The sequence below is a fragment of the Maylandia zebra genome, linkage group LG4 (assembly GCF_041146795.1).
Source record: "Maylandia zebra isolate NMK-2024a linkage group LG4, Mzebra_GT3a, whole genome shotgun sequence".
NCBI lineage: Eukaryota > Metazoa > Chordata > Actinopteri > Cichliformes > Cichlidae > Maylandia > Maylandia zebra.
In genome coordinates, this window is record NC_135170.1 from 16,220,236 (window position 1) to 16,364,414 (window position 144,179).

At 39.9% G+C, this 144,179-nt stretch overlaps 2 protein-coding genes and 1 long non-coding RNA gene across 4 annotated transcripts; 2 read left to right on the forward strand and 1 right to left on the reverse strand.

Annotated features, from left to right (window-relative positions):
• Positions 1 to 17,720: 17,720 nt before the first annotated feature.
• Positions 17,721 to 21,747, reverse strand: LOC105941133 (uncharacterized). Its single transcript, XR_001167758.3, has 4 exons — positions 21,644 to 21,747; positions 21,465 to 21,546; positions 18,736 to 19,050; positions 17,721 to 18,659 (listed from the first exon to the last, which is right to left on the reverse strand). It is a non-coding gene; the product is annotated as an uncharacterized LOC105941133 (long non-coding RNA).
• Positions 21,748 to 31,622: 9,875 nt separating this feature from the next.
• mgat5b (alpha-1,6-mannosylglycoprotein 6-beta-N-acetylglucosaminyltransferase B) lies at positions 31,623 to 103,677 on the forward strand. 2 transcript variants are annotated; one of them, XM_076883053.1, is made up of 17 exons: positions 31,623 to 32,084; positions 33,167 to 33,279; positions 46,437 to 46,581; positions 53,028 to 53,137; positions 55,221 to 55,294; positions 57,381 to 57,548; positions 58,947 to 59,111; positions 67,035 to 67,204; positions 80,410 to 80,541; positions 83,180 to 83,313; positions 84,770 to 84,900; positions 88,091 to 88,246; positions 88,437 to 88,583; positions 88,702 to 88,818; positions 92,987 to 93,061; positions 99,585 to 99,856; positions 102,981 to 103,677. In XM_076883053.1, exons 1-17 carry the CDS (start codon positions 32,017 to 32,019, stop codon positions 103,177 to 103,179), a joined length of 2,376 nt encoding a protein of 791 aa, XP_076739168.1. In that variant the 5' UTR covers positions 31,623 to 32,016; the 3' UTR covers positions 103,180 to 103,677. The 2 variants fall into 2 exon arrangements, with proteins under 2 accessions (XP_076739168.1, XP_076739169.1); XM_076883054.1 differs by lacking the exon at positions 31,623 to 32,084 and adding an exon at positions 32,518 to 32,662.
• Positions 103,678 to 125,017: 21,340 nt separating this feature from the next.
• On the forward strand, positions 125,018 to 137,503 carry sec14l1 (SEC14-like lipid binding 1). The gene is made up of 16 exons (XM_004560682.6): positions 125,018 to 125,197; positions 125,533 to 125,629; positions 130,261 to 130,410; positions 130,633 to 130,764; positions 131,792 to 131,920; positions 132,019 to 132,238; positions 132,563 to 132,672; positions 133,591 to 133,780; positions 134,164 to 134,252; positions 134,346 to 134,416; positions 134,526 to 134,697; positions 135,123 to 135,257; positions 135,971 to 136,105; positions 136,327 to 136,569; positions 136,719 to 136,897; positions 137,149 to 137,503. Exons 2-16 carry the CDS (start codon positions 125,567 to 125,569, stop codon positions 137,231 to 137,233), a joined length of 2,103 nt encoding a protein of 700 aa, XP_004560739.1. The 5' UTR covers positions 125,018 to 125,197; positions 125,533 to 125,566; the 3' UTR covers positions 137,234 to 137,503.
• Positions 137,504 to 144,179: the final 6,676 nt, after the last annotated feature.

Sequence of the window (144,179 nt, forward strand, 5' to 3'; positions counted from 1 at the left end):
ACAGTTTAGAGCGATGTTACCCAATGTTCCCCTAACTTCCAAAACAGTTTTTGAGAAAGGTATCAGGAGCATTAATTCAGTTGCATAAGTAGTATAATATAATAGTTGCATAAGGTACATAATATATCTAATGCCTATCTGTTTATTTCTAACTGTTAGTTCAGCAGGGTGTGTCATATTGACACGCCCATCAGTCAAACACTCAAACTGTCATGTTTCACAAGATGTTTCTTTGTCACACTACACTGGTCCAGTGCCATTGCTGGATACGCACGTACTCTGTACGTAGTCTGTACTTACAGTTGCAAAGTTTGCACTTCATGCCAGAACCTGTACCAAAAAACTGCTCGTAGTAAGAGCCAATATAAATTTAGATGGGAGCAACGATATAGATGTTGATATAGCTGAAAAAAAGAACAACTTTATTTATTGTTCAGTGAATTCACAAACAGAGGAGTGTAAGATAACATCAGGGTGAGCTAAGGCCAAAATGATATATAAATTGCACCATTTAACACAAGCTCAGCCAACCTGTGCAAATGTAGCAAACCAAACTTCAACAGCTTACCTCCTTAGTCTAACAAAAATATAAGGAACACCTAGAAAAAAAATAGTAGCTCACCCCTACTTACTTCCTTCTAAACACAGATCAAACTTCCAATTACATAACCACCGTTGTGGCTGGCTGAGTGAAAGGGAGGCAAATTATCCTCAGCAGGTGGCGGTCATCTTGTCTCCATATATAGGGTGCAATCCTCAGGTTGAAGCCAATGATCTGAATGCTTTAGACTTGCCACATCAATACCAGTCAGGCACTGGCATAATCTGATTAGCATGCTCTTATCCTATACAGACGAAATACACAAAATAAAAGATATATGGCGATGTCCTTTGGGCAGACAAGGTTGCAAAAACTAAACACAGCATATCAGCACAAATACCTCATACCAAATTATCCAGTCTCTGAAGAAGATGTGCCCTCATAGTACATTCATCCGTGGTACTAAACCAAAGTCATATAACTCCAGTGCTGTATACCCAAAGGTAAAAGGTAGCTGTAGGTCACAAGGCTGAATGTTAGCACATTTTTTTGTGTCTGTGCTACTTATTCCCTATTGGTACTTAACAGTTGGTATGAGGTCCAGAGTTAAGCATGGTGGTGGAGGGGTCATGATTTGGGCTTGTTCTGCACCCACGGGAACAGGGCACCTTGCAGTCACTCAGCTGACTATTCAGATTTCTGTATATCAAAGTCTCCTAAAATCAAATGTGAGGCCATCGGTCTGACAGCTAAAGCTTGGCTGGAATTGACTCATGCAACAGGACAATGATTCCAAGCACAGGAACAAATCTGCAACAGAATATCTGAAAAAGAAAACAATCAAGGTGCTGCAATGGTCCAATCAAGATCTCCAGACCTCCTTGAAATACTGTGTGAACTTAAGAGTGTCTCCACTATAAGTATGAAGTATGGGCAGGTAAATCAGTTCTTTATTTCCTGCAGAGTGGCACCATTTGATCTGTTGGCACCACCCGCAGTATTTTGTAGAGTTGGAATTCCTGAGGGAACCTGAGGGATAAGATCGTCTCTGCAGAAGAAGTTGATCGATATCCAGGATGATCGTAATAGCAGTCCAGCTTTTTTAAAGCTTTTTTTGGTTTAGTTTTTGTGTGCAGGAACTGTACAATTGTTCAGACCAGTTTCTTTCAGGGCTTCAACATTGATGCACTGTGTCATTATTTTTTTTTAAACAAACACATACACTGACATACAGGTAACACAAAGGGTTGGTCGCACATACTGCTCCATCATCCATCTGAAACAAAAGAGAGCGTCACACATGCATAATGACCACGGCAATGGAGTGATCTGACAGAGCATTTTTTGATGGATACTTACCTAATATGACCATATCTGAATTATTTTAAAATCAAAAGCTTTTTCAGAGCATAGATGCATATTCATTTTTTATTGTTCCAGGACAGCACGATCAGTCTCCTTTGTCTTAATTTGTTCCTAAATTCTTCTGGATCACCTTATTTACAGCAGATTGCAGACACGTCTTTACCGTTCACATATTCCAGCAAAAAGAACAGAAAACATACACCAACCTCCACCTCATCATTCTCTTAATCCATCTTTTTCATTCAGTGGCTTTTGGGATTTTAACTTTGGCTACAGGTCCTCTGACTGTCCTTTGACTCTGGAACAGCATGTCCTGGATTATGAAAGGTGCGGTGGTGGAAGGGGAAGAAGCAACATACCAAATGGCGAGCGGTCTCATTATATCTCGCCGTAGCAGCAGGTCTGCTCAGCAACTGAGCAATTATTGTTTACCATGAGGCAAAAGCTCTCATCTATATCATTATGATTTTTCTACTGTACATGGATATATCTAAAATATCATCCAGTTAATGCTTTTTTTCTCTGAATCACTCATACTTTCTAGGAATTAGTCAGTGCCGCTTTGATTGTTCTTTTTCAACATCAGCCAAGGCACCAATGGCAGTTATGTCTCTCCCGCCAAGGTTAGCAATAATTGAAGGTGAGCCTTTGTATGCATCAGATGTCTGCAAGGCTGAGTGAGCATTACAAAAACCCACTGGATGGCAGGCATCCACACAAGCGTGCATGTGTGTGTGTGTAATATGTGTTTGCATGCACTCAACAACAAATCTTTGAACATCCTGAGAAACAGCTAATAACATTTGGACTGGGTGTACTGGGATTTCGTTACGCAACCTTCAGCACTGAAAGGTGAAGGCAGCTGGACAACAGGGAGTGAGCTGATGAGTACATTTAATGCCCGCTGTGCTTTTTATATTGAGTAAGCTCACAAACTGTTCATGTTACAGTCATAAGGCACATAATAAAGAGAAATATAAAAAACATTATATGTGGGGAAAAAAATCATAATTTTGCAATTTAGTCCCTCTGATTGAAGATGACAACAGAGGACAGCTGTCTTCAGTTATTCTCTGAATTTGTTTGTAAGCAGTGACTCAGGCTTTTTTTTTAAAAAAAAAAGAAGATTAATTAATAAAAATAATGATAACAATAAAATCCATATAGAGATATTGCCCAGAAATACCTGCCACTCTCCTGAGAAAATAGCCAAGTTTCTTTGTAAGAATAATGTTACAGGTAGTATATGAAAATTCTGCATATTCAGAAAAATGTTAATATGCAAATTAAACTTAGAAATATAGAATTATAGAATCACTTAAGGATTATATTGTGTGCTAAGGATTGTACAGGGTGGGCCATTTATATGGATACACTGTAATAAAATGGGAATGGTTGGTGATATTAAAGTCCTGTTCGTGGCACATTAGTATGTGTGGGGGCAAACTCCTCAAGATGGGTGGTGACCATGGTGGCGATTTAGAAGTCGGCCATCTTGGATACAACTTTTGTTTTTTCAATAGGAGGAGGGCCATGTGACACATCAAACGTATTGGTAATGTCACAAGAAAAACAATGGTGTTCTTGGTTTCAACGTAACTTTATTCTTTCATGAGTTATTTACAAGTTTCTGACCACTTATAAAATGTGTTCAATGTGCTGCCCATTGTGTTGGATTGTCAATGCAACCCTCTTCTCCCATTCTTCACACACTGATAGCAACACCGCAGGAGAAATGCCAGCACAGGCATCCAGTATCCGTAGTTTCAGGTGCTGCACATCTCGTATCTTCACACCATAGACAATTGCCTTCAGATGACCCCAAAGATAAAAGTCTAAGGGGGTCAGATCGGGAGACCTTGGGGGCCATTCAACTGGCCCACGATGACCAATTCACTTTCCAGGAAACTGTTCATCTAGGAATGCTCGGACCTGGCACCCATAATGTGGCGGTGCACCATCTTCTGGAAAATCTCAGGGAACGTGCCAGCTTCAGTGCATAAAGAGGGAAACACATCATCATGTAGCGATTTCAAATATCCAGTGGCCTTGAGGTTTCCATTGATGAAGAATGGACCCACTATTGTTGTACCCCATATACTACACTAAACCATCACTTTTGTTGTTCCAACAGTCTTGGAGGGATCCATCCAATGTGGGTTAGTGTCAGACCAATAGCGGTGGTTGTGTTAGGTCATCCTCGTTGAGATGCTGCAGTAACTGGAGTTTGTAAGGGTGCCATTTGTGAGTAGCTAATATCCGCCGAAGGGATGTTCGACCAGTTTCACGAAACTTAGCAAGCAGTTTGCTAACTGCAGCATGGGAGATGGGTGGTCTCGTAGGGTGTCTTGCATTGAAATCTGCTGCAATGACCCGGTTACTGCGTTCACCAGATATCAACACAATTTCGATCCGCTCCTCACGTGTTAACCTCTTCGACAATGTCAATGGCTGTGAACAAAGAAAAACTTGTAAATAACTCATGAAAGAATAAAGTTACGTTGAAACCAAGCACACCATTGTTTTTCTTGTGACATTACCAATAAGTTTGACGTGTCACATGGCCCTCTTCCTATTGGAAAAACAAAAGTTCTATCCAAGATGGCCGACTTCTAAATGGCCACCATGGTCACCACCCATCTTGAGGAGTTTGCCCCCTCACATATGCTAATGTGCCACAAACAGGACTTTAATATCACCAACCATTCCCATTTTATTACGGTGTATCCATATGAATGGCCCACCCTGTACTGTATGTACTGCACCAAGACAATAACAGTTACATTCTAATGACATTAGCACTCAAAGCACTTTACTTTATATTATTTTAAGTCTTTACATTGATCGCTGGATATGATTGTTGTTTTCTAATAAAGCTATCATTACTGATCATTGTCCCTGTTTTCATTCCCAATGCATCAAACCCTGGAGCTTTGCTGAAGCCGCTGATATCTCAGAGACACACACAAGGTATCCTTTGGCAACGGAGCCATGGAGCACCTGTCACCAATGCCACTTTCACCGCAGATGCTTCATATAAGAGCAATTTATTGCAGTGCATATCATTTGTGTGTCATTTTACAACATGTGAACGGTTGTATTTTAAGCCAAATGATATTCTTTTGTTAAAACGTCCAAGTATAAGTTTTGGTGGCTAAACTGAAGCAGCCATTAAAATTGCAAATCCACAGTGGAAATCAGTTTCACCTTTTATAATGCAGAATTTACAAAATTATAAACACATCAAGTTCAGTAAATATCCAAAGAGTGGGTGAAAATGGATCACAATGCCATTAATAACCGTTCAGCAAAGATTATTCATTGTTATTTAAAGAATAACTATTAAAAAGTTAAATAACTCTAAGTTCACAGTAATGGAGGTTATTGAGGAATTACAGAATTTTTAATCTGATTAAACAGGTGCGAGTCGGTGGCCCACATTTGACTTTAACGAGTTAACTAAAAGGGTGGTAACACGATCTCAGAATGAGATTTAGAGAGATTTCATAAGCCAAGACCTTTTCAGACATGCTCCTCTGTGCTCAGTACTGTGAGGTTATGAGCTCCTAAGCCTTTTTTTGTCCCTTGTGTCCAAAGCATCAGAAGACCATCTGCGGCAAACATCTTTTTAATTTGAAGGATTGTGTGCAGGTTTCTCGCTGGAGGTTTCGGGATTCAGCACTTGATGAAAAGTGTTGAGTTTAGAGTAGCTGCTATATTAAACAACACCTCCTTAAAACCTCTGGAATTATATATATTATATATATATTTTTAAATATGTGTTACTTTTTTAGCCAGAAACTACTATATGCTCTGCCAGTAGGCACTGGGGACACAGAGGGAAGAAAATAACTAGATTTATTGAAACTTCAGAATATCGCATTAGAGTGACCTCCGAGTGAAAGTGTGCAATTATTTTCAGAATCTGCATCGATTTTTTTCCCCCTCTGAGCACCCTGGTGTGTGAAGGCAGTTTTGTTCCTGCTTGATATTTGCTGCTGTAAATGTTTATGTATTCCTGACCCAGTTTCTCATTTCAAACTTTATTCAGCTTTCTTTAAAATGCTGCTCATAGAGTGTATGTGGGGTTGTTTTTGGTGAAGCTTCTTAGTGGTGGTTGCAGCAACAGTTGCAGAGCTTCTCCATTCTAGCTGTGATCCCCCCCGATGTCAACTAAAGAGGTCACTTAAACTAATGCTATTTCTAAACCTAAACTGACTTCAGTGTGTTCGGGAGATCAGTTTAACATATAAACAGCAGGCCACGTCTTCTAATGGTTTCTCTCTCAAACCAGATTGACTTGAGCGACAAACCATGTGAGTCTTTTAAGTGTCCGCCTAATGAAAGGGTCGTAAAAGCTTGGTATTCAATCAGGCCTGAAACTCTTGACCTCTGTCATGTTCAGCGTGTAGAGACCTGTAAAGGAATGTGCTTTGATCAATGAGCTTTTGAAAGTTTCACCTTCACGTCTCTCAATGATGCATGTTCAGAATTTGTTCTTCTGCTGTTACGGCTAATTTTAATGTGTCGGTATGTTTCATACTGGGGTGGCGTGCAAACACAGTATAAAATATGGAAATATATGGGTTTGGAAAATGAAGCCAATGTAGAAGTGCGCTACACCTGAATTATATTTGAAGCCCATCAGTGGTAAGATCTGGGGTTGCAAAAAGACTTCTGGTCCTTTACAGGACTATAGGCTTGACTTGAGTTTATGGTCATTTTACTATAACGATCGTACCATAGATAAAAAAAGAAAAGAAAAAGGATCCAACAACGCCACCACCACAAACACAGTGCAGGAGGTGAGTCCCTGACAGCTGCCTGTGTTGGAACGCCTCATGATCAAGGTGGCCAGATCACATGCTTTTTAGTCCTGCAAACTTTTTTATTTGAGATTTGACTCCTTTTGGAGCCTCAAGTGGCCATTAGAGGTTAAAACCCATTAATCTAGTGTAACCATTAAATCTAGTTTACAGTATGATAAAACTTGAAGCTTACATTGCCCATAAACTGAAAAAAGAGATTTGTTGCTGAAACAACTTTGGAAATATTAACATATTTATAAATTTGGAATGTAACTAGGAAAGATGGATGTGCCATTTTAAGGATTTCTGAATAGTAATATGTAATACAAAAGATATGGAAATAACTGATATTCGAGCAGAGAAATATATTTATGCTTCAAAAAATGCATACGATTTTTTATAAACTAAGAGTAGATCATTAAAACACCAGGGAGAAGATTAGAAAACTGATCTTTGTGAAAAGCATTATTAAGCTCCCGCATTACTGATAGAAAGTGCTAGAAACTACTCTCTGACAACTATGGGATAATTAAGCTCTAAGCTACATGACCTTTTCATTAGTGCTGCAAGTCCAAAACTAATTTCAGTTTCAGTTATTAATAAAGTGATAAATTTAATTAAACACAGGATTGAAAGTGAAATATGTCCTGAGGTCTCAAAGCCAGAAAATAATTCATTTAAAAAAAGATAATTAGGTTCCCAATATAAATATGAGACTTTCACATTCAAGGGAGTCCTCCACCTGTCTTTTGAGTTTTGTCTCTGGTTCATGGAAACATATGAAATCTAAATTTAATGAAATTTGCAAAATGCAAAATTAAGTTGTTCAGAGGGAAGATGGAGTTAAACCTGCTTCACATGCTATGTGAAATATATATATGTATGTCCCACTGAAGATATATGTATAAAAATAGCATATGCTGCTGCTTTACATTTTACACGTTTTTCATATAATCAAATGTTGTCTGGATGGTTATTAAAATTTGACGTCATATTTCTGATTAATTCTGCTGCTTATTAGAATAACAGACGTTAACAAAACCAAGCTATGTTTATGAAGCATTAGCTGGGACATGCACAACGCACAGTTTAATTATGTTAAGTTGGCATTATGACTTGAGCTCTGTTTACTTGGCCTTTTTTAAGGGACCATTATTATTATTCAGTTAAATTTTGAGTGACTTATTTTTGAATTTTAAATAAAACCCCCATTTGTCTGTTTTTTATGTAAGTGCTGTACAAAAATACAAAATAACTAGTACCAAGGTTGTAATCAAAACTATAACTGAGTCTTTCTTCTTAACCAGCTCAGCCCCTCACATTGCTGTTACCCTTTTCTTTAAATGTGAAAATTCGAGTTGTGAGTGTGATTTTGAAGCTGTCATGGGGATAAATTAAAGAAAAGTTCACCAGATGTTGGATTTCTCTTCTGTGGTTACAGTCAGGCTTCCCAGCCTAGTTTCTGCATTTACTAAACTCAAAATCTTCTCTTCTTCTCAATCTAACAAAAACCTTTGAAAACTTTGCGCATTATTAGCTTTTCACATCTTTCATTTAATGCAGTCAGTAATTTAACTCTTTGCAACTGTGATGTATTTTGTGTTCCATGAATTGCAGTTGATTGACAGCTACTTGTGTCCTAAAAAGCACTTTTTTATATTATGACATCTCAGTTATTAAATGTAGTCCAGTAGTCCGGCCCACTCAGGATGAGGGTGCGCTATACGATTCTGAGATCCCCGTTCTAATGTATTTACATGCGCACACAGAGAAGAGCTTACCTTTTATTCTCTCTTGCTGCTTGTGAAACCTTTATCTAAATGTACAATCCTTGAAAGCACGGGCAGTGCTTGCAGTTTACCGGCAGAAGCCATATAGAAGAAGCAATAAAAATGAGTCAGAATAGATATGGGAAGCTCTGGAAATGTTGCACAAAGAAGCACTTGACCTTTAGATCTATCAGGATGTTACACCGCAAGGGGAATTAATTTCTTGTATTGGTACTGCACATAGGCCACCACTGAATGCCGTGTGAGTGAATGCTGGAGAATCTTCAAATTCATCTTTATGTATTATCACATAAAACTAAGGGCAGGTTTCTCAACTGTCTATTTGTGATTCTGGTGGAGTCAGTGTGCATATATACATGTTTCATCTAAACTTTATTTCCTGTGAAAGGTGAACAAGCAACCTTTCATTTATTCTTTGCACAGACAGAATACAGAACTGCATGCGGAGGTTTTTATTCTGCTGACTTCTACTTGCTGTGGTTTAAACCAGCAGGAGTGCTGGTGCAGCCGAAAGCACGACTCTCCTGTCTTGTTCGATAACATCACATAGAAGACCAAATGAGTTTATTGAACTCCAAACATTTTGTTAGAAGAGTTTACTGTGGACACATGAGCATAGCGACGCTGACAGCTTGACAGTTCAAACAGCAGGTTAAGAGTTTATAGAGATTTTACAGGACTGAAAAGCATACCCCAAAAAACTGTGAATCTGTTATACAATCAAGGTTAAAATTCTCCAGCTGATTATTAGCATCTGTGGACATTAGGCGCTTTTGTGAGCCAAGCTTTTGTTTTTGCAATTAGATATTTTTTCTGTCTCCCTCTGGTGATATACATCCTTCAGTCAGGGTTATGTGCTATCTAACTAAACACTATGCAAATTTGAAGTGACATCAATGACCCGCTCACCAGTCATCCATTAGTGTCTTATGCAACAAGCTATGTTGGGGGAAATGTTGAATAATAAATCTCATTGGGAACTACCGTGAATCACCACACCGATGTAAGATTCTTCCAGTCTCTAAGCACATTTTACAGCGTGAAAGATAAACATGTTGTCTCATCAGTTTTTTTTAGAAAGCCCTGCATTTGCATTGTGCCTCCCAAGGCCTTCTTCAAGGTGACTTCATTCTTGGAGTACTGATAACTCCAAGCATTGAGTGACCTTGGTGGTATTTGCATCAGCATGACTCAAATAGATGAAGATTCTACCAGTACTGCCATTTTTTTGTTTCTAGTTTTAAGTCACGATTTTATGATAATGAAGTAAAATTTAAAAATGCATAATTTTTTTGTCACAAAATTTCTCTATAATTAGGGAAACTGGACACTATTAGGTAAACATGTTTAAATTCTTGTTAATGCAAATATCAAATCAGCCAATCACATGGCAGCAACTGATTGGATTTAGACATGGTCAAGACAACCCAAAGTTCAAGTTGAGAATTACAATGTGAAATAAAGATTATTTAATTGACTTTGAAAAACCATACCTTGGTGGTATGTAGAAGAGCATCCACGAGTGCACAACATGTTTAACCTTGAGGAAACTGGGTGCTATTTCTGTCAGCTAAGACCAGAAGCTGAGGTTACATTTGGGTTCTGGCTCACCACAATTAGACAGTAAAAAACTGAAAAATGTTTCCTGGTCTGACTAGTTTTGATTTTTGCTTTATATTTGGATGGTAGGGTCAGCATCTGATGTAAAGATGGAAGCGTGTATCCATTCTGCCTAGTGGTGTAATGGTGCGGGTTACAGTTGGCCCTTTAGCACCAACTGAGCATCATATAAACACCATAGCATTTTGTTGCTGGCCATCCCCTAATGACCAAATCATCTCAAAGAGTGATTTTGAACATGACAGTGAGTTCATTGTATTAAAATAGAATAGAATAGAATTCAACTTTATTGTCATTGCACATGCACAGGTACAGGGCAACAAAATGCAGTTTGCATCCATCCAGAAGTGCTTTAGTGATATAGATATATTACAATATATATTAGCAATAATATAGATATGTAAGTATATTACAGAAATGGGTCTATTATGGTATGTTATAAGGTACACGGTATGAAGTATTTTGTGAATATTCTATAACTATAAGTATGTACAGGCTGTAAGCTATGTACAGGATATGAACAGGATATAAATATGAAAAACTATACAGAATATGAAATAAATAACTTTACAGAAATCTGAGATATACAGTTATACAGAAATGGGAACTATGCAAGTTGTAAACAGTTGTAGGGTTAAAAATTATCGTATGTACAGAATGATTATTTACACAGAGCTATACAGTAGTGCAGTTAAGATAATTGAGGGTGTGGATAATTTCTACAGAGGCTATATAAAGTGCTAGTGGTCTCCACAGTCACCAGATCTCAATTAATTACAGCACCCGTGAGTTGTGGTAGAACAGGAGAGTCAAATCATGGATGTGCAAATCTGTACTAACTGTGTGATGCTATCATATCAATGTGGACCCAAATCTCTGAGGAATCTTTCCAGCACCTTATTTGCTCTATACTGACGGAGATATAGGCAGCCAACCCAGGTGTACCTAATGAAGTGGCCATTGAATGTAAACATCACAGTTGAATAGTTTATTCTGTTTACGATGGGGACCTGCAAAAAATGGTCAAATTCTGTAAATGCTTCAGTGCTTCCGTTGTGCTGTTTTAAAGTGTCAAAGGTTTTCATGAAATCAAAGTGCCATTGGAAAAATCTCCGATTTTATTAAGTTTGCTCATGATAAAAAGAAAAAAAATATTAGATCAAACTTCTGAGTGTATGAAAAGAAAATATAATCACATACTGAGTGATTACTATCTATAAAATCATTTCTTTTTTAAAAGCTGTGTAGCTCTTGGGGATTGATGCTATGGCGCACACAGACATTGACATGTGTCTCTTCACCGCTCAGTTCAGCTGTTCTCAACTTCTGGCTGATTTTTCCAGTTTAGGTCCTAATGTCACTGGGCTGCCGGCTGCACTCTGCAAACACACAGGAAAGCACCCACCCACCCATACATACACACACTGACCCTCTGTTTTCAAAGCACAAGTGTGAAAACTCTCGAGTGTCGTGAACCTCGTTGAGAAGGTGTAGTGGTTGGAGTCTGTGTTTGGGTTCCAGGACACGTGACTCGAGGCTTTGTTTGACTGTGTAATGCAGCGAGATAATGGATAGTAATGTGACCAGTGACCAGTCGACCGACTGACTCAGAATCACACAATGAATTCTGTGTGTTCATTTAAGGTCATCAGCTTACTTTAGCATTGCTGCCATTCTGTTTTGTTTTCCTCAAACCTCTGCAGGTACAAATTCCTTGAATGGTAAATAATTTATCTACAGTAATTGCCTGAATTATATTTTACATGCTTTCAAGGTGTATTATATGCAGTGTACTGTGTTTACAAAGATAGGAGGACGAGTAATTGAAATTCTAAATGAAGTTTTACAGTAAAGTTAGCATACTTTAAAAAATCACATTTTCATACAGAGTGGTCTTAGGAACATATCTTCTTACACACACACACACACACACACACACACACACACACACACACACACACACACACACACACACACACACACACAGTTATGTTTTCATATCTTAGTGGGGACATCTAATTGACATAATGCTTTCCCTATCCACTTACCCTAACCCTAACTATCAAAAATGAATGAATAACCCTAACCTTTAGCCCAACCCTAACCATAAGCTAATTGTAACCCTGACACTAAAACCACATTTTGAGTCTCAAAAATGCCTTTAAACTCAAGGGAACAGGCATTTTGTCGCCATAAGGCCTGGTGGTCACCACAAGTATAGTAACGTTCCAGTTTTTGGTTTCCACAAAGATTTAACAACATTTTTTAAAGTCAGTTGTAATGGGGTTTTTTTCATCTTTGAAATTAAGGTCATTGCCTTACACATTTTGAACCCTTGATTTGTGCTCAATTTTGAAGACACAGTTTAAGCAATAGGGAGACGAAGTACTCTGAGAGGAAGAGAAACTTTATGCGTGCACTTGTACAGACACGCAACACATTCATGTCACTGGATGAGTCCCGCGCAATGCGCAGAATAGCTATTAGAGTTTGTGTTATGTTGCTGGTGTTGCCATTTCCCCCCGCATTGCTCTCTGTAGGCCTGTAATTTGTGCAGCAAGTGTAAGTTATGGATTCTTCCACAGACGGAAAAAAGGGGAGGAGCCTGAGCAACCACCGTTTACATAAAATAAGTGCCCTGCAGCTGTGCTCCACTTATCTTTTTAATTGCAGGCGAAAGCATTTTACTGATGATGCATTATGTTCACCTCTATGTCAAAATTTCCACCGTGACTCATAAAAAATATCACCTGCAATCATCGTCAAATGGATTTTTTTTTTAGCCACCAAAGTTAAAATGTTCTGTTCTGTAGTTGAATTGATGCACATTAAAAACAGCGTACATCTAGACCTGTTTGCTTATGCAACTATGACGACCCAGTAAAAATGTTTTCAAGTGTATCCATGAGCCATGAAAGTGGTTCATGATCACTATCCTAAAACTGGAGGAGTTAAATGGAGTTCAACATCTCATCATTTTTTTTTCAACCTTTGGATGTTCCGTGTTCCTGCGTGGGTTTTTTCCTAGGTGCTCCAGTTTCCTTCCACAGTCCAAACACACAGTGAATGAACAAATGGATTAATTGTTGATTCTAAATTGGCCGTGGGAGGAGATGAGGAAAAGGATGTCTTACACTCGGTTAGTCCTATGATAGACTGGCAACTCATATATGGTGTACCTCGCCTTCGCTATCCTGGACCGTAAAGCTGTTAACAAAATAGAGTCTGAGATAGAGAACTGTGATATTTCTGTGCATTCGAAAGGCAAAGGTAATTTAATTAGTACTTAAAGTACTGTAGATTTGGTTGTCTTACTGTTGCGGTTTTGAAAATTCAGGCCTGAAATCTGGCACTTTAATTTTCCACCTGTCTGAATATACCTTCAATATTTCATGACTGATGATGTAGAGAGACAGGTGCTGATGCAGTCAGAACTAAAATAAATATGTTTTTAGGAGGTACATGACTTCCGTGTTCCATGCAAATGGTTTGCTCAAGCGTAATGTTTAGATGTTAAGAAATACCACAACGTTTGAGTGATTGTGAACAGTCTGTGATCTCTTGGGAGAGAGTAAATAACATGCACCACTGACGCTCCTGGAGAAGCGTGCTATTCTAAGAATCAGGATAAAGGAGGGGCTGTGGGCGCAGATCTGGGTTCAACCAGTCCAGCGACCATCGTCATGTCATCAAATGTTGTCACTTCAGCACCTCTAAGCAGCCCTGACTGTGCCTATGACGTAGGGTGAAGCAACATCGGGCTAATATATGATAACACAAGCTGACTGAATGATTTAGATAAATTTTTGAAAAATAACCAACACATCAGCAGCTAATGTTTACAATGATGGAGCCTCTGTCTATGGGGCTGTAGCTTTAGCAACTTAGTAACTTTGTAACAACTTATTAGATAGATAGCTAGAAAATGTAGCTAACGTCTGTAAGTACACCTCTGTAAGTATAAACTGGTATTTTTCTGCCACACCTTTAATCTCCTGTTAGCTGGAATCCTCTTTTGTAAAGCCACTTGTAAAGAAGTCCAGCCTACATCCGGCTGCTAGTGTTACAGATTGGTTTCTAATCTCCTGTTTCTTTATTGAAAAAACCAACAAACAACAACAACAACAAAACCCCCAAAAAACGAGGCAGTCCGGGAGAAGGTTACCTGGCCACTTTGCTTACAACAGCAAACATGATCAAAATCAGTCTAGTCTTTTTTTGGCTTGACAAGAAACCCCCCCCCAAAAAAAAAAAAAAAACAGCTTTGGTTCAAGTTATTAATGACTTTAGAATTAAACTGACGGGTGTAGTTCTTTTAGATTTGCTACATCAGATACTATCCACTACAATATTTGAATTAGAAGATTTGGGAGTTGGGTTGCCCATCTGGATCTTATTTTCTCCTTCTGACAGGTAACATTTGACAAGAATGCTTTGGAAACAGTTATTTTGGTAATTTGTTATTACAATCTGTTTTTGTTTTTAAAAATAGCATTCGAATATTTATTGCTGTTAGAATAACTGAATATGACTAACAGTCAAGTCAGACATCAGCTAAAGTAAAAAACGAACAAAGCTTTTATCGAGCATGTTGACAGTCAAGTCAACGCAAGCGTAGGTGGCTCGCTCGATTAGTAAAGTGCATCCATAATTCAAGGAAAAAAGAGATATTATTGAAGGATGTTAATTTTAGCTAACATAAAACAGGCTTAAAACAAAAAGTAATTACAGAGAAAACTGAATAACGGACTCCACAGAGGTTCTTTTAGTACAGCCGAATAGGATGAAACAGCACACACTTGTCACTCAGAGTCGTCAGGCCCTTAATTGTTGATGTAATTACTCCGTATTCACTCACTTTAGGAGACAGGCTCAAGTGGATATATAAGGAACTATAACTTTTGGTAGTTTCATGTGGGCCACATTTTTTTTTGCCCCAGTAGATGGAGATGGATCAATCCAAGTATCAGTGGTATCAATATCAGCACTGGTATAGGTTTTAGATCGATACAAGTGCAGGATCGATACTGTGTTTCGATCTTCTAAGTTCAGCCTGTAACCCACTAAATTGTGTTAAATATATTATATTTGGGAAATGAAAAAAGCCACAAACATACACGTTGAACACTCTTGTGTGATGACTGTGATGTCTATTTTATTTATAGCTTTTAGCACATTTAAACAACACAAGATGACCCAAAGTACTTTAGAGACGTGAAACTTCCAGCCAATGAAAAGCTAAGGATGTTTATCAATAGGGGGTGGTTCACCTCCACTGCACTGAAAGGGAACTAATTTCAAAAAGAGGTCAACCTCCCATCAAACAGCTCCACCGTTAGTGTTATTTTATGTGATAAAGTTTAAATTGCACTGCTGTCGATTGTTTTCAGCAAAGTGCAAGAAAGTGAAAATAAAAGATCAAGCGTCGACAGGTTCGAGAAAATACAGTTTAGAGTACCCTATACAAAGCCATAATCCTTGTACTGTGTACAGCCTGACTCTTAAACTACACCTGACTTTGTATAAGTAAATGTAACTGATCCTCTTACAAATAATGCCCAGACTTGTATGAGCTTCACCTTTGTTTGCTCAAATACTGCTCCTTGAATTTAAGAGCTTTTCAAGCATATGTAATTGCTGGGCTTTCAGAAGGCTTCACTCATCTGCAGCAAAGGATGAAAAGGAACGAATTAGAGAAATAGCAATATACTTCTCTCATGACTTGAGTGCCTTTGCATCACCATGGAAACTGAGTTCTACCTGATAGTGAGACAATCAAATTAATCTTCTTGTGTTTTGCAAACCCAAAGAGTAATCTCACAGTTTCTAAAGGTCTGCTGGAGCTGACCGTAAGCACTGCTGCTAAAAGCAAATTTGTTTCACTGGCTTTTTCCTCCCTTTCATTCTGCAAGCAGCTGTGATCCGATATTATGCTGCCCACCACATGAGTTTGCAGACAACAGGGTGCAAAGAACGTGCACATGAATGGTGGTTACTTCATTGAGTAGTTGGAGATGTCCAGCATGTCGCCTGCAGTTTTTTAATCTAACAATTTACTGTGACTGCTGCTCTCAGAAAGAGAAAAGATAGTCACTGAAAACCACTCTGTGGATGCCTGACAGTGACTTGAACCTGCAGCGGTAGGAACTGTTTGGTTTATAGCAGCAGCAACTTATATACTGCTACTAAAAATAGTATAGTAAGTTATTGCTGTTACTATGTTAAATTACTGTGACTAAAAAGTGCTTTAAATGCTTGATCTATCTATCTATCTATCTATCTATCTATCTATCTATCTATCTATCTATCTATCTATCTATCTATCTATCTATCTATCTATCTATCTATCTATCTATCTATCTATCTATCTATCTATCTATCGCTTGATGATCATCATTCATGACTTTGTGGATTGCGGCGTGTTGCAAACACACACCTACACATGACATTTATAATTTTCTGTGTATCTGGACATTCAGCCTAAATGCCAGCAAGCTTCCCCTGACTGAGAACATACATTTGCATATAAATGTTCCTGATAATAACAGCGGGTAAATATAAAGCATTAACATTAAATAAAAAATTAAAACTTTTTTAAGTGAACAACACATTGTTCTTTGTACCTCTATTATAAAAACAAACACACACACGCACACAAAAACAACATCATTTGTGTGATTTTCGTGAGGTGAAGCCTGAACACCCCTCTGAAAGAGCAGTTTTAAGTTTTTTCCCACACACCAGCACCTAACTGGTTCACGAGAAGTGCATAAGGCAGTTTACATGCTTAAAGTTTGTTTGACACTAATCTGCGTTCATCAGAATTGTTGTTGGGTTTTTTTCCATGAAACCATTCCCTTTGACTCCGGCTCTTCCCTAAGCTACTCTCCCTCTGCCTCTGTGAGCCTTCCACAAAATCAGTCTGCAGATTAAAGAACACACAGCGCTGCTGCATGCTGATCCACAGCTGTGTTTGCATTTCCCAAAGTGTGCCATTGAAAAATTAGATGTAAATGAAAGCTATAGATTGTATTCACTGAGTACCTGATCAGACACACGCACGTGTTCACACACTCGCACTTATTGAAAAGTTCTACTGCCTGCTTTGCTGTCTCATTGATCTTAAGTAAGCCTTTTATCTCTTGCCTGTGTTCTCCCCTCTGAAACTAATCTGTGCTGCGTGTCTGCTCAGCATCAGCTCTTATTATTTTGACATATCTGCCCTGGGATTGAGAGTTTTTGTGAAGCATATTTACTTTTTTTTATTATTTACGTAACTTCTCAGAATGTAACATTCCTCACTGACTGCTGATATTATGTTAATGGCTTTTTGTTATTTGTTGAGACTCATCCGATTCCAGTGGAAACTCCTGCTCTTGTGCTAAAAGTCGAAGGAAGAAAAGAAATTAAGATAAAAAGCTTGAAAACAGAATGCTCTTTCTGTCTTTTCCCACCAAGCAGAGAAACCCGTAAGACAAAACAAACCTCTCGCATGCAGTCACACGATAGCAGAGCAAACACGTGCGTCGCAGCAGCAGATGTACACCCACAGTCGGAGTGTACGGTATGTCAAGTCAAATATGCTAATGCACCAGGGGGTGTTTAGTTGCTTTATTCTCAAAAGGTTTACACATTGTTCATCACATTTACAGCATTTCACGTTTTTTTAAGCGTAGTATAATAAAAATGTTAAAAAAGTTCCAACCCTATATACAAGTCCCCCTAAATCCAGTGTCCAAGCAAGACTCAACATCATCCACTGCACATTAGCTTAGAGTACATATCACTACACATTTACTGTGAGCTGAATGTAATATGGAAATAAAAAATGATAACATAACATTATGACTTTTAACAGACAAGCAAATAATTCTATGCAGTATTTGAGTAAATGTGACTGTGGCGGTGTGACATACAAACCTTCCTTTTCACAGTCAGCATCAAACTGCCAGTAAAACAAGAGTGAAAATGAAGCTGGATTTTCTGCAATGTGGAGATTTTTCTGCCTGTGAATTCACCTGTTCATGTTTTCTGGAATAATTAGATACTTGTGATAAAAGTTATTCAGTCTGCTCCTGCCGAATGCTCAAGTGTACTGTGCCTCTGCTTCACATGACAAGGGAAAGAAAATGCTGTGCTGCCATCAAGTGGGGAGTTTTCAGCAATCAGTGCTGTGATTTTTTAAATGAAGACATTCAGCACTTCATTAGTCCAGATTTAAGCTAAACGGTGATTTTACAATCCTTCTCTCAAGATAAAGATTTGCTAAGAATTTCAAAAATTCTCTTTTTGAGCTTCCGGGGCACGACCACCTGCAACTTATAGCTGTTCACATTAAAAACGAGTCATATAAAATTCTGAAATGGACACTTTTGTTCCATTAACAATACATAATAAGATTCACTATGATGATTCCCACCATTATATACATCGACTGCACCAAATTTCCTGACCCTGAATTTGCTTTGTGAGATCCAGGAGTTTCCGGTTGACCGAGAGTCGTGGAGATGTCCTCTGGAGAACTTGTGGAAGACTCTGTAAAGACAAAAGGCTCTTAGAATGAATAAAAAGAAATCACAAATTTGTTACCACCTATTTAAAGTGAGCTCACCTTGGACTGTAACAGTAGAGTTATTTTCTCGTGTTCCCACTTTGGAGCGTAGCTTGCACATGTATGATCCCTGATCAGCTGGGCTTACGTTGATGAGTTTCAGGACGAGTGAAGTCCCATTTATTACTTCACATCTGTTCTCAAGCACAGTGTTTCCATAATCATATTGACACATAGATTGATTTTTACTAGGAAATAACCAGGACAAGTGCTTAATACTTGATGAATCTAAGTTGGTTTCACATGTCAGTGTCACATTTTGTCCAAGCTGTGCTGTGATGTTGGGCAAAGTCTTCAACTCTATTTTCTGGTTGGCTGAAATACCAAAGAGAGAGAGAGGACATAGTGTTATCAGTTGTTCAAGTTACATACTTGAACGTTTTTAGTCATGTTTTAGCCAGTGTGTGAATGTGTGTGTGAATGGGTGGATGACTGGATATGTAAAGCGCTTTGGGGTCCTTAGGGACTAGCGCTATATAAATACAGGCCATTTACCATTTACCATGTTTTAGCTCAATATGCTAACAGGAGCAATGTTTTAATTAGTTAATAATTGTCATCCTTACTAGAAATAGTCTTCAGTGGGAATTCACTGTCTGGATTAGAGTTTAATTGGATTTCAGGAAAATGTATCGAAGTATTGCCTGGAAACAAGATTTAGGATTGTGACTTTGTAAATGCTAAATTTAAGCCACTTTCTTGTTTTAAGTTTGTACCAGGATAGCTAAGACCAGCAGGCTGTTAGCTTAGCTTAGCACAGATAAGGAACAGATACCTCTTTATTACATGTCCCTGTTAAAAGTAATAAAAACTATAAAATAAGCAGCTGAAGGAATAGAGTTGTTGAATGGCTACTAAACACAACTGGATTTTCCTCGTTTTGATGCTAAGTTAATAAATCAGCTGCTGACTCTGAGTGCACAGGATGACAGAATGTGGGTTTTTTTTCTGGTAATTTTAGTTTTATTTACTTTATTCTTTTGATTTTTGTTATTAATAGTTTTTAATTGTCTTTTAGCTGTTCCAAATACTGATTTTTGGTGATTTGTCATTCAGTAATTCTTTTTCTTTTCAGACACAGACTCTCCAAACATTTCCTTTGTGTATTAACTTATTTACTTGCGCTCATGTACTGCTAACAGGGACGTTGCTGAGTGCCCTCTGATGGACAAACATCAACACTCATAACATGGCTGAAGGGTGTTTCTCTCGTCTCATTCTCATTTTTTAAAATTTGAATTTATTAATTGTTAGTCGATAATGTGAAACAGATGATATCCACCCACTAAAAACTGTAAAAATAAATAAATAAAATGTCATGCTCTCGTTTTTGATTTTTTATCATTAAGCTGAGTTTTCATATTATTAATATTTTACATTATTTTGAATTGCTAATCTTGGAGTTATTTATATCTGGTTTCTTGTGTTTTTCTTGCATTTCAGTTTATAAGTCTAGTCTGCCCCTGGGTCTTCTCTGCTTGAGGTTTCTTATCTTTGTGTGTAATTCCCCTGGTATTTTCGGTTTTACTTTGTGCATTTGTGTATCTTACTTTTAATTTCACTTATGTTTTGTCTTTATGACTATATTGTGTCTAGTTTTCTTCCAGCTGTGTCCCCTTCCCCTGATTAGCCCTCATTGTGTTTAAATAGTCGTCTCTCTTCAGCCCTTGTCAGAGCATCAGCGTATCCATCCTTGCTTGATGTTTGTTTTGGCTCATTCTGGATTTCTGTTCTGGACTCCTGACAACCTGAATAGAGTTTTTCTTTGAATCCTGCATTCGAATCTTGTTCATCTGAAACCTAACATATTCATTATTGTCACTAAAAGGCACGATAGAGACTTTATGTTGATATTAGATCACAAAAATGTACTCGGCTGATGTCCCAGAGACACAATTTTACACTTAGTTTATTTATTTATTTATTTTTTGTTGTAATTGCAGAATATTACCATGTGTCAGACTAGCTTTGTTTAACTGTGTTTTATCGACATCAAGCTAAGCTTAGCTAACTACTGTCAGTTCTTGAGGCTCTGCAGAAAAGTTGCATTCACTTATACTTCCAAGGATGCTACACATAATGTTACGATCCAGATTTTACAGGACATCGTAAAAACTGTCAGCCGTCAAGTTAGTTGCTAATCTGCAGATGATGCTCTTCTTCTCCCAGACATGGTTATCAAAATGCCTCCATATGCCAGGAAAGTATTTTCCGCAATATCAACAGCATGAATGGGATTAGGTTGATCACACCTTTGATAAAGTCCTCAGTTATTGGGTCATTTTTATTGTATTCACTGGCAAGAAGACCAGTTTGGTATAATTTACCAGAAATACAGGAAACTGACTTAGAGACAAATATTATGGAGTAAAGTTTACTACCTCAGTTGGAGGTGGAAGGCTTTTATACTGTCTTTATACTGTTTCATGCATAATGGACCTTCCATGACCTTCCAAGCTATATAGTTTATGTCTTCCCTATTTCCAACTATATCCATAATCACATACTGTGTATGCTACCATTGTATATAGTGTATTATCTTACTTTTTTTCATTGATTGTACTTAATTGTATTTTTGTATTTCCTTCATATATCTGTACTTGAGCTGAGGTGACGCAAAAATTTCCCCGTTGTGGGATCAATAAAGTCTTATCTTATCTTAAAAAAAAAAAAAGTTCCCGTGAGGACTTCTTTTTAAGCACTGTTCAAAACTCAAAACAAAGACTTACCTTCTGCTGCAGCTAGCCAGAAAATAGAAACCAAGGCAGTAACATGTCTCCATTCGGTAAATAAGAAAGCCATCATTTTAACCTGCATGAAAATCAATGTTTTTTACATGAGAGGAATCAGATAAAAGCCAAGCACAGAGAGCTACTACATGGGCTAAAACAAGTCTATCTATACGTACCACCCTGCTGTCTTTGATCCACTGTAGATGTCTGTGGCGTTTAGTTTGACTCTGTTTTATGGTGTCAGAGCACACGGGCAGAATGAAGGAACACACAGTGCCTCATTCTCTGCTGTTAAGACACTTCAGCTTAGGGTATCATATTTACTCAGCAACATGAACAGACATGCCCTGCTCCAACAAACTGAGTTTTCTCTTCTTAAGAAAACAACCTAGGGGAACAAATTTAATACTAACTCTTACAGTTAGTTTATTTAGTTTTCAGTCATCTTTTTTGAACTGGTTGGCTTTACCCTTCTTTTGTGATTCATTGATTGATTGATTGATAATATATCAAATCCCCACCTAATTGAGCAAATGCAGGAGTGCTTATGTGTTTATGTGTCCAACCATCCATCCATACATCCATACATCCATTTGCTCTCACTTATGCTTATCAGCTTCCCAGCTACCATGGGGCAAAAGGCGGGGGACAGGTCACTCTGGACAGCTCACCAGCTGGACGCAGAGCTATATCATGTTTTCCCCTAAACGTATCATTGGCTAATGGTATTTTCTTAAACTCACGTGTTTACTCGCCTTATAACTTTAATTATTAATGTTTAATTTAAGTTTGAAGGATTTTGTAATGTCTGTATCACTATGACCCATTTAAATGTAAACCGTTATTCTCTGGAAGAAGAGTGAAGAAATGTGCCGGAAAACAAATGCATTTCAGGCGATTTTCACCACAGCGCTGACAAAGACTCATCATGTCTTTTTTCCTCAACATGTGGCAAGTGTCTTTGTTTTATTTTGAGATCAGGGTTTGTATTTGTCTAAATCCTTTTGAGCTTTCATAACTTGAGCTGGAATCTTGGCCACGAGATTCTAGTGTCAGCCATCATGGATGAGATGAGCAAAGTGCTATATTAATACATTCCATCTATTTAAATTAAGGACACGCATACATTTTTTTTAATGAAGTGAAAACGAATGTTTTAAAAGTTCAGTAAACAGAACACTTTGAGACAGGAAAGCAAACATGAGGGGAAGTTTCAGCCTTGAGCATATTCATTAATAACACCTATAAACTAGGTTTTTTTTGTATAGTTTCTGTGGATGAAGGTGCATTTAACCCAAACCAAAGGCCTTCATATTGGGAATTGAGAGCAGGATGAAGATGGGAGTTTGAGATTTTGGATTTGTTGTGATTTTAAAGGGACCACAGAGTCAAGGCACAGAGACAACACAGAACCGTAGCGTGCCCTTCCACATTGTGCTCTGGAGGGTCAGAGGTCAAGCCAAGCCCAGTGACTTGCGAGAGACTTTATGTTCCTGTATGCGATGATACACCTGACACTGGGCGGGAGAACAGTAACAGAGAAAAAGATGGCATGATGATCAGAGACAGCGAGGTCAATATAGTGCAGGTCGGAAGGGGCTATATCCTTCCAGTGTGTGATCTTTGGGGTCTTAAACATGGTGACCAATGCTAAAGCAGTCTAAGAGTGACATTTCTGCAGCAAAGGGTAGTTGTGAGAGTCAGTATAGATGTGAAATATAAAATTCACAAGGAGTGTGGAGGGCGTCAGACATACAAAGGTAAGCATCTCAGACAGCTTGGAGATGAAGACAGCTGGGGCTTTTGGGGGTGTTGCAGCAGAACGTCTTGCAGCTGCACAGACCCAGACAATGTAAAAGTGAGCTGACAGCAGAGACTCTGGAGTTATAATATAGAAAGGTTTTATTTTAATGGTTGTCATGCCAGTAAAGGAAGAACACTGGAAGCTAGTTAGCAAGCTAACCTGCTTACTAGAGCCTAACAAAGACAGGCTGTAGAAGGTGATGCAGAGTATCCAAAGGACTCACTTTTCATTTTTTCCACTTTGTTTCATGTTATAATAAAAAGGGTTAAGTTAAATATCATTTATCAGGCTTTTTTTTTATTTAATACCAACCAAGTAGCAGCCTGTCTGATATTGTAATACCTTTACTCACTGATTCACAGCTACTTAATGAGCACTGGCATGTTTCAGCTCGCACTCACACCAAGGCAAAACGTATCCTCACCTGAATGAGTTTACCGATGTACTTAGAAAATCTAACTGAAAATTATAGCAAAGGCCTTAAAATTCCCTCTAATCATGGCAGCATACACCAAACATCCATAAACCAAAAGAGGAGAACAGTCAGTAACATGCATTATGCAATGGAGTTAATAGCAAATGCCAAAGAAGCAGCTTTTGTTGCAGATGCAGTGAACATGTTTGAGCAGAGAGAAGGAATTTTGGCTTTAAAGTTGTTTTTTGCCGAATCATGCCTTCATACAGTAAAGCACCATGCACCCAGTATTTTCGTCTCAATGTTTTTGACACCAAACTCAAGTGATGGCAAAAGAAAAACCACTGTTCAGAAAGTTCAGACCTGTTTGACTTGGGATTTTCCTCATGTTACAGTTTGAGACATGCTGTATCCTGAGGGCCAACTCCCCAACATAACTGCATTTATAAGTCAATCCCTCTCTGGAGTTGACAGTGATAGTGATCTGTAAATATCACTTTACTGCATGAATGCAGATGACCTATAGTCTCAGCACCTTTATGTATAAAGCACACCTATGCCCAGAATCAGTTCATGAAATATGAATGAAATAAATATGTTTGAAGTGTGTAAAATCTGGCCAGTAATCACATCAAAATCCTCGGAAACTGAAACTAAGGTTTTCCAAAGTGCTCATGTATATGTTGTATGTAAGAAAACTATGAAAGCTGAGTGTAGCTCTTGAAGTAGCTGTAGCAAAACTCTGATGTGGGAGGAGTTCATGGAACAAGACTTTTAGCCAACCTTGGAGGGATTCTGGCTAACCGCCCGGTGACTCACAAGGGGAAATTGGTGCTTGACTCCCATCGTGTAATGTGGGAATATGGCACTGCTCACTTTAAGATATAGTAAGGCGTTCGGTCCCACTGACACACTGGACGGGAGGGGGTGTATTTGTTTGTATTTGTGTGTTTATAGCATGCCTGTGTTTTGTCATCCTGCTTCCTATTTTCACACACAGCATTGCTCCATTTCAAGCACCAACACCTGTCTGATCCCACACATTCCCTAATATTTTGCCTTCTGCCTGTCTGGGAACTGCTTTATCATTTATCACACTGTCAATCTGCAGGGCCTGCAAAACCCCTATACAGGAAGTCTGCCTCAGCTCTCTCATAAAAAATGTCCTAATCCCCAATCCTTTGGGTTTTACCCAATAGGTATGTGGTGGTCAGCTGGAGCCAATGTGGGTGAGGGGACTTGCCCAGTACTACCTACCTGGATGTTGTCCAGGTGTTTTTCCTGCTAATCTTGATAAGAAGAAACTGGAATGGTCTTCCAAGTCAAATTTGATTAGTCCCGCTTCTTGATCATGGGACTTGTTAACATGGCTTTGGTTGCCTGGACAGCAGGCTCCAAGGAACCAGTAATTTTAAAAACTTTTCATCCTGGATGACACCTAGAAAATCATCCTGATCAGGAGGTGCTGGGCCCGAACAGAGATAAAATATCTAATAATATGGTCTGTACTCCTTGAAACTGCGACAAAGTTAAACATTTTAAGATACTAAATATGCAGTGGGTCTGGTAGACCCACTGCATATTAAGAGAGCTAATTAAGCATTCACATCTATGGTCAGTTTACAATCACTAATTAACCTGATGTGTTTGGAGGACATGTCTGGAGTAGCTGGAGTGAATCCATGCAGACACAGGAAGATTATGCAAACTCCAAAAAAGGTAAGGGACTGGATCTGAAACCAGGGCTGTAAAGATAACACAAAACGAGTTGTGATCAGAAGTATCTAAATTGAGTAATCAATTGAATGATATTGACTGGAATCTGTGAGCTGTATCGGTGCACAGCCAGTGCTGGGAGCCAGAATGCTGGCTGTGTTGTAGCAGATCAATTACTTATTTCGCTCAAAAACATGCAAATCAATTCAAAACTTTTATCTAATTTCTTTTGCTCCAGATTTTTTGTTGATATTCTTTCTCTCTGCATTAAAATGAAACTCCCATAAAAATGAGAGACTGTTCATTTCTTTGCAAGTGAGTGAACTTACAAATTCAGCAGGGGATCAAATAATTATTTCCTCCACTGTGTTTGTTGCATGCATATTTTATTTGCTATGACATACACAGTCATTCAGATCTTAATGGATCTGACTCTTGATGGAACTGTATAAATGACCATTAAGACTGGTGCTTTGCTTGTGCTCAACACTAGTATCAGTGCATCAAGCGCTATGTATCACTTACAATTTTTTATGGGAGTTATGATATTTATGTCTCTGTTGAGCAGGGGATCTATTTGTGAGTAGTAATTTGACCAAACCCCCACTAATGGAAATAAATCACTGGGTGCTAGAAATGAGGATGATAGTTTGGAAAGAAGTAATAAAAAATTTAAATGAAATAATGACTAAAGAAAGTGTCAAAAGACCGTGGCTCTGACATGAACTCAGAATCACTGGCAGTGAAACATGTTGAACACGTTTTCACAAGCCCGTAAGACTCTGTGTTGTTCACTTTCATTCAGATTGGCAATGTGCAGCTATGTATGTGAGCTTTTGAAAATGTGATATATGTGCAGTGTAACTGCTTTTAAAATATACTTTCATAGACCTTAAAAAACTATTTCAACCTATAACTTTATTTGGACATATATCTGTAAGAGCAAACATTTAAACCTTTCAAAAAGTGCAGATAAAGCTGACATACGAAAAGAAATAACGCGTGACATTTCATGACATTTAGATTTTTTTAGGTCTTGTCGTGATTTAGGTGAAAAAACCCACCCAGTCACATTAAAAAGGGAGTATATACCTACATTTTAAAAGCTTGTAGATAGACCTTTCTTAGAATCAAAGGTTCAAATTTACCTCCTTCACTAATGACACCCTGTAACATTCAGGGTCTCTTTTCCAACAACAGTTCAACATGCCGAGTCTCAATAAAGATGATTGGAATAAATAATTCTACCATAAGAAGAATAATCTACAAGTGGTGTAGATATTAGAATGTAGCAAATATATCCTAGAGTGGAGTGTTTGATACGAGAATCAGGTCTGATTGTTTTTAAATAGAACTTATCCTTTCACTTGCAAACTGCAGAGAGTAAACAAGTCTTGAGTAGTCCTAAACATGCCAAAGGAACCATCATGACAGGACAGGCCCCTGCATGGCATGTACAACGGGCAGACAGAAGAGTTGGCTGATATTGAGAAATTATATCAAAACTGAGAGACAGCACTGAGGCACTAATCATGTTAGCACAGGTACGACATCTAAGTATAAGATCCATAGATAATACTATATATGATTACCATTTGGATTTATTCATAACTTGCTTCCAACACCTTTACAAATGGAAATATTTATAAGTTCAGCAAGTCAGAAAATAGCCAACAACGGTGATTATATGGAGACCTATAGGACAATGAAATTGCTTTAAAATTGCTCGCTGAAAGCAGGTAAAACAAAGCAAGATATAAAGCTCCCACTGCGGAAAATGTCTGCCTCTCATTGATCCTTGTCAGGGAGAGTCAAAGTGTTGAAGTGGCCTCAAAAATCTAAAGGCCCTCTTATCCGTGCACTGAGGTTCATGGGGTCTTCTAGGAATGAAGCAATTTTCCAGCAGGGTTTATATATAGTGGTTTCTTATCTCACACTTAACCCGCACCAAAGCAGGTTAGGTCTGCAGCATGAGTTACCATGGTGACACACTCTTTTATGAAGTATACTGCCTCTGTGACCCTGAAAGCCCTGGGTTTAAGCTAGTGGCACAACGCTAAGCCCACACACCTTCGTTAAGTATGTGTCGAAACCCATGAATCACGGTAATAATTACTGGATATTTCCACAAGGGCGCTGGATATACGGAGATGTTTTAGTGCTTCGGGTATGTGCGCTGCCTTGAATGAGACTCAGCAAGCAAAGAAAGTTACGTGGGCTGAAGAACTGTGCACTCAGTCCCCTGATTTTCTCCCACACATCTTCCCCTGCTAGACACCAGGAAAAAAAGATGTAATATATTCACTATGACTGAATCTCATGATCACAAATATGAAGCTTAATACATCTGATTTTCTGCCAATACCCTAAAACATTCTGCATTTTCCCCAGGTGCATAGATCCCTATCGAATACTAACTCGGTGTTTGGTATAATACTTTTAAGACTTTGTGTGTGTGTGTGTGTGTGTGTGTGTGTGTGTGTGTGTGTGTGTGTGTGTGTGTGTGTGTGCGCGCGCGCCCTTGGGCATTTGCTTCTGTGAATTTTCAGCAAAGCAGAGCAAGTCCAAACCAAACAGTGGGAGGGTGAGAGAAACAGCAGTGGAAGCAGATTCTCAAGGGACAAGTAAACAGACAGAGAGAAAAGATGGTGAGATTAAGATATGGTTAGATAGATTGAGAGAGGCTGTATGTGGAGAGTGCGGAGACGGAGGGGTCAGTGAGAAGATGATGGCTTATGACAAGAAGAAAATCAAAAGAAGATATTTATTGTAGCTGATAAAAATCCCAGAAGAAGAAGAAAGCAAATAAAAGAGAGGTAATGAAAAAGAAGATGTGAGATATTTAAGAGGGTCTCTGTGGTTAAAAGAAAGTGGAGCCAAAGATAGTTTAGCACTGATTTATGAGGGAAATCTTTACATCTAAGTAGAAACTTTTTTGCGATTAGGAAAATACAGGTCAATAAATCTTTCTCCAAATGTGCCCCAAAGTTAATATTTCCAAAAACCGTTTGCTTTGTATGAACTACAGTATTTTATTAACCAGTAGTTTCCCTCAGTCTGATTTTCACCATGTCGTTCCCATCCGAAAGCATAAGCATAAAAGAGTCCAGATTCTGGGATTGTGATGTCCCCTTGAGGATTTTTCATGAACGAACACCTGAATTGAACCTGAATTAAGCTGGGAAATCCAATGATTAATACTCAGAGGGCGTCTTCTAAAAAAGGATTAGCATTTGAGAAATTATGTAATACGGTGTGGAACCCTGTAATTAAATGGAATTTCAATGTATTTTGTTTGAAAATAGAATGTAATTATACTAACAGGTAGGTACACTGGAATAAGTGAGTAACAAGTCAGACTTTTACCTGGAAACAAAGAAATAATTCAACTGCAAGTCAGTTTCATTAAGGTGTAAGTAATCTTAAGTAATGCATGACTAATCTGTACATAAATGTAAGTTAATTTATTAGTAATTTAGCAGGAAAACAAGCAACATGTCTGTATCCTACATCATAAGAAGGCTGTACTTTTTAGTATTATTGCTTTGAAAAGTCTCACCTTTTCACATCTTCATCTTTATTTCATTTTCATTATGCTGATGTGAATGGTGGATGTTTTATTATTTAGCTTGCCTTTTATTTTAACAATATGAATGCGATCAGGACTGTTCTCTCCTACCATGTTACAAGACAAAAACAGTACTGTCAAAATTTGCAGGCCTATGTCACCACATAGCTATGTCTATGAAACCAATTTTGTTTCTTTCACAATCATTGTTCAAACATAACTTTCAGACGGAGTGACTCCTTTTCTGTAAAATCCCATGAAGTCAGGCAAGGTTAAACTACTCCAAAAGCGCCAAAACAGCACGATGACAGGACGAAGCTGCTCGTGCTCAGTTGTGAGGACAGTGTTTATCATGTACATATCATGTAATTTGCTTAAATCCCTCCACGAAACAGACTCCCAGAGCTCTGCAGGCCTATCCAAATGTCTTCTTGCACATTCAAGTCCTCTGTTATGTGCCAGAAATGCAAAACAGACCGAGGTTTTAAGCACGGCCTCCCTGTCTGTTATTCTTCTAATATTCTTCTCTGATGCTTTTGTTCCTTTTTCTCCTTGCGCTCATTTTCTCAGCTGGTGTTTTCAGTTGCCTGCTGCACCATGTGGTTCAAACTCAAGACACAATGCTGCTGTTTCTCTTAGAAACCAGCACCTCTTAAATAAAGAAATGATTTCTTCTGTTAGCCTCGCTGTGTTTGCCGTTCAACCCCAACATGACACTGCAAAGGTGGGATTATTTATACCTGAATCACAGCTGATGCACAAATCCGTGCTCGCTTTGCTCATTTGTGCAGCTGCATCTACATATTGCTTCCAAATAAAAAGATATGAATGACATATGCATAAAACAAACATCATTTTAGCTCTTATAAGCACACAGACACATAATATGCTGTCTGTCATGGGTAACCCTTGCTGGGATTTTGCATTCTGCAGCCAGTCAGAAGAAGGCCTGTCATGCTGTCATTTTACAGTAAGTGAATGTGATCTCACCGGTGATGAATTTTAAATGTCAGCTTGGGCTCGTAATGTCAGCAGAGCCAGCCGAACTGGTCTGCGGGCCAAAAGCCAGCGTAGCAGCAACAGATATAGCCAAGACAAAGCAAAGCAAAAGCAGTTTCTATGGCAACAGAGGAAGCTGTTGTCTGTCGTTCATTAGGATGGAGCGCCCCCCCCCCCCCAAATAAATAAATGATAAAGAAATAATAATAAAATAAAGTAATAAACCAAATGGTATAGTAATAATAAATTAAATGGCTCAAGTGTCTAAAGAATGGTGCCAGATTTTATTTGTTTGTTTCCAGAAGCTCACTAGAATTCCTCGTGGTGCCAGATCATAAAGCATCAGAAGAACCTTATCTGCTGATATCTGTTTTCCTTGCTTTTCCTTGTTTACTTGGTTATTTCCATCTTTAAAAAAATCTTATTGTTATTCATCTGAAAGGGCCAATCCAGCCACTACCTGCTGTAAACTCAGAGTTACTCACTATGGACTGCCCGGTGATGTGTGTTTGGAGTTTAGAATGAAGTCAACCTGTTAGTCTGCAGCATCTTATTTTAAAATGATCCGTGGCCTATAAGTCAAAACGAGGCTCAAAAGAGGACGATGACACTCCTGTTGTTGTATTCTATATTCCGCCCTCTGGGTGTCGCTGCTGATCTGCTGTTTGCCTCGCAAGTGGAGCTGTCCTGGGTGCTGAAACGTCCCCACAAACGGAAACCTGCTGCTGGGGTAGTATGAGTATTTCTGAACACTGACTCCGAGTTGAAATGATTTGTGTTGCAGATTTTCCAGCTTTCATGGACGTTTTCAGCATTCTCAGGCTGAAGTTTTCCCTGTGCTCTGCTGCTGCAGCTTTGGATTCAGTCTATGAGTAAAGAACACTTCTCTATCTGCTCTAAACCAACAACAACTCCAAAGGTCTTTCCAAGTTGCCAGCCTGCACGACGGACACATTATTCTTCTCCATAATGGCCATCGTAAAGGTATTTTATAGAACACAGCAGCACGTGTTCTTTTCTGAAAGGACACTTCCACCGTGTTTTATTCCCTTACAGCACACCGCGTCTTGTCTTTCCCGAAAGGCCACTCGTCATGGCATTATGCTTTGAAAGAGCACCTAAATATACACTTCAGTGTGTTAGAGTATTTTTTCTCCAAACAGAAGAGCGCCTATACAAAACCTCCAGCTCACCCTTATTACGCCAACAACTCAGAGAACCGCATTACATTTTCTGTACACCAGAGCGTTTCATCATGTTTTCTAGTTTTCCTTCACTTAAAGGACCCTTCTGAGGGCAATCGATTTCAAAGTGCTTGTAGAGGCGCTCCATCCGGATTTATCCACAACTGAGAAAAACATTACAGGACTGTGACGTGTTTTCTCCTTTTTGTTGGGCAATTTAAGCATCAGTCAGGTTCATTTTAATTATTGCAGATTTTTATTTTTATTTGTATTTTATTTATTTATTTTTTTTGAGGGGGGGGGGCGTGGTGATTTGAAAAAATATATTACTATAATATTCACATTTTTAGAAATTATGTGTTTACCTTTATCCGCCCATTCATTTCCAAGAACGGTGTCAACTTTTGTATATCAGGCTGGATCAATAGATGGCGCTATCAGTAACGCATCCCCAGCTAAAGAGCCACTCGTGTAATAGGAACAGAGTCAGTGCTCCATCCACTCAGAGTAATTCAATGAACTCAGCAGTCCTGGGTTATTGCGCTTAATGCCGCGTGGATTTTCAGGACAATTAACCAGCACCGGAGCTACGATCATAACTTATTAATAGAGACTATCACGGCTTACATCGGTCTCGGTTCGCTCCTCAGAAGGACCATCCACCCCGCTGTCTGCACGACTCACCGTCAGGATTTCCGCTGAACTTGTTCCCAGCGAACCGGGAAGGCTGAGAAGTTGCGTTGTCTTGGACGCACTTCCCGTCGTTGTCCAGGACCCCGGCTGAAAGTTATGCCTTTGACGCCGCTCGGCACGCACACTCGCACGATGTTAAACAGAGCCGACGCTTTCTGTGAGTGTGGAAAATGATCGCAGCCAGCAGCGAGCTTTCCATTATGCTGAGGAGATGTCTTCTCACTTTCAAACCGTTCAGGTAAGAACACATTAGTTTGGCTTTTCCACGGCTTAAAGCACTAGCCTGCTGACTTTAGAAACGGTAACGCGAGAGTGCATTTCCTCTCCTTTTTGATTTTTAATATGACTTTATTTTATTATTCTTGCCTTAACGTCGTAAAAAATAAATGGGATTCAAGAGAAATATAGCAAAACCACTGCAAATTGATCGTTTAGTGTTTCCCAGACTGTGACCGATTAGTGTTTCTTGCTCCCCCCCCACAGTAGAGCAAGTTTTAAAAGTTCAGAGCTTGTCGATTAATTGGAGTAAAGAAGCGGCCGCTGTGCCACAATTAAGATTTGCTTATTCAGCTAAAGCTTCTCCACACAAGCAGCTTGGAGAAGCAGTGGAAGCAAAGCCAGCAGACAGAAACTCATTAAAACTTCAGAGTTTGACAACACGGGCTGAACGTAAGCTCGTGAACTAAACAGCCCCGCGTAATTAGCAACCTTGACCCCGCGCAATTATCTCACATGCGGCTCTATCACAGACACTGAGGCTGTAGTTGAGCGGCTGCAGTCAGCTTTCAGCCTTGCCTTAGAAAACAAAAACAAAAGGTGTGTATGATAGAAGTGCAGGACCATCCGACCTGCAGTTCTCAGCACGGCTCCTGGAGCGTTCAGAGGAGCCTGTCTTAAGTCAATCGCTCCAAAGCGTTTGTTTTCTAAGCTTTAGAAATGTCGTGCTTCTCTCCCACATGCAGCCATTTGCCTGTAACAGAATGCTTTTGTTTTGGATTTCTGCTCGCTGAGCGCAGTGTGATGCAGCAAACCCATACATGTCATGGTTAATTTGAAATGACACAAGAGTACACAGTGCCCCCCCCCCCCCCCCCCAAAAAAGGTTTTGGCTTGACTGAGACAAAATGCATTTTGAAAAATAGGTCCAAAATGTCATGAAGTATTCAGTGTCCTAAGTTTGAACTGAACTCTGCTGCATTTCCTCTGTGACATTACTCCACCTGTCCTTTGTCTTCTGCTTCTTTCTGTCTCCTGAGCTCTATCCTTGGCTTTTGGTCTTATGTCACAAATTGCCCTTTTGTCTGTCTCCCTCTCCTGCAGGATCTTTGTGGTGGGGATCGGCTTCTTCAGCCTGTGCTTTCTAATGACTTCTCTTGGGGGCCAGTTCTCGGCCAAGCGACCCGGAGATTCCCCCTTCACCATGCGAGCTGAAGGTAAGCCTGCGGTTATACATCAGTGCCGCTCGGCAGCCTGTGACTTCAGTGGCTGTGCCCTGCACTTGTAATGAACAGGCTGGAAACATGCTGAGAGCTTCATGGGGCTTCCTTGATTACTGCCAGTGAACTGACAGACCTGCTCACTTTGCTCATCAGGAGTGCGTCAGGGGGTACCATCGCCTGGAGAGGCTCCTCTCATCTACATGCCATTTTTTTTTCCTCGTCTGCTTTCACGTCATGACCCTCTTCTGACCCAGAGGGACTCGATTTTAGTTGTAGTCGCAGCTGAAAATTGGCTCATGGTTTTGTCCATCTTTATGCCGGTTATTTTACCCCGCGTGTGGGCAAATAGTGCAGGGCCACACGGTGTGTCGTGCAGAGGAAGTAATCTACAAGTCGGCCAGATCCCGCAAGCTCAGCCAAACAAGAATAAGCAGAGCATTTAAAAGTGAAGTAGAAAATGACTGACGCTATAATCATATTTACTGGTGATTTCAAAGATAGTTTGATCATTGGAGGGCTGGAAGCTGCGTGTTTCAGGGTGACAGCTACAGTTTTCACAAGGTAATTTTAAAATGCCAACAAAGGCTTCACTGTCACAGAGATCCCTCAAATGAATTCCACTCCAGAAAGAAATCCGAACTATGCGCAGCCATCCCTCAGAGAAACCGGTTATCTTTCAGGGCACGTCCTCTGTGTTTGTGCTATGTGCCTCTGCATACAAACCACTACAGCACAAGCCATTTGGGAGAGTCATTGTTAGCTTTTTGGACTTTGTGTCTCTCACCTTTTTATCACCGCTTGGCACAATGTTGACACTGTGTGTCATCCTCTGTGACAGAGACCAGCTGGCATTAGAAGAAGCAATGCTCCCTATCCACTGCCACCCATCCAAGGACGCCAGTTGTTACCAGTTTGTGTTAGCAACACACCACACTGATGCCAATTCATTCCTATGTAAAGTAGACAACGGCATGAATTTAATCTCTGCTGAAGAATGCAGTTTGGCTCTGGGTCGGTGAGTAAAGGGCACACCGTTGTGTGGTTTTTGTGCGTGCAAGCTGTAAAGATGTTGCCGACTGAATTAGTACTAGAAACGTCTTGGTTATTAAAACTAATAATTCTCAGACCAGGAAAAAAAATCTGTGTAATTCTGTAGTGTAGATGGGAATGTTGTATCAGGTGTGATCATGGGTGATAATTTTAGGGATAGCACCCGTTTATGAAAGGGTATACAGAGAAGTGGTTCAAGGTGAGGAAGCCAGAAAGGAGGGAGTGTAAGACAGGAGAGCTGTCTGATTAATTAATCGCTCACAGGCTGCAGTCAAGGGAAGCCATGAGGCCTCCGGCTCATTAAACGCTGCTAACCAGGGAGAGCCCAACCATGTAAAGGCTCATTCTCCATGTGCATTTGTGTGTTTATGCACATGTGCCTGCTTGGGAGTGAGGATTAGTGGACCAGGAGTTAGCATAATAAATTAAGTTGGGATGAGTTACTCAGTGGAGCGGCACCTCGAAGGCGATTACTGTAGCTATCGCACCCATCGAGCCTTTGCACGGGATGCTCTGGAGAGCTGCAAGAGCAAAGGCTGGATGCATCGGACCCCACATTGTAGCTCTTTTCAATTTCTTTGTGATCATTTCGTAAAAAGAGTAGAAGCACCGTAACGCCCACAGTACTTTTGTATCGATGAAAATGGCCAGGCTGTGCTGACAGGAACCGCAGCTCTGTTTACTGCTCATCTTGTGAATGACAATAACTGCCTGAAGAGCAAAAGGTGTGGAAAAAAATATGTAATTACTGGGTTGCTACCTTCTGTTTCTCTCCCCTGCCTCTACATTTCTATCATTCTCTTGGCTCTTTTTTTTTTTTTTGTTGTTTTTTGTGGCTCTGCCAGAGACGGAGAAATGTACTGGGATGCAAAGCTCTATCCAGATTTAAAGTGCATGCACTTCCTTCATTACTTCCCTTTGAAAATAGGGGAAACTAATGATGTGGAAAAAGTAAGGGGGGGAAGGGGGTGGTCAGAGGGAGACCATTTCTTCCAGAGTGGGGTGCATGAAAGGCGGAGGCGTTTGATCCTAGATATCTTAAAGGCTCCAGAGGCGTACCGTAGCTTTCTAATAAGCTCTTTGAAGACCACCTTCACAGTGTGTCCTTTTGCCACGGGGGTCTTGATGCAGTTTAGCCATAAAGAGAGAAATGGGCCTAGCGCGGTTTCAGGTTTTTACCCAGTTCAGAGCAAGACGAAATGGTTCGGATGTTAATGTGCTCTTCATTCTTACATGCAAGCTCCATTACCTGAGTTGTTTTTTTTTAACTGCTTTTCCTGCATCCTGTGAATTTGAATTTAATGAATATTAATTAATGAGTGAATATTAAACAGTTTTGCAGAAATTGCTCCTAAAAGAATAATAAAGTCATACAAAAGGAAATAAGATAATAATGAATAACAATCAGCTGCTTACAAGCTGCTTTAGCCTCATAAAGTGCTGAGTTACAGCAGGGCAGCAGGTGTGCGGGGAGTGTTGTTCGGCACCTTGTTTACTGCCATCCTTTCACAGACACTGATGGAACTTTTTTATTTCATGGATCAGCAATCTTCACTACGTGATGGATGAAAATGAGCCTTTTCTGACATCGATCATAGCAAAGCAAGGGTGTGGCATCTGCACGTCTAGCAAAGCTGAAAATGCGAGTTTGTTTTTTTTGATTTTTGAATAAAAAGTTTGATAATGTGCTTGAAATCGAAGCACTGTCCCTCCACCGTGTGTGTATTGGTACTATGAATAAAATAAACCCAAGTTTTCTACTGCTGGAGCTTCACCAGCAATTGAGAAGAAATGGGAAATGATTGTGCAGGTGACTCTCTGGATCTGTGCCTGACAAAGAAGAGGTGTGGATAAAAGATGACTGCTCATCATTCACACTTTCACGTGGTGAAGAGGAAAAAAAAGCAGATTTTTATTTTTTGGCTTGCATTGTGAGGCGGATATGACAATGCAGACACTGATTGCTGTTTGTGACAGTTTGTGGCTAGATTCAACCGCTAACATGCTTTCTCAGATTGTTATTTACAGCTTTCTGGTGCTGAGCATCTTTTATTTAAAGAATTGTCATCAGGGTGTATTGTGGCTGATTTATTGCATGCTATTTCCCCCCCCTCCCTTGTTTTTTGGTATTACAATAGACAGATTTAGGCGGAGATAATACTCATGCAATGTTTTTGCTGTGAACTATAAAGAAAACTGTTATTTATTAGTTTTAAGTGGTTAAGTTGACTGGACAGTTGAATTTTGTGTGTACATGTTAGCTAATTAATTGTGACCTATAGGGAAATATAAGTACAACACTTTTGATTACAACTTTCTGCAAATTAGTAGCAGTAAAATAATTGCTTCCATTGGAGTGTGGCCACAGAATATATCTGTGCTTGTAAAGTCAAAATAGAGCAAAAAAAGAAGCAATGGATTTCACACAAGCAATATGCTCTTACACCATACTGAGTCCTATGCTAGATGAAATTATTATGGTAGGCTGGTTGATTTCAATGGCTTTTTTTGGGTGGAGAGGATACTGATCAAGTATTGTCACTTACGTGAGCTGCAAACTGGGTCAGGAAGTTCACTTTCTATTCTTGTTGTATCCCTTTGCTTCCATGTATTTTTGTGTCTGTGCAAAAACAGGAAATATGTTCATGCAGAATAGTAGGCAGTGAAAGCATGAAAGAGGATAAAAGTACTACTCTTCCTTCTTGGAAAATAAGTGGAGACGCTGTGCAGGCACACAGTATGTTTCTTAGTAAACTGAGCTTTAGAAATGTACGTTTCAGAAAGTGAATTTGGGAAATTCAAGTGTAATTGATTTTGTTTTTAATAGTAGGTCCATCTCGTCCAGGGGTGGGTGATTAATTTTCTCAAGTGGCCACTTGGGAAAATTAGTCATCCACTCCTAAAGTAGCAAAGTCCCAGTTCTTAAGGTCCCAGCTCACTAGCATCATATGAGAAACCAAAACTGTTACCTTCCGCAACAGTCCCAGTTGTGAGCTGGTGCAGACCTCCACAACAGTCCCAGTTTCTCATGTGACCCCTTGACAAAAGCAGTTGCACACACCAGCTCCAGTTGGTATATTTTTAACCATTTTGAGAAGGTAATCACATGACGCTATCACAATACATTTTTCCAAAATTAAAGGTAGAATCAGAACAACCTGATGCATTGCGGTGACTGCAGAATGATCCGCAACACATAACTGAAGAAAAACTGCAAGTGAAGAAAAAAAATTGCCCTAAGATACAGAATTTATTTGCTGGTTGGTCATGTTTTTGTTGTTGTAATTATTCACTTCGAATAATTTGGCAGTTAGACTAATTATCTTAATTGCCCTAATTTATTTGATAAGGACCAATCTCGGAGTCATGATGTAGTGATGGGAAACATTTGTCACATGTCCTCCAGTGTATTCATATTTGTATCACGATTGGCTATCCCTACTCAACTGAACCATTTCAGAATGATATGACCTTACTACGGGGCTTCTAATTTCCCTGCAGCAACTGAACACAGCCTGGCTGCTTATTATCCAATCTGGGAGCTATTAGAGAAGCTCAGTGTGTTCCCTTGTCTGGGAACAGGGTTTAAAAAACAGGGTGGAGTGAAAGCGAAGAGTTGTTGTACACACTATACAGGTTACCAGTTAATTTAATGTTCAAGAATTTGGACTGTGAGGAAACTAGAAGACGCCCTGAGGCACGAGTACAAAACAATTCACCACCATGCAGCTTTCTTATAATAATCCGTAATTTTTCTCCCCACAGACATAAACACATTTTTTTTCCAAGGTCTTTGCCTAAGCACATTCAATTTAAAATAATATACTGGAGACTGCACTAGAGTTTTTAAGGATCAGCTTTAATTGGAGTAGAATTAGAAAAATTATTCAAAGAGCCGCTTGTGGGATGAACCTCTTTCCTGGGAAGTCCAAACATACCTGGAGACATGCTTACCAAATGGTTCATAAGCAGCAGGTTGTTACTGGAATGTCAGTTCATGCACAAAAGAGTGAGTTTGAGTGAAAGTTAAGAGTTGTTATTTAGATTCGGGTTCAGATGCTTTTCAGTACAATGCATAAACATTTAGTCATGTGTAAGGGAAACTAATATAGAAGAGATGGAAAAAGGCGGTTACCACAGTGCAAGCTCAAACCCCAGTGACTTCACTTATAGAAAATCAAAGTCTGAAGAAACAAAACGCAAACAAAAAGAGGAAAGCACTGGGGGTGGCCATGACCCAAAAGAGCCAACAGATCCCATCCCATCTGCCGAACGTGGATAGGATCTAGCATGGATCTTAAATGGCTGCCAATGGCACTGGCACACTGCTGACACAAGCTTCAGGATCAATGCAGATCTGTGTACAGGAGGATTCTTTAAGCTTATCTTCAGAAAACTGACAGAGTTGAAGGAGCAAATTTTATCACTCAGCGGGACAACAGAAATCCTAAACCAACAACCTATGCATCCAAAGAGCTTTTCAGGATGTCTGACCGAGCCAGTCACCTTATCTGCTGGAGATTTGGGCTGTGAGACTTCACAGCAAGCAAAGCTGGAGCTTGCTCTGCTGAAGGTCTCAGAGATTATAGGGGGAGATACAAAGAGCTCCCAGACTTCATTGAAGATACAGGATTTTCCACAAAATAGTAAAATTCTTTACTGCCACCAATAACCTTTAGATATATTGTGTTAAAAGGGCTATATCTCACACATAGTTCTTTCAATATTAACATAAACCGCTGAGAAGTCTCCACTTCTTTTTCAAAATGTGCTGAAGTGCAAGGAACAAAAAACTAAATATCTACAAGCTGTAAATTAGCAACCTATGTGCTGCTGCTCTGAATAAAAATCAAACATCCAATTAAAATATATTTTCACATTTGCAAATTGATAAAGGTGGAAATTCCGTGTTTCGCACCGTGCGGTGTAATCCAAAAATCATCATGCGTAGGACTAAATGTGTTGGTTTATCTGCACACTGTGGATAGAAGATTAAGGTTTTATTTGAAGTTAGAGGGAGTCGTGTTTTTAAAAAATAGTGCAGGTTGTTTCCATTTTTCCAGGCTGTCGGGCATAATAAGAGGTTGGAGCTGCACGCAGGATAAGTGACAAAGGTTTTCTGCTCTAATAGCTTCTGGATCTGGCAGCTCCCTCACATGTGCCAAAAAGCAGAGAGCAACTCAATCTCAATCAGCCTTTTCTGTAATGAATATTTGAATCTGCAGCGTGAGGACGGGGGGAGGGTTAGCTGAGCATGTCTGAGTTCAGAGCAGGAGGGAATGTATGATTTTTATCCTGGTGACAGGTGAGGTGGAGAGGTTCAGCTCTAAGCTCCCTCACGGAGAAACCTTGCCAGCCAGAGTGGATAGCAGGGAAGATTGGATTTATTTATTTAGCTTTCTGTGGTGCTAATGGGGAAAAAGAATAAATTATTGAGTAAAAGTCAGACTTTAAACACTGCTGCAATCGATAGTTTGGTTGATAGTTTGAATTTGTTTGATTTTTAGCATATACTGTATATAGATAACAAAATCTTTAAATCTTTTATTTTAACCTGACAAAAACCCAACATCAGTTGGGCTTTATTCTTAAATCTTATATTCTTAACTTATTCTTAACTTAGAAATTATGTATTTATATATTTTGAAAGCTTAAAAAAAAAAGCAGTTGAACGGTGGTGCTCCTGCTCTAGCATTATTTCATTCGAATCAAACACATAAAAGATTTGGAAGTGATTCCAAGTGTTGAACTTACACTTGGTAGCTGTTCAGTGGAAGCGAGGGAGGTCATTAGGCTGAAACCCAAACTAATCCAATCAGGGAGATGGGGAAAAAATAGGAGTAGCCAAATCAGCAATTTGGTTAATTATTTAAAAAAGGATGAATGCACTGATGAGCTTAGCAACACCAAAAGGCTGTGAAGACAACAGAAGACAGCTAAAGTGCATGATGACAGAATTATTTCCATTGTTAAGAAAAACAACTTCACAACATCTAAACAAGTCATTAACACTCTCAGAAAAGAAGGAAGGTGTCAAAGTCTAGAACTGAGAGACACCTTCTTGAATGTAAATACAGAGGGGATATAACAAAGTGCAAACCACTGGTTACACTCAAGAAGAGGAAGGGCAGATTAGACTTTGCCACAAAACATTTAAAAGAGACCGCACAGTTAAAGCGAGAGGCAACAACCCTATCTTTGAACCAGAATGACGGGGAGGGAAAAGTATGGAGAAGGAACAAGTCATGATCCAAAGCATGCAAAATCATCTGTCAGTCATGGTGGAGGTAATGGTACAGCACGGGCAAGTATGGCTGCCAGCGGAAATGAGTCACTAGTGTTTATTGATGATGTGACTGCTGATAGAAGTAGCAGGATGAACTGTGAAGTCTGCAGAGCTACAGTCTCTGCTCAGATTCAGCCAAATGCTGCAAAACTGACTGAACAACACTTCACAGTGCAATTAGATAATGAGCCAGAGCATACTGCAAAAGCAACCCGGGAGTTTCTCAAGGTAAATAATGAGATATTCTTCAATGGTCAAGTCAGTCAGCTGATCTCAGGCTATAGAGCATGCTTCTTAGTCATTAAATACAAAACTGAAGGCAGAGAGACTCACAAACAAGCAGCAGCTGAAGGTGGTTGCAGGGAGGAAACGCAGCACTTTATTATGTGCAAGGGTTCTTTGTTAGATTTTAGGCTGTCAAGTATTTTAAACAGTCCTATTATGTAAAATGATCTAGGTTTGCCCAATAAATCCTCTGAAAATGGGGGACTGTGTATAAATGTCTGTAATTCTGAACCTGTTAATACAGTACTTAAATTAAAGCTGAAACTTTGCACTTTAGTCACATTGATTGAAAAATCCAATCTGTAAAAAACCAAAACTACAACAAAATGTCATTGTACAAATACTCACTGGTCTAACTGTATGTCAGTACACAAATCACTCCAACTAAAGCGACCTCAGAGTGCTGCCAATGTCCCTTTTATGCTTCTACATTAATCACCTAACAATGCAATAGTATAATGCTGGTCTATTACTGTTTTGACACAATTTAAACTTTTTTTTTTAATGACAAATCTTCAACTCTATCTTCGCATGTTTTGCAGCTTCAGCTTTAGCTCTGGTACTCTTTGAGCATTTCTGCTGTACTGCTCTTCCTCTGTACCCACACAGATTTATTCTCTTTTTAATATTTCAAGCTGTATCAATGATTCTCATTGATCTACAATGTACAGGTGGGTGGTATGACCTAAAACATGATTCCTAAACCCACTATATTTTTTTTTCAGAGAAAAGGAAATTCTTCTCATTTATTTGTCATGTTGCATATGTTAATAGTAAACTACCCATCACTTTATTACCTAGTTTTACCAACCCAGCCTTCATCTTCAATAACAAGATTAAAAGATGCAAAAGTCTTGAAACACTCCTCATTTATTTACATTTTGCTAGGAACATAAGAAATGCAATGATTTACTGAAAAATGTAAAATGCATAGAAATACAATATATAAGGCAAGTGAGCAAAAAAGCAGCAATTTGCAAAGAAAAACCTTGAAAGACCTTCAGAGAAGAACTATTGCTCGAGAACATTTTTTTTTAAAAAAAGTACAAAGTCTGGAGGCAAAATGTAAAGAAATGGGGGTGGCTTAAGACTTTTGTAATGTTTTTGATGAGCTAAAACCAAAGTGAATGTATTTATCAATCTAATGATGGTATCATGATATCCATGTCTTCACACTGAAGATGGGATCCAAGCTGCTGTTTCTGCTCACAGTCATGCAGTCTAACCTGCTGCTGGCCTTTCCTGGTCTGCCTCCGCACTCTTTTGTTCCCACTTACAAATTTGTTGCTGATTTAAGCAGACTTGCTCTTGCAAACAAACAAGGCTTGACCTTTTCCCTGACGTGTTTTCCATCATTGCAGTTCGTTTCTTTATATTGAATACATATTTTTGGAAATTAAGTAATAAAATACAAAGTCTTTTCAGCTTTTTCTTGTATGTAGTGCCTAATTACAACAATAGTCATTTCACAGCTATTTTTATTGTGTGGTATAGACTCCAGAACATTTCTATAATTCAGAGGAAGCAGGTGCATTGCAGAGTCCTTCTAGCTTTATCTATCAGTAGGCTAAAGTTAAAACACCATCTTTCCCTTTAAGTAGCATCTGCACACTGCTCCTTCTTTCAAAACGGTGTACACGGCTGAAGTAGTACATGTATATAATATGACAACATGCATAAATAATAAATAAATCACCATCAATAAATGATCTTTAAAGCATTTTACTCTACACTGCAATTACTCCTAGCCGGGTAACCACATGTATGGGCCATTATATTAACCTTTCAATAAGTCTTTGTGGGAGTTTTGCATGTTCTTTCTGTGCCTGTGTGGATTCTCCCTGGGTATTTCGGCTTCTTCCCACATTTCAAAGACATGAATGTTCGGTTAAGTGGTGATATTAAACTGGCTCTAGGTGTGAATGTGAGCATAAATTGTGGTATTTCTCCTGTGATGGATTGGTAACCCGTCGCCCAGTGACAGCTGGGATAGGCTCTGTCTCAAATATTAATTTACATAGAATTATATGAAGTGCCCGTGTCATCCCCACGGAAACCTGCTGATAGTTTTTCTCCAGGCACACGTGGGGGCCACTTGCTACGTGTCTCTTTGTGCTTTATTGTCCTTACTTATCGAGCTCATTAAAGCAGTGTTCTTTAATTAATTTATTATGTAAGTATTTCTCTTAAAAGAGCAGTTTTTGCAGCCATGTCAAATACGGGGGGAAAATGTGAAGACTGGGACTCTGTTAAAGTTGCCCAGAGGGTTGCAGAAGGCAACAGCAATCAGACAGAAAGCATGGTGTGGGCTGTACATGAGCGTGACATGTCCTACTTATTTTTTTTATGCTATTATGCCAAAGAGTGCAGGGCTCTTTGTTTTTGTTTTTTGTTTTTATGTCTGCAACTAAAATGAACACACATGATTTGTATGAATTTTATGATTTCAACATTGAGGTGGTATTAAAATCAGTAAACAACTCTCTGTAAACAACTTAGGCTTCACACACTCACAGCCATTTTCCAAACATACCAACATTTTCTTGGCCCAGCAGAAATGCTTGTGAAAAAGCCCAGAGGACGAGCTTTAAATGCCACTGACTTGAAGGCTGAACATGTAGGGTAAAAGCAAAGTTTGCAATTGTAGACTCAAACACTGAGGCTTGGATGGCACATAAACAATTTGCCGAAGAACTATGGCCAGAGGGCACAGACGCGGCCTAACACATTTCGCGGTGCTGATGAGAAAACTGTGTATGATTGTGGATCAAGTGATGGGGAAAGAATGGGGGAAAACACCGAGGGCCACAGCTACAAAGATAAAAAGATGCTGTATATTGGGCGGACAGGCTGGGTAAAAACTGTGGTATTGAACTTCTACACGGAGCCTGTGGGTGTATTGGAAGGCAGTTGTTTATAGCCGGTCAGCAAGTGCTTTGGACACAGGTCACCATCTTTACTGTAGCCTGCTAACTGGAATTTGTTCAGAATATTGATTGTGCTGTGGCACTTCTGAAATTGAGCCTTTAAAGGAGATTAGCTGTCGTTAAATGTGCCTTTTATTAACCAGCTGATGAGGAATGACACAGAGGAGGCGCTACATTAGCACGTAGATACACTATCAACTCCTGCTGCACCGCTGTCGGTGCACTCAGATCTGCATGGGAAATAACACATTAGCTAATGTTTCCCAAGAGACGACAGAAAACGGGAGCAAAAGGCTATCTGATGAGCAGTTGATTGCAAACATATATAAGGTTTAGTGCTAAAAATGCACTGTGCAGGAAAGGTGGGGGTGGCGGGTGGGGCACAGTCTCAGTAATAGTGATTTACTTGCACAACGTGTGAGAGCTGGATCATTATTGTGGAAAAATGTGAATTCTTCCCACACTTTAGCCCAGGGGCTTTGTTTAGATTTACTGCAGCGAGTAGACGGCAACTGATAGGGGATCATCTGAACCTAGCAAGGAGTCTGAATCCCCCTTATTAAGAAACAGACTTTCCTTTTTGTTTTTTGTTTTTAATAGATGGTTTTAAGTAGTGGTTGCAATTTTCAAATAGACGTTTATTTATGTGGCCTTACATGCTACAGTTTGGACAACATGATAATACACTAGCTTTCTTCTTTCTAATCTTCTTTTTTTTAAAAAACACTAAAATCCTGGTTCAGTGTTTTATAAAAGTATAGTATTAAACTGCTGCTATAATGCGCCAAATCTTAAAGGGAATTCATTTATTCTCTTTCTTTCTGCCCGTAGAATAAAAAATTTGTTGTCTAACTACTGAATTATTCAAAAGGAGACGTCTTTAGGCCAGTTTGACTGAGGATAATAGAAAAGCCTCAGCCAAAGAACAAAACACAGGCAGTGAAGGAAAGTATATCAGTGCAACATTTCTGTGAACCTTTTTTGAGAGGCACTCCTTTTTGGGGGGGGGGCACACATACTCTCACAAACAGCAGAAGTTGTTGAGTTTTTCCTCCCCTCTCCTTATTTTATTTACTGGAGATGTAATGCAGTTTATTTATTTATTTTATGTGAAAGGTGACTTTTCCCTGCCCCGTGATAAATGAACCCTGACAAGGGAAGTGCAGCCTGCACACATTGCAGTTTCCAAAGCCTAATGCAATTGATGAGGGAACGCTCAAAGGTGAGGTTTTATTTTCACTCTCTGAGAACAATATGAGGCTATTGTTGGTTTCGGATGTTTTCTTTTTTTCAGGAATTCAGGCTACAAATTCACTCCAAAGTCCCAAGAGTGGCACTCTTTTTCTCGGTTCTTCAATTTTTTTTCTCATCAAAAGCGACTTAAGACCTACCGCCTGAGGCACGCCGAGCTATTTGTGTTTTCTTGGTAATTCGTGCATTTACATTTTAAAATGAATACTTGACGTTGGGCTTAGTGTGACTGAAGCAAACAGCAAAGGGTCAGGACCTTGGCTCAGCATTCTGCTTTGACCTGGTTGTCTGTTTCTGCAAGCCTGTTAATTGACTGGGTATTTGTAAACTGCACCCTTCTGGGTTACCACCAGTCAGGTCATTAATAATCTGAACTAAGCGCCAAAACAAGTCCAACACTGAGAGTCTAATTTGACCATTCCTTTGTTTTGCTGGGTGTGCTGGTTCCCAGTGAGCAGCTGGCTTTAGTTATGGGGGATGAAAGTACATAGAAAATTGACTGAGATGATGTTAAAGGTAAACCAGAGTAAACTGGGTAATGAATTAAAGTAATATCATAAGTAATATAGTAAGACAGGCTCTTTGAGAATCCATGAATAGGGAGCAAAAGAGGCTGAAGAGGTGGAGGTATGCTCTGGAGACAAAAAGAAAGAAAAGTCAGTAGAAGCAAGACAGAATACATTTGTGTACATGAGAGGGAGACTGGTTTAACAGTGAAGATACCAGGAGCAGATGAAGTGAAGGTGGATGAGTTTATCTACATGTGGTCAAACATCCAAAGCAAAGGATGGTGCACACGAGAGGTAAAGAAGGATGAAGGAAGGTTGGAGTTTCAGGGGTAATTTGTTGACCCAGGAGAGTTCAAGATGTTAACATTTTCATTGAGAGTGACCGGACACGATTAGCAATGAGTACATCTGAGGGACAGCTCTGGTTGAGATAAAGGAGACAAAGTTAGAGAGCCATGGCTGACATGTTTGGGTATGTCCACAGGAGGGATAGTGGGTAAACTGAACAAATGATGGTGAACATGGAGCTGCAAGGCAGGAGGAAAAAGACCACAAACAAGGTTCATAGACGTATTGAAGGAGGACATGTAGAGGTTTGGCTTGACCAGAGGAGGATGCTAGAGATGTGGTGAGATGGAGGCAGAGGGTCTGCCGTAGTTACCTCTAAAGGAGGCAGCAGTTTACACCTGAATGACTTTTGTGTTATTTCAATAAATTCTTGTGCCTTATCCTCTTGCTTTTGATTTCCTCATCTTCTCTGTGCCATCTTTCTGATTTTTTTTGAGGTGTTATTAGTCACATAGTATTTATCTGTCTCTATTTTTTTGTTTTGTTTTATTTTAGTACTTGGTGGTCAAGAGTCTCGTGGGGTGCTGAGAAAAATCTGTGACATGCTGGAGGTAATAATGAAGAGGATGGATGTTCTGTCAAAACTGGGCAACACAACTGACACCCACAGGCTGGATGAGCTGAGCTCGGCACTGGACAGGTACAGTATAGCACTGGCTTGCATTTCGATATGTGTATATGTGTATACATGTATATAGACATATATATGATGCCAAGCTAGAGTTGTGTGTTCTGTGGTTTCCTTGGCAACTGACCTTTTCTTATGCCTGCACTTGCTCCAGGTTTAAGGATAGGAAGCTTCCAAGCTTCCTCCTTTTGGTGCATTTATTATTAGTTCCCCTGTTAGATATCATGTCCATCATCTCTGTGTCTTCGTCATAGACAGGAACTCTTTCCTCTCAGAATTCACTTCTGATGATCTCTAGAGATCTGCAGGGACATTTTCTGTTTACAGTATGGCTTGTTCACTGTGTAACCGATTCGATCTGCATTTAATGAATGAAGGCAGACGTATAGTGCCTCACCTAACCTGAACCCTGATTTCACAAGTGTGATGGGAAAATATTTACTGGCTAAAGCTCCACATATTTATATTTCTATGTTACAGTTTAGTTTCCACTGCAGAATGCTCCCTGAATACACCCTCAGTCTCACAGTTCTAACAATCATTTAATTGGCCTCTCAGGGACTAAACTGGAAATGTTACGGTGACAAAGGGCAAATAGTTTCAAAACCAACCACAAATGCTGATACATATTGGGTAAAAGTTCACACTTGAGGTTAGCGTGAAATCTCCCAGCAAGAAAAAATTTGCTCACCTAGTATAATGCTGTGAAAGTAATTAAGCTGTCCTCTTGCTCTTCACCAGCTGATAGCCTTTTACACTCCCAGATTGATGGAAATATAGATGCTTCTGTGTGAAACAACCAATGTATGTTTGCACAATGAGAGGCTGTACGTGTGACTCCTGTGCTCAATCCGGTCGTTAAGTCTGACGTCACTAGCCAGTGTCTGGGCCTAAACTCCGCTGCAGGTCCATATATCAAACGATCACTGTGGCATTACTGAGAGTTGAAAAACTGTCTAAACTCTTTCATCTTTAATAAAATGATCAGCGTTCTGCTCTACCAGGTGTAACAATTGAGTTTAACATCCAGGCATCCATGAAAACGGAATTTATGACATTTAACGGAATTAGAAGTTAGCAGGGAGTTAGCTCGCTAGCTTCTATCTAAATACAATATAGCATGTCCTGACTGCGGGTTTTGGAAACAAATTAAAACGTACAGCTCTGTTATCACTTCCAACATAAAGGAAGACAGAAAGCTAAACAGCAGTGACGTTTGTAGGGTTACTGAAGTTTGGCTAGCTGGTATTTAATAATGATGTGCTAGCGACACAGCTATGTTAGCATAATATAAACAAGCTAACTTTTTTTCCACTCGATAAAAGTTAACGTGAGTGTTCTCGGTGGCCAGGAACAAATGTAATCGCATGGCAGGATGCTGTAAAAGGACCAAACTTCAGCCAGGAGAACAACTGAGATAATCCATCCACAATACGAGGTTAGTCATTCATATACTGCTGCATGGGCTGGGCTGTAGTTCCATCCTAAGGTTTTAAAAACTGAGCTTAAATAAATGATTAGCGGTAATAAAAGCCGAGGGAGGTCAACAGTGATCACTGACTGTTTTAGGAGCTTTTTGAGATCAAATAGAAGAAAATACATAACATTAAACATGTTAACAACACAAAAGCCATATTAAACGCAGACTACTTTAGGCCCGGAAGTAGGATTCATCACGTCATCACTTAACGACCGGATTGTATATCTGTGTGACCGCTAATTAATCTGTGCTGCCCTGTTGCAACTTAAGGGATAGAAAAAGATATTTGGCTGCCACTTGCTTCTTGGTAAATGGTAAATGGCCTGTATTCTTGGGTGCTGGCTCTGTATGGACTGAAGTGGAATGAGATTGGGTTTTAGAATTATGTTAAGTTATGCATATAAGCACAGTATGATTGCTTTCCCCTGACACACACGCGTGCATACACACAAAATAATAAATGCTGCCTAAATGAAATCAGACTTTTTCTGCTCGATCTGCATCTGGCCCTGGACCACTGTTTCATTTGTTTTTGCGAGTTTCTGCGGGTTTACATATTCAGAGCTGTTTAACGAGCAATATAAATTCCAGAAATACTACTATATAACACAAGTGCTCATTTGAATAATTCATTTAAGTGTCATGTAAAACAGCAATGATACACTGCAATAAAGTGGTTCCACTAATGAATGTTGGTTGGTTACAACGCAAGCAGCAACCAAGTTGTGTGGTGATGTGCAAAAGTTTAAGGTCACGATGTACTTTTCTCTTAGTCTTTCCATGTCAGATGTTTATGAAGCAATGTGTTGAGCCGTGCAGAGACGAGGATCAGGCCGCAAAGGATCGCCTTTAACCGTTTTAATAGTGTTCACCAGCAGCTGCAAACAGAAAATATTTACTCTTGTGAAAACTCACCCTGCAAGGCAAATCTAGTAATAGCAACCTGTAATCTTATTATCTAACTACTTTTCTTAGGACACACAGGGCATATCTGAAGTAGAAAGTGTAAATAAGTGGGGGGAAAAAACTGTTCTTCTCCACAGCATCAGCACTATTACACAGATTGTAATGCTACGAAATGCTATGCTGAAGCTGTTATTTGCTAATTTGGTTAATCAATCAAGAGGATACAGATCTAACTTATGTCCTCTTTTCTAGTTACAGTTTAATCCACATGTTTTGGGACAGTGAGATATTAATTTAGCCTCTGTCTAATTAAATCCACTGTGGTGTACAATCAAGATCTTCAGTATAAAATTAAAAACTAAATGTGACACTTCTGCTAAACAGCTTGAATTAAAACTGAAACTCTGCACTTTAGACACATCATGAATATTTCATTTAAAATCCACTGTGGTGGTGTACAGAGGCAAAGTTGTACACACACACACGTCATTGTCTAAATACTTATGGGAAACAAATGGTTTGGCAGGATCATTGCGTTACCTTACATAACACTTATTTCAGCCACAAATGCGTATTACTTACTCACTTGCATGTATAACCAGAGAAAATAGCCAGGTAATGCTGTTTTCAGGTGATGTCTGAAATTGAGTATTTAAGCTTAAAGGATTATTTAGTTTTTAGTTGTGTATGGTTATACTTGCAAGATAATATCCAGCAAGATATCAGGAGAATTATTTTTGTGTTTTGTGTATTTTTTAAGAAAACTGATTTGGTTAATTACTACAACAGAACTACTTCCTTAAGTTTAATGGAAGACCCTGGTTTGTTTTACAAATACACAATGCATTCAAATGTACCTGACATACATTACAAGTGAGTGAACACATCTTTTAGAGCAGTGTTTCCCAACCGCTGTGCCGCAGCACGTAGGTGTGCGTGAGAAATGATCAGGAGTGCCATGGAAGATTGTCTGGCTCCACCTGATTAGTGCTGTAAGCGATCGGCGTGAGTAATGCGAAGTACAATTACATTCTCTTCCACTAGAGGGCAGTACAACTACCTGCTCTAATTAATTGGAGGTAAATGATCTAAATTCCAGGAGCAGGACCACGCCTCCAAACACACACCCCCACACCCTAACCGCAGTTCATTTCTTGATTAAGCCATTCGCCTTTATCTACTAAAAATGCTCCTGAACCTAAAATGACAACGTGGGCCCAGCTGGTGAGATGGGTTACCAACTGTTAGTAAAACAGAAGAAGATGAAGAAGAAATAATAGTCATGCTGTGAGATGATGGTGCGCGTAATAATAATAGATAAATATTTGAAGAGAAAAAGTAGTCAATCTGACCTGGGTCCTGGAGAGAATTCGGACCCAGATGAACGCCCAACAGTCCATCAAAAAAGTGGTCATTAAAAAAGCAAAAAATGGTGCGCTTGGAACAAACCGAACCAATTCCGCTGTACCTGGTGCACGGAGAAAACTTATCAATATGTTTTTTGTGACATTTTTGTTTGGTGGTGTGCCATATGATTTTTCTAATGTGAACAATGTGCCATGGCTCCAAGAGCGTTATTAAACACTGGTCTAGAGCATATATGATAAGAGCAATCACATTGAACAGGAGAACTACAGTCTTCCCATAGTAACCAGGCCTAACAATTTCGGGTCCTTCTTTAGATTATTCCATTTAAAAGGTGAAGGATAATTAAAGGCCCTTTTTCCAACTGGTGTTCTGACTTTGAGAGTGTTGGCTGCACCGGTTATGTATTTATATGCACATGTACACAGATAAGAAAACGCCAGCCCAAGCAGAAAGGGATGATTTAAAAAGCAATTGGTAAAAAGTCTGTGGGCATACAGAGAGACTGTCATGTAATTTCCACATTCAGTAATAAAACATAAAGCACAATGGTAGACACTGATCAGATGCATTCAGAAAGAATAGGTCACTGTGATCCAAGAAATACTGGGAAAGAAACGTTGCAGAAATCAAGTATTTCCTCGCCTGGAGAGATGAACTAAATTTATTCCAAAGAAAGAAACTTCATTTAAGTTTCAGCTTGAACACAAGCTTTTCAGTGTGAATTTTAAATACGAAATTCAGATCTATAATGATGCCTAAATATTTATGTTGTAACCGATTCAATTTCAGTCCCTTGAGCTGTTTTCATGGTTTTGATGTAAGGGAGTTTGTGTGCCATCTTTTTGCCATTTAAAAATAAGTTGAACTAGACTTTTATTTCTTCCTGCATTAAACATAAACTTTGAATTAAGTGCCACTAAACGACATCAAAGACAGGCTGCAGAGCTTTCAGGGTTTGTACTCCTGAAGGGCATGAACAATAAATAACTGTGTGTTCTGCAGGTTGGGAAATGTGGTGAAAAAGTTTTAAAACAAACTTGTTTAAGGTGTTAACCATGTGTATAAAAGTCTTTCTGTTCCAAAGTTTTCTAGTAGCAAGACCAGGAGACAATCTGGGTGCACTTCAAACTCTTGCAAAGAAAACGACTCGCATAGTGAGGGGATGAAAGTGGATGCTTAGGAAAAAAAAAACAACATTTAAAGATTTTACACTTATTCTTGTAAACATAGACCTGAGGATTTCCTTTGTGTATTAAATTCTGTATACCTTTGGGTTTTCATATAGTTGGTTGGATAAGAGATTATAAAACATAATTCAGGGGACATTGCAGATTACGACATCTGACATTTTTTTTTAATAAAATGATTTATACATCAGCTAAAAATCAAAATAATTAATGTCTGAGCTGCAAATGTTAGTAACATGTATCACAATTTATAGAAATGTATACACAGGTTTATAACAACTTACCGAATGCTCATACAAACAGTACATAACTACCTATGAATTTTAGACATCTTTAAAAAAGTGTTTTTTTTTTCAAATACCAGCAGAAACTCATTGATTTTTATGCTGAGGCGTACTGGGGTTTCTTACAAGAGTATTTTATAATTCATCGCACAAATTCTTTAACAATTAATGGGGGCATTCCCAAGGTGAGTAAGTTTATATTTTTGTAAACTTACTTTGGTATTTAGTTTTTTTTTTTTTTTTCAGGTTCAGGTCTGGATTTTAACCGGGCCATTGCAACACCCTCATTCTTTTCTTTTGCAGTCTTTCTCTGCTTGACAGCTGATATGAGGTTATGTCTGTACAAAGGATGTTATTCAAGAAGGCTTGCAGCTGGCTGAAATGCAAATTTGCAAACCTAAAGTGTGCTACCATGTTCTTCTTAGAGATGACAGGCTTTCTCCTTCCAACCAACCTAGTTTTTCATAGAGCAATGAATTCTGTGAAAGAATTTCTTTTTCATATTTTTGTAGCCTCTGTGTTGAAATGAAAGATCCTGGATGTTGAAAAGTTCCTGATACTCCCCTGTTATTTTTTTTATGTATTTAGTTTTGCTTGTTTTCTGGCATGCTACGAAATGGCAACTTAAAATTGTGATATTGCATAATGTTGCTGATTTCGGACTCTTCTTTTGTCTTCATCCTAGTTGTTCTTTAGTTCATCCAATGCATCGTCTTCTCCATTGTAAATATTGGTTCCTGATCCTTTCTCCAGCAGCTTTTAGGCCACAGAGGTCAATTGGAGTGAAACACATTTGCTAACAACCTAATTGCCTTCTGTTTTTATTTCCCCAACAGACCCGCTTTAATATGCAGAGTTAGGCAAGGCAAGGCAAGGCAAGTTTATTTGTATAGCACAATTCAACAACAAGGTGATTCAAAGTGTTTTACAGAGACATTAGAAACAAGAACAAATAAAAAGCATAGTTACTATATTATCTCAGCAAATAAATTATCTGTCAGTGTTTTAAAAGCTTTTTTGATTTCACGCCTCAAGATCTAGATAATTAACATTTCTTCTTCTGGTTCACGCTTACTGTGAAGAGTGTGAAAACAACAAACTGAATGGAAGGAAGCTGTTACAGAAATATAGCGCTGTGTTTCATTGACAAGCCTATTTGTGGTTCACATTTAAGATATTTCGGGTCTTTACAAAGTGTTTGTGTGTGTTTTTGTGTTTCATATGCTTGATTAGGATCCAGCCCATTGGTCTAGTGGAGCGAATTCAGGCCATAGCCCAGAACATGTCAGACATGGCAGTTAGAGTGGAGCAGATCCTGCAGCGCAGCATGGCCTATAACAGAGGTATGATTTAAAATGCACACACAAACACACACACACACGAAGAAAACAAATACAGCCCTTCTGATGAATCTTCCCGTCAATCTCCAATCCATCCAATCCCAGAGACTCCTTTCCTGCTGCCCACATACTATAAGCCAAACTGTCAAGTTTGGATCCAGTTTAGCACTTTGCTGCACAATTTATGTCTAACATCCACTCGCTTGTTGGTCATATTGAACATGATAGACATTATTCACAGAACATTACCCTGGAGAATAGCAATCCAAACATGCAATATCAAAACTACACAACTGCAGGACATCTAAATCACAAAGATGAATTGCTGCCTTGTTAATGGGATCCGGGTCTTGCCAAGCTTTCTTTATTGCCCTTCATTCTCAGTTACTTTATTGGGAAAAGAATAGAAATCAGCGTGATTTGATGCACGGCTCAGTTCCTCCTCTGTACCCCCACCTTGCACTTGACTGAAAACAATTCAACACGACGTCCGATTAAAATACGCCAGATCATTTTTCTGTTGACATAATGGGCGCTATCACTCAAGTGGGGCTGATCTAGTTACTTTTGGTTACAGCTGAATGGCAGTGGCACTTTTCTTTGTGAGAGCTCTGTTGTTATCATGCTAATCAGTAAGAGTAGCTGGCAATTATTTGTCATCCATTCTGCTCTTTGATGCTCGGTAGGTGCTGGTGGAGGAGCTGCAACTTCTTTTTTTTTTTTTTTTAATTAGGCTTACTAGTGCTGGGATTTTAGACGGGAAAGAGGAAGGGGAGAGATACTCAATGCAACAGGAAGGGGCAAGAGGGGAAAAGGGAAGCAGGATTGTGGTGGGGGCGGATTCCAATTTTTATGAATCACACTAATGCAATCTATAGTAAATCCAGTGAGCTGGCCGATGAAGAGATTTAGCCATTTAGCAGGGGAATATGAGCTTTTACAGGAGCTTGTCTGTTATCTGCCTTTCTCTCTAATTTATCTCCGTTCATCCCAAGGGCTGGAGAATTTACAGTATGTTTTAATACAAAAAATAAACAGACTTGAAGCCCAGAGGAAAGACTGTAGACTATAGATCATGTGCTAGTCTTATCCTCATTTCAATGTAGCTGGGCTATATAAAATCTATTTTTAAAAAAAAAAATCTAATATATTGACAGGATTTCTAAAAACACTTGAAAGAAATATAAAGATTTTACTTTGGTTGTCTGAAAACAGTCGAAATTTTGGTTGGACATTACCATCATGTTTCTCTTATCCTCCTCTACACTATATGGACAAAAGAACTGGGCCACCTACACATTACACCTACATGAGCTGCTCAGCCATGGAAAATGGTGCCATGAACCTCCCAGTGCTCAGGTTTTGTGCTGACGTTAATGCTCGAGTAGGTTTCAAGTTCTGGGGTTTTTGAATCAGCAGAAGGCGATGACTTTTACGCACTATGAGCCTCAGAACTCGACCTCCCTGCTCTGTAACTTTACCTGGTCTGCCACTTTGTGTCTGAGTCTCTGTGATTTCCAATAATAATACCACTTTCAGCTGTTGTGGAAAATCTTGGAGTGACAAAATTTCACAAACTGACTTGCTACAATGGCAGCGTCCTATTACTGTAGCATGCTCAAATACAGTGAACGCTTCAGGACTCTTATTGTAAATGTAAACAGTCGCAGCAGATGGCTGCTACTCCTTGACCTTGATTCTGCTGGAGGTTTCTTCCTGTTAAAAAGGAGGTTTTCCTTCCCGCGGTCACCAAGTGCTTGCTCATAGGGAGACTTTTGATTGTTGGGGTTTTCTGTCTATTATTGTGAGGTCGTTACCTTACAATATCAAGCACTTTGAGGCCACTTGGCTCTATATAAATAAAATTGACTGCATAGCTAGATTTTTATACAGCTGTGCCAATGACAGTAAAAACCCCTAGTATATGTGTTAGGCTTTGTGTAGCAATATACAGCGTGGAAAAAAAAAAAAACTCAACAATGCAGCTTTTCTTTGTTGATTAATGCTTGTGTCTAATGCGTGTAGTCTTTTGTCAGAGTGTGTTTAAGCATTGATAAATACCCTGCTTTTTTTTTCTTTTCTCCAGTTAGGGACGGAGCATTCGGACAGTGTGAGATTCCTAAAGATCCCCGTTATCCAGACTGCCCCAGTAAGATGGATGTAAGTCTTTATATCTCACTTAAGTCCAAACGCAGAGAGCAATCATCCATTTGTCGTGTTGTGGCGTTTCACCTTGGTGCAAGCCAATATAAATCTGCTCTAATAAGATAAGGGAATGTTTAACCTTCAAGCAGCCGAGGTATTTTAGTGTCTAAAGTGAGGTCCTATAGAACACTACAGAGACCTTTTATTTAATGGCTCTATTTAAAGCTATAACACACATATAGATTTCCTCTATGATAGATAGATATTCTAAGATGTTCTACTATAATTATGGTTTACAACCCATTTATGCCAAAAGGAGTTAAGAATACGAATTATAAAAACAAAATGTCTTTGCTTATATAATACTGGAAAAAAAAATACACTTTAAAATTTAAGGTATTTGAAGTTTGTGTGAAATGTATTTTATAGTGTGCTTATATTGTTTTACCAGCAAAATTTATAAAACCTGTGGCTTTGTAATACAATAGCGATCATAATTGATACTTATATGCTTCGTTGTACTTTAAATGCTTGTAGATCTTTAATATTTAAAAGATTTTATGATTAAACATACATAAATATATAAGTTACAATGAGCTGTTTTCATTAACAACCACTTCTTTCCATTTTCTTCACTACAACAGTTTTTGTTAAAGAAAGTGTGTGTGTGTGGGGGGGAAATGAAAGGCACAGGAAGGAGACCTCAATTTAAAAACTCAAAGTAGGAAACATGTTTTATGACTGAAAACATCACAATATGTAAAAAAAAAAAAAAAAAGAAAGGAAAAAAAAAAGCTATAAAAAACCCCATTTGGCCACGTGAAGGCTAAAGGCTCTTAGCAGAAAACTGGGTTGTCTAAGCAATGGACTGCACTTACTAATCAAAACAAAGAAAAGCAGACTATAAAAACAGATGAGTAAACAGAGTTTCATAATTGCAGTTTGGGAAAAAAATACTGTTTAATAAAAACAGCTTGGGTAAATAAAAGAAAAAGTCATTGTGCTTTATGAAAAAACTAAGCTTGTTCAGTATACTGCTGTCGCAACGAAGTGTGCTAGTATAGCTGTGTACCAGACATGTATACAGAGAAAATAGTTATTTGTATGTATTAAGCAGACCTTCATCCATCATCAGTAATATGCCATATGGATGTATTTAATATAGACTATGTGACAAAAGTACTAGACCACCTGGAGGATCTCCTCAGCCAGGAAAATCCATGCCACGAAGCTCCTGGTGTAAATTCTTTGTTCTGACGTTAACGCCAGAAGAAGTATGGAACGCTGCATTTACTGAGTCTGCAAAAAAACTGATCTTTGGGATGGAGTTCAGTAACTGCAGCCTACTGTAGAGAACACTGGACGTGAAAAGTTTTGTTGAGTCAGACTTCCAAAGCTTTTTTCTTTTTAAGTTAATAGCATCCTAAACTTGTTTCATAACGGGGATCATTAGATTATTTAATCTAAGCTTCCTCTCTTCCTCTCATCCTTATCAGGGTCAGGTGGGGGCTGGAGCCCAGCTACCATAGGGCGAGAGGTGGGGTACACCCTGGACAGGTCACCAATCTGATGCAAAGCCAATCAGACTAATTTAACTAAAGAAAAGTGGCATCACGCTGAAGCAGAAATGTGTAGACCCCACTGATAAATGGCAAAAGCCACACTCCCATGGTGATATCCAACATTATGGATTATTTAACCATCAATATCTTTGGAAATTTTTATTGTTTTGTATTTACAGCTGATCACCTTATCTGATCAGTATGCTTTCGTCTGAACTGGCCTAGTTGACAGAAATGTCTGTATTCCTGTTACGAGATGGTGATTCTTGGCTAAAGTCACAAGTATTTCCACATGTTATGTTTTTTGTTTATAACATGCTTTTACTCAGGCTTTTGTCTTTTTAGAAAAAACATTTTTGAGGTTGTGGTAATGCAAAAAAGTAATAATAACGTGATAATAATGTTGACAAGAGGCCTTCCTCAGGTCAAGGAGAACATGAAGGACAGTTTACAAAAACTGAATTCTGTAACAGCTTCTTTTGTTGGTGGTGTATTGGGCCAGTATGTCTTTAGTATTCAACCCCAACTTTTCTTTCCAGTGGATGCGTGCTCGTTGGACCTCGGACCCTTGCTACGCCTTTTATGGCGTTGACGGCTCTGACTGCTCCTTCCTTATCTACCTGAGTGAGGTGGAGTGGTTCTGCCCCCCACTGGCCTGGAGGAATCAGACCACTACACCTACCTTAAAGCCTCCCCCCAAGAGACAGGTAATATAATATTTTCACATCATTTCTTCCAATTGCTTCTGACCTTCTGGTAGCCGAACAATAATTTGGAACAGAGAGCAAAGTGACAGTGATTTAGGGGCTAAACATTCGCCCACTATGGCCCAGCCATGTACAAGAGCTAGAAGCTTTTCTGCAGAATAAAGGAGAATTCCTGTTGCTGAACTAAGGAATCTTGCTGGGTTGTTTTCACGGCTGTGCATTGATGAAGAAGAACTCAAGAGGGTGGGGGAGTGCAATGTTTTTAAAGTCGAAATTCTCACCGGCAGGTCAAAAAAGGGGCTGATGCTCCACTGAGGAAGTGCATGGTAATCTGCACTCGCATGAAACGCCACCTGTGGTGTCGATCTCAAAGTTATCATAAGCCTGAAATTGGCAAAAATATAAGAAAATATGTGAAATTGGCAAATAAAAAATAATGGTGTGAAATGGTGAGTGGTTCGTGCTTCGATGTTCGAGGATTCAGTGGCCATATTTGTTGATAAGTTCCCCGCGGAGGAGAATAAGCAGCTGTAAATTATCGCTTAAACGGTGCTAGGTGTCGCTCCCAGTTTTCACTGCTGTTTGCTTTCCTGCCTCATTTGATTTTTATTTTCAGCATCAACATGCGATGCGCTGAGCTTACAATCACTCTGCTAGGTCTACCCATCCGTTCGCCCCCATCCTCTCCCCCGCGTCTCTCCCCAGAGTAATGCACTGCCAGCATGATGGGCCCTGACGTGAAGTCTTTCTGCAGCTCTGCCTTCTGCTGTAATTGCCAGCCGGTACTCACTGGGAATACTCCCAATGCGTCCCTTCAGTGCTCTGCATCTTGTTTTGCTGTACACAAGTTGCTCTTGAGAGCAATAATCCACCTGTATTGAGAGAAGACGGTGCAGCTCTATGTATTTTTTTTCTTTTATAGTATATGTGTGTTAGAGAGAGACAGTTTGGGTTTGTGGTCATCAGCTTATTCGCTTCTAAATCCTTTCAGCTCTTCTATGCAGTCTCTCCTTCAATTAACGATCCCATACTGGTTATGCCTTATAATGCAGTGATTAGAGTGGGTGAAAGAGGAAAATCTGGGAATCTCGTGTGTCCTATCCAAGGAGTCTACCTCAGGCTAACAGTGGATAACAAGACACTGCACACTGTTTGTCACCTATAGATTTTAAACTACATTCAATGAAAACTGCTTTATTTGTTAAGAAAAAACAGCCATCATAACGTTTTTCTAATATCTCTCACCCGTTCATCTCAATACCAGCATAATCCCTATTTCCTGGTGTAAAATTCAGTAAGGAATTATTACAACAAAAGAATGAAATTAATTATTGGCTCATGAAAAGCCACATCTAATTTTCCTTCCATTTCTGATACCTTTCCTCTCCTGTCATCCAGGCTGTTTTTCAGTCTGACATCGGGGCTCTGATGGAGCAGGTGGGCACCGGGAAGGAATCTTTGAGCTTCATGAAGAGACGCATACGCAGGCTGGCAGCACAGTGGGCCTCTGCTGCTCGGCGGCTGGATGACAAGCTTCGCAACCACTGGAGAGAGCAAAAAAGGGTGAATATGAGAGATTTTCACACGCAAATGCTTCTGCGCACACTGGAGGAAAAGTGTGCGCAGAAGGAGAAGTAGTCCGTGATGCGGTTTCCTCTTTTCAAAGTGTTGTGACAGCAACATACAGCAGATGAGTGCTCTGAATAAAAGCGTTTATCTACAGTTTTTTCCCTCGTTATTTATTTTTTTTCCTGTCTTCTAAGTCTGGAAATGTATTCCTCAGTTTCTAATTTGATGTAAATCCATCTGGTTCGGCACTGAGGGGAAAAAAAACCTCTCAGCACAGAATGTTTCTACTCTAACAAACTTGCTCACACACCAGACCAAGTTACCAACAACCGTGACACTCAGATGAACTTTTATGTTCTTCTTAATCTTTGCTTGCTTGGTGTTAATTACACTATGCTGAGGTACAGACATGAACAGATGCTGACTCAGAGTAACTACTGAGAGGCTTTTGTGCACTTTCACCTCTGACAGCTGCATTTCCACCAAGTATCAAGAGATGTCCAGTGAAAAAGCACTGGCATGAGTGCATGGTGTATTTTGGCGAGAATTTAGATTGTACATTTGGGAATAAAAAGTAAATGTTCAATGCCTGTCGCAAAGATTGATGTTAATTATGGCATAAAACAACAATGTGTAATGCAGAACACCCACAAGATACAGCCATGGCAGATTTCCCCACCTCTAGACTTTTATCTGAATTGCTGTGGTGTTAGCTGTTTCACATCTTGATGACGCATTGATTAGCACTGTTGAAACTTCTGTTGCTGCCTCTGGGGTGCCAGCAGTCTGCTTTGCCTTAGGCTGCTCATATGTTTTTGGTTCAGAACACAGGAGTTAAAAAACCCACCAAAACAAAAACCCCACTGTTTTTAACCACTACAACCAGTGGCTGAAAATTCACTGTAGCCTAAGGCAAAAGCACACTTTTTAAAATATCAGCTGTTTGTTCTGTTCTTAATTGTTTTAATTGATTGAATTTTGTCTGATGCCAGTCTGACCACAAAAATAGTAAAGTAATGCCAATTCCATACCATAATCTGTATATCAAAGATGGACTGCATACAGAATAAATCAAGCCTTAAAACTACTTTTTCTCCAGATGCCACCAGATGGCAATAGCTTTGGTTGCAACAAGTCTTGCATCCCATAGCAGTCAGACTTTTCTACTGAGTGTAAGAACTCATTTTGTTTTATATTGAACAAAAATTTCAGTCCTTTTTCAGAAATCTTGAGGCCTTTACACACTGGCTCCGTAAAATCTGTAAAAATCTGTGCAAATATTTTGTTAGTTAAAAATATTTTTCGGACTCAAACATGAAATTCTCCCTGTTGTCGGCTTCTCGTGAGAATCGGATGAACCCAGAATCCCAGTTTCTTCCTTTTCTTGTTTAGAAACATCATGACCAGTTCATCATTGCTTGATGCCAACTTAATTTTTTTGTCCATAGTGCATATTTTGAGGACGTATTTTCCGCAAAAATGCAAGTGTGTTGAGTTTGGATCTGAAAAATCTAAACTTTTTTGCAAAGGGCCTGAATTTAATGGTCTTTAGTGATACTGTGTTTCAAAATAGAGGATTATCTGTGGTATAGCTAATAACTATAGTCTCATCTCGAGGCTACAGGACTTTAGAAACCTGCGGGTGACATCACAGTAGCTATGTCCATCTTATCCAACTGCTGCTTTTGCAAAGTCTCAGTTTTGGCCCATTTTGTATTTTGGAGCAAGGGGTGACAGTGTTTAGATGAAAGTGTACTGCTAAATTCTCTCCTATTAAGTAAAGCTTGGTTAGAAAGGTACTTGCATAGATTGTAGGGGTGCATTACACAGATCTATTCTAACTAGTGCTAAGTGGTATTCTAATGAAATAACTTCTCTCACCAAAAATAGACCATGGCCTTCTTGCACAGGCTCTAAGGAAACATGGCTGAAACAATGACATCATCTCCCTGGTCAAAACTGGTCAGTGAATCGTAAACAGACCGATACTGACATTGTTTCCACATGGAACAGAGGTCCAGTCACATCTTATTATTGTAATGAAGTAATTAAATGTCTGAACTAATTTGGTTTGAACATAAATATAGTCATATGTGATTATAGCCATACAATTACACATCCTCTCCATGTACCGTATGGTAAGTTATTTGCCATGCATGTTTGTGTGGAGCATCTTATTAAGAAGCTACAGTGTCATTATATGTGCCTTGCTTCTCATTATGATGCTACTGTAGTCCAGATCTCAGTTTCATAAGCTATTTTTACTGAGATGGATGTAGGCCGTTCTCCCAAGACTGAAAGAAATTCAGAATTGCTGAATTCTGTCTTTTGTAAATGAACTCACATTATCTTGGCATTATGTTATGTGTGTGTATTTGTGTTGCTCTCATCAGCCAGTTTTCAACTGAATAAATCAAATTTCTCTCTATTAATAGGATTCTGCTCTTTCCAAATGCCAGCTTCTTTTTCCCCCACTGGGAAAAGAGAGCTTTGTTTACTGTAATGGTCTGCGTGACAGTAATAGTTACTGTCCATTAACCAGACCCTGCAAGCTTGGCTTCCTTTGCTGAAACACTGAGAGCTGTTGAGCAAACAGAAATGCACTGATTTGTGTGAAAGAGAGATCTTTATAGAGTGTATCGGGCCAGCGTGTCCAGTTTTCTGATGCCTTTACTGTTTCACTGTACTCTGAGCTTTTAGTGTTTGAGTGAAAAACTTGTCCTCACCTCCTACTTTATCGTTCAGTAGGTATGACTCGGCATTCATGTGATACTTTAGTAAGTCATGAGTAACTGCTGGTGAGTCTTTTGTGTTTGTTTAAAGTCTAACTAGAAGCAAAAATCTTGATTTAAATAGAAAGGGTAAGGAAATGCATGCATTGCAATTGCATGCTCTTTTAGGTTGTGGGAACTGAAATCTGTTCTGAGTCATTCTTTGACAAGCAGTTAGAAATCGTGTCTGATATTTTTGGTTTGTTGATTGAATTAATCTGTTCAAATACAATTAATCTGCCTCTGAGTGGACTGGACACAGAATCCTCTTCAGATAAAACAATAACATCAGCATCCTGTCAGAACAGATGGTCACACTGGACTAGAGGCTATGTATGTATGTGTGTATGTATGTGTGTTTTTACAACTTCAACCTAAAGTGCTCTATCTATGCAAGATAGCATGGGTGCACGTGTGTGTATATACGTATATGTACGTGTGTGTGTATAGAATAGAATAGAATTCAACTTTATTGTCATTGCACATGCACAGGTACAGGGCAACGAAATGCAGTTTGCATCCATCCAGAAGTGCTTTAGTGATATAGATATATTACAATATATATTAGCAATAATATAGATATGTGAGTATATTACAGAAATGGGTCTATTATGGTATGTTATAATGTACACGGTATGAAGTATGTTGTGAATATTCTATAACTATAAGTATGTACAGGCTGTAGTGAGTACAAGCTATGTACAGGATATGAACAGGATATAAATATGAAAAACTATACAGAATATGAAATAAATAACTTTACAGAAATCTGAGATATACAGCTATACAGAAATGGGAACTATGCAAGTTGTAAACAGTTGTAGGGTTAAAAATTATCGAATGTACAGAATGATTATTTACACAGAGCTATACAGTAGTGCAGTTAAGATAAGTGAGGGTGTAGATAGTTTCTACAGAGGCTATATAAAGTGCTAGTGGTTGTGAGTGGTGGTTCAGTCCATGTTATTATTGTGTGTTTGAGGGTACAGTTGTCCATTGTGGGTGTGTGTATGTTCAGTCCATGAGTTTAACGTGGGTCAGATGTCAGGAGGCAGAGTTCAGGAGTCTGACAGCTGTGGGGAAGAAGCTGTTCCGGTACCTGGTGGTCTTAGTCCGGAGGCTCCTGTGGCGCCTCCCAGAGGGCAGGAGGGTGAAGAGTCCATGTGATGGGTGACTGGGGTCTTTGATGATTTTCCCAGCCCTTTTCAGACACCGCTTCCTGTAGATGTCTTTTATGGCAGGAAGTGGTGCTCCGGAGATGCGCTGGGCAGTTTTCACGACCCTCTGCAACGCCTTCCGGTCCGAGGCAGAGCAGTTCCCGTACCAGACTGTTATACAGTTGGTCAGGATGCTCTCGATGGTGCAGCGATAGAAGTTCACCAGGATGTCTGAGGACAGGTGGTTCTTCCTCAGAGTCCTCAAGAAGAAGAGGCGCTGGTGAGCCTTCTTGACCAGCTTGGAGCAGTTGGTCGTCCAGGTGAGATCCTCGGAGATGTGGACTCCCAGGAACTTGAAGCTGCTCACACGCTCCACAGCCGTCCCCTTAATGTGGATGGGTGGATGTGGGTCAGCATTCCTCCTGTAGTCCACGATGAGCTCCTTGGTCTTCTCGGTGTTAAGCAGCAGGTTGTTTCTGTCGCACCACTCAGCCAGACGATCCACCTCCTCCCTGTAGGCGGCCTCATCGTTGTCACTGATGAGGCCAATCACCGTGGTGTCATCTGCAAACTTAATGATGGTGTTGGAACCATCAGCAGGTCTGCAGTCGTGGGTGAAGAGGGAGTAGAGGAAAGGGCTCATCACACAGCCTTGTGGTACACCGGTGTTCATTGTGATGGTAGATGAGCAGCGGTTATCCAGCCGGACATGTTGGGGGCGGTTGGTCAGGAAGTCCAGTAACCATTTGCAGATGAGGGAACTGATACCCAGGTCTGTCAGTTTCCTGATGAGTTGTGAGGGGTGGATTGTATTGAACGCTGAACTGAAGTCTATAAACAGCATTCTGGCGTAGGTGTTGTTGTTGTCCAGGTGTGAGAGGACAGAGTGCATTGCGATGGAGACTGCATCCTCTGTGCTCCTGTTCCGGCGGTATGCGAATTGGTGGGGGTCCAGGGTGGGGGGGAGACAGGATTTGAAGTGTGCTAGGACCAGCTGCTCTAAGCACTTAGTGATGATGGGGGTGAGTGCTACTGGGCGGTAATCATTGAGGCAAGATGGGTTGGAGTTTTTGGGTATCGGGACGATGGAGGTGGATTTGAAGCAGGCCGGTACCACAGCGTGGGCCAAGGACAGGTTGAATATGTCTGTCAGCACTCCTGCAAGCTCCCCAGAACACGCTCTGAGAACACGCCCGGGGATGCCATCAGGACCTGCAGCCTTGTGGACATGCTCAGCACCGCTCCTACATCGGTGGGGGAGAGAGTCATAGGTTGGTGGTCTGGCGTCATGTCTGCTTTGGTTGTGGTTGTGGGGTTCCCTCGCTCAAAACGAGCATAAAAGTTGTTGAGCTCGTTGAGGAAGGAGACATCAGAGGATGCGGGGGAGGGTTTGGTGGTCCTGTAGTCTGTGATGGTCTGGAGTCCTTGCCACATGCGTCGGGGGTTGGAGTTGGAGAAGTGTTCTTCTACCTTCTTTTTGTAATGGTGTTTGGCTTTTTTGATGCCCTTCTTTAGATTAGCCCTGGCTGTACTGTAGGCGTGTGCATCTCCTGACCTAAAGGCAGTGTTGCGGGCCTTCAGGAGGAGACGAACATCCCGGTTCATCCACACGTACGTGTGTGTGTATATACGTATATACACACGTACGTGCGCGTGTGTATACGCACGTGCGTATATACTTTCACTCTCACATAGTTTTATTTTAATTTCTATATTTAGATATTTTATTCTCATGTTTACACATTTAACACACACATTGCAGTATTGTGCTCTCTTATGTACATTAAAATACATGTATATTTACAATTTTCACTCTAACATACATGCGTTTTCATTTATGCATTCCTACATTTTGCTCTCATTTACATGCATTCAATATGCATTTAATCTCACAAATAATATATGTATGTAAGAAGAGAATGCATACATGTCTGAAGAAAATATATGTATGCAAGAGAATAATGTATGTGAATGAAAGAGTATAGTGGAAATGGAAGGAGTTTAATGGAAACGGAAGGCTGGGTGTCTGTACCGCTGTGATTGGCTGAGAAGCACGCGCGGGTCACTTTCAAGTGTCTGACAGCATGGAGGCGGGAGAAGAAACTGGAGTTCTTCAGGAAGCTATCGGGGTGTTAAGAAATATTTTATCATCTCCTGAAACGGTCACATCATTGTCCTCGTCACTTGATCGAGATGGGACTCAACTGCACCCAGTGTTACCCACAGCACGGTGGAAAGTGAGATGAGGGAACTTTTTAGACCAGCTAACACCTGGGTAGCTTCAACAAGCCAAGTAGCTACACGGAGTTCGACTTGATTTAGATATCAGGGTTGTATAAATCATTCCCCCAAACTATCAAAACATTTTAGCAAGCTTATATCATTATCTAAAGGGAGGGTGTCATGATGGTGCATTGCCCCCTCACAGGAAGTATGGTCTGCTTTCAAACCTGCTGGCCAGCTGGGGACTTGCTGTGTGGACTTTGCATGTCGTGTTTGTGTTTGTACAAGTTCCCTCTGGGTATTCCAGCTTCCTCCCACAGTCCAGTTCAGTTAATTCAGTTCAAGATTTGCCATGAGTGTGATGGACTGTGTTTCTGTCTTAGCCTTCTGATAGACTAGTGATATGTCCAGGGTGTACCCCATGTCTCTCCCACAGTCAGCTAGGATAGGCTCCAGCCCTCCTGCAACCCTGACTTGGATAAATCAGGAAAAACAAACAGACTGATAGCTTTTTCTAGATAAACTTTAACTTTACAGTTTTATCAGTTTAATCCAATAAAAAAACCTCCAGAGTAAAGTTTTAAATCTAATTTTTTTTAAACTTACACGTTATACATTTACCACCATCATCACTATTATGGAAAATTCCCACAAATGTGTTTGTGCCCACACGCTGTTTTTGATCACTTCTGAATGTGATGCTTCAGTCTAGACCAAACCATTCCTGTCTTCAAAAGCATTATAATAAGTGAAGCCCTATCTATTAAAAAAAAATAAAAGGATTTATAATATTTTTTCAAAGGATCCATTCTTCTTTCTGTTATTGTTGAACATATGCTGATAATCACCATGTCCTGTTTACGTACTTGGTTATTTTATTCTTTCAATGTTTGTGCAAATTATAAAATTAACCCCCCCTACACCACCCACCCGCCCTTACACCAAACTGAGATCTTTTGTTTGTTTGTTTTTTTTTATTCCCTACCACAATTCGCACTGTTGTTGCGGCAGTGATTTCACATCTGATATGTGTGGCTCATATGTGGGCACAGCTCTGCATGCTAAACAGTTTCAAGGCTCAAGCTGTTTTGTGTTAGCAGTGTAGGAGACAATAAAGGAATCTGCGAACTAAAACAAAGCAATGCTTGCAATGTTTAAATTTACTTAGCTAGCATATGTGTGATCTATTGTGAATCTTTTTTTTAAAAAAAAAAAAGGTTTTTCAAAACACGTGTGATGGAGAAATAAAAAAAAAAAAAAGAAAAGTATATGCTGCCATCTGTTGAAAATATTTAATAGCCTGTGAAAGCTATGCTTCCTGGTAAACAGTTTTAAAAGTCGTGCATCGTTGTGCATATTAATTATCCTCGCACAGGTCAGTTTTTCTCTCGGCTTCATGCAGAGTTGAATGAATTGGTTCCCTAGTGTGGAAACGCAGCCAGCCTGCTTTTTCTTTCCTTTTTTCCTCATTCATTACATATTCAGTATTTAAAATGTAACCTCACTGATCCATGCCTAATATCTGGATACATTTATATGTGAAATTTTAAAATACCTAGGAAAATTGCTCTCACAATTGCTTTCAGTTATTCCCCATGCAGTGCTGGAGATTGTCTGAATAGCAAAAGTTGAAATTGATGGGGGCAAAAAAAAACAGAACAGAACTGAAACACTGCACGCATTGCATTAAAAAAACATTGTGCTGTGGTGCACTCAACTCCATTCCTCTCTTGCCTTGACTCTTCTCCTCTACCTTCTGCATTCAGATTCTCGTCCACGTGGGTTTTCTGACAGAGGAGTCTGGGGATGTCTTCAGTCCCAAGGTGCTGAAGGGAGGTCCTTTAGGTGAGATGGTGCAATGGGCCGACATTCTCACAGCCCTCCACGTGCTGGGACACAACCTCAAGATCTCGTTTTCTCTCAAGGAGCTGCATGGGTAAGCTAATATAAACCTTGCATTTAACACACAGTTAAAATCTTATGTGAGGGTATCTGTGCGGGAGTCATCTGCTCTTTCGTAAAAGCAACAAAACAAAACAACAAAAAAAGTGAATGAAAATGCTTTGTTGTTCATTCTAGATGCTCTGTGAGCCATCGGCAGCCCGATCCCAGTGCTGTTGCCTACACACTGTTTTCGATCACCTTTGGCCACACACAGATAAGCTATCTCCTCCTGCTGCAGAGTGCTGTTTCAGCCTGAGGGCTTGACAGCATCTCTACAGCTTGTGCACCTCCTTCCTGGCGCAGCTCACTGACTCCTGAGTGATAACGGGCTCGTCACTCGCTGCACAGACATAAGGGCCTATGACAGAGGACATACAGACGTGTACACACAGCGTGTCTCGCAGTCAGGCTGGTGAACTGGTTTTATCTAAAAGCAACACTATTGGTTGCCACGGCGATGAGGTGTAGTATGGAGAGTTCAGAAAGCAGAAAGCAGACATGTCCAGTCCTGCCTGCTTGAACATTTACTCAGTGGCGTGGTGTTTTGGAGCTGCCCGGGCTTCACAGTGGCTGCTCAGGAAAATGACTGAACAAGTCTGGATTTGCTATTACTTCTTCTTCTTCTTCTTCTTCTTTTGGTGTGTGTTAACAGTGCTGTGGCTTGATGCCAGAGCAGACAGCCTGATGATGATATGCACTGGTTATCGAGCCATTGTTGTATGGAAGAGGCAACAGCACTGATGAGTTAGTGCAGCCCTTTCATCATAAATTTCAGGCTGTGAAGAAAAGCCACTTTGAAAATACTAGGGAGATCAGTGAGGTGGGAAAGCCGCTGTGGGAATGCGTCTGCTTTCCATGCCATTATTTACCCCACTAATTGGTGTCATGGCAGCTTGAATCACCGCAGTCTCGTCTCCATTGGGAACAGCATCAGAAATGTTTTGAAAATTGCATGAGTCCTGCAAGAGACTCACAAAGAGACATTAGCAAGGGTTATGGACGATTCTTTCAAGCAGCTCATATTTTGTGCGTCCAGTGTGTGCTTATATTTGAGTTTCTTTCTTCTTCTTTTTTTAACTTACCATTTCAGTAATCAGCAAATGAAATGGTCAGTCATTGAGAAAAGATAATGGAGAACTGAAATTAGCGCTTCTTGGACGCAACTCCCCAAAATATGGCAATTTTTAGATCTCCCTCTCCATTTCCACAGCCTTTAAAATTTGGCCATGACAGACGCCGAACATCCATCAATCCCTTTCTGTGACGATTAATGAACAGAAAAGGAGAACATTTCTCTCCATCCCATACTTTTACTCTCCCACACGCTATTAAATTGACAGATCGTTATGTGGGTTGCGCTCCCACAGATTCCCTCAGGCATGGATCTATTTACATTTCCTACTCTCCTCTTTTCCACCCAAAGAGCTTAATATCACTGCATGGCCTGCTGTGGTGCTTATGTGGACAGGCCTGTTGCATATGTTCAGCACTCTCTCTGATAGGCTTATTAGCCATTGGGAATTCAGTTACAGTGGGAAGCCCGCTTTTGGTTTGTATCACACAGCTGATTAGCAACATCCGTGCTCTCTGGTGGCTTCATTGTGTGGCGACTTTGGCTGGCATATTCCATTTACTGGCCTGCTCAAACAAATCAATTATCCTCCTATGGTACATTTTTAGGCAGACGCTTGTTTACTTTCCCTGCAGGTGCTCCATTGTGGTCTTTTTCTTTTGTGCTGAAAGATGCACTGATCACTCCTTCTTAAGAGTAGATGCTGAATTAATAAATATATATAAACTGTAATTATTCTATCTTTTTTATCTGTTGTTTTTTATTATTGACTACCTGGAAATTATAACTTTGAAAACCTGCTTCTGTCTCTTAATGTTTATCCAAGAAGATGGGGGAACAACAGATGGCACAGGCATTCATAATTATCATCTAGACTTTGTTAGGTGGCAGGGGTGCGTATCATCCTAATGATATTTTTACCTAGGTCTCTTGGCAGTACAAGAAAGCCTTTTCCAGTGTGGCACCATCAGCACTTCCTGTTAGTGTGACTGAAACATCTCAAATATCAGATGGTTTGTGTGAACTTTTGTGCCTATCCTTTCACAGCTTTGACAGTCACACTTTTCATGTGTAGTTTTGAGTCAACGTTAGCAGGTTGCTTTTAGTGCTAATTGGTAAATTTTCAAAGCAATTTTGTCACCATCAGAATGTTAGCATGCTAATGTTAGCATTTAGCTAACATTAGCTAATGTTAACTGGTGATACTTTAGCTAATGTTAGCTACAGTATCACCAGCTAACATTAGCCCTTTAACCAATTTAGAAACATCTGTTAGCCTAGCATGCTAGTCTTTCGAAGGAAGTTGGAGTAGCCACAGAGTACACAAACACACATGTATACAAAGACATAAGAGAAAGTTTGGCAGTATAAGGAGTCAGTTTTAAGATAAGATCTAAAGCAGTGGTCCCCAACCGCGGGCCTCGGACCGGTACCGGTCCGTGATTCATTTGGTACTGGGCCGCGAGAGTTGAGTGTGAAATGTATGGTTTTCAGGGTTTTTATTGGTTTTCAGTTATTTTGTTATCGTTTTTATCGTTAACTTGGTTTTCCTGGGTCTTTTCAGGTGTGTTATGAATAAATCTTCTTTTTTTCGGTACCGGTACTAGTTTTATTTTGTTGTGTTTATCCGCGACACCTTAAAGGCCGGTCCGTGAAAATATTGTCGGGCATAAACCGGTCCGTGGCGCAAAAAAAGGTTGGAGACCACTGACCTAAAGCACCTTGGGTAAACTTAAATATGCTACAGGCTACAAATAAAAGGTCCTGTTTTTCTCAGTGGGCATGTTTGAGGTATGTATTTTTCTATTTCCAAAAAATAATTTAGCATGCCTAAGTGAGCTCAACAGTATCAGTCTGATACCGATAGCAACACTGGTATCAATACTATTGATACTTGGCTCCATACTCCCATTTCTACTACAGACTGCCCTCAGGCAGACGGTACAGGGCAATCAGAGCAAGGACTAATAGACTCAAACACAGCTGTTATCCAACTGCAATAACACATCTGAATACTACAAAAAAATGTCCATCACGCCACTCTTGTGTTAATCTATGCACGGTCTGAAGCATGTGTGTGGGAATGTATGTGAATGTTTTACTGTTATATCTTATTAGTATTTTAAGTATTCTATCTATTTTATTTATTGAATTTTATTGTTTTATTTATATTTTGATATTGCTAGGGATGATGCAATGATCGGGGACCATTCTTAATTTCGTTGTTCTCATGACAATGACAATAAAGTTTCTGATTCTGATACAGACTTCACGGGTCAACCACACAAACACAAATATCTGCTAATTAGGATGCAAAAACTAATAATAATGTCGGCTGTTAGCACAATTAAACACAAAGCAAGCCTTATCAGATGTTGGCATTAAAAATGCTCTAAAAGGCAACATCAAAAAAGGTTATCTCGTCCAGTTCAGCAGAGAGATAGCAGTTTAGTCTGCACCCAAAGCACATTGAGGTAAAAACAGTTCACATGATAGAAATGAAATACATATTGAACTTTACTCATTTCTTTATTGTAAATGCAGAATCACATGCTGGAAGTGGTGAAATATAAAAATGTGGAGATTAATTCAAGACATGAGCCTTGATGCAGGAGGTTGTCTCATGAAAAGATGAGCAAAAGGCATATCCATTTAAAAGGAGACAACTATTACTAAAAGAACAAGAGAAGAAATGCAGTCTCTGTCACTCTTCCTCCCCGGATTTGCTCTAATTGAGGTGGAGGCTGAAGTGGCCTTGACATGATTTCTGTCTAACATCGGCGCTTGTCATGCACAGAGGGGAGGGCCCTACAGTAGCTTGGAAAGGCGCAAAGACAGCTGTCTCTTCTGCTTGGGGATCTCCCCTCATCTCCTCCCAGAGCGACACAGGTAATTAGCCTGCAACAGAGCATGGTGTCTAGGCACCTGAGGAGCTAGGAAACACAGGAGGGAAAGGGGGGGAAAAAAAAACAGGGGAAACAACTACACACTCAGGTATAGAAATTTCTGTCAGCAGAGTGGAGAGATAATGTAAGCAGACAAAGCAGTGTTGTCATCCAGAGATAATCTGAAGAAAACCAATATTTCAGTGTGCTTTTTCAAAGAGACTCCCTGTCCTCCACCCACAGGATATACACCTCAGCTACAGCTACTGCCACACATCTCCTGTGACGATTCCCGACACACTCTCTGTCCATCTCTTTCTGAAACAGTGTTGTTTGTTTTCTCAGGCTCCCCTGCTTATGCCAAGCATAGCCATTTCTAGATCAATTATGTCTAATCTGGATCTGTAGTGCACTTGACAGAGCCCATTAACACAACCGCCAGGTAATTTCACCCTGTTCCTGGCTGCAAACATGAAGACGTGTCTGAATTGTGTGATTGCTAACCCTTTGAAATTATTTAACAAATGTCAAATTCAGGGTCAAATGTGTCTGTAATCCAGCAGCCTACCCCGAAAACGCGAATTAATGGCAGACGTGAGCGGGCATTCAGAAGTGTAAAATAAGAAAGTTGAAATCAAAGCGTTTTCGTCTCCGAAGCTCCGGCAAAGACCCCCTCCTCCTGTTACACTGCAGTCTCAGGTTGTGCCTCTCCATAAGTGCTGATGCACTCTCACCCAGCAGCTTTCTGATTGATGTTTCTATGGTTTAGGATCAAAGGCAATACAGCAGTATTGTTAAAAATAGCCCGAGTAGACATCAGTGAGATAGCATCATAATGATTTGTCTTCGGTACAGGAAGGGAAATTAAAATAGCTCTTTTCCCCCCCTCAATGTCTGGCAACCATAGTGAGATATTTCTTCATTTAGATTATGACAGAACCTTCAGGTTTTTAAGGTTCCCGTTTTGGTTTTGGGGGGTTTTCATGCATTTCTGCTTACAAAAGCTATGGCTGAAGTTTGTCCCAAACTCTTTGGGGCTTAAAGGTGAACTGCTTATAATTTGGCCTAGTCATTTCACACGGCACATTTTTGGTCATAACTAAATGTATATGATATTTGAACTTATATCTTATGCAGCGATTGTCAAACATAAGGCCCGTGGGTCAGAATCGGCCTGCCAAAGACTCCAATCTGGCCCACTGGAAATTGTGAAGGATGGCATCGATTTGTGACTTCTAAATGTATTTTCATAAGTGTTACAGCTTGTCCTCCTGATAAAGTCCCACATGACCATTCATACTGCACTAAAGTAACTAAGTGATAGATAAACATTGAAATGTTTTTTTCTCTTTTTTAATAGTTTGTCCACAATAAAAATAAGAACATTTTCTATGAATTAACAAAAACCTCCAGCTACCAGAACTTTTTCTGTAATTTTATTAATCTACTTCAGGGATATTTCCTCAATGTAGTAAAGCAGCATTTCTCTATTAGGTAGAAAAAACTCGGACGTACTGTTAAAATTGCACCTCAGTGTAAAATGAATTTGACAACACTGATCTAATGCGATGAAATGAATAACTGATGGCAACTGATGCAGACAAGGTTAAAAATCAGTGCAACCTGCGGAGAAACAGAGGCTTAGAAACCCGAGCTGTTAATTCTCGTTACATATTTTCACTGAATTTTTTAAAGGCCAAACCAGATTTGAACAGATTTTCCCACAGATTTTTATGTCCCTAGACATCCATGGCTGTTATAATTTTTGCAGCACGAGGACACTTTCAAGAAGAATACGTTCGCTTGTGATTTTGACAGCTCAAAGTACGCCAAGAATAAAAAGTGTGGGTTTAAAATAAATAAATAAATAAATAAAATTAAAAATGGGGAGAAACCACAAGTGAGCTGCAGGATTTGGACTCAGCTGTTTTTTATTATTGATATTTTCCCCAGAAAAAAAAACAACAGATGTTTAACAGTTTTATTTTTGCAGACTAGGAGAGAAAGTCATATTTATACATTCACACAGCTGTTCAACATGAATATGAGGAAAGTGTTTATTATGTGCCGTGACAGCCGCCATATTTTCATTAGCCGTTTGACAGACTCAGACAGTGCACATCAAAGTGGCACATCAGCTGTTTATGATCATAACAGAAACAACATCTGAGTATTTGCCTCCTCCTCCTGCCTCAAGTGGTTGATTAGCATGCCAGACCCCATTCCCCTCTGCCAGGCCAGCTTTACAGAGAGAGTGGCCCATGTCATTCCCCTCACACTGTGAGCCCTCTTCCCAGCTGCCCTGCAGCCCTTGGCAACCTCCTCGCTCGCAGGCTCGGCTCCTCATATGTGTCTGAAAATCTGCCTCAGCCAATTCCCCTCCCTGCTGGACATATGCACCCTTTAAGAAGTAGCACAATGTGACCGTGAAGTCTCTTTCCCTCGTTTGTTTCTCTGGCTCTCTTCCTTTCCCCAAACTGTTGATTTGTTATGGTGCCAGTGGCCAGCTGTGCAACAGAGAAATTGTGCCCAGTGGTGGTTGTCAAGAGGAGTAAATTTATGCAAGTCTTGCACCTTTGTTCTTCACTTTGCAGTGTTCCTTTTATGCCGTCCTTATCTCACAGCTTATTCGTGCTCTATGAAAGCTGAGTGGCCCATTAAAACCCAAATCTTCTTTGCAGTGCAGCTCAAATGCATTGTGCGTGTGCAAAACAATGTATGCAGAGATTATTTTATCTTATTTTTAAATGATATTATCCTTCTTATAATTATAAGTTGTCCAGATGTGATCTACATCTTTGTGCATATTCCTTCATTATGAAGAATGTGGCATGCAATTTTCTATAACTGCAACTGCATTTGAAGAATACTTCTATATTAGGAAGGCGTCACTGAGCATGCTCATGGATGTACCGCCTGCTTATGAGGTGGAAACAAAATTGTGTTAAACAAAATCTTGTTTTATGTTGTGTATGTTTGATAGTGGAGCTGTATATGATAGACTGCGGCTGCACAGACAGCACTTAGGGGGAATTCATCGGTGGCTTCGGTCTTTTCATGGGATTTGCTGCTAATCATGAAAAAAGATAAAACTAATGCCAGCCTTATCCTCTAATCTTGTGTGTGAGGGAGATGGAGAGAGTTGTTTGTGTACTAATGCGCGTACTGTATGCGAGTTACAGTATGTTTGCACTCTCATTTCCGCACTCCTAGGCCGTTAATGCACTTAAATCCCTCTACTCTTCTCTTAAAGTTTCCCTGGATTTGCATATATCCAATTAAACCTCTGAACAGCAGCGGCATTAGTGGATGTATGAGGAGCAGACTCGCATACAGCTCTGCACTCAGTCACTGTAATACATCTGCTCTCACATTAATGCATGTCAGCATTACACTATGAGAGCCCATACAGGCCGTAATTCATACTGAAACTCCTGCAGTGAAATCTAAGAGACGTACTCATGCAAAGTACCGGTGAGTGAAACCACACGAAGCAGCGTGCAAATCTGTGGCTCAGTATGTGTGTATGTAGTGGCTATTATATAGAGTAAAAATTAATGTCACGGTTTTAAGTCATGCTAGGAGCACGGTCCTGTGACAGCAGTGTTGTTTAATTGACTAGTTGCGCACCACGTTTACCTCAGAGTGAAATATTTTGATTGTTGGCCTTTTTTGTGGAATTTGATACTCATTTTCATGCTCTAGCGCATGTTCACTATTCACTAGATAAAAGATGGAAAATGGTAAATGGCCTGTATTTATATAGCGCTTTACTAGTCCCTAAGGACCCCAAAGCACTTTACACATCCAGTCATCCACCCATTCACACACTGGTGATGACAAGCTACATTGTAGCCACAGCCACCCTGGGGCGCACTGACAGAGGCGAGGCTGCCGGACACTGGCGCCACTGGGCCCTCTGACCACCACCAGTAGGCAACGGGTGAAGTGTCTTGCCCAAGAACACAACGACCGAGACTGTCTGAGCCGGGACTCGAACCAGCAACCTTCCAATTACAAGGCGAACTCCCAACTCTTGAGCCACAATCGATGGAGTGAGCCACCGTTTCAGGCGAGCCTCAAGCTGTTGTGTTTTGTATTTTGGCTGTCACCATGTTGAAACCAGGCGTGACGCTAAATCTAACTGAGACCTTTAAAGAATCTGTACACGCACACAGTTGAAACTGTACACCCATTTTTACCATGATGTAGTCGGATTTTTGATACTAAAGGGGATTATAATGTACAAAATGAGGTGGAAACTAGGATCTAAGTCCATAAACTCATCAGAAAAGCTTTTTCTAGGGTCATAGATCAAAGGAGCCAAGAGCTTGTACTCCATATAATTGAACTATTGTTCGCAACCTGCTGGCCGTCAGAAAGAATGCAGGTACAAGACGCTCCAGCGCTGGCTTCCCTTTTCAGACTCAGAAGCTTATGTACAGTTTTAACGTACAGTCAAATAGCTCTGATAGCATGACTGTAAATTTTTAGTTATTTTTGGTTATGATAGTTTACGCCATTAATGTGCACTGTAGAAATATTTAGTAGAAATCTCAGTTTTACCTCTTAACAGTGCTGATCTTAGAACAGCTATTAAGTTTTGAGTTGCAGTGCAGATTTTTCTTAATAATTATTTGAGTCTTCAGATTAAAAATAAATAAATTTTAGAAACACAATACAGTAGAAATACAATATTAAAAAAATATACACTTCATGACCACATAGATTCAAATAAGAATGATACAAAATTCAGTGTTATGGAGAAATGTTGAGGAAAACGTCCCATACATTTATATGGAGTTTGTTCGTTTTACAGTATTCTAATCTACTTAATGTCTTAAGTCTAACAAATAGTGTAGATTCACAGCTCAGGAAGTGACTCGTTTAACTTCAGTTAAGTTCCCTTGTGTTTACCTCCAAAAGTTTAATCTGTTCATCTGGACGTATCGTTTTTTTGTGGGAGAAACGTTTCGTCACTCATCCAAGTGACTTCTTCAGTCTCCCAGAATGCATCAGAATGCATCAAGACGTTCCTTTGTGTTTAGTTCCACTACAGTCTGTAAAGGTCCACTTTTGGGAATGTTGACATCAGTCGAGGCTTTTGATCACACCTTGAAATGTTCCTTAAATAAACAGTCACATCTGCTTCTAATTATGATGATATACAAAGTCTGAAATGCTCTACTTTTTATTTTGATTACACCTAACGCTATAATAATGGTCCACTCTTGCTAAAGCAAGAATGTACTGTATGTATGTGTACGGAGATGCCTCAGGAAGAAACTGAGGTCATTAGTTTCTCATATACATATGATCTTATACATACAGCCCCATAGAAATGCATTAATGTTTAGATTTATGGCACCAGAGAAAAATGCAGAGAAACATTTGGTGTTTTTTTTCTTTCTTCTCTTTTCTTTTTCTTTTTTTTTTTTTTTTTAAATTACTTGAATTTCCATCTAAGCCACACTGAAGGTCAGACATGAACTAACAGATTGTGTTCATGTCTTTACTGAACACACTATGACTCATAGTGCAGGGAAAATTTCCATTCATTTCAGTTTATTTATATAGCGCCAAATGACGAGAACAACAGTTGTCTCAAGGAACTTTATATTGTTATGTAAAGCAATGATGCAGAGAAATGAGGAGAAATCCATGCAGTAGAACCTCACTACACTCGAACATTTCCTGTAGCCGTTTAAGAAACATGAAGATGAATTTTGGTTCATTCCTTGTCCAAAAGTCCAAGCAATCACTTTTAAAAAAGGGTCAACATGGTCAGATACCTGCACTGGTAGGAAGTGATGAAATGAAGTCTGACACCGAATAGACACGCAGCTCAAAGAAACCAGCATCGCAGGCAGACGAGTTGCTACGGATCTTCATGAGTGAACCTGTGAACAAGCTTTATGTTGTTATTGTCATTGTGTGTTAGTCATGTTTACAGACATCATCCTCAGCTCTCTCTTGGTTTTCATGAATCTGTGAAATGCCTCACAATCTATTTAGTATCTGAAAAGTTTACTTTATTGTACATTTGTTGCCTGATTATGGTTTTGGTGGATTCTATCCACCGGGCTGCATACTTCAATTGAAGGAGTATAGAGTGAAAACACAGCTTTAGTGAAACAGCCTTTTGTTTGTGTAAGCACCGACTTGCTTGGGTGTGTATCATCGACTGATGAAACTGCAGTTTAAGTATCGCTGGCTGACCCTCTCCTGCTCATTATTCCCGTCCACTGTTGAGGAACCAGCTGCCACGCTGGTTTCCACAAGGCTGCCGTGCTGACTAAATATGTTCTCTGTCCAAAGAAAGATCGATGGCTCTTGTTATGCAGGTATTTGTGTGTATGTGTATGCTGCGTTGTGCGTTATTTGCTTCTGAGCCAGGTAGTAAAAGAATGGTGAAATGTAAGGTCATGGATTTGACTCCAACTGCTAACAATTTTATTTTTCTCAAAGAAATGCTTAAAACTTGTTTCACCAGACCGGTCAGCCTTTTATTGGTACTTCAGTGGGTTTTCTTTTAGTGCCATTTTAATCACACATGATCTTTAGAAATAGATTTTCATTGCTTTTGTTCACTTTGATGACAGGCATCATGTAGGAAGAAAGAGCTTTGAGATGCTTATTATTGTTCAAATCTTAAAGATTGCATTTTGTGTGTTTGCCATTGACCTTAGGTGGGCTTTCAATTAAAGGATTTTTATTCATTGGTCTTCACATACACATGCATTTCACTACTTCTGAGAAAATGTTTTGTGTTTAGTGCCGTCATATTGAGTTGTACAGAAGTAATTTATTGACTGACTGACAGGGGCGACTGCTTGCTCTGGTGTTTCTGATTTTCTTTTGATGGCACATAAAAGGCTAGTGCGTTTCTAACCTGCATCTATGTTCTTTTCATCTGTTGAGATTGCATTTGGAGCCAGAAGGCGCATACCAGTATGAAGACCAGAGAAATGATTGTGCCAGGAAAGAGTTCATCTTGGCGAACCACAGCAAAGGGAATCATGTATAAAACATAAACTGTCCTGCATCAACAACAGTTCTCTGGAAGTGATGATTATGCTGGAGCTTATCCCAGCTGCCATAGGGCGGTCAGACAGACAACCATTCACACCTCTGGGCCATTTTAGAATGACCTGTTAACTTAACCCCACTAACTGCATGTCTTTGGGAGTCTGAGTACCCGGAGAGAACCCACACAGACACGGGGAGAACATACATGAATGAATATTTTACTTACTTACTGAAAGGGAGACAGGCGCCCCCTTTAACAACGATCCTCAAAGGATGACTAAATGTCACCATTGCATCACAGAGCTATTTAACCAAATAATGACTTAATTTTCTTTTAACATTTATCTGTTGCAAAATAGCTAAAGGAGCTAGTTGAGGTTGTTCGCGCTTCTGATTAGGATGCCTCCTAAAGGCTTTCAAAGATTTTTTTTTTTTTTTTTTTTTGGCATGTCCCACTGGGAGGATGCCCCAGAGCGATCCCAGGACACACTGTCTGGGGAACAACTTGGTGATTGGATGGATGACTGAAAGAGGTGGCAAGGGTGAGAGAAATCTGTGATTCTGTGCTTCTTCCCCGCAATCTGAATAGATGGATTAGTGCTGCAGGACTGAGCATTAAAATGTCTGTGTATAAAATAGACAAGTTTTTGTCTCATTATGCTTTGTTCTCAAATATATCTGTCAAAAGTAATCAAGAAAAATCTGCTCTCACTGGACTGTAACAAATATAAAGCTGAACAGGATTATTGATGAATTCAAGAGACAAATGTGTCAAAACTTGATCTGATTACATTTGTAAGGTGAATGGTTAGTTTTATTCTATTGTACCATTTCATTTTAAAAGATATATATTTAGGTGTGTGTGTGTGTGTGTGTGTGTGTGTGTGTGTGTGTGTGTGTGTGTGTGTGTGTGTGTGTGTGTGTGTGTGTGTGTGTGTGTGTGTGTGTGTGTGTGTGTGTGTGTGTGTGTGTGTCTGTCTAGTCTGGGATGAATATAGAATGCATACCCGAGTATCTTATACCAGAGTTTATTCTCTCAGCAAACTGCCTTCAGATGGTTTCATGTCACATTATCCTGACAGGCAGTGAGATCTCTTTAGTATACAGATGATTTTACAAATCTTCACATCCAATTACACTGTCTTTTTTTTTCTTCCGCGCTGTTTTGTACTGTGGCGTCGGTCTTCAGAACTGCCGAAGTTTGACGAAATGGATCTTTCCTTTTGTAATGAAAATAGGCGCGCTTAATTGCTTTTTTTCTCGAACAAAGTGCAACCTTGATCCCAGCTGAAAGCCGGGTGCTCTGAAGTTAGATAGCACTTTGTGATAGCAGACACCAAATTTACATCTTCTGTCTTTCCTTTTCCAAAAGGCTCTTTTGTAATTGCCATTCTCCGATTTTATTTAAGCCTGATTTTTGTGTTTTATTTATTTATTTATATTCAGGCAGCAGATTTTTCATATCAAGGCTGATCAAGCTGCAGAATAGCAGAATGACAGGCATCTTAATGTGGTGCAGACATTTAAAAATACAGACAGAAGGTGTGCACGTTAAGGCTGAAGGTAAAAGATCTGAAGCCCCTCATCATCATGAGTATGGCAGATTGCACATGCGTAATGCAACCACCCCTTCATAGGTGTCGAATGAATGTGGTGTTTGCTTTGGGTAATATGTGTGCTTTGGTGTGTGAGCTGGAACAAGCCTGCAGACAAACTGGGTGGCTCCCCACTGCGAGACGTTGCTCCCTGGTAGTGCTAAATTCTTTGTTGTATGCTTGAATAGCTGCGCCGTCTCACCGAGAGCGCTGACATGCTTCACGACGTGATTGGGCTCTTTCATTCACTCTCTCTTCCTCTCACTCATGCACACATCTTTGCCATCTTATAAGCTCGAAGTTTCCTCTGCAGGAATATTACTGGAGCTGCAGTGCTTTCTGGGAGCCGGCTTCTTATTATTTTTTGATTAGTTTAGTTAGCAAGGATACTTTAACACAAAGGAGAATTTCAGAGAACTGAAAGGAAAAAAAATACATCATGGGAAAACATGATGAAAGAAGGCAATATTGGAAAACATCAGCAGAAGAAATGCTGCGGTTAGCTACAGGACAGTGTTGGTGAAATGTCCAAAACTTTGTTATTTGTGCCAACTCTCGTGGGTTTTAATTTGTTTGGCTCAGTGTGATGATGAAAGCCCATCTGACCTGTGTGCAGGTTTTTGGGTGTACCTCCAGGAAGAGGAAGCTGCCCACTGACGGGACCTCTGCCCTTTGACCTCATCTACACAGACTACCATGGTTTGCAGCAAATGAAGCAGCTCATGGGTCTTTCACTGAGGAAGCACAAGTCAGTTCTTTATGCTTTATTTTTCTGTGTCTATCAAAATATTAATTTCTGTTTATTTACCAAGATCTGAGGGCAGGCGGGTGGGGGCGGTCTCCTGTTGGTTAACAGAAATTTAAACACCGATCAAGGAGCCCCGGGTTCACTCCCTACAGTGGGGGAAATAATTATTTGATCCCCTGCTGAAATTGTAAGTTTGCTCACTTTCAAAGAAATGAACAGTCTCTAATTTTTATGATAGTTTTCATTCAAGGACAGAGACGGGATATCAATGAAAAATCCAGTGAAAGCTAATTACATAAAAGTTATACACCAACACGGGCAAGACCAAAGACCTGTCAGAGGGTGTCAGGGCTGGAATGAGCTACAAGACCATCAGGAAGAAGCTTGGTGAGAAAATGACAACTAGTGCGATTATTTGGAAATGTGGAAAAAACCCAAAATGATCATCAATCACCCTCGGCCGGGTGTACATACATAATCTTGCTTCTTGTGGTGATGATGATCATTTGAAAGGTGGTGGATAAGCCCAAAACTGGAGGAGCTGTTATTGATCCTAAGGCAGTTGGGACCACAGTCACCAACGTTGGTAACAAACTACGCTGTAATGGACTGAAATCTTACATCATGCACATGGTTCCCCTGCTAAAGAAGGCACATCAACAGGCCCACCTTAAGTTTGGGAGTGAATTAAATGACTTAGACTTGGGAGAAAGTGCTGTGGTCAGATGAAACCAAAATCAAGCTCGCTGGCATCAACTTGATCTGCCGTGAAGAGAAATGCAGAGTATGGCTCAAAGAACACCATCCCCACAATCAAACATGGAGGTGGAAACTGGCTTTGGGGCTGTTTTTCTGCTAAGAGTACAGGATAACTTCACTGTATTGAGAGGCCAAAATAAGATGGAAAAGTTTGGATGAGAACCTCCTCCCATCAGCCACAACACAGAAGACAGAACAATGACCCAACAAAGGAGTGTCTAAAGAAGAAGCACATTAAGGTCGTGGAGTGGTCTAGCCAGTCTCCAGACCTTAATCCATTAGAAAATCTGTGGAGGGAGCTAAAGCTTTGAGTTGCCAAGCAACAGCAAAGAAATCTAAGAGATTTAGAGAGCTTCTGTAAAGAGGAGCGGACCAAAATCCCTCCTGAGATGGTTACAAACCTGGTGAGAAACGTTTTTACCACTGTGCTGGCCAACAAGAGTTTCTTCACCAAGTACTAAGTTATGTTATGTTTGGGGATCAAATACTTATTTAAATTACATGCAAATCAATGTATACCTTTTATGTAATGTTCATTTTTTCTGAATTTTTTGATATTCTGCCTTTCTCCATTAAAATCAAACTGCCATGAAATTAGAGACTGTCCATTTCTTTGTCAGTGTCAGTGACAAACGTATAAATTCAGCAGAGCATCAAAGGACAGTAAATGCAGTTGGCAAAGTTTTTGTCCTTGTCTTCCAGCTTTGCAGTGCTGAAGCAGTCATGGTATACAAGTGAATCCTCAATTTTTAAACCAAACAGGCGATTAAAAAAAACAGCTTTCAATGCAAATTGCAAATTTCGTCACAAAATTGATTAATGAAAAAGGAAACAAAAACAAAACACTCAAGCTATAGTCGTATGTAAATGATGACAATCATCTGGGCTTTTTCATCCCATATTTTACTCTGAATGCATAAGAGGACAAGGGTGTTGTATTTATGAAATAAGTGGGTAGCACCCAGACACATTTCACAGCAATGAATGTTGATTCTGCTGCATTTTGAGAATTCTCAAATCAAAAGCCTACGCTGATTCCAGTCAGCATCAGTTCAAGGTCGGCTGATCGACCAATAGTCCTCTCCTGACAAAGTGACAGGCCAATACTTTGATTGCCTCTCCAGCCCTGACACTGATTAGAGATGCAAGCTATTGATAAAACGTCTCCAATTTCATTACATCGAACTGCTTCTTCCGCTTCCCAGTGTGAATATTTACACCGAATAAAGTGCTGATGAGTAATTCTCTCCTCTTTAGCTTGTCATTGTTAGCTAAATGTTCTATTTTAGTTTGATCTTAGAGGACAATAATTATTTTGTTTTTCTGTTGATGCAGTCAAAGCGGTGTAATGTTTATCCACTCACTGCTGCTTTGACATTATCAGAGAGAACCTGACGCATTTTCTAGTCAAAGCCCTGCACATGGAAAAAAAAAAGCCTCGCCCTAAAATTTATTTCTTCAGATTCTGGCCAGGATGGACCAATACCATATCATGATCCGTTACAGCAGCGTGTCCTGTGGTGGCTGTAAAACAAGTCTATTATTTAAGCTCCTATTGTCTCACCTTGAGGCGTGTGTGATCTCTGCTTATTGGGGGTGATGGCTGGGGACGTGGACATCTATCACTACTGACAGCTTTACAAACCAAGACTCTGACACCCAGACTGTGTTAGAGTACTCAGACTAGCTCCCATAACTCAAAATTAGATTTTTTTTCTTCATGTTTCTCTAGACTCAATCTCACTGTATGCACATGTGCTGTTCTGGCAAAGTACAAAAGGCTAAATGTATTGTTTTTCACTCAGCTAGAGGAGACAAATAAATGCGAGAGACAGCTTTGTTCTAATTCAGGCTAATTGTATCTCTTATTTTGTCCCAGATGCCACATAAGAGTGATTGATACCTTCGGTACAGAGCCTGCCTACAACCACGAGGAGTATGCAACTCTGCATGGCTACAGGACGAACTGGGGTTACTGGAACCTTCATGGCCAGCAGTACATGACCATGTTCCGTATGTGGGCTGCTTATTTCTCTACGATCTTTGTTCTCACTGAGATTGAGTCTAAAGTCAACGTCTGCTTGAATTTACAGATGCTTTAAGTTGTTTTGATGCACATATGTGTGTGATATATACACTCATGAACCCTTTATTAGATACACCTGTTCAACTTGTTGTTACTGCAAAATAGTTAATCAACCAATCACATGGCAGTAACTCTACTTGGACTTTTCTTCACAAGCATCTCCAGAGAATAGTCCAAAAAAGAGAAAATATCCAGTAGTCCTCCGGGGCAAAATATCTTGTTGATGTTAGAATAGAATGACTAGATTGCTATGAGCTAATAGGGAGGCAACAGTAACTTAAGTAACCCCTTGTTACACCCAAGGTATACACAACAGCATCTCTGAATTCACAAATCATCAAATCTTGGACATGGGCCCACATAAGATGCCCCTCCTGTCAGCTAAGAACAGAAAACTGAGGCTACACTACACAAATCTCTGGGGAATGTTTACAGGATCTTGTTGAATCTGTGCCCTGAAGAATTAATGTAGTTCAGAAAGCAAGTGAGCCGAACCCAGTACTAGCAAGGCGTACCTAATACAGTGTCCAGTGAGTTAATGTTTTAAACTTAAAATGTGAGCACACCGTGAGCTAATAAAGATCTCAGGTTGTCACAGGCGAGCCTTTACAGCAGCAGGCAGGAAACTAATCAGTACAGCTGGGCCTGCACAGATGTGTAATACCTCCTGTGTGGGATGCAGACACACACACACCCACAAAGACCCAAACATAAAGGTGCAAAAACACAAGCACACACACGCACATTCATGACACTTTTGGTGAAAATTGTAGCAAAAGAAACTTTCTGATGTTTGTCTCCAATTAATTCAGTGACAATGAGCAAAACCGTCTGTAGCCAAAACACTTGCTGTTATCACAAAGTCTTATACCAAAAGTTGTCAGCTTTAATTGAGTTTCTGAAAAATACAGTTTCTTTGCAAATCCCCGCTGCAGCAGACTTCCTTTGTGACTGCTAGCATTCATGCTGCTTGACTTCCTGAAAGCGGACAGCTGTGGGGACATTATAGCAGCGGTTTTGTGCAGCTTACTGAAATAATGAAGTTGCACTGTCATCATCGACCGCGCAGATGTGACTCATCAAGTCACCCGATCAGGAGTTAACAGCATCATACAAGAGAAGCATCCTCAACCCCAGCGAGTGCACCATTTCCTGCGTTTCCCTTTAGTCCACCAGATTAATGTAATAACAAATTGCTGAGAAAAACAATGAGCTTCGCTTCCCCTGAATTCCTGCCACACTCTTTTGTTCTGTACCGTCCACGTGCACAGCACCACAAATCTTCACAGCAGCTGCACTTTGGCTACCTTTTTATTTATTTGTTTGACTCTTGTAATGGACTTGAAACACTGTATTGCCAATTATTTTGTTTGTCCTTGGCAGCCCACACTCCAGACAACTCTTTTATGGGTTTTGTGGCAGAGGAGCTGAATGAGACAGAGAGACTGAATATTCAGAAGAACAAGGTTAAAAACATGGCTGTTGTATATGGCAAAGAAGCCAACATGTGGAAGGTCAGTATATCCAGCACAAGCATCAATACACAAATAGCAAGTGTCTAATCCACAGGAGGAGAAAAAGAATATTACATCTTGATTCATACCATGTAATAATTTTTGTTCCTAAATGTGAAATATATTTTACACTGTATAATGGAGGCACTTCAGATTTGATAAAACTCCAAAATATGATACTTTTTTAGAACCTCTAAATATCGCTTTCCTTTTTCTGTCAAACGCCCACTAGGTTTTACATTTCCTGCAAACAATTTCCTCCTCCAGGAATCAGGCCTGCAGTGTGATGCTGCAGGAACAATAGCTTTTGTTTAGAGTAAATTTTCCCTCCGAGCTGCTGCCAAGGCTGCTCCTTCTCTCTGTAACTTTGAAGCGTGTTGCAGCCTCCCTCAAGGTTTGTTTTGAGTCTGGCTGCAGCTTTTGTACCTACACTGCCATGGCGCTCCCTGTTTTCTCAGAACAACTTGAGTTGCAGTGTAAGATTTGTGAAACAGAAAGATTGCTGTGTAGGAACCAGTAGTATTGGAATCTCCCCAGACAGAGAAAACCCCCTCATTGAGAACAGCCTCTTCTTCCAACTCAATTTTGAGGTTCACTTTAGAGAGTTGGACTTCTAAAGGTTCTATGAGAAGAAGCTTGACTAATGCTTTGCTATTCTTTTTGCTCCATACTGGCCTCCCTCGTTTCACTTCTCCCCTGCTTGCTTGTGGTGTCGCTCTGTGCTGTTCTGTCATTTCATGATGCATCTTTGATGGCTCCACACAGCTTCAAGTAAGTAGACCTCTTTTTTTACTTAACTCGATGCCAAATTTAAATCAAGTCTTCTTCCTAGAATTTATGTTGCCAAAAGTTGCTGTAAAAGAGCCATTTCTGCAGAAATCACTTCAAAATGAACAACGCCAGTAAATAGTGCTGTGCAAAAGTCTTGAACCAGCCTGCTTTTCTTTCGAATTTGCTAAGAGAATAGGAAAGAGCTACAGTGCCTTATTGAAACAGGCAACCATACATAGCAGTACAGTATATAAGGCAAAGTCAATATTTTGTATGACTGCCTTTATTCTTCAACACAGTCTGAGCTCTTTTTGGCAGTCTTCACGAATAGTTCTCCAGGCTTCCTGAAGGACATTCAAAGCTCTTCTTTGGATCTCGGCTGCTTTTTGTTCTGTTCTCTGTCATCATGGCCCAGGCTCTAGGGAAGCCAATCCATGACTGATAGTCCATTGTTTGTTTTTCTCTTCAGGTGTGCTCTTACTGCATGATGGATCATGTCTGTTTTAATAATTGCATCAGTTTCAATCAGATCCTTACTGGCTGACATGCAGGCCAAAACCATGACAGAAGCTCCCCTGTGTTTTATAGATGGCTGTGGACGCTCACTGCTGTACCTCCTGACCACATCCTTATATACTGATTATTTTCAGTCCAGTTCTTGTGTAATTTGACTTGCCTCAGTCCTTTCACCCTTCCACTGAGACCATTTCTGATGAGGCTTCAGTGAACAGTAAACGAATCAACAGATGTCTGTGTGTCTCAGATCCTGCGTCAGGTCTCTGCTGGAGAAAGGACATGACTTTCAAATACTCTTCTTAGTTTTATTTAGCCTGCAATGTCTTCTTTTGTCCTCTACTTGTCAAGTTTCATCAGATTTCTTTTAAGGACACTTTGCACACCATGTTGAGTTTTGCCTGGTTTGGAAATCACCCTGTTATCACTGCATTTTTTTTAAAAATTCAATTAAAGAAATGGGAACAAACTATGTGTTCATACAACAGGCCACCAGTAACAAAAGATATGATTTAAAATTGGTTGTTTGCCAAGTTGTCTATTATTTTTAAGCACAACATGGGTTCATCTCTTGATTTAAGTGCATTTTTTATGTTTCAGTGATTCAGAGATCATTGTTAATTTGCTTAAATACAAAATATTGTTCTGAAAATGATCAGCTACAAGGACTGGACTGAAAATAAATTACAAGGCAGCCAATGTCCAAAGAAAAACTTTGAAAGACCTTCAGAACTATTGCTCAATAACACAATAGTACAAGAAAATCTGGCGCCTTGAAAGCAAAATATGAAGAAATATTTTGCTACGGACCTTTGTATATTACTCTAATCTCTTCCAATATATTTTAAACATGCAGAGACATGCAATATACCATCCTATGAAATTCATCAATTCATGAAGTTTTGTCAGTTGACTTTATTTTTAATCGGGACAGCCGGCTACAGTTTGAACTCACAAGTCGCCCACAGCTGCAGTTGTGAGTGAGAGATTAAACCGCAAACCTTTTCATCTTTCAAGTCTGCAGGCTTTGATTTTTTTGATGGTTATTATTATCACTTTCTGTAAAAGGAACTGTTTTCATCACCTCATTGCTTTAAAAGAAAAAAAGGAAAGAAAGAAAGCCTGCAATGAATAATGAGCAGTAACACTTAGTTGACATTTATAAATGATTTATGCCTCAAAGACATAGCTTTAGTAAATTATTCATAACATTCCCTCAGAAAAAAACTTTTTAAGATAAACCAATTTAGTTTTTCTCAATAAAACTATTCAAGCAAATTATCCCCACGGGGAAACGCAGAGGATACAGTACACCCTGCTTTCAGTCTTTCATGTTCCTTCAAAATTCCACAGGTACAGAGTGATTTTTAGTTGCCAAGGTGATGGTGTTACTACTAGTATGGAGAGACTTGGCTCATTAGTCTGCTTTTAGCAGCCTCATTTCCATCAACCAGTACTTGTGCTCAGGTTGGGGTGATACTCTAGACTCTGTAACACATCTAGGTTTCCAAGCTGCTGTGTGTGTAATTGTAAGGTCATATTTGAGTGATTTAAGGTGTGCAAAGTATTTAGGCATAACACCTTAGCAGAGGATGTATGTACTGAACATTTAAACAAAAAAAAAACAACAACAAAAAAACCCCACAATTATACAAAGTTTCTAAATACTCAAAATGGTTACAGGTAATCTTATAACCAGCTGCAACGTGTGCCGATAACAAGGCTTAGTTAAAACTCAATAAAATGGATTTGAAGTACTGTGGGGAAAAAACCGCTAATTTAAATGCAAATGCAGTTCACCCACCTTTTTTTAGTGTTTGCACAGTCAAATTCATAATTCATACATTCATTTTTCATTTCTTGTCTTTAAGCGCTTCATTTTGCTTCCCTCTTGTTTGTGTTCAAGGGTAAGGAAAAATTTCTGGCAATCCTGCACCGCCACATGGAGATCCACGGGACTGTGTACTACGAGGCACAGCGTCCCCCAGAGGTGCCCGCCTTCGTCAAGAATCACGGCCTGCTGCCTCAGCAGGAACTTCAGCAGCTCCTCAGAAAGGCCAAGGTGCGCTTGCAATATCGACACGTCTGAGCTCTGAAAAAGCGTCAATGTTTGCGCACAGTTTCTGTATCCCAGTGGACTGGCGAAAACTTCCTGCTTTTGTAGAGTTGGAAAAGGGATTGATCTGATCAGGGTGTGAGCAGCTCTGTGTAAACACTCACAATCTGCTGATCTTTGTTGTATTCCGCACTAGTTATTCATCGGATTTGGCTTCCCGTACGAAGGTCCCGCCCCTTTGGAGGCAATAGCCAACGGCTGCATCTTCCTGCAGCCAAAGTTTAACCCTCCTCACAGCTCTCTCAATCACGAGTTCTTCAGAGGGAAGCCCACATCGAGGGAGGTAGAAACTCACAATGTTTGACTTTTTAAAAATATACAGAAGACAGTTATGCTGTCTGATCTTAGCCGTTTTTATTGCCGGAAAGATTATTAATATATTCCACTTGTGCCTCCCTCAGGTATCCTCTCAGCATCCCTACGCGGAGCAGTACATTGGCAGACCGCATGTCATCACTATTGACTTCAATAACTCCGAGGAGTTTGACGCAACCATCCGTGAAATCATGAGGATCAATGTGCGTTCATTTTTTTGTGGATGTGTGTGTGTTTGCCATCCAATCTTAACAGCACTCATTCAACAAAATAATGGTCTTCTTATATTGTAGTCCACCATGCTACTCACTGCTGCATACTACCATACTGAGGTGAAAGTATAATTTACTCTTGCACACTTCACAGTGGGGTTTGACCCGCTTTTGAAGCCCTCTGAGTTTAATAGAGCTCTTAATCATGGCATCCGACGTTACAGCAAAATGCTTAGCTGGCTCCCGCTTTGCTCTCCACACTCCTAATTGCTTGAGATATTGAGCGGCTCAGTAGGTAAACTGTGCCCACACCTGAGTTTACGTGGCAGCGTTCCAGAGGCTAGCCCCACCGGCAGTACACATTGTCCACAGCAGATCTTATTAATCAATCGCACTGTGCTCAATCTGTCACCAGAACAACACAGAGCTACTGCCAAGCATCTCGCAGTTCCAAGACTCATGTGTGCCTCTACCTGTCAGGTGTGTTAAGCAGACCTTGTGTTGCCTGCTGATAGAGACAAAATAAAGTACCAGTTTTGGTATTGGTAAATGCTTTAAGTCCTAGGGGGACAAAAAAACAACACTAATCACATAAGATGAGGGAGTTTCAGTTAAAAATTTAAAAGCAGAAAGAGCAGAAGAAAACAGTTTTAGTTTTTTGTTTGCAACACGGTGGCATCATGGTTAGCACTATTACCTCACAGCGAGAAAGTTCTGAGTTCAATTCCACCATCAGGCCGGGGTCTTTCTGTGCAGAGGCGACCTGTCCAGAGTGTACCATGCCTCTCGCTCTGAGACAGCTGGATAGGCTCCAGCGCCCCCCACGACCCTGACAAGGATAAGCGGATGGATTTTGTTTGTTTTGTTGTTGTTGTTTTTTTACCCTCTACATATTTAATAAGACACGGGTTGAAATGGAAGTTAAAAAAAAAATAATCTGTTTACTAACCCATCAAACAAAACACTTTAAGAGAACTCCAAAATGTGTTTCATAACTTTTTTTAAAAGTGTGGTATTTTGGGTAATATACTTGAATCAGTTTTGGAACGCTGATGCGGTTTTCATGTCCTTATAATGCATATGAAGTTAGTGCCAACAGCCAAGCGTGAAGACTGAAAAGCAGCTTGGCTCTGTCACAAAATCTGCCTACTAACACCTCAAAAGTTTACTTATTAAGACATCACATCTTGTTTGTTATTATGCACACAAAAGCCAAAAATTGCTATTTTTCAACAGTGTTGGACTATTCCTTGATAGGAAGCAGTAACATCCCTCACTGGTTGCCTGGCAACAGGTCCCTTTGTTCACATTAGCAAAAAGAAACCTGTTTGAGTCTTTTTGCTAAGCTTAATTAACAACAGGGTGGTAGCCTCATATTTATTATACAAACAGTCGTGTAGGGTTTCTTATTTATAGAATTGTGGATCCAAGATGCACATTTGACTGAACCTCCAACTTCAATTTAGTTTTACATAATGCAACCGTCACGCTAGGGAAAAGAGTGGTTGAACAGCTAAAAATATTGAATTTTTGTGCAATAAACTTGCGATCTCGATGCCTTTGAAATTGTTGAGACCACTCGCAGTCAGCTGCCTTCTTCAAACGCTTCTAGACATCAAGACTGTGATAAAACTACAAGGTCAGTGTGCTATCAGTCTGTGATCAGTCTGCAACCGAATGTGGTCAGTTACTTGCAATAATGGCACCATGGTGATTAACTGGGATAAACTGGGAAAAATAAAAAGTCTGTTTCCAGCTATATACACGGAAATTCACATAGAGATAGAGATGCAGATAGAGCGTCATAGATCTAAAACTGATATTCTGAAATTCCTAAACTGAGATAGTTCTTCCAGGATGGCGATTTAACTGGATTAAAACTATAGAGATGCTCAGTAACAACACATTCATATAAGAAAAAAAAAACAGAATACAACCAGCTGACAACCAGTCAAGTCGAGTCGCCTACTGCAAAGCGATGGATCGCAGAGAAGTTGAGCTCATTGGCAAGTATTTGCAAACTTTTGCCTGATAGCAATAGGCATTGGCATATTTGGAGACAGGTTCCCTCCCACCAGATAAGTCATGCAATCACCTTGTGATTGAAAGTGACTCTGACAGCAACTCTCTGGGCCATTCTCAGCCACAAAGAGGTTGCCATCCTATTTTTATTCTTTTGCTGAAGCAGTAAGGGACAGTCACATAGTCTAGGTTTGGTGAGTAGGGAGGTTAAGGAGCGTTGATTGTGTTGGTGTGTCCAAAGCCTCCTGGATTTTTATTCTGCTGTGAGGAGCTGCTCAGTGGCTCAAACACAATACAGTCTAATTGTTTTCAGCCGAGAGCTCGTATTCTCGCACAGCTCGAGATGCTAAATTAGACATGTTCATTTACAGTGTGAAAAAGCCACGGTGCGCTACCCTATTAATGTCAGAAAAATAAATGAATAAATAAGCAGGGAGCTCTTGACCTGATGTGCTGCTTTCAGTGAAAACCGTTGTTTGGTCTCCCAGTCATGGCTGTAATTGTGGCTCCTGTTAGCAGTGTCAGGTCAGTTTGACATACAATTTAGTTTTTGCACCCTGTGAAAGTTTGATATAGATGGTAAAACTGCAGACACACATGTACAAGTGGCTAAAATAGGATTTTAAAGAAAGCAGTCAGAGTGCAGAGGTGCACTAGGAGATGAACTGAATTTCCCTTTTCAGTTCATCTTAAATTATAATTAGTTACTGTGTTTGTAAAAGCATTTCCTTGTAATACAATTACTTGGATAACTCTTCGGTTCGTGCAGAGTTTAAGCTCAGTGAGATGAGTCTGAGTGTAAAATTAGGCACGCTACATGTGTAGATGGCATTTAGTGTGGCTCATCTGGTTGTGTAGATTACATATTGTGAGTTTACTTACGCTTATTCACAGGCAGCTCAGTGCTTAATGCTTTTTAGGGGTCTGTTCATATTCCTGCAGCTCATGTTATGGATTTAGATAGCTTAAAAAGCTGCTGGCTAAGCTTTAATGTTACTTTAATAGTACTGTGCCTTGTGGAAATTAAGAAATACTCAAATGTCTTTGTGTGTTTTTTGTCCTGTCTGTACCAACTACCAGCATAACTTGCCTCACAGATAAGCCATCATTTTATGTCACTTTTAATGGTGTGAAATGATGAATGTTGCTCCCATTTTTTGTGACCAACCGCTTCAGTCAGTTTAGGTATATTAAATGTGGAGTCACATAAAGAATGTTTCCTGAGTTTGAATTCAAATCACACTTTATGAAACTTTTTTTTTTTTTGGTCCGACTCGGATTCTATTATGTAAAGATGCCCAAAAGGCAAATTGCATTGTGGAATAGCTGATGAAGTGCCAGATACATTTCATTAAACTCAGATGAAATAAAGTAATAAGAGAGCGCTAAAAGGAACACAACGCTAAAAGGAGCCATTTATCAATTTAAGCCTGAGTGCTTTAGTGGCCTGATGGTAAACAGTGAGATCTCACTTCAGATACCACAGGGAGACATTCTGAGAGGTTTCTACACCGGGGATACCGGCAGAATCTGTTCTGTCCCGATATATTTTATAATTAGTCATGTGTTCAATCCACAGTCAGCCTCAAAAATGCTGTTATTGATATAAACACCGTCTCCAAAGATTCCAACCTACAGTCATTATTCCCATCAGTTCCCTATGACCCTGCCTGCATCAAATATGAGAAAGAAGGGAAAGCTATTGATCAGTGTTCTCTTTTGAGCTTTTTTGCATGTTGTGCCTTAAGAAAACAATCTGACAGTGATTGACAGGTCTTTATGGCAACACTATTAACTGCACCCAAAGTATCCAGAAGTCACCAAAACAGCCGTCTCAGTGCCGCGTGACCTGTGGTCCGATGTCGGTTTAATCCATTGTTTGACATATTGATGTAGTCATCACGAAAATTAATGAAATCAATTTTCAAAGCTGTCACCTGTGATGTATTAGGTCATTGATTTTAATGCGAGGCTCGTGCCGTGATATAGGCCTTTCACAATTACGCTAATGAATGTGTCAACTGTGATTAACTATCAGATGCTCGGGGTCCTGTAATTACTACGACTTGGCTTTGCGGCCATGTGCGCATGCTCTTGTCCACTGTTTGCTCATCTGTGCACGCACGTGTGTCTGCAGGTGGAGCCGTTCCTGCCGTACGAGTACACCTGTGAGGGAATGCTCGAAAGACTCCACGCTTACATTCAGAACCAGGTGGGTCGCTCAACATTTGAATCGTGAAACGTGCTGGCACAAAGCTTAATAAATCTAAGAGGAATGATTTAATGGTGCACGTGACGCCTCCCAGCAGTTTGCGTTTTTTGTGAATAGATGTGGGCTTGAACCACAAGATTCATTGTTATGTGTCTGGCTCAAACCTTATGGCTCTCATGGAACTGATGTTTATAACAGACACAGGCAGTAATTTATTACTGTTATACTTAAAAGAGCACTCAGGGAATGCAACACCGGCCTGTAGTGCAAGGGCTATACTGAAACTCTGATGTTTTATAATGTTTTTATTATAACATACTGACGTCAGCCTGTTTTTTTTAACAACATAACCTATGACCTTGAAGCATTACATACTAATTAGTGAATTTTATTATCTTTATCCTTATGATTGGAGCAAAATTGGCTGTAATTGGCTTCCATAAGCTCTGAAAACTCAAGACTTTGCAGTGTCATTGTAGCATCATAGGGCGTCCTATTGAAAAACTATATTGTTTACAGCTCTTTCCAAACACTTTCCTTTGATATATTACTCTGTATGGTTTCTTGAAATGTTTTTTCCAAGATCAACTTTGACCTTGGCCAGTTGTTCAGCCAACCTAGGTAGTCATGTCCCCCAAGGCTATTATACTGATGATAAATATTGAACATGATCAATCAAAAGTTTTGGGGTTTTGCTGATTTTCACATTTGTTGTAAGTTTCTATAGCTTATCACGACCATTTGGATATCTTGCAACCAGAAAAGTCTTTAGAAAGTTAGGGCACTGAGTGAAAGCATTCAGGGGAAAAGGAAAATATGAATCTTTTAAGGATTATGTTTTATGCAAATTAAACACAAAACACATAACATGGTAATTACACAGCTTTAGACTAGTTAGTAAGCACCTTTTTTCCACATTTATGTATAAATGTGAGTGAAGCCTAAGAGACCATTTGATCCATAATGACTGTGTTCAGAGGGAAAAAAACAAAACAACTTGACATCTAGTTGACCAAACTCTCTTAATTCCTCTTGAAAATGGAAATTAGTTATGTGGGAACTGTGCCTATTGCTAATATACAGTCAGTCAGTTAAAAGTGTGATCAACTGCACATCCTCTTGATCAGGTTGTGTTGATGATACATCAGTGAAACCATAAAAAAACTGAAACATGGAATAAGTGAACATAAAACTTCTAATTTTTGCGAGACCTCCCTTAATGTTTTGGTATTGAACTTGTTTTAACACCAACTAAGGGTATAGAGACAGTCACATGAAAAGACAAGAAGCCCAGTGTCACTCAGGGGAATACGCTGTAATATTATATTTTCTTTATGATTCAAATGTAAAAAAAGACAGAGGATGTAACACTGAATAATAAGCGCTTTGTTTTGGGCTGTAAACTGATGTTTTGTAAAGTCAGTTTCAGTAGTTATTAATATTATGCACTGTATGATGCCATAGTAGAAACTATTGAATAATGCTTCTGAATACATTTAATCCATTCATTAGTTAATGCTACTTATTAGATATTTTAATAGATTAAGACCTGTTTTTATATCTATTATAAATCAAATATGGCTGCTAATGCAGTGTTTTGATGTATCAAACAGTTTTATTCAGTCATTGTTTGTTTGCCCTGAATTTATATGGATGTCACAATAATTATTATCACATTCACTCAGTCTGTTGACACTACTGACAAACTAAAGGCACACATGTGTGCAGTGTTGCCTCAGAGGACTAATCTGACTATGTGTGTATATACTAATATATAAGAATGCAGGAGTATTGCCTGCATACTTGATAAAGGTCAGATGGACTGATATGTTCTAGCTTATTAAAAATACCAGCAGTAAGTGAGACAGCATGCAAGAGTTCTGCTTAATAGTTTTCATGTCCACCTTTCAAAGTGTCTTAATAGAGGTAAATTCAGTCCTAGAGTGGATTATGGCTGGGGAAAAGAAGCGTAACATTTAAACACAAGGTTAAGAACAGAAAGGATGCGTTTATTCAATTCTGCTCATTGGGTCGATCCCCTTGACAGAAGAAAGGAATTAATTGGCTCTCATGTGAAGCTCCAGCTGTTTCAGAGGAGCGAGCTCGCTGTTGCATTTTAAATCTTTGTTCCTGAGCCAGTGCATTTTATTTTCATTATATTTTAATTTTTTTCAAGTATTTTAGTTATTAATTCAATCTATTTGAAGAGATGTATACACTATATTGCTAAAAGTATTCAGTCTCCATCTACATCACCGAATTCAGGTGTTGCAATCACTTCCATGGTCATAGGTTTATAAAATGCACAGAGGTGGACAACTTCTGCAGAGTCAGTCACTGCAGACCTCCAAACTTCATGTGGCCTTCAGATTAGCTCAATAACAATGTGTAGAGAGCTTCATGGAATGGATTTCCATGGCTGAGCAGTTGCATCTAAGCCTTACATCATCAAGCACAGTGCGAAGTGTTTGATGCAGTGGTGTAAAGCACGCCACCACTTGACTCTAGAGCGATGGAGACGTATCTGTGTTTGCAGGTGACTATTACTGTGCATAATTATTAGGCAACTTAACAAAAAACCAATATATACCCATTTCAATTATTTATTTTTACCAGTGACACCAATATAACATCTCCACATTCACAAATATACATTTCTGACATTCAAAAACCAAACAAAAACAAATCAGCGACCAATATAGCCACCTTTCTTTGCAAGGACACTCGAAAGCCTGCCATCCATGGATTCTGTCAGTGTTTTGATCTGTTCACCATCAACATTGCGTGCAGCAGCAACCACAGCCTCCCAGACACTGTTCAGAGAGGTGTACTGTTTCCCCTCCTTGTAAATCTCACATTTGATGATGGACCACAGGTTCTCAATGGGGTTCAGATCAGGTGAACAAGGAGGCCATGTCATTAGTTTTTCTTCTTTTATACCCTTTCTTGCCAGCCACGCTGTGGAGTACTTGGACGCGTGTGATGGAGCATTGTCCTGCATGAAAATCATGTTTTTCTTGAAGGATGCAGACTTCTTCCTGTACCACTGCTTGAAGAAGGTGTCTTCCAGAAACTGGCAGCAGGACTGGGAGTTGAGCTTGACTCCATCCTCAACCCGAAAAGGCCCCACAAGCTCATCTTTGATGATACCAGCCCAAACCAGTACTCCACCTCCACCTTGCTGGCGTCTGAGTCGGACTGGAGCTCTCTGCCCTTTACCAATCCAGCCACGGGCCCATCCATCTGGCCCATCAAGACTCACTCTCATTTCATCAGTCCATAAAACCTTGGAAAAACCAGTCTTGAGATATTTCTTGGCCCAGTCTTGACGTTTCAGCTTGTGTGTCTTGTTCAGTGGTGGTCGTCTTTCAGCCTTTCTTACCTTGGCCATGTCTCTGAGTATTGCACACCTTGTGCTTTTGGGCACTCCAGTGATGTTGCAGCTCTGAAATATGGCCAAACTGGTGGCAAGTGGCATCTTGGCAGCTGCACACTTGACTTTTCTCAGTTCATGGGCAGTTATTTTGCGCCTTGGTTTTTCCACACGCTTCTTGCGACCCTGTTGACTATTTTGAATGAAACGCTTGATTGTTCGATGATCACGCTTCAGAAGCTTTGCAATTTTGAGACTGCTGCATCCCTCTGCAAGATATCTCACTATTTTTGACTTTTCTGAGCCTGTCAAGTCCTTCTTTTGACCCATTTTGACAAAGGAAAGGACGTTGCCTAATAATTATGCACACCTGATATAGGGTGTTGATGTCATTAGACCACACCCCTTCTCATTACAGAGATGCACATCACCTAATATGCTTAATTGGTAGTAGGCTTTCGAGCCTATACAGCTTGGAGTAAGACAACATGCCTGAAGAGGATGATGTGGACAAAATACTCATTTGCCTAATAATTCTGCACTCCCTGTATGTATATATAAGGCAATAATCTGTATCCTATTTTAAGTATTTATTTTCTTGTTTTAATGCTTCTCAAATGTGTGGTAGAAAGCTTCTTTGTCCTTGCTTATCTTGATGGTTGCAATGTTCTGGTGAAACATGTGTTGATGGTGCATTCATGTGATCCTGTGTTTGAATGAGTGAAAACAGTGTTTGGGGAATATCCTAACATGACCTTTGACAAGTCTTATTCAAGCTTTTATTTCTGAATTCACATACTGACCTTACTTTTAAAGGCGTTCCCTTTCTGAAGTTTTCAGTTGTTTGTCCACAATATTTATCCCTCTGCTAGACTGACTGGGTCAGCAATTAAATCCCTTTTTCCTGCCACCGGCTGCAAGCTCAACAGATGGGCACAGTTTTTTTGTTTTTGTTTTTTGGGGGTGTTTTTTCGGCTTATATGCAATGTCCTTGATTTCTAACATTTGCACACATCAAAATGAGAAATGAACAATCACCATGTGTTTAACCGTATCTCTTTCTTGGTATTACTGCTACTTTCAAGTTATTTTAAAGAAGAAAATCATCTGAAATATTAAAACACACACACACACACACACACACACTCTTATCTGCAGAATGTTTACAGATGTTGTTGTCCTGTGATGTTTTGATGGTTGGTATATTGTCTGGCAGTGGCAGGTTAAGGAAATGTGTTAGCCTCTGTTCTGCTCTGACACCCTCTCTTCCCCCGCTGTCAGAAATAATACACACACAATAATGTGTACACACACACACACACACTCTCTCTCACTCTCTCTCTCTCTCTCTCTCTCTCTCTCTCTCAACATGCCGTGACTGACTGAGACTGTGACTAGCCGCCTGGCGTGTACAAGGGCAGACTTCCAATCAGGCTCTCCTCCCTGTTCTTTCTGCCACTTTCTTAAACCTTTTCTTTCCTCTTTTCCAATTTTACTTCTAACTCCTCCAGTTCCACACATCCTTTAGCCTCATTTTTCTACTTTCTGACCAAAACCGTCACACTCGTTATCTCCCACTATGAATACCCCTCGCCTCTGTTTGCTCTAGCAGAGCTCTAACTCCTCTCTGACCCTCATACAATAAAGTTTGATGGCAGCTCACTATTTTTTTTTTTTCTAAAAATGGTGTCCGTGTGATGACACAGCAGGGCGCAAACACACACACACACTTGCTGGTTACTTGGTTATTCCAGTTGCTTGTTATTGCAACTATCTCATCAGCCAATCACATGGCAGCAACTCAGTACATTAAGGCATGTAGATGTGGCCGGGATAACCTGCTGAAGTTCAAAGCGAGCATCAGAATAGGGAAGGAAGGTGATTTAAGTGAGTTTGAACGTAGCATAGTTGTTGAGCCAGAAAGGCTGGTCTGACTGTTTCAGAAACTGCAGATCTGCTGGGATTTTTCTGCACAGCATCTCTTGGCTTTACAGAGAATGGTCTGAAAAAGAGAAAATATCCAGTGAGCAGCAGTTAAATGCAGTGAAAATACCTCATCGATGCCAGAGGTCAGAAGAGAATGGCCAGCCTGCTTCAAGCTGATAACAAGGCCACAGTAACTCAAATAATTGCTTTTTATAGTCAAGGTATGCAGAATGCACAGCATGTCAAAGCTTGAAGCAGATGGGCTACAAAATTGGAAAACAGAAAATACAAAACGTTGCCTGCACTGATGGGTTTTGATTTTTGCTGCAACATTCGAAGGTTAAGGTCAGAATTTGGTGTAAACAACATGAAAGAATGGCTCCATCCTGCTTTACGTCAGTGGTTCAGGCTGCTGCTGGTGGAGTAATGGCGTGGGTGATATTTTCTTAGCACACTTTGGCCCCCTTAGTAACAACTAAGCATCATTTAAATTCCACAGCATACCTGGGTATTATTGCTAACTGTCCATCCCTTTATGACCACAGTAGATCCACCTTCTAATGGCTGCTTCCAGCTTGAAACCAGTTCATGTTGGCGCCATATCTCAAAGCTCAGATCCTCTCTAACTGGCTTCTTGAACATGGCGTCACTGATGGAATGAAGAATGTCTAAAAAGAATTACTGAAGATTTAATATAGTTTCAAGCCCTCCGTCTCCTCATCTCGCCCCTTTCACACTTTCTTATTTTGCTGATGAACACTGCATATGCGTGTGCGCGCGTGAGTATGCAATCAGGAATGTAGTCTGTTTTTAGGAGTGGAAGTGCAGCAGAGATTGAGAGATTGGAAGTCTGGTTATTGCCTACGGGAACTGGGAGCCTATTTAATAAACGGGACTGGAGGCCAGAGGGATATGTCAGAGAAATGTTATTACCTGGGTTTTATGAATAGCCCCAGCAAGGTGGGGAGGGGTCTAGTCAGCCTCTCACCAGAGCCCTAATTCTGCCTCCAAATCCTATTTACTACTGGGTGCCATGACTACATCCATGTTATTTCCATATAGGATGACAAGGACTTCACACTTTTGATAAGCAACTCTTTGTGTTTAACAGCTCCTTTATTATTTTAGTAGCATTTAACGTGTTGCTAAACATAATGTACTTTTTTTTTTTTAAATCAGAGTTTAGTTTTTGTTGTATATTTTACTTTTTCTTTCCACCTGCAGGACTTTTGTTCTCCTGAAGCTCCGTTTCCTCCCGTAAACTCATCTCAGACTTGGTTGGGCAGTGCTCCCAGTCCTTTCAACCTCCTACCCAACTCCAGAATCCTAACCTGGGCCTCCAACGCCAGCTCCTTCTCATCCTGGCCTCCTCTCACTGCACTCCGTGTCGTGGCTTCACTCGAGAGCGAGTCGTGTGTGAAGGCATGCCAGACTGCAGGACTAATCTGCGAACCCGCCTTGTATCGTTTCATTAACATTAGGGAGACTTTCAGCGCGTAAGTCCTTTTTTCCTGAATTTGTTGAATGATGAATCATTTTTGCGTGCACATCTCTTGCGTGCCTGTCCTAGCTCAGAAAAAAAAAAATTCTCAGCATCTGAGTGTTTTTTAGGTTAATAAGACAAGTTAATTTACAAAAAACATTTGAGGGATCCTGCTGGCATCACTAAAATAAAGGTTACAAGTTCCATAGTTCATGTTTAAATGTGAATGTGATGTAAATTTATTCTAAAAAGGAAACTTCAGCTGTGATGTGCACTCATCTGAAACATCTAGTGCAGTTTTTTATTTTCATTGTTTTTTTGCAAACTGTAACATCTTAAAAGTCCATCTCACTGAGCTCATTCTACAAATAATTATTTGATTGCATTCCATCAGAGCAGCACCACGCCTCATTTGCACTTCTAGTTTCAGTATTATACAGTAGTACAAAGTACTGATGAAACAACTGGATCACCTTTTCCTCTGTTGTTTTCCTGCCATTCTGAACAACAGCCGTAGTAAACACATTAAAGGGTTTTATTAGTGGGTTTTTATATATAAATTGTCATGAAGAAAGAGAGTCATTGCTCATAAAATGAGGTCAGATCTTCACACGTAGTTTGTTTTGAGATGGTTTCATTTCTTTATTGAGCGTCCTGAGTAATCGTTCACAATACATGCTGGTAAAAGTAACTGAACTCATGAGTCTAGTACTATGTTGAGCCTCCTCCATCTGCAGCTTCATCAGGTGTTTCACACTGTCTGCTTTCAGAATGCACGTCAATGCTTTGGGAATTTGAACCGTTCCTCCAACAAAACTCTTAATATTTCTCAGGTGTAGCAATTTACTGGCCTACTTGGGCACTCAAAGCACTTTATACAACATCTGTCGATCACCTATTCACACAAACACTTTTTTCTAAGTCTAAGTGCTAACTACCTAGCATCCACAATCTGATGAACACACTGGAAGCAGCTTCGGGGTTCAGTATCTTGCCCAAGTTTACTATTTTATTCAAGGATGCAGACTGGAGCAGCCAGGGATTGATCTGCATCCTGAGCCACAGCTACCCTACAATTATCAGATTTTGCTTTAAGGTCAGCATTCCTACTTCAATTTCTTCATTTTTACCCACTTTCTTGTCTTCATATGACACGAAAGTGGGTTTTGGTCATCATGTTCCACAGTAGGTGTTAACACTGTGCTGTGCCTTTTTTGAGAAGTTTTGTCACCTGTCCACAGAACATTTCCACGGAAACCTGTTCCAGGATTACAAGTATTGCTCTTTCTCGGATTTTTGCAGGACACACAAACTTTAAGAAGTGTCATTAGCGCAGTGGTTCACAGTGCAGTGTATATGTGTATGTATGTATGTATGTATGTATGTATATATATATATATTAGGGGTGCAACGATATTCGTATCGATATTGAACCGTTCGATACAGTGCTTTCGGTTCGGTACGCGTATGTATCGAACAATACAACATTTGTAATTTATTTTATCAACTTTCCTTCTGACGATGCTGTCTGTGTGGAGCGCTCAGTGAATCTGCGTTCGACTACTCCGCCTAGGCTGCACTGTCCAGCGCAGATCCACTGAGCGCTCCACACAGACAGCATAGTCAGAAGGAAGAGCGCAGGGCACCTCCCCCACCCTCATTCAGATCTGGCGTTTGGAATTATTTTGGTTTTCATGTGACGTATGACCCTGAAGGTAAGCGAGTCATGGACTAAAGTAAAACAGTATGTTGGATGTGCCATGCAATGCTCAATTACATGGGTGGGAACTAGTGTGTTAGCGCAGTTAGCTCGTTAACGTGTTGGCCGTCTAGCCCCATGCACGGGGCGATCGGCGGTAGCTCGTTAACGGAGATTTGCCATGTTGTGGTGTTAAGGTCATTTCAACGAGATTAACCTGAAAGCACTAGTGGGAACACAACGAATATGACTGCACATTTACGCCGACATCATCCTAGTGCAAAGACAAAAACAACTAACTAACTTTAGCCGAGTCATTTAGACAGCTGTTAGCACATGATTCTCCTTATGCTGCTGAGAATATAGCCCAGAAGAAGCGGATAGTATAGCTTTTATTTTGGAAAGAGACATTTCTCTGTAATAAACTCTCTTTTCCAAAGATGCATGATTCCTCAATCAGATACAGGGCTTGCAATATTGCTAGCGATTTTTTCAGTCGGGCTACCAAAATCTATCTCTTCCCTGCCCGTCGTGCTATTGTAGGAAAAATATATGTCAATGCTTTTGCAATCTTTCAGAAATGTAGCTGGGTAATTATGTCATTGGCATCGGTGAGCCACTGTCAATATGTGACATATTGAAATCGCGTTTGAATTTGCGCTTGTTTTTTTGCTTTCACTTTGCAATCGCGCAAACTGTGTATAGAGAGCGACAGCACTGATCTGTGAGTGATGATAATTTGTGCACCAATTCCTCTGACATCGTCTTATTAATCGTTAGCTTACTATGCAAACATGACAAGTGAAATCTCCCGCAGCTTAAACATGTGAAAGGTTGATCGCGCAGAGAATCGCTGAGCTTATGTGAGTGCGTGTGTAAAAGCAGCAGGATTTATATTTCAGTTCTGCTGAGCCAAATAAGACAGGTCAGGGTGAAGAAGTGACAGCCAAAGAAAAGCTTACCACAAAACGGAGAAGTTATGACAAATCAGACTATAAGGCAAAAAGAAAGTGCAGCTTTATGGTTTCATGGACAAAATAATTTCTGTGGCTGCAATATGACGAGCTAAATAACCAGGGCTGCACATAAGTGGTCCGCAGGTGCGCATTCGCTGTCAAAATAAAAAACACGCACAAGGGTTAGGGTTAAATTTAAAAACTGTACTTTTGAGTTAAAATATATATTTATAATTTTAATAAATGACAAATTAAAAAGGCATGAACATTTTTTTGTATCGAAAAAATATCGAACCGTGACACCAAAGGATTGAACCGAACCGAACCGTGAATTTTGTGTATCGTTGCACCCCTAATATATATATATATATATATATATATATATATATACACACATACATACACACACACACACACACACACACACACACACACACACACACACTGTAAACTGTGTCCTCATCCTTTGTCTTTGTTCCCAGGCTGGACTTTCAATGTGAAGGAGTGGAGTCTGAGAAGAACCACCTCTTTCCTGCTTTCTCAGCAGAGCATGCTGAATGCAGCCTGCAGCAGGACCCCTTGCTGTTCAGCTGTGCCGGCTCCAGTGCCAAATACCGACGCCTTTGCCCCTGCAGGGATTTTCGCAACGGCCAGGTGGCATTGTGCAAGGACTGCTTATGACCAGAAGAGGACCTGGATGATGGAGGCTCTTTTGTAATCCTTGGGTAGGAAACTCACTGGCAAGAGACAGTGTGATAAAAGCAGCAAAGCATACACACTGACTGTGCTACCTTACCTCTGACCCAGAACTGGCTACCAAAGTAGGTAAGGTGTAAACGTCTCAGGGATCTGCATGATTGTACTTTGAGTCTGGAGGGTTTGAAGCTTCACTGTACAGATGTTCTGCATTCAGACAGTCTTTACAGAAATCACGATGAAATGTAAAACTTAATGGATGAGTTATATGAGTAATCAAGAAAGATTTGAATTAAAAAAAAATGCTTGATTTTCACAAGTGTGGTTACTTGTTGTTGTGTGAATATTTACAGTGTCATAGTGGAGTTGGATATTTGTACTAGATGCACCCAAAGCCATTTACACTATATTGAGATGTACTATTTTAAATGTCCGTGATGAAATTTGTACATAAGTGTTGTTTAATAAAATACATACAGGAAACATCGTCTTTTTCTATTTAAAAAAGTACTCTACTGGCTATCAGTCTCTGTATCTAAACACATTTTAATACAGGTCTCTGAGGGTTTTGAGAGAGCACATCTTCCATCACGGTCAGAGCTCCTTCTTGTAATGTCACCATCTGAAATGTTCTGGATCCACACCAAAATTTAATGAGGTCTGTCTTTTCAAATGCTTCAAATTTTCACAATTTCTGGCTAGACAGATTTCTTCAGTAAACTTGCTGATTTACAGACATGACAATGCACAAATCGTGATTTAAAGTGAGGTAAAACTATCCATCTTTTATTATCTTTTTATGGCAAAATATAACAATTACTTCTTTCAGCCTGATTTATACGGACATAAAGCTTTGTTGGCACAGACTCGTTGGTTATAAAGTATACTTTGGATACAAGATGACACTTCTTGGTTTGATTCCTGCACGAATATTTGAGGGTTTTTTTCCCCTATATTATATCCTAAGCTGATTTGTTATAATAATATATTCCTCATAAGGCACATCTCTGCAATCCTTGTACTCTATCCCTTGCAAAAATTTATACTGTCTTTATAGATAAACGCATGCCTGCTTAGGTAGCAGAACAAATGGCGAAAATAATGGAGTCAGACATCAAACTTCAATACTTGGATGATAAAAACACAGCTTCCCAACCCAAGACACATTTTACAATATGCTTCTATATCACTCATGGAAAGGGTTTAATATTGTTACCAGGTCGTATCAGAATAGTGTTCATTTGGTAACCGTATTTATTCTCCAGCTCACTCTGCCTATGAAATCACTCCTTTCCTGCTAAAGGTGCAGAAAATCTACAGTTTTCACCACAAAATTTCCTCCTTACTTTTTCAGCACTATTTTATGCATAGCAGGTGCAAGGAGGGATTTTTTTATTTTATTTTATAACGAAATGATTTAGTAAGATTATGTACCTACTTGATTTAACTGCAGCCTCGTGTTACTGTGGAGACTGACCTTCTCTTTCATTACAACTGAATAACGAAAGCTCATCATAGTCAGAGTGAACTGGCTGAATGATTACAGGGGCCAGAGACTCCTTCAGTATATGTGTGTGTATTTATATATATGTAGACTAGGCTGGCGATGACGGAAAGATGGATTTTACCCAGGACGTATGAGAAACTGCATCAGATTTTAAATATTTAAATTATGTCAGCAGTAATGAGACACATTATTCAAGAATGATATTCATATGCAATATGATATTGTATCTTGGCAGACTGGCAAATCAGTGATTTTATCTCCTGCTAACGTACATCACTCACTGTAATGCTGCTATCTGCTATCATCTTTTTTACATTTGCTTCTGCTGTTAAAGAAAATATCTTTATCTAGAAAAACAAAACTATAAAAAGAGCATATATGTACAGACTATAAAGTATTTCAAATTTCACAGCATGGCACAGTGAAGATGGAAAATAGCTCTTTCCCACACACTTCTCTTTAAGTACCTTTTCCAGACTGAGGGAGAAAATATGCTGTATAGTATTTTTTATTTATTTATTTCAATTTTTTTTAAAAGGTGTCTGGAAGTATAGTTCTTCAGGTTTTCTGAAGGTCCGGTCCAGCCCTCATACCTAAACATTTTCACAGGAATGGTTTTTTTTTTTGTTTGTTTGTTTATTTTTTTCAGCCAATTAATGCTGACTTGTGAATTATTCGAGGAAAAAATAAGTAACTAAAAGCAAAGAACCAAATTTAAAAATTTTAAATTTCAAACTCACTGCTAAAATACTGTTGCACAAACACAGAATTGTTCCCATCTCTATAAAAAGGTTTGATGCAAACAGTTTGACAGGCTTAAAAATTGTATTCTTGCACCAACAATGTGATTTCTAAAACAATATTAGCTGAAAACTTGACATATTTCAATTTGATGTGCAGTGTATCAAGTGAAAACTGACAAACACAGGACAAAAGAAGATATTTCAATCCTAAATAAAAGCATGAACAGTATATAAACACATGTCATTAAGAAAGGACATGAAACTCCAGCAGGGACTTGACACAGAACCTCAGAAATTTATCTAAGCCTTAAGTTGATCTTTCTACTGTTCCCTGAGTCGTCATTAGAAATGGTCTCAGCAGAAGGATGGCCGGCAAGAAGCCATTCTTAAGGAAGGGAAACGGGGAGAAAATGCTGAGGTATGGCGAATTACACAAGAACTGGACTGAAAATCTGTTGTCAGTATGTATACAGGAGGTCAAGAGGTGGGTACAACAGTGCATGACTGTAGCCATCTGTAAAACTCGGCCGAGGCTGTGTCATGGTTTGAGGCTCCATTTCAGTCAGTGGTGTTGGGGATCTTCTCAGAACTGATGGAATTATGGACACAGAAAAGATTCCCCACACAATACCATCCTGAAAACATCTGACTGTGATCATTGTCATTCTGAAAAATGGAACCAAGCACAACACAAGTGCAGTATAAACATCCCGGGATAGAAAAACAAAAAATGAAACCCTAACAGTTATTGACTGAGCCTGGATCTCAACATTACCGAAGCAGTGTGGGATCATCTTGAGTGAAACTGGAACAAAAGGCAGCCAACATCCAAAAAGGAGCTTTAAATGCCCTTTAAGAAACCTGTGTTCAGGATGTGCTAAAGAATAAAGGTGGTCATATCAAACATTAACGTTCAAGCTGAACTGATTCTATTTATTACCACATGTTTCCATTTAATAAATCACTCAATCTATTTTGTATTTGCATGTTACAACTTTTCCAGAATTGATCTCAGATTTCCAACGTTAATCTCAGAATTCTGAGGACAAACAGTCAGAATTCTGACTTTAAATCTCAGAATTCTGGAAAAGACGAAAAAAAAGGACGTGCCCACTTTTCTTTTTCTTCCGTACTTCAGTATGGTTTATGGTGGCTGTAGTGTATAGAATGCCTTCAACAATGAATCTCCATGTTAGCACACATAGGTGATCACTCAATTTTGGGCCAGTGGTCATTATAGTGTGCATTAATGTTTTTGTTTTTTTGTTTTTTTACAGTCATCATTATACTGCTCATTTGCTTTGATCTACTGACCGTAATGTCAGCATTTTTCCTTTATTTCTTTACTAACGTTGGCACACTCCCATGGGGCGCTAGCACCAATAAGTGCTGTGTGAGGCTGCAGTCCTTTGTGTTGATCTCATGCCAAGTAAATTCAGTGTCAGTCCTGCTCATAGTGCATTGATCCTATTAACCTTCTATACTATTACCTGTGTTGGTATTGCTACTATGGATCTTTAGATCAGTTCTCCCACCTGTAGCATCAGTAAGCAGCTCTCTGTAACTTCAGCTTTAAAGACTCTTCAATGCTTTAGTCGATCTCGTTAACGTTTAAAAATGATCTATTCTAACCTGATGTAGACTGCTCTGCTGGGCACTGACTCTTCACAGCAAAATTTGTAGCAATATTTGATACTTTTTGATTTTGTTTGTGTGGGATTTATGAAACCACTAAGTGAAGTTGAATATTCAGAGCTATTTAAAATCACCTTTACAGATGGACATTTTAATATGCACAGAATGGCTGCAATGTCACCGAAGTCATTATCATGTGAGCCGCTGCTCCACTGAAGCTGAAACCCGTCACTATGATAAGAGGATTTTAATGAGAATCCTCTGAAGACAGAGCTCGAATTTGCCAGTTTTCATTTAATGACGGCGCTAGTGTTTCTTTGACTGATAGTAAGGACCATTTCACAATGTGCCCATTTCTCCTCTCCAATTTATAATCTCTAAACTAATATTGAAATTTCTCTTGATCCTCCGAAACCACAGGATGTGTGTGGCAAGAGCAGTCAGGAGCTTTGAATCTTTTAGGACTTTTATGGCGAGAAATGGAGTGTTGAACAAAAACCTCTTAGACTTAAACTCGCGTATAAAGAATATAAATGTAACACTTCAGAGGCTTTTTTTTTTCTTAGATGGTATTTTTTTCTGAAGTAACCCTAAAAAGCTGCACCTACCTTTAAGTGCTTTTCTATTCAGCTCTCTTTTTCTCCATTTCACCACTTAAAAAATATCCCTAATATTCCAGGAAGAAAGAACTGCCACAGCAAGAAACGGGTTTTGCAGAAACCACGCAATGACGGGTTGACATCTTACAGATAAAATGTGCTTCTTTCACACGTGTTTTGTCTTGAAGACCCGTTGACGTCAGGCCTCGGGCAAAATAGCCTGTGTGCTGCTGCCGTGTTCCAGAAAGAAGGCCTGCGAGCTCTGAGCTCAGCTGTGTGAAGCCCCTCTGCAGCCAAAGAAAGAAAGAAAATCTATTTCAAGTCTGCGTTTTACAATTTTACTGAGATTCAAATTGTGCACTTCAGACAGCTTGCAAGTTTTGATGAATATATGCACACAGTTTGGTTAAGACAGAATGCCAGCTCAAAAGGCCAGCCTTTTAAAGTTCCTGTTGCCTATAGCTAAATCATGTTGAAACATAATGTCTTTATCCAGTCATAGCCAGGGAAGACAGCAAGCTATAATTGTTATGTTAAGTGATTTTGGTACGACTGTTTAAGTTATTGAGAGAGCAAACTTATTAGTTAAATGTGCTGACTGCAGTTCATCCTGGAAGTTAAAAGCTGACTAGAACAGCCTCCTCGTATCCAAACATTGGATACGAGGCTGAGTATGATGCCGTGATTTCCATTGGCAGTATCCCCAGCTTCCAAACGGCACAGAGATGCTTCAGCTAAGACAGCCCAACATTGTCCAAATTGTTTCACTTCCAAGTGAAGATAAAGATGAAGATAACCTACTCCTTTCAAATTTTCTAAATTTGGGATGGCACGTTTGGGAAATTCTCAAGGTTACCATTTAAAAAACAGGTCAGTGCAGCATTTCCCCAGATTTCTGAGCATTTCACGCCCAGCTCCACTCCTCCGAGACGGTGACACTGTGGGCAGAGTGATCACTTTAGTCCAGATCTGTCATCATTAAGAATCGCATGAAATCCTGTGTTAGCTGTTTAAGCAGCAGTTTTAGCAACGGACCAACTTTTACACGTCACTATATGATTCATGGTGTGGCAGGCCACCTTTTTCAAAGAGAGAGATCACACAGACTAGGATTAATACGTTTTCTCAACACACCGCAGGCATCTTCATTCGTCCCGCTTCACGCTCAGCTCCTCACCAGTGCCCCTCGCTGCTCCCTTATTCTCTTCAACTCCTCTTCGTTTCATCTTTTTCTAGTGCTTCTCAATTTACACAGGTTTCTCTTTCTCCTCAGCCTCTTTTGAAACCACCACCATCCCTTCCTCAAAATTGAAATGGTTCCTTTTTTCTTATTTCCTCACCCTATTTTTTTTTAAAGAAAATTTCTCCATGACCAATTCCCATCCTTAACATTGGTGTAGTTTTGATACTATTTTTCAAACAGCCCCCCCCTCTCTCTCTCTTCAGCCCGTATCTTTTTAGTATGGGTGATGGAGTGGGGGCTGTGCTGCCTTCTGTTCATGCTGCTTCACCGCTGCCTCCCACAAAGATAAATGTATCACACATAATGGTTCTGCCCCCCCGTGTGTGCACGCTATATGTGGATATCTTTCTCTATAACAATAGGTGTGAAAAACTGACACTCTCATAGAGAGAGTACTTGGACTGATGGACGTAATGGACTGAAAAGAAATATTAGTTAGGTTGTGATCTAAACTAGAACAGCACTCAAAGTACTCGTCCTCCTTCAAAGCCAGCGTCCAGTCACATCATTTTAAAGACGGTGAACCACATCAAAGTTTTATCGGTTCACTGGTTTGCCAGACCCCACGTCTCCAACAAGTTCTAATTTTGATCTGATAGTTTTTGTGTATTCTTGGTGAGAGACAAACAGATCACTTGGCAGATGAACTGTATTGTTTCTGCTCACCAATATGTATGAAAAAATGATTTTCAAATGTAGTTCTGTTAGAGGATACCTCTCCAGCAGTCACTGCAGACGGTATCTCTGCCACAGTGAGAACCGAGCCAGTGGTATCTGGTGACTTCCTTTTTTGTCTTTGAGCATAATTACACATAATCTACCCCAGAGGTGACACATTGTTTAAGAATCCATTCAGTTTGGTGCAGATGCAGATAACTTCAGAAACAGTGAACTGAACTGCCTTTGGTGGAGAATGTCATCTGTGGGTTTATAGATTTACATACTTTTTCAGTCTGTTTGCTTTCCTTCATTTCAACCTTTTGTTTTCAACTTGTTCATCACAACTGAATAACAACTAAGTGGTCTATCAGCTATAAAAAATAATTGATTACAGTTTTGTTTGATTTGTAGATTTAGTCCATTGTTACAGGGTTGCTATGCAACATGATCATGCCATATCAACCCAAATTAATGTTTTGTGGACATTCTAAGGTGTTATAGGTGCACAATGAACACTTTGTGGATTATGTGCGCTATGTGAACTCATTTTTAGGGTATGTGGTTGCAAATATATATATATATATATATATGAACCTTCAGGAAGCAAAGGTGCACCTTTGTTCCAGTTTCAGTGTCTTAACTCCTGATCATCTACTCGGAGGTAGCAAAAAATAAAGCGTTTGTGTATTGTGGTGTTTATATACAGTCACAAATCAACTTGGCTTTTTAACATGGCACGCAAATTTTCAATAAAATTGAGGTCAGGGTTTTGTGAAGGTCAGCCCAGAAGCTTTATGGGCCATTCCTAAGCAACTGCAGACTCCAATATCATCACTTGAAACTACTGTTTGAAGTTACTGGTTATTCAGATGTGTCAATACTTTGCCATGTCCTGGAAGAAGACCCAAACTGTCACCCTCAGATGTGAGGGAGTTGGTTAAAAATTCACCAAGGCTCAAGCCTGCCATGAACTGGAAAATGCTGATACACCAGTGTCTCTGTCCACTGTGAAGTTGTGAAGTTTTAAATCTCCATGAAACGAGAAGGTTCCAACCAAGGAAGAAGCTCCTGTTCCAAAATTCACACATTCAAGCTTGACTGAGATTTGCAGCAGTCCACATGGACGAACCTAATGCCTCCTGGAGAAAAGTGTTATGATCAGTTTAAATTAAATCTACCAGTTATGCCAAGAACAGCGGTCAAATATACTGCCAGAATTACTCTAGTAGTTGGCTGATGAATGCCAAAAGTATCTTGCGAAAGGAATTTTAACTTATTTTTAGGGTTGGCATATGTAAACTTTTGACCCTGTATGTATATTTTTGGAGGTAATCCAAAATAAATTGAAACTTGTGCATCCAATTGCTGAATTTCAAAGTTGTTAAAGATTCATGCTGTAGAATAATTCCACTCTGGAAAAAGAAAAGTTTAAAGAAATCATTAAGAGCCCAAAATTGCCATGACATTCATGTCTATGATGAGTTTATGTAAACCTTGGACCACAACTGTATTTTGTCTTTTACTAGCACGTGCTTACCATTTTAAAATTGGTCTGCTGCTATATAGCAAAGTCCATTGTCTACCACAATAAAGCATACCTCATTTTAACTGGAGGCCTTAGAGATATGAGAACTAGAAAGTGCAAACAGAGAAAGTATTGAAGCAAACAGACTCATGTTGATTTTTCAGCTTCACACCCTCCAGTACAGCCAAACCAGAACACACACTATAATTAAAACAGGATACGCTTCAAATTTGATCTGCAGTGTTGCCCACAGATGGTGTTAAAACTCTTTCATGGTTCGCTAGAAAGTTCACCAAAGGTTACACACTGTTGAGGCAGTTTGAGTCAGAAGAGGCAGAATTATTATTGATTGTTTAGCACTAGAAATCTATCATTTGTAAAGATTTTATATGTATTTTTCTAACACCATACATCTGCAAACATAAGGTACTTTTAAAGGGTGGATGTATGCTCAAAATAATGGATGACACAACAGTCATTGGTTTGATTAACCAACAATGATGGGACTGCATACAGTGAGGAGGTGCTAAACCTGGCAGCATAATGTTCTACCAGCAATCTCATCCTAAATATAAGACAAAGGCGATTGTGGTAGATTTCAAGAAGAAAAGAGGTGCACAGAGAGTCCCTAGCTTCTAACATCTGGGGTTGAATATCACTAAGGTCATCTCCTGGTCTGCACACACCTCCACTGCCATCTATGTTTAAAAAGGCTGGGCAGACTTTCACAAGATCTCCTTTTTCCTGAAACTGTTTATCACTGCATGGTACTGCTGTACTGCGCTGCACTAAACAGGACCAGAGGTCTTTGCAGCGTGTTGTCTGGATCGTTGGCGCAGAGCTGTACGCAAATGCTCAGGACATCCTGGCCAATCTGAGAGATTGTGGTAGAAGAGCCTTATTCAAGAAGGTGACCAAGAACTTGATAGCCACTCCTGACAGAGCCCCAGTGTTGATCTGTGGAGAGAGGAGAACCTTCCAGAAAGAAAACCATTTCTGTAGGACTCCATCAATCAGGCCTGAATAGTAGAGTAACCAGATTGAAGCCACTCCTCAGTAAAAAGCAAACGACAACCCACGTGGAGTTTGCTCATGTGGGTTGAAGGATTCTCAGACCGTGAGAGTTCCCTGCTCTGATGAAACAAAGATAAAACTTTTTGGCCTGAATCATGTCTGGAGGAAATCAAGTACCACTCATCACCAGGGCAGTACCATCCCTACAGTGAAGCATGGTGGTGGCAGTATCATGCTATGTGGATGTTTTTCAGGGGCAAAAACTGATAAATTAGTTAGGTTCAAGGAAAAGATGAAAGCAGCAATGTACAGACACATCCTTGATGATAACCTGCTCCAGAGTGCTCTGGACCATGAACTGGGACAAAGGTTCATCTTTCCACAGGACAACAACCTTAAGCACATAGCCGAGATAGCAAACGAGGGGCTTTGGGACCAGTCTGTGAATGTCCTTGACCGGCTCTGCCAGGCTTGAACCTCACTGAACATCTCTGGAGAGATCTGAAAATCGCTGACCACATCCAACTCGATGGAGCTGTAGAGGTTCTGCAAAGATAAGAACAGGCCAGAAATAGGTGTGCTTAGTCTTTTCTCAAAAAGACTTGAGGGTGTAATTGCTGCCAAAAGTGCATCAGCAAGGTCTGTGAATATTTATGTATATTTTATATTTTTGTTTATTATTTGTATTTGTATTATTTTGTCATTATGGGTTTGTGCATGTAGAATTTTGAGGTGAAAAATTCATTTAATCCTTTTTGGAATAAGGCTTTATGGATCCACCTTATGTCTGTTTTCATTTTTTGTCCATAGAAGCAAGGGATGCATAGCCAGTATAATTGTATTTGCCCTGCAGCACAACAACAATATAGTCTTCTTTAGTCTTGAAACGGAGAAATTAGATATGACATGTTATTTTGAGGGCTCGTAGGTGTTAGATACTTTTGTTACAGCCAAGTTTGCCAAGCTTTTTTTCCCCCTAAATGTTTGACTTTCCCATCGTACGTATTAAGCTGTGCCATCATTTGTTTTAAAGTCAGTTTGTCGACTTTACAGAAATGTAAAGTCAAGCTGAATATGCAGATGTGTCTTTTTTCCTAGACAAGGGGAGACGTGTGTGGTAAATCCTTTTTCACATTTGCGTGTTGATATTTTCTACATTTCCAGCCTCCTGCTGACAGAGTTATGGCCTGCAGGCTGTGCCTCGTTCTGCAGGAAATTCCACCCTCTTAGAGTAAATCACATTTCACATTTGACATATCTCTATGTATTTTTTCAGTAATGCATGTCCTGAGTAGCAGCGTAGTGCACAATGACAAGTCAAGAGGATACTCCACAGTCATTTTCAGTTACCGAGTCATCCTGGCTTGAACTGCCAGCTGGCAATTGCAGGCACAGACTTCCAGGCCGCATCCTCCGTACAATACCGAAAGCCACTCTGTCGCTGGATTTATTAGATCTGCGTCTAAAGCTAGAGATAAAGGAACCAATTCTTCATCGATCCTCAGCTAGGGTGTGGAAAAGTGGCAATTTTTGCCTGAAGAGCAGAGCTGGCTGTCTGTGGAAAATCTTTTGGCTTGATTTGAGAGCCTCTGTGACTGCATACATTCAGTCCTGACAAAAAAAAAAAGGTAGGTGGAAAGAGCAAAGGGAGGCAATGAGAGAGAAAGATCCTTATTCCTTATAGACAGCCCATCCGCCCTCATGACCCTGCTGTCTGATTGGACTGTCAAACTGTAATAGAAGTGATTGAGAAGATGTGAGAGGAATTAGGCATAGGGGGGGAAAAGTGGAAAAAGACTGACCACCACCTGCAGAGAAAATGAATCAAATGGAAAGAAGATATAGACGAGAGACAGATGATTGAAAAGTAGGCTGCAAGATTAAAAGCCAGGGTGGCAATAGATAAGAGTAATGACAGAAGGGGGGGAAAGGCAATGCGAATATATTCAAGTTTTTATTGTGGACAACCTCGAAGTACTCTACAAAGACCATACAGAGATACACAGGAAAAGGCGAGAGCTCTCAAACGGGAAATCATCAAAAAACATGTTTTCTTGGATCAGTATTGGTAGGACCTTGATGTAAAAGTTTTCAGGAGGATCAAAGGTGTCTCGCAGTTTTACAGCCGGCACGCTTCGTGTCCTCATGAATTATTAAATAAACTTCGGATTGATGCGGGACGTGAGAGGGCTGGGGAAGAGATGAAGATAGAGAGCGCCGCAGCAATCAGTAGCACAAATAGTTAAAGTGCCATGCCGGTGTTTAAACGCTGTTTGTCCCTGAAGCAGGAAAATTAAGTTAGAAGTCAATGAATACTTGCACTGAAACAGGTCATACTGGCCAAAAATGCCCGAGTGCACCAAAACAGAAATGGAAAGTAATAAGCTGGGTCTGATGCCCAAACCAGCCTAAGCATTCATTTTCATCATCTCATTTCTCACTCATGACCTGATCTTTGCCATCTTTCAAACTTCACGCCTAGCACTCATCAGTCCCTGGTACAACCCACTTTGATCTTACGTGAGCCGAACGAGTGAAACTGCACATTCTGTCAATGTACAGAAGCTTAACTGCACATTTAATCCCTGGGATATCTTAATATAAGATTTTTTAAAAAAAACTGTGATTAAACAAGCACATCTCCCTTTTCTACATGACAAATGTGTAAAATTGCAGGAAAAACCTCTGGTAGCTCACTGTCCACATGGTCCTGTAGTTTTAAAAGTATCAATTTTGTTAATTATCCACTTTGGTGTTGTATGAATGGCTGCGGAGGACGTTACCAGAATCAAAAGCTGTAAAACTTACAAAAAATAGAGTTAAAAGCCACAAAATGTATGCCGTCCTTCATATTTTCCAAAGCCATCCAGCGGGCCTGATTGGAGTCTTTGGCAGGACGATTTTGGCCCCCAGGCTTTATGTTTGACACCACTAATCTAGAATGTGCATGATTCTGGGCTCGGACTTCTGCAGTTTTAAGCTACTGAAGAGGAATTATGACTTTTATGTTCAGTGACACACTGAAAAAGTCAGTGACTACAACAGTACTTTTTCATTTTTGGTACACTGCTATATTTTACTACTTCTGACCACAGTGACACTCATAACACATTATTATATGTATAATATATAAATGTCACCCAGTCAGCTACAATTTATACAGCTCTTATTGTTTAGTGTTGGTTTATTAGGGAAAAAACACTCTCTTAGAGATCCACATAATCATTAAGCATGAAGAGACCCCTCATAGGTCTTTGTACCAAGACACAGATGTCAGGCTGTGATTGGACAATCTCTGTGCTCTCACAAAGCTTATTAAAAAGGTTGTAAATAGCAGGTTTAAGTCTAAATAACAGTAAAGACTTTTAGTTTGCTTTCTACAGCAGATTTTCCTGCACAGTGTTTCTGTCAGCCTTCCACAAGCCTTGTCATGGATGATGTCTCTAAGCGGCAAGTGGCGTTGTGCCAACATGCACATCCTGTGTGGTAAATCATTAAGATGTTTACTCATGATTAAAGATGTTCTTTCTGCCTGAAAAGCTTCAGATGTGTACCACGGTACACTAAGAGCAGGCGTAAGATGGTGTTTGATAAATGATTCAACACTCGGCTAATCAATTCCCACAAGATCCCGGTTGGTGCTTTGGATTAATCCATTACTCAGTTATGGGTTGTATCACAGAAAGTGCTGCGTTTGTTTGTGCAGGTCCTCGTGGGACACGAGCTGACCTCTGTGTGTGATCTGTTTTTCTGATCTTTACAAATGAGATGAAAGCAGCAAGAGTGAATCCCATGAAACGTCTCTGGGTCTTCTTTCGCAGATTCTTTGGACAGACGCTTCATTTTCTGTCACTACCAATTCGTTTTTAAGAGAGAAACTAAGAAACCCATGATAATTATAAAAAAAATGGTACTATAAAAAGATGCTTATTCAATTGATTTAAGCTACATAAAAGTCTTCTTTTATTCCTAAAACTAGGTAGACCCAGAAAGAGGAAGGGAGTGTGTATGAGTGTGTTTCTTTGTGCGATATCAAGCTTGCTACCAAGTCTTGGTGCATGGATCAGACTGGCATGGACAGGTTTTCAGTCTGGAACATAACTGTCACGCTACCTGCTATAATGTCTTGCTTTGATTGGCCTTAATTGATCTAATTTAAGTTGTTAGAGCTTTCTGAATTGACGCAGCCATTATAGCCACTTTGAGAAATTACTAAGTACATGTCACAACGATCATGTGACACCAAGTTAATTCTGGCAACACAGAATGGTCTCATAGCTTAATAAAGCTGAGACAATCAGAACACATGACTGAATATTGTCTCCTACACACTGTGCTCTATAGAAGAACGAATGTTGACAAAGGTTACATTATGTGCTTTAAGCAATATTGAGCACTGGAACATCTTTATGAAAGTGAGTTTAATGCACTGCAATCCAAGGAACCACATGCCACAAGCTTATTATGCCACAACGCAGATACTTTAGTAATTTACGAAATCCCGCAAACACCAAACAGCGACTGTCCCTCGTATGCGTGTCTCAGCCATGACTTGACCTTTCCCAAGTGGGCCTTTTTCACAGCAGACACTCTGACTTGTCACAGTGGGAAAAGCCTGGGGGCGTTAGTAATGACTACAATCTACTTAAGGGAGGGCCTGCTTTTGTGAAACATCAATACACCTGTGCTTTCCCTGGAGCCCCGAGTCAAAATGTCTGCTGTGAAAAATCACCTTCCAGCAGCCTGCCTGTGCTTAAAACACTGCCCCATGTGAACGCAAGATTAAAAGAAAAAATCACAGCAGGAAGTTAATTTAAACCAGTTCAGTCCCAGTCGATTTTCAAATGAACAAACTCAGATTTTGAGCTTTGCAGATGCTTAATCTACAGTCTGTTTCTCTTTAGAGTTTGACAAGCAGCTATTTAAAGTATTAGTTTGGCATTTGGGAACTGTACTTGTTATTTATTGATTTTAATGTGTGGTGATTTGCTATCTTTGGACAGAGGCAGACTAGCTGTTCCCTTTCCTGCTTTTAGTCATTACTGTTAAGCATCTGATAGCCATGGCTTCAATCATCACCACCAACAAAAAGTAAAAAATAAGAAAAAAAAAAATCCCCAACAATTTGTAGTTTTTATCTCTGCCTTTAATTGTGCCTTATAACAGCATAAGGGATATAATATTTTCCATGAGCTAGTCAATAAACAAACACCTCATGAACGCAAGATCGTAAGATGGTGTTCCTTAATGGGTGAAAAATGTCCGATAAACTATTGACATTCCAGAACTGGAATGCAGTAGGAAGAGCAAACACGGCTAATCTGAGGTGATGATCATTGCTCCTTTAAACCTCCTGAATGGGTTCACATTCCCGCAGCTGCCCAGATACTATACGCTCCAGCGTCCTCCTCATTTGAATATGAAAGGGCAGTGGAAGCTTACATCAAGATGACTGATTCTGACACGAATGTCTGGAGACGCATTTGTCATTTTGTGTCTCAAAGTTCAGAACCCTGAATCTGTCTTTATATCAGAAGACCAGCACATTAAAGATTTACTAATTAGACCTCTGTGTACTATCATAAGACCTGAGTCAGAACTGGCTGCCAAGTCTGTAGAAAATGCACGTTTTCTGGCAATTGCAGCTTTCTAGATACTTCCATGTGCACCTATACTAGCATGTGGCAAACAGGCTGTCAAAAAACAGTTGCATACTTTAAAGTTGCTCACTGTTTGTGCACCAAATGCCCCACTAATTGTAGTCATGTATTATTTCCAGGGCTAATATACCTGTTTTCCCTCAAAGAATATGAGATCTGATGTATTTTTCAGGATAGTTTTGCATGTGTGGGCTCGCTGATTGGTCTCTCATCTTGTTTCACTGTCTGCTGGGTCTGTTTCCTATTCTCCACAGCCTCTTTAATCTGATGTTGAAATGTATTCCTCTCACATGAAATTATTTTTGCCTGCTGCCAAGACATAGTAACATGATTTTCTGTCTTAGAGGCATTTTAGTCTGCAAATTTTAAGTTCCCCTACTCTGCTTGATGTTTCTCTGAACGAGTATGGACTACAAGAATCTTTCTTCTTAGATGAGAGGCATGGGATTTAATAAATCATACCTCATTTCTTTTCTGTTTCATTTTTTTCACCTTAGGGGGTGTAATAGAAGCTGCCACATTCTGATGTAGAGTTTTTACAGGGGATGGATGGCATGTATTTCATTACTGTGTGATTGTATAGAGCTATGGCTCTATACTATGGCATAAAAAAGACATTTTCTTCCAGAAAACTCCTGCTCACTGGATAATTTCTCTCTTTTTTTGGCCATTCTCTTGTTGTGTGGAAAAATGCCAGCAGAGCAGGCGGTTCAGCAGGTCATGATGACCATGTCTCAATGCCTAAACGCATTGAGTAGCTGCCATGTAATTGGCTGACTAGACATATGTATTAACAAGTGGTTGAACAGATGCAACTAATAAAGTGGCCATTCAGTAAACATATGAATATCTCTCATACTGTTTATATCCGTGAATCAGTTTCTGAATACATCTTTAAAATTGGTACATTTATTTGGACAAACATTAATCGAAATAATTCTGATCTGTTTTCCCCGAGAAAGTCAAAAAAATGCCTCATGCTTGTTGTTCTTTTTTTCCTCGCTAGCCTGGTTTAAGATTAGCTTCACGAATGTCTTCGGCAAAAGCATGCTGCTAATACACAGGCTAGTGTGTGTGGGTGGAGGAGGCCAGTGGAGCAAATTGTTGTGCTGTTCAAAAAAAAAAAGAAAGAAAGAGGAAAAAACATGCAGAATATCTCAGACATTGCATTTGTATTACACCAGTTAAATTAAATAGTTACACATTTTCCTCCCACTTCAATAAAATACCCAATAATAAAAAAAACAAATCCCCCAGGCACAGGGCGCATGTAAAAATGTGGTTCTTCTGAAACTAACAGAGCAGATTGTGAACATTTGTACTGTGCAGGTCAATGAGTTTCCTTTCATTGCTACGTTCACCCTTTACAATGTGCTATTGCTACACTGAAGCACCACTAACTAAAGTGGTAGGAATATTAAAATAAAATACTGTTACACTTTTTCTGTCTTCTTGCAAATCTTAAAATTTACTTCATCTTAATCTCACAGCTAATAGAACCCAGAGTTGGAAACACAGGCGCTCTGCACCACAGATATGTTAAGGAGAAGCTTCAAAAACTGATATTAGTCTAAAATTGGACATTGTGGTGAAGCATCATGCTTAGACAGTTTAACCTTGGGTTACAGCTTATACAGAACTTACCTCCACCTGTTAGGAGAGGGGTGATCTCTGTGTTCCAGGAGCAGTGGAATTAATACGACAGTAAAAAAACAAAAAAAACCCAATTAACCTCACATAAAATGTCCCTTTGTTTTGTTATTTTTTTTCTAGTTTTTGCCAATGGACTGAGGACCTCAAGTGGATGGCAAATGAACAACAACCATCTATGTGAGTGCCAAATGCCAGGAATGAAAAGGTCATAACATGCTGTGCTAATGGGGTTTTTCAAGCCTGACATAATTGGCCTTGCGTTCCATCTAACGCACAATTTCCCCCATTCAAAGAAAAGCAGCTCTGGGGAGCTGCCATAGATTGAATGGCTATTAAATGCAGTCCTTTTATTTTAACCTTTATGTTGTCTGACTAAGTGTGTGAGGTCTCATCTGACTATCTGCCAAATCCTCAGGCCAGCATTCATTTGGGGGATGCATGTTGTTAAAGACTGCGTTTCTGTAAAGCTTTTTATGATAATGATAGCAAAACGCTCCTTAATTGGATCTCACTGAAAGCTAACACGGCACAGTGAACTGAGCTGAAATGCATCACAGCCACTGCAAACAGAATCTGTGTGGTTCCCAGTGTGGTTACTCAAAGACTGTTTTAACACTACATGTGGAATCCTTTCACTGTAAATAGAAATGAAACCTGAAGAAATAATACGTCGAACGCCGAAACAGTGCTGACCTTTCACCTTTTTAATGAAAGCTTAAAAAACTGCAGTAGTGTCGACACACATTTTAACCAAGTATTTTCGTAAGTTAAGTAAGTTTTCTTAACTGCTTACCCAGCTACAGTTGAGTTCAAACAGAGACTGGAACAACCATTTACCCACATCCACACCTTCTTCCACAGCTACATCCTCAGTTAACCTTACACGGGTGCGCTGGACTGTGAGAAAAAACCGACCCACCTGTTGAAAACAAATAATGACTCATGGAGAACATGCACATGAAAGCTCCAGCTAGGCAGCAACCCTCCTGCTGTGAGGCAACATTGCTAACAAGTGTAGCTCCACCCTCCCAGGTCCTTCTGTTAATAAATAATTATAATAAGAATACAATATTGCCACAGTTTATCTATTATTTCTACTTTCAACCATGCAATTATTACTCATGTTGTCTGACTTTTCCATCACTGTGTTTGGTTAAATACTCCAGTTACTTAATAACTGCTCAGCTAATTTATCACTCTTTCTTGTCCATTTCTAGTTAACAGGTGGGTTACAGCTGTGAGCTGAAAGTCAACTTGCTCATTTTTTAAACGTTTTGTGATCAGTGTCAGTGTTTAAAAGAATTCAGGAAAATGGAAAATGGATGCAGGTTTATGGAAACGTATACAAACAAACATACATACAGCCACATATTGGTGACATTTTGAAGCAGAATGATCAGATTTGGATTCATCGATACATAAGATCTGTTGCTGCTATTTTTCATTTCAGCTGTTGTGGAATTTTTCATATTTCAACCGTTTCTCCCTGTTTTCCTTCCTTAAAAATGGCTACTGTTCATCTGGATAGTTTTTTAGGTTTGCCATTTCCCCATTTGCCCTCAACTTATCCAGTTTCCTCAGATTCTTCAAGGACACACTGCACACCAAGCTGAGATATGCGTTTAGTTATCAGCTGTTTGGTGATCATCATGTCAAAAATATAATTTTATGCCTGTCACACTGTGTTATCGTTGGCATTTTCAATAGATTCAACTTAAAAAAAATGGGAACAAATTATATTTTTGTAACAGATAAAATTTATAGCTGGTTCTTTACTAAACGTTCTGTTATGTGTGTGTGTGTTTGAGTTGGTTTTGATGCTTGAATGATTCATAGGTCCGTGTTTGGTGACTTAACAAACAAACAAACAAACAAGAAAGCATTCCTCTGGTCAGGTACAAGGACTCGACTGAAAACAAAGAAACAAGCAGTCAATATCCAAAGAAACACTTCGAAAGTCCTTCATGGAGAACTGGAACTCCTTGGAAGCAAAATATAAAGAGATGAGTGGTGGTTCAAGATTTTTGCACAGTATTGTAATTAGGTGGTCCACACACTCGCTGGCAGTTGCAGGGCGTCGACCCCTTGCTGGGCGTCCTGAAAACATCCAATACTCGTCTTAAAATAAATTAACAGGTATGCATATAGACATCCAATTCACAGTGGAGTCTTTTTCATCCGCTGCACGTTGGGTATGAACAGGTAGGGGGTATTTAAATTGAATTTCAAATGATCTATTTCATGCTGCTAAACATGGAGCCTTCCAGAATAATTCTCTGTTTGTCTGAAAAGTATTTGAAATTCCTCACAGCTCGGTCTATTATTTTTCTCTTAAATAGCCTCCATTTTAATGAACACTGACTTGTTGCTTCAGGCGCTTTCCCAGGAGAAACAGAAGAGAAAAACTGTGAGGAACCTGTAATCACTTAAACTAATTAACTGCAAAGAGCCTCATCTGCATTACTGCACATGCATTTTGCTTATTCAATTAATGTTGAACAAAAATAGATAAATAAAAAATGTAATATATATTCCAAGCAGAAACAACTAAAATCCAGCTTCTCCTGATTTTTGTTTGATATTTATGGATTTATGTGCTTTAAATACAGACTCTCCAAGGCCGTAAGGTGCTTTAATTTTGGAAACTGCGTGACAATTTCATTTGTGAGAATCATATTTGGGCATCCTTATTCATATCAAGCTGAAAGGCAGATCAAAAGAGATGTATTTATGCTCTGAATTACCAATGCATGAATGCAATGCTCTACTGTATGGTTGAAATGCGTGGAGTCATTGTGAAGTCTGGGCAGCATTGAAGACAGAAATAAATCTAAAGTGCTTTAGTCATTATTACAGTTAATTAGACATGGGAGCTGAGAAGGGACTGAAAAGAATGATGAGCTCAGAGAGGTGATGAGCCGAGCTCAAAGGAAACAATCAGTAAACTTCCGTGTGCATTTTCCCCCGTCAGACTATTACCACAAACATCTGAGGGTGTAGGTGATCATTTTAGTCAAAGGGAGTAGATGAGTCATTGTGTTTGTGATATTCTTCGCCTAGGCTGTGAAATATGGCAGGATATGAATTTCAAAGTAATCATCTTTGTCATAATAGAGTCAAGGATGCTTTTTATGGCCCTTGATCATAATTAGAGTATCAAATGGTAGAGACACACCAACTTTTACACCCACGGTGAAAACAACTAAAACACCCACGCAGGAAAACAGAAAAACTTGTCTTGGAGTAATGGCTGACTTTGGTTTCATCGGAAGTACACAGTCAGTTTTATGTAAAGCACATTTTATTAAGTCTTTCAGTCTCTAAGTACACTCGCCGTGATTTCAGTTTCAGTTTTTTAGCACCATCAACAGCTGAAATCATAGTTTTGTTAATGCCAAACCTTTAAAACGGTTGACAACCTGACAGAGGAAAAGGGAAAAAACCTAAACCTAAACTAAACAAATGTCACATCTTTTGTGGTACTTTGCAAGAAATAAAAAACAGAGTGACAGTGCAGTTGCACAACCGAGGTGCAGTTTGATCCATATTTTTTGCAGAGACAGTTGGTAAGAACAGCTTGCTCTGTGGTAACGTTATTCTTTGTGCCTGAGGCTGATTAGGAGAAACAGCTTATCTGAACTCCACTTCCCCCTCTCAGGATGTCCCCCGCTGAACCGCACTACCTTTTGTAGGCTGCCAGATCCAGAACCTTTGAATTCCCCCACAGATGCTGCTTCTGGAGTCTCAATGTGGGACCAGCTGTATCTCCATGGGACGGCAAATGTTAGGCAGCGAGGACACAGTAAACACCTTTGCAAAATAATGCCATGAAAAATATGTCCCAGTAACCAAAGCCATGCCTGTCATCACTCTAACAAGGCAGAACAGCAGTGATGGATTTAATAAGCCTATTGTATATTCAGTGCAGTCCAAAGGTCTGTGGCCAGTAGCAAATAATCTTTGTCGTTTTAGTTCTTAACTTAATTGACAAATTGGCAAATGACAAAATGAGCTTAATAATTTGAGCAATGGCTTAAGTGTCTAACGAAATATACATGTGTTTGAGAAAGTTTTGGTCTGCAGAGTACACTCGTTGCCCCAGCACAATGTGACAGTGTTCCAGAGAGCTTCTTGTAATGTCTGGAGTGTTTGGCTTTATGCCCCACAAATCTTTAATAATGGTAGAGGTTAGTGGCTGATGATGGCATGGTCACTTATCACCTTCCTGAGTCTGATTTAGATACAACTTATCTGTTATCTACAAAGCCTTTTAGAGAAAGCTTCAGTCTAGTCATGATCTGACACTTGAGGAGTCCCTCTTCACTTAGAATGACAATTTGACTTATGATAGTTTCACTTTGCTTTCATGCCATGTTTTATGTTATAACAGCACTACTTAGTGAGAAATGTTCTGCTGGAAACCAGAGGCACAGTTTAGAGATGATGAGCAATCTATTCAATCTGATTCATTTGAACAAGGCTTTGAAGAGCTACTCCAATGGAAGGGCTCAGCTCTAGGAAATCCAACCCTTTCTTCAAAGGGGTAAAGATTTTGGGGGTTTTTTCACAGATTTTTAAAGCTGCTAGATGTGGACATCCTACCACACAGTCAGAATTCCCCTCTGCTCAGCTTTTTATTATTGGCCATGAGTTTATAATCATAATTCTCTTTTTGTTTCTATTACCTTAACTCTCATTAACACACACACACACACACACACACACACACACACACACACACACACACACACACACACACACACACACATTTATATATATATATATAGTTTCACCTGTAGATTAGAGAACTAATCATGACCCCTCTTGTCTTTCTGACCCAATGAAAGGATCGTGACCTAAATCAACAATACTGGGAAATGAGCCACTTTTTTTTTGCAAATAAACATACCAATATGTGCAACCTGTTTGATCAAAATAACACATTTAATTCTATAAATATAATTACTGCTATTACTGTGCTGTATGTTACTATATGTTAATAATTATTGCTATCCATGAATTTTTCAATTTAGTTTTAAAAAAGAAGAAAAACAAGTAAAGCCCATTGTTTTTATTATTGTCTTTATTATTTTTCTATTAAGATGACAAATGCCAGCAACTTACATGCATTTCTGAACAGAATTCGTTTTAGTCGTTTAAATATTTTGTTTCATTAATTTCTGACTTCAAATTTAGATTAAAAATGTGAAGTTTGTTTATATTGTTGTTTATTAGAAAAATGACAAACTAATAAACAACAATACACATTATTTTTGTTTAACAAACTTTTGACATATTTTTTAAAACATTTTCCGTGTTTATCATGTCGTCTGGTAAGGTACAACAACAACAGCTTTAAAAAGCTTTGTATATATGCCCTCCTACGTTTGTGTCCGAGTCCAGAAAGGCGGTAGAAAATATTCAATAATGTTAGACAGATAAAAAAAAAAAATCACGAATTTACAGTCTTTTGTTCATTTCGTGTTTGTCAGTGTCGGATGAAATTTTGCTTGAAAATGTGCGACCAAAACGACTTTTTTTTTTTTCAAACATCACGTTGATTTCCTGTTTGGCCGAAAGGGGGCGGAGTCAAAAGTCTGCCGTAAGGTCAAAGTGACGGGTAGGAAATGTTTTTCTTTTGCGGTTTTCATTGTAGGAAAGTAGGCGAGAGGCTCGCTTTCTTCTCTCAGCTGACGACATGGACCCTCATATAGTTGGACAGCTACAGTAAGCCAACCTGCCGGCACGGAAAGAAAACATTTCTGTAAGTCAAAGTGTCTTTCTTTCCGCTATAGAAACCGCTTGACACTGTGTTTGCTTATGTGTCATTACATTGTAACAAACTTTGAACTTTGACATTTTCTCTATGGATCAAAACATCCCAACTGGTTCCAAAAAAACTTTCTGAAATTCTCCTTCTGCAGCACACAGCTTATATTTCAACCCTAATTATGGTCATGTGAATGTCACTGTCCTCTCTTTCTCCCCTCATTGACCTTTACTCAGCTCATGTTATGTAGACTTTTTTTTTAAGAAGAAGAAGACGTGCCCTTTCCACTAATCTATACTGACAGCTGCCGTGTCATATCTCTGTGGCAGTTTAACAGAGTTTGCTGCTGACTGAGCTTCAGCCATGGTGCAGGAGTACCAGTCCCCTGTTCGGGTCTACAAGCACCCGTTTGAGTTGATAATGGCGGTAAGTGACGTGCTTATATTGAGGAATCTTTTAAATTCACAGATTGTGTGCGTATGTATATATGCAGCCTTCCAGCTCACAGCATTGAATATGAGCTTCATATTTGCAAAATATCCTTTATACACAAACTAGGGATCAAAGTTTGGCAATCTGCTTTTCACTCTAGGGCACTGACCTTTTGCAATCCAAATGCTGTTCAGCTTTTCCTCTCATGAAAATAAATAAATTTTAGATTTCAAAAGTTTTCCAGCTCATTCCATGGTTAGGTGGCAATGTAAAAGAGACCAGACACTTTCAGAAAATAGTCAGTAGCCTTGTCTGCCTCAGATAGTCATTTGTCTCATTTTTGATATTTGCTTACTTGCAGTCTGTACTGCATGTTTATTGACTTTACTGGAATGCTGCATATTTTTTCTTTCCTGCTCGTGCTGCTTTAAATACAATAACTTGAAGGGTGCTTTTCTTTCTTTTTGCATGAAAACACACAGCACAATAAAGACTCCTTTTTTCAAAACCAGACTTGCCATTTAGTGTTTGGCAACTGGCCTTGATGTTGAATGGTTATGCAAAAACCAGGGGTAGGCAACCTTTTTGATGACAAGTGCCATCTAAAAAAGTGCCATATCAACCGTTGCATTAACAATACGATAACTTGCTTCAGTTCCAGTACCAGATGTTTTGCAGCTGTAAAAACTTTTAGAGTACTTGCTTGCTTCTCATATCTTGACACAGCACGTGTAATTGATTCAACTTTCTCTGCCTCATCCTTGAAGGTTTTTTGATGTTTCGTCTCAAATTGTCGTTTAACACTGGAAGTCCGGCAAACAACACTCTCGAGGCAAAGGGCACATACAGCACGATCTTTCTGTTGCACAAAGTCTTCCGTCCAAATTGTCATAAAAGACCATTAGCTGTATTGTCATTAGCTCTGTGTGAGCTAATTTGTGATGTGCATTGGTGGCCCAGCCTTAGATATTTATTTTAAATACACCTTCTCAGATTATTTCACTGCATGCCGTGCCACCACTTAACCCTTCACCACGTGCCAAGGGTTGCCGACCCCTGATATAGACACTCAATCAATCAAAATTTATTTATATAGCACATATTAAAACAACAGTGTTGACCATAGTGCTTCACAGTCAGCCACTTCACTTGGTACGTCAGTTTAACTGCTCATTTGGCGCAAATATCAAAAACGGACAAATTTCGGTCAATCTCGTTATTTCTTATCTATACAGAGTCTGGCAAATGCAAAGGTTGTGGGGTTTAATCAAGAATATATCAGAATGAGAAAGTCATTTAAGTAACCTTGAACGTGGCATCGTTCTTGTTCGGGGTATTTTGTAAACTGCTGATCTATTGGGATTTTTGTTTTTGCATTAGAATTACATTTCTTAGACTTTTTGTCTTATTTATGTCAGAAATCAGAGGAGAATAACCAGACTGCTTTGAGCTGAAAGGATCCACTCCTTACAGCCAAAGTCAACCCAGTATCACAGCAAAACGTGTAATAAACACGCCGGTACACCCTGTCCACTTCTAACTTTGGAGAGGGAAAAAAGATAATGGTTGCATTACCGACAGGGGGAGATAGTATATTTAAAGCCAAGAAGTCAGTAGTAAGCAAAAACACATGAAGTACATTCAAGGGTCCTTAATAACCAGAAACGATTAAGCTAGGTGGCTAGTATATATTTACATGTAAATGTCTTAATGATGTCAGTTTAAATGCTTCCTCCCATGATTATTTTCATGTTGGCTTGAAATAAAGTATCTCCCTCTGCTGTTACTGCAAGTGCTACGTGTGTATATTTCATTTGTAAAGGCAAAGTGTGAAATGGTCTTTTACATAACGCTGTGATACTGGGCTGCCAACGTAAGCAGAGTGCACAGCACAGATGGAGAAGAAGCGCACCGAGCGCTGCTCCAAATAGCCAAAAACAGGAAACTGAAGCTCACCAATATTTGACAACAGAAGATTGGAAAACATTGCCTGGTCTGATAAGTCTTGAGTTCTTCTGCAACATTCAGATGGTGAGGTCAGAATTTGCTGTAAACAGCTTGAAATCATGGATCCATTCTGCCTTGTATCAGCAGTTCAGGCTGCTGGTGGTGTAATGATTGTGGGATATTTCCATGACACGCTTTGACCCCTTTAGTACCAGCTGAATATTGTCTAAACACCACAGCCGACCTGAGTATTGTTGCTGACCATGTCCAAAGCTGTATGACCACAGTTCACTGTACTCAACTGGCCGCCTCAGGTACCAGATCTCAGTCCAATAGATTGCACCTTTGGGAAATTCACCACAAAGATGTGAAATCAGCAAATCTTCAGCAACTGTGTAATGGTGTCATGTCCATATGGACCAAAATCTCAGAGGAATGTTTCCAGCGTCTCAGAAATAATGTTAGTTCTGAATGCAAAAGAGCGTCCAACCCAGTGCTAGTGAGGTGTAACTAATGAAGTGGCTGGTGAGTGTGTATTTGAGGTGTCTGTAAGTCATTCAGCGTGGTTGTTGTTTTCTTATCATGTGCTGCCTGGGCAGAGGTCGGGAGTTCTCGAGTTGTTTTGTAGGATGGTTTTTTAGAACAGCTGTAAGTTATGTAAATGCCTCGCTGACCAGTTCTCTTATCCTTTAGAAAGCAAACAAAATGCAACGCTAAGAAAAAGAGAGTTTGTCAGCAGAAAACTTTGCAGCTATATTTATATAACTCACTTTCCATTATTCCAACAGTATTCAATAGTTACACAGGGGGAAAAATCCATTAAAATTCCATGCTATAAGCTGGCTTTTCTTTAAATGGAATATTTTTTGTTATGATACCGATGCATTGCTTTCCCATCACTGCAAATTGCAGTTTTGGGCTAAAACCATAAGCACAAGAACACCAGGCAAAGCAAAAGTAGGACAAAAGAAAAATAAATACGGATTCCCGTGAGGGGCACCGTCACCTGTGCGGTCTGCTCTTGGTGTTTTCTCTTAAGTTACACATTAAGCCAAAGTGTTGCACAACATCCTTGATGAAGGGTTGTAGAGACTGCGATGCTGCAGCGGTTACAGTTTGCCGTGCAGCTGCTATACAGAGTTAACACAATAGACAGTGTGGATAACACCTACACCAAAGCCATTTGATGCTTCCCCATGGAACATTTGCAGGTCTGAAATTCTTCCTGCGTCACTGCAGGTTATTGAAAAGACTCTCAAAATAAGCCCTTTGTGAAAGCTAAATAACAGCTCCTTTAAGAAGAGAAAGAAGCCTGCGACAGCTTAAAGAGGAGAATCCAAATGAACAGCTAACATCCTCTTCTGCTCCCATTTACCTCAGAGCTTCTCATTAGCTCCCTCAATGCTACTGACAGCTGTTGTTCAGGCTAACAGTGCTAATCAGTGTCCTGGATATTACTGAATGTTTAACCTTGACACCATTGTTGTTCCTGTCATGACATTTCTTAATGACTCTCCGGGGCCTTTATGTAACAGAGCTAGGTGCCTGTAAACGCACGACACTTGTAGAAATGCATTTGATCAATATCGGCAGAAGAGTAAAACATGATTTGAATGAGCTGAAAAGTGCTGTCTGTCTGACGTTTGGCTTACACAAAGTCCTCAAGGCTTGCTTTGCCTAAAACACTAGAAACCCATGTTCTCTCCCCCCCCCCCCTTTTATATATATTATTAAATATTTTGTGCCTCCATTATGTGGTTATGCTCATAATACTGAAGGGGGAATAGGCAGAACAGAGCTTTCAATTTGTCTGCAATCAGTGAAACATACTGTTTTTGTTAGTTTGCCTGTTGCACAGCGCCAGTCATTGCTGCTTAATTAGCACAGAAACATTTCCCAATAATTTTCTTAGTGAATAATTTCATCCTGTTGATTGGATTGTTCATACGCTGTGCTGTATTGATGCGTGCAGGATGTGCGAGGTTGTCTGTGTGTGTGTGATTTTGAGAGTTTAGCTTTTTAAACTTTTAAAATCTTAAGTCTTGGCTGACTTAGTGATTTTACTGCTTAACGCAGTTCCTCAAGACATTGACGGCACTTTTCTATCCCATGGTAAAATGCTTATCCCTCTATCCGCGCCATTACACAGGCAGCTGTCCGTATCATAAAGGTCTAGTTCATCCCCTGCTTTTGCTTAGTTGTCAATAGTTTGCTATCAGAAGCTGCACTGCCCCTTGTTAAGTAACATCTTTTACTGCAGATCTTGAAACGCCTGCCTGGCAGCTCAGTAAGTGCATACAGGTAGCCCTGGTGATAGTGGCGAGGGCAGATGGTCACATGCTTTGGTCTTTAAAACACGTGGCAATTACTGCTTGTAAATGCTGCAGGCTGTTGGTGTCTGCAAAACACAACATTTTAATAGGCATTTACATAAACTAAAGTTGCTAACTACAGAAAAAAGCACCCTAACCTGACACAGTAGTTCAGTGCTATAAATCTATTCAGTCAGCCTTTGTGATTATAGTTTTCTATAAGCAGCTTTCCCTTCCTAACAGTGAGCTACCTCACTGAGGCAGAGCTCCCAGTGGAACAAACTGAATGGACCCAGGCAAGCCATTAATACAGACAACATAATAATAAACCCAATCAATCAATTTTTCTATATAAATGTCTTTCAGGCCTACGTGAGACGGTTCCCAAAGTGTCCATTGATTCCAATGTTTGTGGACAGCGAGATCATAAGTGAGAGCCAAAGTGATGATGGATGCGTGCTGGTGACTGAGAGGCGCTGTACGATCGACATCGAAGCCCCACGACTTCTCAAACGGGTACTTCCACTCTGACCTTATAGGGGATGAGGGCGGTAAAGCAAAGGAATTGGTTACTATGATGTGATCTTTCTTTTGTGAAGTACAAAAACCAGATGCTCTTTATTTAGTGAAATACTTGTAAATGATGCATTTCAGCCTTGCACATGTTATTGGAGGATAAAAGATGTGACTTTTTGCAGTAACTGTAAATGTAGCATGTTTTGTTTCTTCTGCATGTAGATCGCCGGCGTGGATTATCTGTACTTCATCCAAAAAAACTCTCTGAACCGCAGAGACAGGACGCTCCATATTGAGGTTCACAATGAGACTTTTTCTAACAGAGTCATTGTCCGTGAGAGGTGCAGCTACACGGTGAGTCTGAGAGTCAAACGTGGTAATCAGGTGCTTAGAATGTGGCAGCGTGTAGGAGGTTTATTTCTTTGTTTTTATATAAACTTTTACAACGCCTAGTGCTTGCCGGATGGTACAGAGTCCCTGCTAAAGGCAATGCAATATGTGGTGCATGAATTATTCATCTTAGGTGATCCTCCCATAGTGTGCTCAAGGCACTAAAGAGCTAGTGTCACCAGGTGTCTTTAAAGCTGCTGTTGTCTCAGTCAGAGTTACTATAATACTGCTCTCCCTGTTAAAAGATGCTTCGCACAACTTTTTGATGTCTGCTCTGTATCATGTGGCAGTCTGCACAGAAGAAAGTAAGAATTTTGTATGACAGTAATTTTGCAATTACTGAACCAGCCACTTCATTAGGTATACCTTGCTACAGCTGCCTTCTCATCTTCTTTAACTCTTCGTGGCACAAATTCAATCAATTTTGGTTCATGTTAACATAATAGCATCACATAGTTGCATAGGTGCTCAATTGGATTGAGATCTGCCGATTGTGGAAACCGTTTGAGTTCGGTGAACTCATTGTGATGTTCAAGAAACCAGTTTGGCATGATCTGAGCTTTCTGAAATGATGTGTTACGCTGTAGTCATAAAGAGATGGACAACAGCAATAATCCAACCCATCTGGCACCAATTTTCTTCCTCATTCAGACGCTCAGTTTTCAGCTTTAGTAGATTGTGTTGACCATGTCTGCATGCCTGTATGCACTGAGTTGCTACTAAGTGATTAGCTGATTAGATATTTACAATAACAAGCAGTTGAAAAGGCGTACCTAATGAAGTGGCTTGTGAGTGTATGTGCAGTACCTGGCACCAGAACCTACCATTTACTTAAAAGGCAGTTAAAATTGTGATGACGAGATATGTAACCATGTATGCACTGATGTAATATTTTGTATTAAACCTCAGCTTGTGCTTTGTTTACATAACAAAGAGTTTGGTTGAACAGTTTGGTTCAAGTTCAAATTCATATGCGTGTCCTCTTCCACAGGTTCATCCAGAGAATGAGAGCTGGACTTGCTTCGAACAGTCGGCTAGTCTGGACATTAAGTCCTTTTTTGGTTTTGAAAGCACCGCAGAGAAGATAGCGATGAAGCAATATGCTAGTAGCATTAAAAAGGTTTGCATATTTTACTTCATTTGCCTTCACGTCTTGGTCCAGATGCTTCCCTAACTGTCAAAATTAATTCAGTCTTTCATTTCCTTCAACTGATGAAGGGTAAAGAAATTATTGAGTACTACCTCAGAGAGCTGGAGAAAGAAGGAGTCACTTATATACCTCGTTGGACCTCCACTGTTGACTCTGGGACAGTCACTTGGAGGCACCAGCTGCTGCCCCCCTCTGCTGCCAGAGCCATCCCAGTGAACAGTGCCAAGGACGGGCTGCACTGTAAAGACTCATCATGTTCTGCAGAGCTAGTGACCGGTTCGCCTGATGGTCAGTGTGTGCTCGCTAATCCCAGCAAAGGTTTAATATAAATGTCAAAAGATAACAATACATAGAGTGAATTTACCAACTGAGATATTAAAAGTGTGGGAAATAGATCAGTGGGTGATTTATACAGCAGTGCAGGAATCCTCCTATAACTGCACTGCCAAAAAACCTCAAACAAACAGAAGCAACATTTTAAGTGTTTGATAAAAACCTGCAAAACTCACCGTGTCTAATTATTTTCAAAAACGCTGAAATTGCACCATAGTCTTCAGTCTGTTGGATGCAATATTGTGTAACATTATGCTGTTATTGTGTTTTGGCCTGTAGACAAGTTGGATGCTGACTACATCAGACGTTACCTAGGTGATTTAACGCCTCTGCAGGAGAGCTGTCTTATTCGGCTGCGTCAATGGCTGCAGGAAACCCACAAGGGCAAGGTCACAAATAAACAAACACAGTTTCTTTCATTAGTGAACAGTTGATGCTGCGATATACAGTATGCCTTTACTTCTAAGACACTCACGCAACCTGTTATTTCCCTCTTGCTTCCACTCTTACTCTAGCTCAGTTTTGATGCTCAGAGACATACAGTGCTGTGAAAAAGTATTTGCACCCTTCTTGTTTTCTTAGTTTTTTGCATATTTATCATGTTTATCAGATCATCCAGCAAATTTTAATATAGGTTTAATACAGGTAACCCCAGTAAATACAAAAGGCATTTTTTAAATTATTGTTTTATTTATTTAAGGAAAAAAGGTCATTCAAACCTCCCTGGCCCCGTGCAAAAAAGTCATTGCCATCGTCTGCAAAGGGTTACAAAGCCAATTCTAAGGATTTAGGACTCCAGTCAACCACAATGAAAGCCATTATCCACAAATGGAGAAAATTTGGAACAGTAGTGAACCTTCCCAGGAGCAGATGGCCTGCCAAAATTTCACCAAGAGTGCATCAACAACTCTTCCATGAGATCGCAAAAGAACCCAGAACAACATCTTAAGACCTCCGGGCCTCACTTATCTCAAATAAGCTCAAAGTTCATGGTTCAACAATAAGAAAGAGACAAACGATGAACATTATGGAAGGTTTGAGTCCCTTTGCATCGGCATAAAACTAACACAGCATTTAATAATTAGAACATGAAACCAAGAGTCAGACATGGTGGTGGTAGTGTAATGGTCTGGGGCTCCTTTGCTGTTTCAGGACCTTTTTGCAAACGAAGCAAACCAGTTATTCAGTTTAGGGCGCAATTTCTTTTTCACTGCACTACATGCAATTTGCAAAGATTTTCACCAGCAGAGTATTAAAAAATGCTTTGGATTCATCAGCATCTTTAACGATGCACCTCTCATGTACAGATTCCAAAGGATCAGCATGTGCTACGCTTCCTCAGGGCCAGAGATTTCAACCTCGACAAGGCCAGGGAGTTCCTCTGCCAGTCACTGACCTGGAGGAGACAGCATCAGGTGGATTTCCTGTTAGACACATGGAAGCGCCCTCAACTGCTCCAGGATTATTACTCTGGAGGCTGGCACCACCACGACAAAGGTACTGAGTGAGCGATGCTGGTTGATATTGCCATTATTGTGAGGCTTTTTTACTCCAGGCAGAGGGAAATTTTATCAGCTAATCTTAAAAGCCACAGGGATTTAAGCTTTTGTGTTTATATAGTTCTCAAACAGCCTGTTAATTATTGACTGCAAAGTCTGAACACCATATGTCTTCACTCCCATGTTTGGAAAAGGTTTCATTGCTTTTAACAGCTCAGCTGATCCAACTGATCACAGTTAAGACTTGAACACAGGATGTTCCCCTTGAGTGTTTACATGCTAAACCGATACCCTTTCTAGAGCGGTAAACACCAGCTTTGTTTACAGGTGGAAGTGTGCAGTGCAGTTTGTGATTGTTCACTGTGTTTCCTTCTCATTCAGATGGCCGTCCTCTGTACATTTTGCGTCTGGGTCAAATGGACACTAAAGGTTTGGTACGAGCCTTGGGTGAGGAGGCGCTGCTGAGACAGGTGACATAATTTATAACTTAATTTACATGGAAACAAAGCAAAAAGTGAAGATATTCTAAATGAAGTTGGCGCTTAACTGTGACAATGTTGCAGGTGCTTTCCATTAATGAGGAGGGACTGAGGCGCTGTGAGGAAAACACCAGAGTTTTTGGACAACCTATTAGGTGCCTAAATCGTATTTAGTTTAATCCTGCTCGTGTCCCATTGGTTAATGAGAAATCAGCAGTGCACTTTAACCAAAACAATGCGATGTCTGTTTTTATGTGTCGCTAGTTCTTGGACTTGCCTGGTGGATCTGGACGGTCTAAACATGCGTCATCTGTGGCGACCTGGCATTAAGGCGCTGTTGAGAATCATCGAAATTGTTGAGGCCAATTACCCTGAAACTTTGGGTCGCCTGCTCATACTGCGGGCACCGAGAGTTTTCCCTGTGCTGTGGACCCTGGTGAGAATAAACTGACTGCATCACCTGAATATGGAAGAATTCATAAAGCTGTAGAATACAGATGCAGAGATTATAAATAGCTAAGTGCAGTCCAGCCATGCTGGAAAAATGAGCAACTAATAAACAAAGAAAAATCTATTTATGGACCAGGAAAGATGACTGTAAAACTAAAACCCATAGGGGCACATTTAATCTTTGCTGTATGCAGTAGCATGGGTGGCAGGATTGTAAGAAATTACAGAAAGAGAATGAGCTACTGGGACGATGATGTCAATATAAAATACTATGGATGCTTAGTAACACCATCAACCAGCTAACATGTGCATTTTTCATGCTTGAATTATTCATTGATTATGGATTGGCTTTCACAGTCCATAATAAGTGACTTTGCCCTTTCCTGCATGCTCTCTCGGTCTCACCGCCAGGTCAGCCCCCTTATTGATGAAAACACTCGTAAGAAGTTCCTTGTTTATGCTGGAAACGACTACCAGGGTCCAGGAGGTTTGGTAGACTACATTGACAGAGAAATTATCCCTGACTTCCTGCAAGGAGACTGCATGGTGAGGTTAAGTCTTCAGCTTATTGACCATACCTGTGAAAGTCAGTCTCAGCCCAGCCAGAAATATGCATATCATACCTGCAGTATGTGGTTTCACCAGTATGTACCAGTTTAGCATAGCTACATCTGGGTAGACATTTCTCTACAAATCCAGTGAACATCACCTTGCACTTCAGGCCCTTGACCCTGTGTTGTTTTGTTATGAAGAAATGATATATTGGAGGCCTGTATAGATTTTTGAGCTGCAGGTTGTCAGATAGGACCAGAACATACTGTGCTCACTGGCTAGTGGGTACAGTATCTGCCTCAGCTCAGCTGGCTCAGTTTTCTTTCCTTTTTTTGTTGACATAAAGGAAAAAAATTGCATCTGGGGCACATCACGATGTCCTTACAGGAGGACTCGCGTGTTTGAATTCTGTGATAGTTCAGTCAGTTCTGTGAGCACTCAACAAGTTGTTGCTCAGCTGCAAACGTGAAAGTGAAAGAGCTGTATCTAGTTGGAACTATAAAATGGCATTTCATACTGAGAAAGGTTATCCTTTAACTGAACCTGCATATCTAAGTTCATGGCATATGAATTGCAGTAAAACTTATTACATAAGATATTACTTTATTACACTATGCTTTTTGTAAAACAAGCTAGTATGTCTACATATATTTTGATATATATTAGTAAGCGTTCTGCTTTAATCACATTTATTTCTTCTTCTTCAGTGTGACATTCCTGAAGGAGGAATGGTTCCCAAATTTCTGTACAGAACAGCAGAAGAATTAGAGAGTGAAGAAAACCGCCTGTTGACTGATTCCATCTATAAAAGTGCCAGTATCTACAAGGGGGCTCCATACGAGGTGCAGTCTCAACTTTTATGCTTTGCCTCCAGTTTTATGACAATAAGAGTTAACAACAGGGCAAGAAAGGCGACATTTCTTTGCGTTTAATAGAGTTTATGCATTGTGTAATAGTGCCACTTACTGGAACAACTATGCATTGCATGCTTAAACTATATAGCGTGATTAATGAATTGCAGTCTTCAGACCTGTGTTTCTAATCTTCTTACATCTTTCTACAGCTGCTGATAGAGATCACAGAGGCCTCCTCTGTCATCACATGGGACTTTGATGTGTCTAAAGGAGATGTGGCATTTAACATCTACCACTCCAGGAGAGCCCCTCAGCCTCCCAGAAAGGAAACTCATGGTATCGCTTCCCTAGGGGCTGTTAATCCACAGCTTATAGACAAGAGCTGGGTACTAGGCCAGGACTACAGCACGGTGGAGAAAGCCCTCATGTGTAGGGAGGGAGAGAGTGTGCAGGTGAGAGAGGACATAAAAAGCTCTTTTGATCTGTCTTTGTTTAGCAGTCTCAGACAACCTTCCTTTGTCCCCGTTCGCCGTCTTAAGTGCTTAATCCTCCGTCACAGCGAACACAAATTGATCCTGCAGATTTCTCTGGTTTGAAACAGGGCTCCCACATAACACGCTGGCCCGGCTTCTACATCCTCCAGTGGCGTTTCCTAAGCTCCGCAGCCTGCGCAGCCTCCAGCATGCCTCGAGTGGATGATGTGCTGGCCTCTCTGCAGGTTTCCTCCCACAAGTGTAAAATCATGTACTACACCGAGGTCCTTGCCTCCTGTGACTTCAGGTCAGTTTGGTATTTTTATTTTTTTGATGCTATACTGAGGCTCTTTTTCACTGCATGGGTCTTATGTAAGACTTTAAATATATATACAGGGACATTTATGCAAACTGTTTGTTCCTTATGCTTGTGCGCAAGCTGCCTTTTATTTGCCGCAGTGATTAGAATAATTGATTAGTATTTGATTGGGTGTAACTACGTCTTCAAGTTAAGATAATGTTGTTTGTCGATTTGTTTTTGTTTGTTTGTTTTTTTAGGGGTTCCATGACCAGTCTCGAGTCTTGTCACAGTGGCTTCTCACAGCTCAGTGGCACCACAACATCCTCTACCATTTCAAGGTAGCGTCTGTTAAGCGGACGTCCAGATGCAGCGATGACCAAAGCTCACTTGTATCCACTGGTGCCTTCAAAGAGAATTTTGTTTTTCAAATATGAGCTGTGTCACTGAAGACTGATTTTTGTTTCTACCGGAGTACATTAATAATGCAAATACCTGATGAAAATGCACTTTCGTCTTATATCCTTGCAATACGACAATGCATAAAATGAAAAAAAGGAGATGACTCACACACAGTAGCGTTTATATATTCTTAGATTAAATTTTAAAAAAGCACACATGAGCTTCTGTCCTTGCTTCTGTTGTCCACAAGGTGTCAGTGCAGTCTGCTGGAGCTGCTCTCAAATCTGCAGCGGCCTTTCCGCTTGGAGTTTAACTCACAGTCTTCATTTGGTTGTCTATGAAATTGAAGGGAGAATTGTTCAGAATTGTAAAACAATAATAATCGATGTCTCTGGAGTGTCTTGCACCAAGTGTTTCGAACAGCACCTGCGCTGGCAAAGCTGTGCTGAAGCAATATCTTTGATTTATCATCGAGATTGTTATTGCTCTTCGAGCAAACGGTGAGGTTTTAGGAATGAGAAGCTGGTATGAAACCTCTTTTTTGAAAATCTGCAGCACACTCCCTAGATTTCATGTAATGTTTTTTGGGCTTGTTAGGCGGAGCTGCTTAGTTTTCTCAGGCAGCTAATTTAAATGCAATAAAGTGCAGCCTCTTGTGACCTGGCACTGGGCCAGGCAGACTACTGATTTACATAAAACTTTAATTTCCATAAACTTATCAGATGCTTCCAGCTAAAGCTTAATTGAATTTTCCTGCGTTATTATTATTATTTCTTTTTTTTGTCTTCTTGGTTGCAAACTCGTGTCATGTTGGTGTTTATCCCGGCACAGTCAGGTACGTGGAGTTTTTTCTTTGTGAGGCTGATTTACCAGCATCCTGACTTCCTGCTGCCATGCCGGTGCTGTTAGACAGAGAAAGTTCACCGACTTAGCCTGAAGCTTGTTTAGTGAATTATTCAGCCTTCTCTAACAACCTCCCAAAACCCACATTTTCCACACACAGAATAACACTTCTGTATCTTGATGTGCCTAATTTTCTCGTAAAAAATGTTTTTGTTAATATAACTGTTATATATTTTAAGGCCAAATTATTTTACTGGCTCACATTGGCTTGAAAATGTCTACATATGTAAAATTTCATAAGCAAATGAAATACTCGATAATGCATAACCTCATAATGTGGCCACCTGTTTGGTTGACCTGACGCCACCTTCTGAGGGTGTCCTGGCTGACCTGAAGCCACAAATCACTCGGCTGATTAATCATTACAGCTCGTCCTGTGTGCTCACATGCTGATGTTTACTAGGTACAGTGTAATGTTAAAAGTGGGCAGGGGGAGGAGATGGGAACATTTCTTCTGCAGATATTTGTTGTAAACTGAATGAATTTTGACTTTATAACATCTGATAAAATGAAGAAAGATTAGAGATGTCCTGAATATCTATTCTAAGTTGTAATTGTAAGAAACCTGAAATGTTTTGAAAGATTTCAAGCTACTCACAAAAAATGGGAATCTCTCTCTGTGCTAGAAGAGATGTCTTAGGATCAAATGTATTGTCCAATATATTATATATTATCTCTCTTCCTCACCAGTTTTGACGAAAGAACTGATAAATGCACCTGCACTTTGACTTCTTATTACTTATTCGCTTGTTGCGCTGCTGAACATCCCAGATAAGTCTCCAGCAAAGTTATCTGGAATTTGCCTCCCCATAGGCACAAATGAAGACTCAATCCCCCTTTTATTTCCCTAAGACATTTCACATTCTCTCTCTAACCTGCCTCATAAGCGGCTGATTGAATGTGCTTTCCCACCACGGCGGAGATTGGACTTGTCTGAAGTAAGAGTCAAATTAAAATCAGTCTGGAATAAGACCGCAACCTAGAAGACTAGAACACTTTATTCTTTGGCGAGCACAGCAGGCAGGCAGGAGGAGGGCTGCATTCATAACATGCTGCTGAAATAGTCCTCAGACTTGTTACCGATATTAGCATCCCAGCCTTCACTGGGAATATGTACATGATAATGAACGATCTTTTCTCAGCTTTTCCAGACTCAGACATGGAAATAGGCAACACGGGGATGACTTTGAGGCTGTCTTTTTTTTCTGTATTTACATCTCATGAATAGAAAAAATAAATAAATTACAAAAGGTAGGGAGGTTGTGCTTTGCAAAATAGTGATTCATGCACCGCTTACCCATGTCAACACACTCCTCTGAGTCTATTTGCAAGAGCTAACAAAGTTGATGCATTAAGAGAAGCCAAGGTCAGCTGATAATAGCGCCTAAAATACAAAGCGAAAAATAAAATAATAAAAAATAAGGTGAAAACCACTTATCGCTCAACCAGTTCTCTTTATCCACCACAGGCTTCAGCTAAAATGGATTTTTTTCTTGTTGAACTCGATAATAAAAGAGAAAACCTTATCAGGCATAAGGTTGTAGGCTCTCACTGTAGTGTGGAGCCTCATTAAAACCTAAGCCGTGTTTCATTTGCTTCCTTCTGACAATCTTGACCTTCCCACTAATTGAAAAGGAGAGCTCCGGATTAGTGCGCCACATTATTTTCCGGAGGCTTGATACACTGGCAGGAAAACTTTGCCCGGGATTGTTGGTCTCAAAACAACTGTGCGTCTAAATCGCGGCCCTGGTTTGAGTGTGATGTACGGAAGCTGAAAAACAAACAGTAAAACTCCTTCGTTTGAGTTGTGGACCTGTCTGATTAGCTAATCTTATATTGGCCTGTTTGAAATTCATTTTCTGACTTGATATACTGCTGGGCTTGATTAATATGTCCACAAACAAATAGATACAGTCACATCTATTTATCTCTGATGTTTCATACCATCTCTCATATCGTGTTACATTGATTTTTCCCTGCTACAAGAGAGACCATCAATCTAGCTACAATTTAGGGCAATTTCTGAGCTCTGCCCTCATTTGCAACAGACTGTCAAGGTTCTGCTTTAAGTTGTGTTGTTTTCATCTGCGTTCGAATCACACCTGCATTTATTTCTCTGGGCTTCCTCGGCTCACTGACTGCTGTAGTTGACATTTTCATTCTTTGCCCTCTAATTGGTCACTGAACTGTGGAGGTCAATATGAGTTTTTGCCCCCCCCACACACACACACTCTTTTAAATGCTTTAGTGGAAACACTATAGCAGTTACTTATCTTTTTGCTTGTTTGGATCGATTACTAAGCTGTGCCGAGTAACTAATCTGTCTAATGTAAGAATGAACGACAGGAGACATCGAGCACCACATCGCAGTCCCGTTTATGACACAACCACAAACATGTTTTGTGCTGCATCCCTTTCCTGTAATAAAGAAGAGTGCCAACTCACGCTTTATCGTCATGCCATTGATTGAATCCTGACAATAGCTGCCCCAGGGTTCACATAAAATATTGAATTACTTTCCTCTATAAAAAGACAACAGACCTCGAAGGCTGTGTGCAAATCAAATTAAGCCTTCCTCTTTTTAAAAAAAAAAAAAAAAAAGAAATTTAGAAAATTTAGAACAAGAAATGCTAAATTAGCTAAAATTCATGCTGGGAAAACAGCAGTGGGAGCAATATGCTTGGAGACTTGTTAAATTTGAAATGGTGGCTTCGACTTGGAGCAGGCCTGCAACTACAAAGCATCTACAAACCAAAGTGATAAAATAACATGGCAATAAGACCGAATGAGTCTGTGTGATGATAAAATGATTAACGATGATAAATTGGACACATTTTCTGAAATTCCTCCTTGCAAACTACATCTATCTATCTATCTATCTATCTATCTATCATCTATCTATCTATCTATCTGATATGCAAGCCACTTGGCTTTAATATTTTCATTGGTTGAAGTCTGAAGTCAGACATACCACACTGATGCAGTTTAATAAAAATACCAGTGCTTTTCCTTCTATAACAAGTCAAAAACTCTGCTGTGGAAAGGACACACTACTGTATATTTTAACCTTCTGCATGAGGTGTGTCCTATTAAATGCTACCATGTGACAGGAGGGAGCTAGTTCTTCCTGCCTGATGGTGCATGTCCCTTCTATAGACAGTAAAGGTTCCTCTATACTACTTCATGTTAGATCATGGGTAATCAATAGTGTTTCTGCTGGCAAAGAGTAAATGTTGACATTCAGAGCACCTGTCTTTGCTCTCCTCTCGAAGCAAGCCTCACCACCAGCTCTAAATGAACACAGGGCTGCCTTGCTGAAAGCCAGACTGTTGGGGGTTGATGTGGGCACCTGCTGAGAGGCAGAGAGAATAAAGCGAGACAGACAGGTAGAGAGACTGACATAAAGGTGTGAAGGTAAGATTAAGGACGAGGGGAGCAGGACGATCAAGGCAAATGTAGATATTGAAGAGTTCTGTATATCTCATGGGAGCGTCTGCCAGCTCACCTGCCAGTCCTTTTTATCCTGTCAGACTTTATAGAGGGATGGCTCAGTACGTGGTGCCATCACCCCTGTATCCACTGCACATGCATACCTAAATTTTACTGTATTACCTCTTCCCTCTCTTTCCTATAGATGTCTCTGGCTTCTGTTTTTCTGTTCCTATGCTTTTCTGTTTCATTGTGTTAACGTCTCAGGACAGCCTGTTTTATCACCATCATCTTCATAAGCTATTGTACAGTAATCTTAAGTTATGATCAGTAAGCAGTGTTTTTGCCAACTAATTAATGGTGAGGTGCTTAGTTAATTAATCAGTTTTGCCTAGTCTTTAACCAGAAAATTAAATAAGATGCAATCATCTTCTGCAAACACTTTTATTCAAGGACATAAAAGGACATTATTGCTGACAAAACTACAGGTAATTTCATAAAATCATTTTATATTTCTCTTAACAGCTTAGGCTAAAATGTAAATAATTTTAAAAAATGAATATAAACAGCAATTCAGGTCAGTTCAAGACTCAAGGTGATACTATCAAATTATCTGAGCAGCACTTTAAGATGAAGACAGCAAATCTATGAGAACAAAAAGTGTCACCCAGTTTAAAAAACGGCAGATCGGCTTCTGCAGACCGTCCAGAACAAGTCTGGTCCCCGTGTTGTTTTAAACAATGCTTCACAGATGCATGAATCAGAGAACAAGAGGAGATAAAAACACAGCCAAACTGTTGTCTGAAAATGTTTCCTGGCACTAGTGTTCACTGCTCTGTCTCCGTGTCTCTCTCCAACATTATGAGGTAGTTACTGTAAGCCAGGGCCGTAAGTGATCCCCAGATGCATGCTGGCGCTACACCACTCAGTGTGTTTGTAGCATCTAAGCCCTCCGTCCTTGTCTAAACTGCGTGTGTCAATGTGCTGTGTAATTAAAAGAAACTTTCCTCACAGTAAAGGGACACCTCTATTCTCAGGTGACAGTAAACTCATTTTCATTTGGAAAGAGATTAGTGGAAAACACAGAATGACTGTTTGATGCAAACTGGCACACACTGCGGCTCAAATTCCCTACAGCCCATGTTATGAAGAAATGAAGAGGCTTCTGCAACTTGGGTCCTGTGTGGTTCTAGATGTAGGTAAGCATCATCTTTTGTTTTCTAAAATGCTGCGCTTGTTTCAAACCCGATGACCTTCAAATCTGAATTTTACAGAATGTTTAATCCATCACTGGTCAATGCAATTCATAATTCACTCCATGCTGCTTGAATTAGAATCACAAATTTAAATACCTTTAGAGAAAAATTCCCTCCCTGGCAGAGAATTGCACAACATGATTAATACCGCTGTCACATCTATCCATAAAATGTAAGGCTGTAGCCAGCAGCCAGTTAGCTTAGCATAAACAAAATCTGCCTACTAGCCCCTTAATGTTCAATAATTAACCCTCGTTTGTGTTTAATCCATAAAACATAAAGCCTGTAAGACTGAAAGGGAAGGCTGTACTAAGACTTGCTATGATGTATGGTTTAGAGACGGTGGCAATGACAAGAAGACAGGAGGCCGAGCTGGAAGATGCTAAGATTTTCACTGGGACAGGGGGACAGCTCAGGTTGACCAGTTTGGAGACAAAGAAATAGGACAAAGGATGCTGGATATAGAGCTTAGAGGCAGAAGGAAAAGAGTAGGATCACAAAGAAGCTGCTTGGATGTAGCGATGGATGCAGAAGGTTTGTGTGACAAAGGAAGAAACCCCCAGCAGCCTAAGTCTATTGCAGTACAGCAAAAGCAAGATCAGGGTCACCTAATTCAGTCTCAATGATAAGTTTTATCAAAAGTTAAAGCCTAATCTTGAAGGCAAAGAGAATGTCTGTCTCCCAAATCCAAACTGGGAGCTGAGAGGAGCCTGAGAGCTGAAAGCTCTGCGTCCTATTTTACTTTTGAAACTTTAGAGATAGGAGTGCTCTGAAATGTGGCTACTTTATTGAATTGATATACCTTTATTAGTCCCACAAGGGGAAATTTCACAAGGCTGCCGACCTATTGCACGCAATGGCGGCGCCATCTTACCCTCCGACCATACATACATTACACAAAACATCACATGGGGAAGACAGGTCAGAGAGGTATAACAATGGAAAATGCACCACATGAGGAAAGATAAGGAGAAAAAAATAACTCCCCCCAGACTGAGCTCCAACAGGGAGATCAGTTTGAGAACTTTAGAGTGAGTATTTTCCACCATGCAAATTTCCTTGAATGAAGACCAAAACATTATCATAAATGTATGCCAGCACTATCCCTAGCATCAACTAGGGATCCATCTACCTCTTGTCTCTCCCCTGTAGCCTGCATCATCTAAGACTGGAGTGATTTCCAGCCACCCCCTTGGTGCCTTTGTCTTTACACTTAACACTGAACATGTAAATAAAGAATGTAAAAGTAAAATCATTCTCTGTGGTCCTCGTTTGGGTTCTGCACTTGAGCCCATTTTCCC

Coding starts and splice junctions, on each gene's coding strand:
- mgat5b (XM_076883053.1), top strand. CDS start 32,017: ATGATCGCAGCCAGCAGCGAGCTTTCCATTATGCTGAGGAGATGTCTT. Junction 33,280..46,436: donor CTTCACCATGCGAGCTGAAG/GTAAGCCTGCGG, acceptor GTTTTATTTTAG/TACTTGGTGGTCAAGAGTCT. Junction 59,112..67,034: donor ACTGGAGAGAGCAAAAAAGG/GTGAATATGAGA, acceptor TTCTGCATTCAG/ATTCTCGTCCACGTGGGTTT.
- sec14l1 (XM_004560682.6), top strand. CDS start 125,567: ATGGTGCAGGAGTACCAGTCCCCTGTTCGGGTCTACAAGCACCCGTTT. Junction 131,921..132,018: donor ATGCTAGTAGCATTAAAAAG/GTTTGCATATTT, acceptor CAACTGATGAAG/GGTAAAGAAATTATTGAGTA. Junction 134,253..134,345: donor AGGAGGCGCTGCTGAGACAG/GTGACATAATTT, acceptor ACAATGTTGCAG/GTGCTTTCCATTAATGAGGA.